At 39.6% G+C, this 144179-nt stretch overlaps 4 protein-coding genes across 6 annotated transcripts; 2 read left to right on the top strand and 2 right to left on the bottom strand.

Annotated features, from left to right (window-relative positions):
- The first annotated feature begins 37915 nt into the window (after positions 1 to 37915).
- SYBU (syntabulin) lies at positions 37916 to 80962 on the top strand. Its single transcript, XM_042869217.1, has 7 exons — positions 37916 to 37981; positions 38489 to 38690; positions 50535 to 50732; positions 73940 to 74042; positions 76441 to 76644; positions 77644 to 77793; positions 78897 to 80962. Exons 1-7 carry the CDS (start codon positions 37955 to 37957, stop codon positions 79987 to 79989), a joined length of 1977 nt encoding a protein of 658 aa, XP_042725151.1. The 5' UTR covers positions 37916 to 37954; the 3' UTR covers positions 79990 to 80962.
- A 1799-nt stretch (positions 80963 to 82761) lies between these two features.
- On the bottom strand, positions 82762 to 100252 carry EBAG9 (estrogen receptor binding site associated antigen 9). Of its 3 annotated transcripts, XM_042869218.1 has the most exons (8): positions 100154 to 100227; positions 95370 to 95544; positions 94335 to 94432; positions 90153 to 90231; positions 89860 to 90018; positions 88246 to 88353; positions 87227 to 87318; positions 82762 to 83288 (listed from the first exon to the last, which is right to left on the bottom strand). In XM_042869218.1, exons 2-8 carry the CDS (start codon positions 95400 to 95402, stop codon positions 83168 to 83170), a joined length of 690 nt encoding a protein of 229 aa, XP_042725152.1. In that variant the 5' UTR covers positions 95403 to 95544; positions 100154 to 100227; the 3' UTR covers positions 82762 to 83167. The 3 variants fall into 3 exon arrangements, with proteins under 3 accessions (XP_042725152.1, XP_042725153.1, XP_042725155.1); XM_042869219.1 differs by lacking the exon at positions 95370 to 95544 and having other exon boundaries at positions 100154 to 100252; XM_042869221.1 differs by lacking the exons at positions 95370 to 95544; positions 100154 to 100227 and having other exon boundaries at positions 90153 to 90277; positions 94335 to 94421.
- A 10698-nt stretch (positions 100253 to 110950) lies between these two features.
- ENY2 (ENY2 transcription and export complex 2 subunit) lies at positions 110951 to 116427 on the bottom strand. Its single transcript, XM_042869420.1, has 4 exons — positions 116203 to 116427; positions 114128 to 114198; positions 111996 to 112070; positions 110951 to 111247 (listed from the first exon to the last, which is right to left on the bottom strand). Exons 1-4 carry the CDS (start codon positions 116268 to 116270, stop codon positions 111171 to 111173), a joined length of 291 nt encoding a protein of 96 aa, XP_042725354.1. The 5' UTR covers positions 116271 to 116427; the 3' UTR covers positions 110951 to 111170.
- Positions 116428 to 116608: 181 nt separating this feature from the next.
- On the top strand, positions 116609 to 143929 carry NUDCD1 (NudC domain containing 1). Its single transcript, XM_042870011.1, has 10 exons — positions 116609 to 116754; positions 123698 to 123852; positions 127669 to 127854; positions 129245 to 129428; positions 131056 to 131241; positions 133823 to 134030; positions 134658 to 134802; positions 136344 to 136469; positions 138682 to 138841; positions 141117 to 143929. The coding sequence occupies exons 1-10, from the start codon at positions 116637 to 116639 to the stop codon at positions 141407 to 141409; spliced, it is 1761 nt and encodes a 586-aa protein (XP_042725945.1). The 5' UTR covers positions 116609 to 116636; the 3' UTR covers positions 141410 to 143929.
- The last annotated feature ends 250 nt before the right edge of the window (positions 143930 to 144179 follow it).

Genomic DNA, 144179 nt, shown 5'->3' with positions numbered 1-144179 from the left:
GGGTCCATATCACCTCATTTTAAAATATACCGTTTATATTCTTTTGTTTGTTTTTCTTTTATGCAACTAATTACCTGGATTACAAGCATAAATATATAACTAGTTTGCTCAGAATCCCTTCCTCAATATCTTCTTAGGGTTGCCATTTGTTGGAGTCGCTGTAAAGTATTGCCTGACTGCGCCTTTAGGTGTCAGCCTTTCCCATTATTTGGAGACAGAACGTTCTCAGCATCACTTGTTTCTAAGCAACCAGGAAGCTAGATGGATTTTAAAAGATTCTAGCTCTCTTTCTCAAGTAATCTCTACAGTTTGGACTGGAAAGAGAATGATGATCAGAAGAGAGATGGGAGCTGAAAGCAGTGATTAACAGAAAGCCTTTCTGTATCCCTAAAGGTTTGAACAGAGACTAAAACCAGGAGCCTCTGGAAATTAACAAAGAAAAGCCCTCTTTGAAAATATTTACTTTAACAACTTAGTGCACTGGGTGAGATTTTTTAGACATGAAGATTTGTGAATGCAGTCCTAGACTGTAATGATCATACCACATCAAGACCTGGCTCTACCCTCTTTGGGTATCTCAGGCACGTGAGATATTTCTGGAATCTTGCGTTTATTTTTGTTGGGTCTTTAGTACTCCATATTATAACAAAGAAATTGCATTTGGAGGATTCTTCAATGGGAATATACCCATTCAAAACTGCAGTTTTTGCTGAATCTTTTTCTTTATGAAAGAAAATAAGCTTAAACATATGAACACTACAAAGTCTGAAGGTGCCAGCAATCAGAAAACAGCTCCTGCTAGAGCTATAACAGTTTAATCTTCTAATCAAAGTACAATATTTTTCATGAATATTTGGATAATGAAATAGAGAAACAAATGTAACAATAGTTCTATTGTGCTTATTTCAAATAAAGGGATAATCATATTCAAATAGAATTATATACAATTTCAATTATTACTCTATTGGGAATAGTCTCCAATGTTAAAAAAAAAAAAAAACAAAAAAAAAAACACATTAAATCAGTGAAAGAAAATTATATAGCTAAGACTGTATTTCTTAAGAAAAGAAAAATAAGTGATAATTCAAGTATGAAAATCAAAGTGTCATGTCCCATGGATTTATAATCGTACCATTGTACATTAACAAGTTCAATCTGACAAACACAGCATGTTGTTAGAACTCTGACCCCTGAAGCATGACCTACAGTTTCATGATGAAATTAATGGAATTTTCTTTTATTTTTATTCACTGCACTGTGTTATGAGCTAAAAGAAATCTTAGAGTTAAGTAGCATTCAAGAGTCTGTCATCTGTCTTTAAAAACACTTGTTTTCTAATCAACTTTACTGATGGACAGTTGCCGAATAATTCAAAGTCAGATATAATTGTTCGTTTAATTACAGCTGTCTGAATAAAGGTTCAAATAACAAAAAAATACATTCTGAAACTCATGAAAGAAAACCTCTGCTATAAATGTAGTCTCAATTAACTTAAAGATGGTTGTGCAATATTGTCATAGCCCTTTTAACAACCCATTAAACTGGTTTTGATTTACAGATGCTTTTACAGTACCCATGTGTAATGGAAATGGTGTAAATGATCTCATAGTAATGTACAAATATGAAGATACTTTCCTGCAACACAGACAACTCTGACCTTTTGTATCAAATTAGGGGCCACTTAAAGAAAGTGGTAGTAAATAAGCCCATATGACAGGGTGGGATGTATTTGTAGGTACTGTGAGAGATGCTGTAATCCACTCTAAGGCCAATCTGAGTCATCACTGTGAGATCATGAACATTAGGTGAAATCCCCATGACAGCAAAAGGGAAATGTCTTACCCTTCTTCAAAGGGCAAGAAGGAAAACCTGGCTAGCCAGTTCACTTAACATCTGACCACAGGAAAATTAAGAGTCCAGTCTTCCCAGAGGCCATTTCCAGGTATATGAAATACAAGAAGCTGATTGGGAATGATCAGCACCAATTTACCAAGGTATGTCAGGTCCAATGAGCCTGACAGCTTTATATGATGAGATGACTGGCTCAGCTGCCATTGGAGACCGGTGGGTATGGATTTAGCAAGCCTTCAGCATAGAAGCCCATCATATCCTTACTGTCAAAATAAAGAGACAGACTGGATAGTCGAGGCTGCTTTAAGCAGCTTTCAGAATCTGCCTTTGTCCATGACTTTGTTCTCTTTTTATTTCAGCAGCAAAGGAGCCTAAGTACTTGTCTTTAACAAGCAAATCATTGTGAATTACAATTATTACCTGATCAGTTCTGACATCCCTTGGTGTGTGCAGGAACACAGTGCAGTGTACAGTGCAGGAAAAGAGTCTTTGCTGAAAAACAGCCCACATTACAAGCTCAAGGAAAGCTGGACAATCTAAAAAAGAAAAAGTGACTGTGATCTTTGTTTACTTCACTGCCTGTCACTTCTTCTGTCTTCCATTAAGACTGTACAGATTACAGAGCACTTACAGATGTATTTGTGGCCTGATAACTGCTACCTACTTGTATTTTATTAATTTTGAATGTAAGATCAGAAGTACTGAACACAAAGTTTAGACAAACCCTGTATCAAGGATGACTACATTATAATGTGAAAGGAATTCTCACAACTTTTTAAGCTAAAATTTTTAAGATAAAATTTAATTATTTAGTATAGAATGTAAAGGATCTAGGAGATTAAATTCTGCAATAAATTTACAGTTATACACAGAACTGACACAATGCTTAAGATTAGGAATTGAAGAACTGTTGAAAGAAATTGGCTGTCTACAAAACCAGCTCAGAAGAATCAGTAAGAGGATTATCTGGGTCAAGTTAGGATCTCTTCAGATCGACTCACATACCAGAGCCCACACCAGGAAACATCAACCCCGGAAGTGTCCTCAGAACATCGACAAAGAGGATTGATGTGGGAGATGTTATCCACCTGCCTAAGATTTTGTGAATCTTCAATAACAGTTAAAATGGAGCTTGTGTGAGGGTGGATCCAGAGTTTCTCAGCACAGAGAACAGACATGTTTTAGGATAATGGGGAAAAAAATAAGGAAAAAATTATTGAAGTTCTACTATTTTCACTGCAGGGTTGGAAATAGTTTCGATTAATGAAATGGGCTGCAGTTTCTGTTCATGAATAATACCTTTGTTCTAATAAAGCCAACCATATCTTGGGTTGTATTAAGAGAAGTGTGACCAGCAGGTCAAGGGAGGTGATTCTATCCCTCTTCTCTGCTCTCATGAGACTCCATCTGGAATACTGCATCCAATTCTGGAGCCCTCAGTACAAGGACATGGAGCTGTTGGAGTGGGTCCAGAGAAGGGCCACAAAGATGATCAGAGGTCTGGAGCACCTCCTCTATGGGGACAGGCTGAGAGAGTTTAGTCTCTTCAGCATGGAGAAGAGAAGACTCCAGGGGATTAAATAACATCCTTCCAGTACCTGAAAGGGGCCTAGCGGAAAGCTGGGGAGGGACTTTTTGTAGGAGTATGTAGGGACAGAACAAGGGGAAATGGTTTTTAACTAGAAGAAAGTAGATTTAGACTAGATATTAGTAATAAATACCGTGATGGTGATGAGACACTGGAACAGGTTGCCCAGAAAGGTTGTGATTGCAGCCTTTACAGAGGCATTCAAGGCCAGGCTGGACAGGGCTTTGACGAACCTGGTCTAGTGGGAGGTGTCCCTGCCTATAGCAGGGGGTTGGAGCTAAATGATCTTAAAGGTCCCTTCCAACCCAAACCAGTCTATGACTGTATGATTCTATGAAAATGCAATTTCTGTCAGGTAGAAATTCTGATTGGTGTTCAGCTTCCCTACTCCTTCTTCCTCTCTTTGTCCTATTTCTTTGAAGTTCAGTAAAATTTAAAATATTCATTGCATGGCATCACCATCACTTCTCTTAAAAAGCTCAGGAATCTGCAGTACTCCTGACAAATTCCATATAAATAACATTATGGTTGGGTGAATCCATACAGCTGACTGGAACATTTCTTCCACTTTGTGTTTTTTCCAGCTTTCATAGGAAATAGGAAGTAAAATTCCTTTCCAGACAGTACTGTATCCAATGGAATTTGCTCACAGAGTAGAAGAGAATATACTAAAGATCTTACTCCATGGTAAACAGCTGAGCTGACATCTGAGTCAAAGTAGAACATGCTTCTGCCTTCAGGAAGCATTGCAAAGCTAATACCATCAAGCAGGCATCAGATGCAGCTTAGTAGATATGAAACATTGTGGTTCATCAAACTGACAGCTCTGGGAACACAAATCCTTCATCTACAACTTAGATATCAGGTAAGCTATGACAAATCAGATCTTTCACAAGCACGGTTATATTATTATCACACACAACCAATCGTGGTTGTTTATATCACCTCCATTTTGACTATCACCAAGGGCATCTATGTTTTTTCCTCTCACCTTCTGCCATAATACAAGTTTTTCTGGTACTGTATCAAGCATAGGTGATTAACTGGTGCAATTTGCTTGTTCTTTTATCTTCAGTTATTGTGTTGAGCCTAGAAGGTTAAACGACTTTTCACACTCTTTGATCTCAAGACTTTTAATACTGTGAAAATAAGAGACAAAGATTTTGAATTTGATCTGACACTCCGTGGGAAGCCAGCAGTAAGTGGAGCCTCGCTTGATGTGTCTGTGGCAGCCACTGCTGCTAAAGCTGTGGTGGTGACTACCAGCCGGAGCTCCCTAAACTCTAGCAGCAGTCTTCATTAGGAGACCGAATTAAGCTATCTCAAGTGTATTGCCTATAAAATAAAAAAGACTGCACCAAAACAGTCTGTAATTGTTTAGTTTTCACCAGGTTTTCATCCTCTAGCATAACTTATGCTAACAGCTGTAATTTTTCTAACAGTCCTATTGCTATATGTGGCGAAGATCAGTAGCTCTGTATCACCTGTCACTTCATATCATCTTAATCTATTTGCAAGTATATGTTAAATTGGATTAGAGAGAAAGAGCTAATCTTTCTGTAAGTAAAACTAATCCTACAGATTGAATTTTCCTTCATTAGCTGTTTTATTGTTCCCTCCAGGAAGTACTCAAACCAGTTTACCAAATTAATCTGGATTTCTGATGGCTCTTTTAAACAGGACTGAGCTATTACAAGACAAACAAGGGTTGAGAACATAAGGAATGAATGTGTCTCCTCCATCTTTAGAAGTAAAACCCATTGTCTCTTTGCACCACTGGTACAGTTGGAATGCCATGCATAATCCAGAGCACTAGCTTCAAATGCATAGATTTGTATTTGCTAGGCTATTCTGTTCAGGAAGGAGGGACCTTGGGTAACAAGTCCAATGTATCCATGGTGATTTTCTTACATGCTAGTAAGATCTTGTAAGACTCAACTTAAAAATATGGACTATTTTTCCATAGGAAAAATTTGCCTATGTCTGTTATCTTTCTAAAGCTCAGGCAGCAAAAAGTAAAAAATAATAATAATGAAAAAAATATCGTAAAAAAGAAAAAGAACAGAAAAAAAAAAAAAAAAAGGATGAGAAAGTAACTTGCAAGTCTGAAGTACATTTGTTCAAACTGAAGCACAGTATGATGTCAGTAACGTCTGGCTTGAAGATTAATTCTGAAATTCTTACTGATTAAATTTTTAGTCCTAACTGCTGCATATCTGCCCCAGTTCGACTCCAGTGCAGTGCTTTCAGTAGTAGTTCTCCTCTTACAATCTAAAGGAAAAAAAGTCCTGCTATTATTTTTTGTTGCTCCTTTAAAGTCATCATAAGATGTGTTTGCTTCAGTGAGTACTGTGATCAGTGTACATTTCGCATTTTATAAAAATAGCCTGCCCTCTTTTTCCATTGCAGCACGGAGGATGCTTGAAAATGAGACTGGCATAATAAGGTCAGCGCTGCTGTGTAGTGCAACAAACTTGTCAGTAAATGTTACTATCAAAAACAGCATCTCAAAATCATCTGCTTTATTCTTATTTGTTTAAGTCATGCAGATTCATCTCTCACCACATGCTGCTTTCTGTAAAAATATATGCACAGATTAAAAATAAATGTAATTAAAATCTTTCTTCTATAGGTAGGAAAAAGATTCAGAATTTAGTCACGAGAAGAAATGAGCACAGGCAGCTATACATTCTTATTTTTTTCTGCATACTTGCAATAATGTTTCTGTGGTGAATTTCTTACATATTTAATGCTCTTGTAACTGGGAACCATGGTTCAAATCCTTGACCACGTATAAATCCTCTTTTGAATGCTTCAGTGGAAGATTCGCATTACAGAAAATACTATGCAAATCAGATTACATTTTACTGCCTTAGTGATTGCCATCCTTATGCCCATTGACCATATCAACACTTTCCATACCGACACAGTAGAAACTCCTTGAGAAAGAAGAAATAAAAATAACAAAATAGTGAAAACCTTGCCATATAGGGAGAGGGAAAACATATTAGTTTGCTAGGAAAAGAAATGAGAAGGGTCTCGATAAAAGGACAAAATCTGAAGGAAAAAAAATAATGAAGAGAAGAAATAGTCACACTTATCTATTTTCCTAATGTAGAAACAAAATACAAGGCAATTATGATTTCATTTGTAGATCTTAGTACGATGTATAATATTCTGCCTTTGGTGTAAGGATAGTTGAATCTTGAGCATTTGTATTGAGTATGTGTTGCATGAAATGTGTGTCTGGACTCAAATTTACTGCAGGAACCAAGGAACTAAATATGTGAAATTATGGCCATCAGGAGTAACATTTTGCTCATTTTGTCTGCACCTCAAAAGCTGTGGTGTGCACGACAGCCAGTCTGTGCCAATAAGCACTGACACAAGGTGCACAATAGTAAATATTTATACTAATATAATAATCTGGTTACCAGTTAACTTGAAGGAAAGTGGAGAAAGCTGTTACGTGGGTAGGAACTGGATGTAGCAGGCTCCAGTCTGCTGGTAATAATCCACAAGTAAACAGATTCCAAACTACCGAAGGTTTTTCAGATAGTGCCTAGAAAATACCTTTTTCCTTTAGAAACTGTCAGGTATTTTAGTTTTAAGACATTTTTGCTTGTCTCTTTCAAGAAGAAAAACAACAGACTTGTGATGCACAGAAATGGTGTGGGTAACTTCCAGACTTCTTCATCTCCTTTCCCTGAGCAAGCGATTTACAGCTCAGCTTCCAGAGTGGGGAGGGATCTGTAATACACAGAGGTATCTGAAAGTGCATTAATATCACTTAACTCTTTATTCAGTGAGTGTAGGATTTATTTCACAACCACTTCAGCAAATATGTTTATGGTTTGTATATTTGTGATGGCTTAGCATTCTGACATAAAATTACCCACTGTTTATTCAGGCTTGCCGAGCAGTACAAGATTGCTCTGTAATCTCTGCATTTTCAGATGTTTTAGAGTAAAACGAAGGTTCTATTTGGAGACTGTGCACTTAAAAAATCCCAAGGCAGGAGGTTGCATAGCAATGGGAAGAGTACGTGTTCAATACTGAACCATCATCCTTTCCTTTCTGTTACTATGGTGATGGCAAAGCTGCCGGGCAGCTTGCTCTGCCATCTCCGTAACTGCAACAGGAGCTCTGATGGGATGCATGCGATACTCTCTGCCAATACCTTCCGTGTCCTTCCCAAGCACAAATGAATAAACTGATCTTTTTTTTCAGCTGTGCATAGGTTTGTTGAAGTACTATGTCACCAGCGTTTAAGTGTCAGTGCACCCTGGAACTGTGTGACACTCAGACTGACTCTTTAAGTACATACACCTTTAAAATTTCTGCTGTGAATTATCTCTTTGCTATCTAAAAGGCTAAGTAGAGAACGCCTTAACAACCCATCTTTGAGAAGTCTATTATAAACATTCAACTTAATGTGAAAATGTGAAACCATTTTAATAAATGTACAAGAATAACATAGGTTTTTCAAATATTTTGTATTCTAGGGCTATAGAAAGGAATAAATGGAGAAGAGGTAAACTGCAGATGCTCCAGGTATGAGATACATATGGCAGGGAGCCATCTCTCTCTCATTGTTGTGCCAAAAATATTTTAGTTAACACACTGAACAAAGAAGTAGGTCATATGCTGATTTCTCTTTATGAACAACACTTGAAAGGCTACACTGCTGCAGAATTACATCTCATTTTTTCAAACACATTTCATCTTTCAAGATTGGAGAAGCAGCTATATTCATATGTATAAAAGTCAAGTTAAGGTGTGTGTGAACAATTCCAGTAATCTCAAGTGTGGATGACCATTCAGTCCTTTAGCAAATCTGTCACATTACCCCAATTACAACCGCTTTAATCCCACTGGGTAAAGGTCATTCTTTCATAACCACAACTACCACATATTTATTTTTTTTACAATGAAAAAGACACACACTTTTTTCCACTGAACAATCTTCATCTAATTCAGACAAAAAAAAAAAGCCTTCTTGTTTGAACTTTTGTCTGAAAAGTATTTCATTATAGATGAAAGAACTTAAACAAGCCTGCAAGTGCTATATTACAGCAATAAATCTGTGACTTCAGATATTTTATTGGGGGCCAAAATATAGTAAAAAAAGTGAAATAATGGGTATGTTCCATAATCAAAGATAAAATAAAAGCAAATCTTTTGAGAAAACATCAGTCTGTCTAAACACCCATTAAGCAACTGAGCAGCACCAGAATCATCCAAGAAGTTTCACAAAGACTATCTGCTTGCACGTCTCCCCGTTCCTGGAGATATTCAAGGTTAGGTTGGACCAGCTCTGAGCTACCTGATGAAGCTGTAGATGTCCCTGTTCACTGCAGAAGAGTTGGACCAGATGACTTTCAAATGTCTGTTTCAACTCAAATGATTCTATGATTCTATATTATTTTATTAACTTTATTGAATTTTGTTATATATAATCACACCTGTTATTATTTGTTACATATATTCCGTCCTTTGATAGATAAAATGTAAATAATTCTTTGCATGTACCTTTTCATTTTTGCGGTTCACACTGTCTACCTTTGAGGGTAGGCTTTATGGAGATTTACATACTTCTACTCATTGAAGTATGTAAATGAAGTATGCTCAGGCTGTGTAGTGGATCAGATATACATCACGTAATGCGAATGGTCAAATGCCTTGGCCTATTATGCTAGTTGTTTTAAAGCCATTTTGATGCTACGTTCAGAGAGGTGTGAAGCACTCTCAGCTCTCCTGCTTGGTACGTACAAAGGCAAGCCCATTTTTTATTATCATTAGTCATGCTCCTTCCATAAGTACAGCTCCCCTAAGCCTGGAGCCTAGGCTCTGTCCCATGAGGACTAATGGCATTCGCACGCGTACATCACGCGCACTTCAGAGGACGGCTCTAACGAGGCCGCATAGCGGAGCTCCCGCCCCCCGGGCCTCCTGCCGCGCTCGGGCGCTGTCCGCGGTGCTGCAGCGGGAATGCTGCTGCTGCTGCCCTTCCTGCACGGCGACAGGGAAAAAAGGGTTTGGGGCACAACAGAAGCTATTAATTGTACTAACCCGTGAATGCAAGCAGCCAGGAAAACTGCAAGACAATTCTACCTGCGCCGATCAAAAACTAATCCTTACTAGTGACTCTGCGAGAACACTCACTTTTGTACAAACATACATCTTAAGTGGATTAAAGCAACACTCATTCCGTTGCAAAACGGCCACATCTTGATACTGATGTCTGTAGAACAAACCAGCTTTCTCCAGTGAGAAGACAGTCACTCTTCTGCCATTATATCTTACACTAATAATTTCAGAATCTGACATATGTCTAAAGCAAATAATACTATTTAAGTTGTATATGAGTTCCGGAGATTGTTAGAAATTAGTTGGGTTTAACAATGCAATCTAAGAGATCCCACATTCTTTATTGAAAGAGAAGAACTCTTAGGCTGAACCTTAAAAAAAGAGAAAAACGAAACAACAACAACAACAAAAAACTGAATTTTGTTGATATTCTCATTCTAGAACTAGTTTAAAGATGTTAGAGGAAGACAAGGTCAAATATCTGAGTCAAGAAAGCACACATAATAACAGCTGCTTCCACAGGGGAATCGTGGGTCCTTCATATGGGGACACCAAGAGTCTTGAGAAGGAGGCTTATTAAGAAGAATGGGGCATTGAAAGCTGTTCTTTAATCAGGAAAATAAACGAGTGAGGAGCATATAAACAAAAAGAATAAAAGCAATTATAGTCAAAAATAGTGCAGAAAAACTCTCCTTGAGACAAAGTAAACAAGTTGAAAATCCAAAAGGGGGATACCAGAGAAGCATAACCAAGCCTGTAGGTCTGGGAAGTCTTTGGAGGATCTTTTAGGATTGTTATTTACTAGTGGTTAAGATAAAAATTGATTCCATTGCTGTCCTATGATTTCATCAGCTGTAGCTCTTTTTTCTTTTTTCTTTTTTTTTTTTTTTTTTTTCTATTTTTTTTCCTTCCTAAGTAAAAGCTTACAGATATTTACACAAGTTAGAAAAAAAGATCAAAATCCATGAATTTGAATGTCTGGGTAACCAACTTTTTCCCAACTTATGGTGCTGAAAGCACAAGTAGATCCATTAACGAGATGGATTTTCCACAGTCCCAGATGTGACACTAGCCGTGGGATAGATGGCATCATCCAAAACAGATTCTGCTCTTTTGTGCCACCTAGAATTAAACTGCTTAGGACTTATGATGGACTTCAGGATGGAAAGTGTTTACATCATATTCTGCTTGCCTTCATCTACTTACTTATCTTTTTTTTTCTTTTTTTTTCATTGCAAACACTGTATCTCCCTTGCAGAAGGTGCATACTATTCAGGAGCAATACTGACATGTCTGACTCAGACTGGCTCACTAAAAAAAGGAAGGAATTAATCAACATTAAAATTGTGTTTTCATTTCTTGTATATGCTTTGTAGAAGTATTTCTGGGAAGGGCAAGAAGCAATTCCATGTACCTAATTTACTCAAGCCTTTAACTGTTAGTTGTTGTTTTTTTGGTGGATTTGTTGTAGGGTTTGTTTTCTTTTGTTTGTTTCATTCACTCCAAAAAGATGCAATAAAGCGGGTCTTATTTTATGAATAAAATATCTGGTTGGAAGCTCTTTGTCAGATCAAATCATTGCTCAATAAAGTAAAAGAAGCAGTGCCAACTGGCTGTTTTTCTGTGAGTATTCTACCTAGAAAAAAAAGGTGCAGAATTTAGTACATCTTTCTTCTTTCTGTTTCCTAAATGACACAACGGCTGTATACTAAGTGCATTTAAACTACTTCATTCTTTGGTTCCATGTCAAAAAAGAAGATACATGTTACCAGAGTGTCCAAGTCATGGTGCTAAAGGAACACAGCTCTTGCTGTGCTACCTCATTTCTTCTTATCAAAAGACAAGTCTTTTCTTGGTTAAAGTAAGAAGGCTTACCATTTATTCTACTGACAGTGCTGAACCAAGCTTTGCTTGATTTTTTGAATCAAATCAACAGATTCGTTCTAAACATCAGCACTAAAAAGATTAAGAAAATAGCATTTGTGGGAGGAACTTAATTTTGAAAATCCTTCATGTTCAAATCTTCAGAATAATAGAGCAATCAAGAAATCTGCATGTTTCATCTCAGCAAGTGGCATAGAAATCTTAATCTTCAACTGTTACAATAATTCTAAAATTATTATTTTGGATGCCTTTTAGCCTGTTAGAGAGGATTTCACAGTAACTGATTTTAATAGTTTTTATCAATGTTAGCAGCCTTTGATGTGAGTCAATAAGTATCCCAAATTGGCTGTACAATCCAGCACAACTAGAAAAGTGCCTGACAGAAAAAGAGCGGTTATTAATCTGATTGCAGGTGCCTTATGTATCTTTCAAGATTATTACTTAACCTTTTATTAGCTAACTTTGTAAATCCAGAGTAAGTTTTGTCTTTATTGGAAAAGTGTGACATAAAAAGTTGTCTTTTTAAATGTTGCTAAGTTTTGAGGCAAATAAATAATTATTCGGTTTGATGTAAAACATTTTTGCCTCTTTCTTCAAGGAAATCTCAACATTAAATATGAAAGTGTTGAAGTCATAATTTCACAATAGGTCAAAACTTGTAAATGAGTACATGAAATGTGTTTAGTCCATAACGCTTCCAGACTGGTAAGACTGCATGTTTTGATTTGGAGATATGGGCTCACACACAGAGACAAATCATTTTGCTTTTGATTGCAAGGTGTTCCTGGTACTTAGTGTGCAGTTCAGAAGAACATCATGCAGATTAATTGTGGGCCTATATTAAAGTTCACTGCTGTAACTTTCTTCCTTGATGTTGAAAACACACTACAGGAAGAAAAGAATGCACAGTGAATTTTTATGGGAAGAGCCTATGAGCTTGAATAACGTATGGGCAACAGCACTGCAGACAAGTGCCCTAGTTTTTGCTGTCATAAGTTTGTACTGATAAATTTCTGCATTTCCTTTTCTGAGCTATCTTCATAGGAAAATGAAAGCTGAAATTCTCATTTATATTTTAAGTCCTCCATGCCAAGGATGCTCACAGACATGTGCTTCACAGAGCCACGTTCAAATTCTGCTTCACTGCACAGTTATTCCTGGTAGAGTCAGCATAGATAAAATAAAAATATGACCTTGAATGTCAGCTTTCAGTCTTACATAGATAAGCACGGTGTCATTTGAAATTTACTGGAATTACCTGACTCATGTCAAGAGTTTATATGGAGTTCTTGTATGAATGATTTTTCTGGATTTGTATACCATAAAGAATGGATACCTTGTTGAATCTAGGGTATCTCTAATCTGCCCCAAATATTCCCTCAATTTTTTCTTGTTTTCATTTTTGTTGCAAAACAGCTTGTAGTATCCTTGCTGTACAGAAGACCTAATAACAAGTTCTCTGTATATTCTTTTGTCTACACCAAGAATATATGAAATAAGTTTGCTACACTCTTTTGTACAACAAACACATTTGTTGAATGTCATGTGAGTCTTCCAGTCAGTTAGGAAAAACTAGTTTTATTAATAACTAAGGACTAAGAATCAAAAGGAAAGATCCCTGTGACCTGCCATGCTTATTTTCTTTAAGTGTCTCTGATAATTCCCAGTAGTTCCCTCTTTTTCAACTAGGAAAACACAGGAAAGGCTCTGACATTGCTCAGCATTCCCATCAATTTTGCAGTTGGAGTTCGAACGAACAGAATAAGTTGTCTTATGTCTTCTGTTTCACTATAATTGTCCTTGTGCCCTTCTACTATCTAACGAGCGTTAAGTAATGTAGGTAGCTTACAAGGCAATTGCTGATTCATTTGAGAGAAACAAGCATTTCCAAAGCCAGTTGCTGCAAGCTGGTTATGTATAGTAGCCTGCTGACATGTTAGTTCACTTTAGAACCACCTTCCACGGTCTAAACTGGGGTACAGTGAACTACCGCTCATGTTTTAGAAAAATTTGTAAAGCTCAAGACTTTCAATTTGCTAGCAATCGTATTCAACATCATGATTTGATTTTAAATCTCCATAAATATTATCTGAGTAATGTATCCATACATTAGTGTAAATTATCCTCCCTCTTCAGAATGAAAAGGTCAAATTTAATGCAGAATTTTTAAAGTATCTAGATTTATTCAAATCAAATACAAACAAAACACTCCATACAAAATAAAGCAACCATTGTCTCAAACAAATTATTAAGTTTATCAACTGAATTGCAAAAGTTGTAAGTCTGGCACAGGGTTGATGTCATTTAAGATATTCTAGGCTGCACTGACGAAAGGTTAAATTAACTCAAGTGACTTTGAATCTGTCATAATAATAAGCATGTAATTCTTTAGTATTACTCAATTACTGAAATATAACTTGCTACATTATAGAAACTTTGTGCCTGATTCCACTCTTTTGTTCAGAATCATCAAAGGAGCCATTTTAGTTGTACAGATGATTTCCTTCATCACTTGTGAAGAAGGAACATGATAACCAGTTCATACAGTTACTAGCAGTATACACAGACTTAACAGGAAGAAGGTGCTGTTCCCCATTTCTCAGTCTATTTTGACTATGAGAAAGAACAAGATGTCAGGCTATAAAATTATAACTCTTCTTTGCACTTGATGCAGCCTTAGAAAACGTGCCTAGAATGGAACCTTGAAGTTTGTGTTGTATTCTGAATTTTACAATTTTACAAGTAAATATAATACTGGAGTTAAAGATTAACTGAGTTTTTCAGAAATTCACTTGTTTCAGATCTGCCCACAAAGAAAGACATAAACCTGTAATAATAACAAATGATGAGTGACACAAAACAACTGGAAAGTCTTTCATAATGAGAGAAGTATTTGCAAGGACTTTATTAAAGTTTGTATTAGCAAAAACAAATGGATTGCATTTGGCACATAGACAGTGTAAGGAAGTAGAAAAAAATTGCTTTGAACTTGATCCAAGTTGCTATGCATGTTATCAAGGAAGATGACTGGCAATGTAATATATCCTCTTGGAACAAAAGTGCTTGAAGAGATAATTCACAAGATGATACACAAGACTTTGAGATTCTAAATGTTGTTTACTTGCTTCAGCTGTTTCATGTGGAATTATGATACTAAATTTATTACTTTTATGGAAAAATTAATGGTAGTTGATTTGCTCCAAGATCTTCTGTTAACATATAAATCTGAGCAATTAATAAATATCATGTTCTGTAACTTGTGTATGCCACAGATTCAAAAAATGGCAAAAGAGATGATTTTCCTTTCATTTGCATCTGCAAAGATTTTTAGTATTCTCAATGAATACAGCAAGATTGCATCAATAAAAAATTAGCATGAAAGAGGAAAATTGCCCCAGACTGCACTAACTATCCATCAGCAGACCTTAAGTGTCTCTGTTAAAAACATGCCTCTAGACATCGGGACAAATTTCTTCTGTGCTTGTTGAAAGAATTTGATGCTTAGTTGTTAAGTTTCAAGAAAAAAAATAATTTGGAAAATTATTTTGGAAATGAACCTCTATTTGTTTAAAAATATGTTTGTTTTTTTCTGTTTCTAATTAATATTTTGATACTGATTGAATGGTTATGGCATATGAGCTTGGATGAACTCCAGGTGAAAATTATCAGCGCTCTCAAGTGTTTTCCTTTCCTTGGCTGTGGAAAAACTCCTCAACTGAGGTAAAGGAGATCAATCTTCTCATCAATTGACTATTTATGAGGAGACAGAGAGGACAGTCTGTCCTCAGAGCCTTAGAGTGATCTAAACAAAACAGTACCAGACACAGATTAGCTGTACACATTAGCCTCAGGAGGCTGTGCATCTGCCAGTCAAGAGATGTGAAGGATCCATATATGTTTTCTTGCTGAAAATATCAGAACATCTGGGAAAGCAGGTAATAGAGGCTCTGAGGAATTAGATTTTTGACAGTCTCTCCCAGATTAATTCCCTAAGGCCATCTCCATGAACATGCAGGGAATACAGGTGTATGAGAGATTCCCAGCTGCATATGTCAGAGAAACAACAGACATCTTATTTTTATATAAATGTGTTATTTTCCATATCACTGCTGCCCTTTTATAAGCACAGCTATCACAGTCCAGTCAGTACCTTGTCAGTGTAATACACCAAAGAGTTTTTACAGTTGTGGAGAATATTAAGATTTTGAAGGTATCATTAAATCTCAATATGAATAAAATTGATAATATTTCTCACGAGATCCAAGGATAGGCTGGATGGAGTCCCAGACAACTTAGTCTAGAGCATGATTTAGTGATTGGCAATCCTGACTGTAGTAGGAAGTTGGAAGTAAATGATCTTTGAGGTCCATTCTAGCCCCAGCCATTCTATGATCCTATGATTCTCTGATCCTATAATTGATCCTAAGTAATAATAACAGTTAATTCAATTCATGTGAGCTACAGTGGTGCTGTGATGACTGGGTCACTCAAATAATGCTACTTCAGTTAATTTACTTCAAAACTGATAGGCTGAAAACTGCTATAACACTATTACATTCTTTAAGATAGAATAGTAAGGACCTATTTTTTTCTGACCTATATTTCTATAGTACTTCTGAAGGGCACTAATGTAATTGCTTTGAATGCAGACAGAGATTGGAAGCAAGGTGTAATAGGTTGAGTTATTAAAAAAATAATAATAATCCACAAGCAAACAAACAAAACCACTTAAAATAGAACCTGATATGTAATACTTTCTGTTAACTCAATGATATTACTACAATTTCCATTTAAGGTTGGATGGTATTAAATTAATTACCCTGTACGTTGCTGTGGTTTAACCCAGCAGGTAGCTCAACACTGCACAGTCGTTTGCTCATTCCCCTCCTTCCCAGTGAGATGGGGGAGAGAATTAGGAAAAGAAAAAGTAGAACTCATGGGTTGAGGTAGAACTATAAGAGAAAAGGATAATTGTTACGACTACATATATATATGTATGTATATGAACATATACAACAAGTGATGCATAGCACTCACCAGTAAATATCCAGCTAGCCACTTAAGCAGCAGCAGTAGGAGAGATATACTCCCACCCCTTCAACACTCCTTCCGCTTGATGTCATATGGTATGGAAAATCCCTTTTGTCAGTTAAAGTCAGCTGTTCTAATTCTGTTCCCTCCCAGCTCCTTGGGCCCTTCGCTGCAAATGGCATTGGCTCCGTACAACACTGTTTAGCAGCAACTACAAACGTCAAGGTGTTATCAACATTGTTTCTCCCCTAGAAACAAAACAGCATTCTACCAGACACTAAAGAAAACTCCATGGCAGCTGAAACGGAGACATACGTCAATATCAGCAGTGAAAGAATTTGCAAAGGATGATTGCATTTGTCTCCCCAAAGCCTAAATAAGTGAATCTTTAAGGACTTTCCCTTTTCCTGTACAATAACAAAAACATAATTTCTCCAAAGAACCTAAAACTAGCTGACAAACTGAAGACAAATTGATAAATGATTTACAAGGAATTTTTAATCTTCTTCATATAGGCACAGCTCTCTATGTGGAAATAGATGGAAATAGATGTTTATAATGAAAAATCTCTTTTTGTTGCTCATACAGCACAAGGGTTGTGATTTAATGTCAAATTATTGTGTCTGGAGACATTGGTGTGCGGCTATAATTACTCTGAATGGAGGATGGGTTTAAAAAAGTTCATTTTCTTACTCTAGTTTGAATTATCTTTGTATATTGATAGGTAGATAGGCAGACAGACAAGCAGGAGATGGATAGATAGATAGATAGACAGAGATATGTGTAATAAAAAGCATTTTTTAATGTAATAGTATATATTACATGACTTTTTATCAATAAGTGACAAGTTGCACAAATCATTGAAGAATATGGGAAAACAGACTGGTTTACTTCATTACATAAATACAGAAATGTTGACCAAATTTACTATACCTGTATCAAGACAAAATGTCTCCAGTACTACCAAACAGAAAAACAAAATTGTAATAATTTGTGCTCTGTTCATTTCAAAAACTGTTTCTCTGAAACATCATCTACAGGTCACTCGATCTGCCCTTCTTCTCCCATAGTGCTTAGCAGCCTGTTTTCCAAAGCAAATTCTGTACATCATGATACATGTAAGGGACTGAAAGATTTCTATTTACAGAAGTCAAAAACAGATATAATTTTCAGTGTTAGACAGCTAGGAGACTTCAGTAGAGCAGAGCTACACAGGAGAAGCTAGAGGTACAACCACAGGATTCCCCACCCACTGCAAAGATTTCTGATGCAGTTCGTTGTCTCCGATGTTGCCATCACACAATTCCCGAAGTTAAAATATCTGTGGGTATTTACCTTTTCTTTTTATCAAGATTGTTTTTCCACAGATATCTCCAAGTAGCTGGAGTGTGGTTCTTCCCATGGCAGCCATCCCTCTGCTCACAGCCTAATTATAGTCACCAAGCCATGGGGTACGTATGAGCATCATCATATGGAGTCAGCTGGGAAAGAGGTGACCTTCAAGCAGTCTTGGAGGAATGACTGAAACATTTTGTCCCAGCTGAATGGATGGGTGACATAACATCATACCAAGACATTTGCACTCTGTTTTACTCTCCATCTAGTTCACATCCCTTCATGGTAAATGGATCATCCATCTCAAACTGAATTATGTGTATGGAGAGGACAGTGTTGACACCTATAGCTGGTAAAACTGTGGGAGAGGGGGTTCATTTCAGACAAGCATCCAGGTTTGCGCTCTCTGAGGCACATCCACACAAGCTAAAGAAAAACCCCTACACCTGATCAGATGAGGGATTGGAGGCCATACGTAGGGCACAAGGTAAGATCAGGCTTCAGTGCTTGCTCTAAGTCAAGCATCTCTCCAACACCTCTGGTGAATAGGACCCTATGCATTATAGAGAGGTTCTATGCATTTAGTCTGTGAAAAAGGAACAGTACCTGTGAAAACAGAGCACTGTAATCAAGCGTCTTGCTAAACTAAGTGCCTACAGTATATTGTTTCTTCACGAAAATAAGCTTTTTAAATACACTGCTACGCCTTTCTTAAAAGGCTTTTAAAGCTATGTGTCTGCATACATAGGGTTACACCTTACAGTAACAGCTGACTTCCTCATTTACTGGCTAAAATCATGGAGTGACACTCAGATGTCATTTCAGTAAAAAACATACTTTCCTTTTTTATATGTTATTCTTCAGATCAATATTTTAAGGATATCAAATGCCCTTTAATCATAGATAACTTTCAATAAACAAATGCCTTTCATCTGGCTTATTCTTGTAGCTATGAAAAAAATGATTATCAAGGGATTTAAAACTTCTTTTTATAATCAGGCAATATTCAAAATGTCTACAAGTGAATTAATACTTCATATATATTTAATCTTATTTTTTGTGCGCATCCTTCAGCATAAACATCCCCATAAAACACCTTGAAGTCATGAAAAATATTTAAGTTTTATTTCTCTGATGCATTATTACAATGCATAATTTGTCAGTGACCTCTTAAAATAGCCTGATCTTGAGCCTTGCCTTTCCTGACATCCTAACATCTGCATGCACCAAATGAAGTGAAGCAGAGACATAATTATTGTGTTTTAGGAATATATGTGCAGCTCAAGTCAGTGGTTGCTTGATAAGAAAGAGTTCTTTCTCCCTCCATTGTGCATACTCTGCAGAAATTATTCATGCTAGGCATGAGCCTGATTTCAGCAGCACTTGTGTTTTCTCCTATCACTCCTTTCCTTCCAGATCTGCAGCTGAAAGCCCCATGCTGTGCTAGGGAGTCATTGTGCTCAGTTCTGGGGTATGCAGGGGACATGGGTTGGTTGACATCAGCTTCATAGCATTAGACAACAGTTTGGCTTTCCATGTCTGCTTCTATCAACAGGCCATGAATTCATGATAAATTTATCCCCTCTCTGATCCTATAAATAGGCTCAGGTTCTCTGTGAAATAAGGGGATTCTTTTGATTCTCTCCTTCCCTCTCTTTTCCATTTCGACCTTTCATTCATGATGTAGGAGTATCTGCCACCCTCCAAAGCAGCTGTCGTTTGCTAAGGCTGTGCTGCCTCTCTGGGGCCAGCCAGGAGAGGGTACTAGAGAACAAAGCTGCACCAGCTTCTTGGGGAGTTCTGTTCCTGGAAATGCAGCCCAAACTCCACTAAAGCCATTCAGCCCTTGTGCTGTCCCATTTCTTCACTTCATTCCCTTACGGTTTCAAGCTCGGTACTGCCCACTCTATTCCATTCAAATGACACCTCAGAAGCATGGGCTAATAATGCACACACATCTCTTCAAGTCTGGGATATCATCAAAAAGGATTCATCTGTTATTTGACATGGATTTAACATCCTCTAATTTTAAAAAAATCAAGTTATGCAGCTGTCTCATCAATATTCTTGTTTGAAGGTTGCATACAAAAGACTGCAAACAGCTTTGAGGATCAGAATAAAGACACCAATTCATTTTCCCACTGTTCTACTGCACTGTGCATAGGGCTTGCAAGAGGCCTCTGACAGACTACAGTGTGTTTGGGGGTCTCTAATTGGGGCATCTCACCTCTGGTGGGTCCTGACTCCAGCATGTGCTGAGAGCAAACTTAAAGAGACCATGAATTGTGCAGAGGTCTGAGCAGAGAATGGGGAAACTACAGCCCTCCCCCCCTTGTCTTCCTGTTACTGTTCACCAACCAAACTCCAAGGAAGAGTTTTAAGGAAATACAGTTGATGTTCTCTTTTCAGATTTCAGTAAAGATTTCAATACTCATAGTATGTTTCTCACAGTATACTTCTGGACATAACATCCAGCACACAGGTAAACAAAAACATAATGTGATGGGTGAGCAATTGGCTTACAAGTCATGCCCAAAAGGATTGTAGTAAATGAAATTACATCAGACTGACAGCCAGTCATTAGTTGGGTTCCTCAGGGCTCCATTCTAGGGCCAGTACTCTTTGATGCTTTCCAAGTGATTTGGATGTAGGACTAGGTGTTTTGAGCAAGTTCACTGATGATATTAAATTAAGAGGAGTTGCTGACTCCATCAAGGGTGAAGAGGCCTTGTGGAGACAAATTAGAGAGCTGGACAATCACCAACCTCATGAAGACAAGAGCAAATGCTGGGTTCTGCAGCTGGAAAGGGACAACCCCAACTACACATATAGGCTAGGGGGAATGAGACAATATAGAGCAGCTTCACTTAAAGAGATTTGGAAGTCTTGGTAAGTAGCAAGTTGATCGCGAGCCTTCAACGCACCCAGGCGCAGAGGAAGGCCAATTGTATCCTAGGGCACATCAAGTACTGAATTGCAAGAAGTCAAGGGAAAAGATTGTCCTGTTCTCTACTGCACTGGTGCAGCCTCACCTCGAGTACTGTGAGCAGTTTTGGGCACCACAGTAGGAAAAAAAGACAAAACTATTAGAGAGTGTCCAAAGGAGAGCTATGAAGATGGTGAAGAGTATAGAATGGAAGACTATGAGGAGTGGCTCAGGTCACTTGCTGTGTTCAGCCCAGGGAAGATGCTGAAGGGAAGCCTCATGGCAGTTTACAGTTCCTCACAGGAAATAGAGACTTCAAAAAATGACAAACAGAATTAAAACAATAGACATAGGAAAGATGGCATTGCATTCTTGCATATATAAAACATCCAAGTGGAAAACCACATATGACAACAAATGCAGAAGATTTTATGGAGTACACAAGCCAGGTTTATGAGATTCCTGCTCCCCTGGTTGTATATCACTGGCAACTTCCACATGTACAGTCACCTCCAGCCCCGCTCTTACTAAGAGAAGCACCCCATGTCACCCACCAAAGCTCACAAGGGAGTTCTTTGCCACATTGTAAAAATTTACTTTTTTTCCTGGCACAATTCATTTACTCAATCACATCTGGAGGAACACAGCTCACCCAGCCATCATGTTGTCAGGACAAACTCCTAACAGAAAGCATGGTGCATAATCCACCAGTCCAAGCAATTGAGGACAGTGCAAGAGTCAGCAAGGCCAGCCTTTTTAACCCAGTAGGTCTGTGCAATTGAAAAACACAGAGTGAAAAAGCAGAGTAGGTACAGTGCTGCTGCTGATAGAGCTGTTCAGTTTGAGAAGTGCATCACCTGAGAACTGCTGCAAAAGTGCACTGGAATGCTAACTCATTTGACCAGAAGAGCATGGAAAAGAATCAAGGAAAATACTGTCAAATCCCAAAACTAACTTGATTGTGCAGAAGGTGGGGAATTCTGAGAGTACAGAGATGGCTGCAGTACACAACTGGGCAAATCCATACAGCAAAAGAGATTGAGATTTTTCATGATATACCCATATGCTTTAAAGTAATACATAAAACGCAACATTAGTCCTGCTACAGAAAGTCCTTGACCTATGAATCACCAGAGGCTGAGAAAATAGTTTGCAAGCATGTCACTGCATACTTGACCCTGTCCTTATATTTTTTTGTACACCCACTGTTGGCAAGTAGCAGATGGATGCTGCATCACACAGGCTTTTAGCCCTGGCTCATACAGCCTTTTATTGGCTCAAGTGTCTACATGATAATGATAATAAATATAAGTTTGAAAATAAAAAAGAAATAAGATTATTAGACCCAACATTTCAAAAGGGTGTTTGACAGCACAGTATCATTTTTACACTTGTTTCATACTGGAGGCTTTCTGCGGCACGGCATCTTCATTTGCACCCTTTTCCTATATGTTTAAAAAAAAAAAAAAAAAAAAAAAAAAGTGAGTTGCTCTGAAGGTAATGCTTGCTATTTATTCTCATGGAAACTATAGAAGACACAAAAAGCAACAACGCCACTCAGTAGAGCAAACTCTTAGCTACAGAGTGCTATTGTTCAGCATAATCATTACAGCTACCCAATTCAAGCAGATGAGTTGATCAAGACGCCCTTCATTTGTACAGTCAATATACGCTCAGCACAGTTAGAATGGTACTTTACAGGTGTGTACTTTGCAGGTGTTACAGGCAGAAAAAATATCATGGTAGGAAAGAGATAATGAAGGAAGAAATGCTAATCTGTATCCAAGGATCTAGGCTTGCAGTAGAAAACTCCAAAAAAGAGGGATCTCCAGAAAGAGATCCTTCCCCAGTCCAAGTCAGCCCTTAAATGGGGTCTAAGAGAGGTGCAGCCAGGCTTCACCCCTTCTGGTCACACAGGTGAATTGCCTTCACCTGTGCTCCCACAGGTGACTCAGTCCATGCCTCAGGTGATCAATCAATGGTTCAGGCTGTGACTCAACAGCTACCACACACTATCTCATGGTGCAATGGCCATCTGGAACGTGGTTTGTCTTTCATGTCATGGCTGCCACTGCTGAAATACACCACTCAGAACCTCACTGTGCTCATATCCAGTGTTTGGTCTCCATAAATGATCAGCAAGCACCAATGAATGTCAATGGATGCCACTTTTCCCAAATGGAGAAATTCAACTCCAACTTTGCTTCATATGCGCTTTCACATCAGACTTTATTTTTCAGACTGCCCCTCTGCTGCCATCTGTCACATGGCAACATCACGTAATGGAGTCGTGGTGGGAATTCCTCTATTGCTGCACTACCTACATCCACCTGACATCATGGACCAATATAATAAAATGCGAGGCGTTAATTTAGGAGCAGCCTGTGTATATGTTGATTTTTTGGTATTTGTACTCATATCTGAGAGTAACACCTTTTTGAAATAAACATATCAGAGGTTGTTTCAAAATGGAGTGAAATGAACATACGTTATAAGTTGCTATGTGTTTTCATGAATATGAACACCTCTGCCAAGTTTAACAGAACTATCTGATGATAGGTCATAATTACAAGACAAACTTAACTGCTTCATAAAAAAAGTGGAAAAAATGAAATGCAAGTAACAGGGGACGTTGGAAGAGAAAAAGAAAACCAAGTGACCTTGTACCACTCAATGGCAGTGAACAGAAGATGCTGTTAAGTTTCATTCCACTAAAAAGACAGCTTGCCAGTGGAATGGTTGACACAGGGGACAAGTATGGAAGATCTCAGCTTTGAAGAAGGACACAGGAGATGAAGAGGACCAAAGCTGCACTGAAAGAGAAGGTGAGATGTGCCAGGAGGCCATCTTTGGAGCCAAGGCTGATGGGCACAGGAGGAAGAAGCACATCCCTCTCATCAGTATCCTGGGCAGCAACAATACCTGCACAGTCTGAGAGCAATGAGTGGGAAGAGCCTGAAGAGGGGTATGTTATTCTGCTAACATCCACTGGCATTCAGCTGGGAGCCAGGCACACTCTGGCAGAATCTCAGCTGCCCCACAGCCCTTACCTAAACAATCTTTTTTTTTTTTTTTTTTTTGTTCAAACTATCTGCAAGCATCTGAAGAAACAACAGATGAGTAACAGCCAAAGTGAATTAGTTAAGAATAAATTACGTCAAGACAATATAAAATCCTTTGTGACAGAGTGACAGGCCTGGTGGGCAACACAGAAACAGCTGAAGTCATATATTTTGATTTTAGTACTTCTTTTGACACTGTACTGACAGCTCATCCTCAAAGCAAACTAGGGACATGACTGAGACAGAAGTACCCTGACTGGCTGCAAAATCAGTTACAAAATCATATCAGGAGGACAGTTATCAATGGTTCATTACAAAGCATGGCAGCATACATTTTCCTCAGGGATCTGCCCCAGGTTTGGCAAGCAGATTCATGAGCAGCCTGAATGAAGAAATAAGGAATACCTTATTAACGTGCAGACAGCTGAGCTGAATGGAGCTGAGAGAATGGAGAATAGGAGGCTCAGGGGAGACCTCATTGCTCTCTATAACTTCCCGAAGGGAGGTTGTAGTGAGCTGGGGGTCAGCCTCTTCTCTCGTGTCATTAGTGATAGGACCAGAGGGAATGGCTTCAAGCTACGGCAGGGGAGATTCAGGCTGGACATTAGGAAGTATTACTTTTCAGAAAGGGTGGTCAGGCACTGGAATGGACTGCCCAGGGAGGTGGTGGAATCACCGACCCTGGGGGTGTTCAAGGAAAGACTGGATGTTGTGTTGAGGGACATGGTTTAGTGGGAGCTGTTGGGAATAGGTGAACGGTTGGACTGGATGATCTTTTAGGTCTTTTCCAACCTTGGTGATTCTATGATTCTATGATTCTATGATTAATACCTGAGATAATGCTTAGAATTCAAAAGAATTCTAATGAGTTTTATCATCTCAGTATAACAGGATGCTTTTCTGAAAAGAATAGATGAAAATTACTGAAGGAATAAGGATGCTTACAGTATGAGGAAGAAATCATTAAGAAGCAGTTCTGCAGTAAAAGATTTGGATTACTGTGAAACACAAGCTAACACCACTCTCATATGGAGAGGAAAAAATGCTCAGTGATTTCTGTAGACACTAAAGTGCAAAGTAATTGCTGAGCTCAGAGGGGCTGGGCTGGAGGAGCACGTCCAGGTTTGGATGTCACTTAAGGGCTGATTCAATTAAAGCAGTACAGAAAGCATGAAAGGGTGACTGCAAAACATGGCCTTCAAGAAGAAGTTTGCACAAAATACAAAATACAAGTGTTCAGCCTGAAGAAGATGATCAAGATGTAGGCTTCTCTGAAAGTAATGCCTCCTATTTATATCCATGGAAACTACAACAGATACAAAGAGCACAATAACAGTTTGATTGATCAAATTCTCAGCTACAAAAAACTATTTTTAACATAGTTATCACCACGAGCTATGCATTTTTGCCAGCGATGAACAAAAGCCTGCACACCAACTTGTAAAAATCTGCACCAGTGCAGGTGACCCACTGTCACCACTGCTGAAACACACTGCTGTCCATGATATGGCATTATTATATGATATATTTGGAAAAGGAGATAATCAAAACACATGTGCATGGTGTTAGGAAGGTAGCTGACATGTTCATTACATTGACAAAACCCCACACCTCCAGATGTGCTTTGCACAGCCCTGTGGGACATGGCGTACACTGCTGCCCATGGGGTCACTGCTTCCATTCTTATCTAACAGCCATACCAAAAGCAGCAGAATACGATGCCATCTGCACCACTAGTTCATGCCTTTACCATTATCACAAGCACAATGATTTTCACCAAGAACCACAACCTTAAGGTAGATGTAAAGAAAGATTTAATTGCCTCCTACGCAAACTTCCTTCATTTAGTTTCTTTGCTGTACAGAAGAAAATGAATTCAGGCTTAGTTAATGAATGTAGACATCAAATGATGTCAGACTCTTAAATCTAAAAGCATTTTGTGAATGGGAAAAATTCCAAGTATGACTTCATACTGAAAATATAGACAATTTTTTTTTTTTTAAGTCCTATTAAGAACTGAATAGTGGCTTCTGACAAAGAGCGGGGGAAAGCTTATAACAGCTTTAATAAAAGTAGAAATAAGTGATCATGAAAAAGAGTCTGAGAAATGTGAAACATACAGAGAGTGAGAGCAGCATCAGTGAAGCACTGCAGCATGAATACAGAGAGATAAAATCACTTTTTCTATGTCTACAGAACGTGAGTCTCTAATTATAGAAGTAAGGAATTGCCAGCATCCTTCCTGATGCTATTCATTGCCTGTCACTGAAAGTGGACCATGCCAATGGATGTCTCTACCCTACAAAGTGCTAATTGCTTCTCAACCCCCCATTGTTCTTATCTTAGGTTAAAACCAACTTCATTCCTGAACTAACGTTTCTTAGACTTGGAAGTAGACAGAAGATGAAATTCTACCAAAACTGCAGGATATTGTTCACATTAGAAAAAACGTGAATACGTCACAGGAATTTGGACCACCACATATATCCAGATGAAGAAATGAGGAGTTAAAAAATATTAAGAGTTAAGCTACAGAACTAGAAATGGTCATTTCCATACAAAAGTTTCCATAGTTCTGGTTCTTATAATTGGTGCACATTTTAACATTCTTCAATCTGAATGAAGTTGAGTCATGAAACACACCTGTCAGTGACTTCTTGTAATTTGTTGAACACTTTAATAAAATTTATTTATGGGAGATTGCATCAGTTTTAACCTTGAAAACAGCAAAGAAATCCCTGCCCACTTTAAGAACTATGTCATCACTGCACAGTGCCTCCTAAGTTACAGGAAGCTGGCAAATAGAAGCACTATTAAAACTGTACATTTCAGTGAAGTCACTAAAAAACTTACATCATTTTATGGATCATGCAAAAGCACCTGTAAAAAATACTGTGGTTTTCAAGGCCAGCTTAGGCCATGGGAGAAACTATGATTTAGGCTACCTTTAGAAAGCAAACGAACTAAAATAATAACAGTCAGAGCATGTAAAGTGCTTTCCAGTTTTTTCTTACAGCTTGATAGTCGGATCAATCGGAAAATAATAAAACACTACTGAAAAGGTAGGACCATAAGCGTGAAGTTTGAACTGGAATTTTTACTAGTAACGACAATACTTGATCCGCTTTCAGAACTGGAACTTCATCTTGTATCGTATTTCATAATTCATATTGATATATGTTCCTGATTTACTCTGTGCCACAACACTGAGAAATTCTGCAGTACGTGGGAGAAGATAAAGAAGGGAGAAAATGAATGGAACTATTTTGCTATGTGATGCAAAAGGTGACCCAAATCCTGTAACTTTTGGTGCGATTAGACTGTGTAGCTAGTGCTGTGTGGATAATTTTGACTGATGACAAACTATGAAACAATTTTAATGCGATACAATGAAAAGACGCATTCCAATATACAATATTTGGGGCTAAAAATAAACCAATATACAAACTTTTGGAGAATATCAATATAAAACTCTTGAGATTTTGTACTGTTGTTGAAGCACTGCTAAAATTGATTATTCACGGAGATTCCCAGTTGGCAAAAATGAAGGGTTGTTTAAAAAAAAAAAGTTTAACTCAGCTCCGAAACCAAAACTGTTGGTAGAGTGTTCTGACAGCGTGTAAAGATAAACCCCCCCATGTTATCAGGCTCCAGCTACAGCCAGTTTCATCTGCTGCAGTGGAGAAAGGAGTTTCTCGCAGGAGGTGGAGGTCAGGTTACGGGAAATGAATGTTTGAAAAAGCCCTGGAATATCTGATGAGAAATTGCACCAGGGGCCCTAAGCCAAGAATATGTGATCCCAGATCAGATGTCAGCCTTGTTTTTCTTAGACAAGCATCCAAAACTTAGTTCCTTTTGGCAAGAGAACATCAGAAGCTGCTGTATTTGACACATGTACCCCACCGCTGATGTTTCCAGTACATACAACCTCATCAGTTCAGAGGTGTCCACAGAAATCCATTTACAGAGTTATAAAAGTTATAAGGTACTAGGTGTGCAGTAAACACTAATCCCATGTTTGTTGCTTTGCTGCAAATAGCAGACACATTACACCATAGCTTTTCTAAATAAAATGTAAAAAAATGAGTCAGCATCTTATACCAGTTCAGAGGAGCCAAATGGAATTTAAATCACCATGAAAACTAAATTCTGAAATAAGAGCAGGGTTTCTAAACATTATAAAATAGGATTAGGAAGCAGATCTGATATTCAGATCCATTTTCCTTATAAAATAAGTTCCTAAAACTTCTCTAGTTGTCGAGTATTTGTACAAACTGAGTATTGGATAATGATTATTGTAGCTAGATGACTGTGAGCCTTCTTCATGGGTGTACCATTTAAAAACAATGATGATAGGAAGATGTAAGTCCTCTCTTATTGGTGTTACTTTTACAGTGAAACTAGTATAATGGTTTGGCACAGCTTGTGGTATTTGCTTACAGTAGGCTTGAGCAGGCTATATTTCATTCTGTCGCAAGTTCCCTTTTGAGTCAAGGCTCAAAGTCTGTTTCTTTTAACTCTACTGATACCGTAAAAAATAACACTGGGTGTTACTTGAGTATTGTTTATGCAGATTTTTTTTAAAGTCATCTACCAATAGTGATATAATTTCAGTACAGGACTGAGGCCAGATCCTTCAAACCACCAGTGCATAACTGTTGGTACAGTTGATGGCAATCCTTCTTGCAACAGGCTCATATATTTATAGGCTGTTGTGCTGACATGGATTAAAACTGTATTCCTCGAAGAGACAAGACTAATGCATTCAGTGAGCTGAGTAGGTGTTTTTTGCTGCTATAAGCTCTCAATTCAAGCATTAAGCAGTATGGACACTCTCTCATTTATTTATAAAATAGCTATATTAAATACATCCAAGAGAATAACAAAGATTGAGAGGCATGAGGAGTAAGAAAAAAAGAATCCATACATTACTATATTTGCAAAGGAAAAATGAACAGTTTTGAAACTAACAAGTTGATTCTGCACTGAGTCTGCCTCAAAGCAGTAAGAAGACTCAATGGTCACTCGAGGCCCAGAGGGACACTGCGAAGTACAAGAAAATCAGGAAACTAAATAGGCAATTTTTAATAATGTTTTTACTAAGGAGAATTTTGAATTTCTGATATTGATATCACCAGTGGGTGCATAAGGGTTGTACTTATGTGAGTTACTGTCATTATTTAGAAGAATTCCTCCTTAAATGATGTTCAAAGTTAAGCCTGGTAGGAAGTGAAGGGCAGAATCTAACTTTGCAGCTCTTCTGGTCTTTATGGGTACAGGAGGACCACAGGACTGAATCATATTTGACAATCACATAGCCTGCTCCGTTAGTCTTCCCCAAAATGAAGTTGGCCATGTGCCTGCCCTGCTGCTGGAGATGCTGGAAGCCAGCTGTGCCAGATGTGCCCAGGAGCACTGCAGCCTGGCAGGGACTCACCCCTGTTCCCCTGCTCCTACAGGGAACAGGACATTAAATCAGCTCAAACAGGCTTCCACTCCCATCCCTTCTACAGACCCTTTCTGTGCCAGCTTATTACAGCTTTACAGTTCAGCTCATTTTTCCAGATAGTGGAAGCAAAGAGGACCAGGACTTGGTTTCTTCTGGTTTAACTTGTCTGTTTTTAGAGAAAATGCAAATACAATCGCAAGTGTATATCATAAAGTGAGCAGATAAAATGCAAAATCTCTTGATGTTTTCAAGCTACAGTAAGAATCACAGCTCTACAAACACACATCTTTCCTTGGAAGTGGAGCACTGTATTTCTGCCCTTCAGATATTTACTCAGATTCTCAGAAACTTTCTAAGCCTTGTATCAAAGCAGTGTCATCGCTGTTTACTGACAGTTGTGGAAAGTATATTACCATTGTATGAAAGCAGATGCCTCAATTAAAAAGTGGCATTTGACTTTGAAGTGTCACAGATAGAACAATAATCTCACTGAAGGGAAATGTGAGAATGGTAACAATCCAATGCATTCACATTGGGGATATTGTTGAGCAGAAATGAATCCCTCAGGAGCCACGCACCTGAGCCACAAACACACTTCTCCAATATCTCTATTCCACTAATGTAAAAGCTGCCAAGGGCTACAGCAATCTGTTTGATTGTGTAAAGAATTTACACAGAAACTGGTATCACAACAATCTTTATGACGTAGTGGGCATTAAGCTTTATCATTTACTATTATTAATACCACGGTTGTTTATACTGGACAAGCATTTCATGTCCCTGGTTCAAGACCACATTGCAATAGAGGGGAAAAAAAGAAAGATCCAAAGGCCTTGTCCCTGCTCACAGGCAGCAGCTCAAACTCTAAATCTGCCTTGGGAATGCCTTTGAGGAGGCCACTGTTGGGTAAGAGCATCAGTAACAACAGAAAGGAAAAAGACAGATGAATTATAGAATGATCTTTGGATTTACACATCATATAATGGGCTTGACAGAACATCAAGATACAAAAAGATATAAAATATATATTCATTGGATAAATAAAAAAAAAAAGAGCTCATCACATTTCTGTTTCCTCTCTGGTGCTAGCGATGCTTTCATGAATTAATATATATGTGAATATCCATACATACGTTTTTACTTGTTTTAACAGGACCTCAGTACTGAACAAACTCTTGCATATCTCTAATTTTATTCTTAAAGCTATCCCCAGAAGGGCTAATCTACTACATAATGTGATAATTAAGATATAAGTTTTCATAAGGTTCTTACTTTTTAAATTTCATTTAGAGTATTGTGTATGTTTTTGCCATATAGAAGTACACTATTAAGACAGAAAGCCTCAGCTCTGACCACTCTTCAGCACTGTTACCTGTGAAATGTGGTTAAAATCCAATTCAGCTACTCCAAGCTCAAATTATAATGCTCTGCTAACACAGTTTCAGCTATTCCCTTAAGTTGAACAGACACCAACATTGATAACACAACACCATTTTTGTTGTATTTCCTTATTTAAGAGGCACTTCAGATGGATTTGTGCTTCACACAGAGGGCATGAGAAATGACATTATTTTGGCCAGCAGCGCCTTGGATCACATCTGTGCCCCCAACAGCCTTTTCCCCACTACCTTACTGGCTGCCCTGCAGGGACTAGCACTGATAATTCCTCCTACACCATGTCTCTTGGCTACAGCACATGCAGCGCTTTTAGGCTCACACACAGGAGCCTATGGGGAACTTCCAGACATCATCTCTTTCTCTGTCATGATACTCTCTCATTTTGCCTTTTGATACTATGTAAGCATTCTGATGAATTGATTAAATTTGTCCTAGCTCCAATCATTACATTTTGCCAGAAGCATGTACCAATTGGTTTGATTCAAAGCAGAGAGCTCATAATAACCACGTTAGATTCCAGGTCAGTGAGAGTTTATCCTCTTAAATGTATTGAATGCCATCAACCAATTTCATGCTCATTTACAGACTTTTCTCTGCAAAAGTGTACTTCACTTCCTGGGAACATTTCTGATACGCAAGTATTGCTGCATCCTTTGTCTTTCCCACACTGAAGAGCATTTGAAATCAGAATCCTCTCTATTCACAGGATAAGAACAGAATAAAGTAGCTCAGAAATAAATCTCCTCATAAGAATAGAGAGACACAAATAGGTGTGGAAGGTGAATGAGCACTTTTCAGACCCCTATTTTGGGGTAAAAAAACAAGTGCTGTATTCATCAAGAGATACTAGTCTAAAAATAAAACTAAATACGTCAACTGCTCCTCTCCAAGTGATGATTCAGTCCAAATTTCCAAACAAATGTTTTTTTTCTGTCCACTCCACTCTACAAATGCATTACAGTCTGTAAAGATGTATCAGGTGTTGAGGTTGCCCTGAGAGGTTGTGGAGTCTCTCTGGAGATATTCAAAACCTGTCTGGATGTGATCCTGGGCAATGTGCTCTAGGTGATTGTGCCTGAAGCTGGGGAGGTGGGAGGACTAGATGATCCCAAGTGGTCCCTTCCAACCTCAACCATTCCATAATTCTACTATTCTTGAAAATGGAATTTCTCCATTGATTTCTCTATTGATTTTCTCAATGACTCTAGAAGATGCAGCATTCAGAAATAGTTAATACTGCTTATTTTCTCACTTATTCTGAGTTCATATTAAAAATATCTCTGTCTGATCTACCATACTTGTATCCTTCAGTTAAAGTGATGGCTGGCTGATATCCACTGAGCCAAGACAGCGCAGTGCAGAACACTTGTTGCAAAGCAAAATAGCTTTTGAAATTAAACACAAAGGAATCACAATGTACATGGCCATCCCACAGCAATCAATCTTTCTTGAGAACTTGTATTTTAGCAGCATTGCACCAAGCTCACAAACAGTTGGGGCTGTTGCTTATACCAGGGCTCATCCAACTGAAATAGCCTCACCCCATCACTTTTTTCAGGACCTCACCACTGACTCATCACAAGCTCCACTGCAATTCTGTAGAGAGTTTAAATCATATGAAAAAGCCATATGATATAGGAAGTACAGAGACTCAGCTGTTACAACATGGCTGCTCCTAGACGATGACACTGGATCAAGCCACATCTTAGCAGAGGTTGTCAAAAGGCATGTTCTGCTACACAAATTAGATAATATCCTGAAACACTGGTTTCAAGGTTTTTTGTTTTGTTTTGTTTTTATGATGTTTATACTATATTTCAAGAGCAGATCCAAATTGCATCTTAGCCCATATTTCCCAAGCTGTTTGGATGCAGAGCTGAGTAGTGAATTTGGCAGAGCTCTGAGAGCCCCTGGGGAAAGCAGTTCAGCCCAGCCAGCCCCTGAGCTTGGCTCCTTCTCACACATGGCCCTCCTTTCACCTCGCTCCTCAGTGCAACACACAGACCTGCTGCTGGCCATGATTCTGCCCCTGAATAATGCACACAATTTCACACAGTAACTTCAGATGCCTGAAGTCATACAAGTCAACTCAAGTCACTGCCAGGTACATGGGCTGCTACACAAACATCTGAGGGTGTGCAGTTGCTTCCTGGCTTGTGTAACACAGAGTAATACTGACACTGATCTGCATGGTGCAAACAGATCATCCAGTTCTTATCAGAAGTCAGATTAAATAAATGTCTTGCAGAAAATCACATCTCCCTTGAACTTTTCGCTACTGGAAACAAACACCCTGCTCCAGCAGAGATCTTCACTGGCAACATGTGCACAGGCAAGATCACTCCCCTCCTTCAGCTCAGCATTCCATTCTCAGGCATTCCTGCCTTTAACCACAGACAGGGTTGAAGAATTCACATTGAGACATTTAAGTATTTGGCTCCAAAGTTGGTTGTTTTTTTTTTTGTAATTGCTTTCCAAAACATTTTCCTATCCTGCTGGCAGAGCTTTTAACTTCGTCACAGATGATGTTTTTAAATTGTTACTATTCACTCTATGTAATGATGCTTTTGACAAGATGTACTTCCCACAAAGATATTCTGATAGCTTCTAGTCATATTCCTAACCTCTGACCTGTGTTGCCACAGTCTCAAATGAATTATTCTCCTATTTTGCCTGACTGACGTGAACTTACAGCTCCCTTTTGCTCTTTTCTATATATTATAATGCTACTCCGTCCTCTCATCTTTCTCTCATCTCCAGTATTTCTTACAGATAATGAAAGAATTTTTCAGGTAATTCTCAGAAGACCCTGAAGTGTAAATTAAGACACTGTTTAGCTCCATTTGTTGTTCTTTTTAGCATCTGGGAAATGTTTGAGGTCCACATGAATGGAAAATCAGGATCAACGTACCTAATAAGCAAAGCCAGAGGCTGTTACTAAGATTGGGGAATTTGGTCTTATTCAAATAAGGTTAGTCAGAATATAGACATATTTATTTCTGAAACAGAAAAAGCATCCATTTTGCACCACCCAACAAAACTAAAAAATTGTAAAAAACAGATTCATAAATATTAAATACAAATAGATTAAATGAGCATTCATTTGCTTATATTTTGTTTTCTTCTCTTTTTATACTTACCTTGTTGTTTTACAATGATTTTCCATCTACAAGCTATGCAAAAGCATTTTGATTCTGATGTTTTAAATGTAATTTATTTGTAATCTTCTAATACTTCCACTTCTGATTTCCTCACTGTTTCTGTCTATCCTAACCCCTACTGACATACTGATACACATGACATCAAATGAACAATCTTATATGCTTAGCAACACTTTCATTGTGTTTCTCGCCGATAAACTAAAAACTTGGTTAGAAAGCAAACATTTAAATAAGATCACCAAGTCAATTACATTTACTATTCACAATGTGCTGGCTCTGTGTGCTTTCACAATCTTCCCCACATTTGCCCATTTCCAAACTTGGAAAATCTAATTTCAGCATCATTCTCATCTTTCAGGTGAGGAAAAAAGGTCAAAGCACCACAGGCCCCAGCTAGTAAACTAAAGATGCTCTGTATGTCACAGACAGAGCACTGTCAGCTCTCTGACTGCATTAATGGAATAGTTCAGGATCTGCCCTCTGCCCTGCTCACTGTTTCCCTTGACCTCAGAGGGAGATGTGATTCAAGAACAAAATCTGGACCTGGTCCTGAAGCAGTATGAGCTACTGCCTTCATACTTTTGACCAAAAGGCCAGAGCAAACTCAGAGGAAAAATGCAGCCCACTGGAATGTGTTTAAATAAATCTAGGTGTCACAGAGTTACCCCTAGATCTATCTGTGTCCGTGACAGGGGGACAGCAGGCCCACAGGCCACTAGGCATGAAAACTTTGAGATTCTGTGATGCAAAGTAACTTGGCAACAAAACAAGATGGACTAGAAGATTTCAGCGGTCTTTTTCAGCCTTAATGATTCTAGGATTCTACGAAAAACACCTAAGATTGCAACAAATTTGTTTCTGCATCCTGAATGTCAGTGCTGTCAGTTGTATAAAAACATGAAGCTGCCCTGGTCTGAGCAACAAGCAGGCCTGGTCTGGAACCAGCTTCCAATAGACAATAATTTGATGGCAGGAGCATAACATTTCCCATAAAGCCAAATTGTACAAGAACTCAGAACACTGCCAAATAACCACAGCCCATAACCAAAATGGCCCATTCCTTCAGCCACCTGAGGAGAAAGCAGCCTCTGTTTCCCTACAAAGCCTGCCTTCTCCCTCTCCAAAATTAAAATAAATGAAGAGTGGAAACCTTTCTGCTGAAGCTGAGCTTCTGCACAGGGAAGAAGGGAAATTCATGGGTTTGGAGCGGCGAAGTGTAAGGCTGTGCCACAGGGATGGTCTCTGATGAGTCCTGGTCTCTGCAGGCAGCACTGATAAACTCCTTATGTTGGTGGATGGGAAGTACACACTGCTGAGCTCCACACAATTCCCAGAATGTCTTGGGCTTGATCTTCTGCAGTGCCCAATTCTGAGCAGAGGAGACCTTTCGTGTACTGACTTTCTCTGCTGCTGTTATTCTGAAATGCCAAAAGCAAAAACATCACACTACAAGAAATCAGACTGGAAGCCAGCATCTGCAGATGTCCAGAGTCCAGGCATCACCAGGTGGGACAAATAATCTCACAAAAACAAATCATGGAATCATAGAATCGGGAATGTTGGAAAGACCACTAAGATCTTCTAGTCTAACCACCAATCCATCACACCATGCCAACTAAACACATCCCTCAGTGCCACAACTACTACTCTTTTATTGAACAGCTCCATGGATAGCGATCTTGGGCAGCCTGTTCCCATACCTAGCCAAATGTCACTGAAAGATTTGTAAAAACTTCAGGTGAAGTTTTTATCTTCATATGTGTGGAAGCATCAATGCCCCAAAGTTCCTTTATGTGTGCTATGGGAAAGAATAACTGCTGCCTGATAACAGCTGGAAGGACATTATTCTCCACCGGGACAACTCCTGGCACGCAGCTGGATCACAAAGAGGCCTCAGGGGGTGGCACACTGTATTTTCCCTTGAGATGTCTTCCTGCAGAGCACCCATGTGAGTGCAGATGTGAGCAGCAAGGCCTGGAAAAGGACTGCCCAGGTCTTGATCCCCTAGTAGGAAAGCAAAAGGCCTGACCAAGAGCTCTGGCTCAGTGCCCAGCCTTCCCTGGCAGCTCCTACAGCGCGGGTACTTTGCTGAGCTTGCAGCCAGACACAGCCTCCTCTGGGGATGGTGCTGCTCAGGAGGAGTACACTGACACTGTGTTCTGTGGGTTTTCTGAGGCCTGTAGGAATTTATAACATTTTCCCTTTCAACAGCAAACACAGTTTGAGTCAGAGTCGCAAATAAATCAGAAAAATCAGCTAATAACCTGAGCGAATCAGCTCAGGTAATATTGCAGGACTGGAAGTACATCAAAGAGGAGACTAAGAGTGATGCCCTACAGTCTCTTCTGGTATGTGTTCCTCCCAGTTCTAATAATTAACTACTGCACAGAAATAGTATTTTAATAAGCTGAACACTGAACGAATTCCTCAGTATTTATTATATGTACACAGACTGTTAAGGAAAAAAAAAAGTGCTTGAACGTTAATGATCGTTCTGTGATTTATGATAGGGCCAGAAATCTGTATGCAAAAAGGAGAGGAGATCAAAGGGAATCGCATCCCATTTTGCCTCCTGAGGCAGCTCGGGGACTTCACTTCTCACATCCCTCTCAGCGAGGAAAAAATTTGAGCTGCAAACAGAAGAAAATAAAGCAGGCTTAAGCAATCGAACCGTCAACTGTAGAGGAGTTACTATGGCAATGCTGCACAGCCTCTCAGCTCCTCCACCGCAGGCCCAGCAGCGCTCTTCCACGTGCCACGTGCAGTGGCAGGAGCCACGTGCCCAGGTGCCCTGCTTTCTGCTGAACAGAACAGCAAATGTGGGGGATTAAAAGATGTGATTTGCAATTTTCCATTCTCCATGGAAACAGTCTTGGAGTATTAGGGGAACGTCTGGAGTACAGCTCCTGTTCTGCGCCTCTGGAAAGTATACCCCACTGCTTAGAAGACATTTTATAGGCACACAACATTGCTGCTGCAGGGATTTAAGCACTTCTGAAAATAGAACCATCTCACTTTGAATTACAGATGCCCTGACACTGCCTAGAGAGGATGGTATCATTTTTTGGCAGAGCACAGCTTCAAACTCTCCGTAAGTAATGGATCTAATCCTAGCACCAGGTTAATCAATTAGCAATTATAACTCTGTACATCAAACAATTGGTGTGATAACCCTCGCTGGTGTCGACCTTCCTCTTTGAGGACTAGAGGAACACACATCACCTTTCCTATTGCCAACAGTATGCGTGCTTGGTGCTGCACAGAAAGCACACTTTTGCTCCTAAGTCTTTTTGAGGCAGCATTTAACATTTGTTCGAACAGCAACCACAAGATCACAAAAGATACTGGAGTCCTTTGCACACAGCAGACAGACATGTGAAGGACATCTCTGGCCCAAAATACCTCTGCTGACAGCAGATCTCCTGCAGTTCACCAGGCGCTGTAAGGAGACATCAGGGTGGAGCCCCACAAGAACTCCGTGTTGAGTTTACCTCTGTTCTTGTGGACAAGGCGTCCTCTACGCCAGCAATCCTGCTAACACGCCCATGACTTTTAGCCAGTGCTTCCGCCAGACGGGGTTAGCACACGTGTGTTGGCTGGTGTAGGGTCAGCCCCAGTTGTCCCGGTGAGACAATACAGTCGTTAAATATACTATGCAACGTACTGTCTGAGGACAAAGTGAGTTTTCACATCGCTACACGTTCCGTAAAAAAGCTGTCACTGAATAACAAGCGGCAGAAAACCTCTGCCACGCTGCGCTATTTATACAGCCGAGCATTCATCGCGCCCGCCCTTAAAACATCTGCCTCCGTTACGTCTCAGCTCCGGCGCCTCAGCGTGAAATCCATAAAACTGCAAATAAAGTCAGCGCTGGGGCTGCTCGCGTTCAACGCGCTACAATCCCCGCAGGCTTCAGTGGGCGGCGGCGGCTGCTCAAGGCGGCTGTGTCGCGCACCTGAAGCACGGGGCAGCGCCGGAGCCGGCCAGAGCCGCTGCCGATCCCCGCGCTCAGCGCCCCAGGGCGGGCGGGCGGCGGCACCACGTGTCGGGGCGGGGAGCGGCGGGGCCGGGCCGGGCTCTGCCACCCGCAGCGCAGCGGCCGCCGCAGCAGCAGCAGCCGGGCGCGTCCCTCTCGCCCATGCCAGGTGCCCGTGCCGGACTGCGCCGTGACTGAGCACCATGGGGCCCATGCGGGTAAGCGGCAAGGTGAGAGCCGGGCGGGAGAAGGCTGTGGCGGAGCACGGGCGGCGGGAGGCGGCGAGACCGGTGGGCTGCAGGGGAAAGGCGGGCTGCGGGACTGGGGGCTGCGAGGTCGGGGAAATTCGGGCTGAGGGAGGAGCGGGACTGCGGGACCGGGTTTGGAGCGAGGCTGCGGAACCGAGGTTAGAGCGGGGCTGCGAGGCAGTGGCCCCAAGGATGAGGCGGGATCCGGAGTGCCGCAGGGGGCGGGCGGGGGCTCGGGCTGGGCCCGCGGGATCCGCTGCCGCCGCCTTGGGGCGCCCCACGCCGCAGCCGCCGCTTCCTCTCCCTTCTCCCGCTGCGCGGCGGCCGCGGGCGGTAGAGCCGAGCCGGGCCGAGCCCGCGCCCCCCCGGGGGGCGGAGGCCGCCTCCTGCCCGCCTCCGCGGGCGGCGGAGGGCGCGTCCGAGGGGCGGCGGGCGGGAGCGGGTGCTGACGGCCGGGGGGCTACCTTCCTTCCTTCCTTCTTTCCCGAGGAGGAGCAGAAGGCGCACCCGGAGAAGGAGGTGTCCCGCAGCCGCATCCCCCGTCTCGTCCTCCGGCCGCAGCCGCCGCAGCAGCGCAAGGTGTCGCCCGCCTCTGAGTCGCCCTTTTCGGAGGAGGAGAGCCGGGAGTTCAACCCGCTCAGTTCCTCCGGGGGCTCCGCCAGGACCATCAGCAGCAACAGCTTCTGCTCAGGTACCTGCCGGCCCTACGGCAGCGCAGCCCCCGATTCCCCTTGCAGTTAGATCTGCTCTTCTTCGTGTCCGTAAGTGACACCAGATGTTTCCATTTCGAGTTCTAAGGGCTTAGCTCTCCGCTGCTAAGAAGCTGGCGGTTTGATTGCTGTGGAACGGTTTCTTAAATAGAAAGATTTTCCTTAAAACCCACAGCATCTGTGTGAGGAACTGTGGAAAGCCCATGAGCCAGAGCCTGCAAGGTGGGGCGGTGGCTGTCGAAGCTGTGGGTTAAATATCTCAACTCGTTTGTCTTTGTGACATTGACCTCCACGCTTGAGTCGGAGCACAGCGTGCAGGTGGTGTGTTCCTGTTCCGTGGAAGTTACCTTTGGGTGTTTGAAGGCTCACCCTGTCCCCAGACAGCATGCAGTCTGCCCTGAGCTGGGCCTTGGGTCGTGGAGTGGGGAGAATCACTGCAGACCACAGTGTCTACTTTCCAGACCCAGTGTGTCAGGGACTGCTCAGTGTTGAACTTCTGGCATTTGTGGAGTTCAGCACTAAGTCCCCATCCAGCAGTGAGTCACTCAAATGCTCAGTAGCTGTGAGTAATCCCCCAGCTCAGCAGAATGCTTCATCCCATAGGAAATTATGCACATGGGCTGTGAGGGTCAGATCACAGAGCCCTTGGCACTGTATGCATGTGGTGGTTTTAAAGATAATTTGGTGACTCAAAGTTTGTTTTTATTAGCTGGTATTTTGGAAACATTCTCTATCTCACTAAAACTCTGACTTGCAATGAGTGTTTTGTAATATTCCATTTCAGAGCAAGTTCCTCAACTTTCCTTTTCTTTCTTCATTAAGTATTTAAGTTACTGAGCCCAGTCAGAAATAGTCATGTTTATCATTTTCTTCACTAATTTGCTGTTTCTCTCAAGAATCAGTACTTTAGCAGTGTATACAAACAGTGAATTTCCCTAGATGAGGAACACAGCATCTGTGCCCGATTCCAGTCTTTCCCTCTCAGCCTGGATAGATTTTGCAATCCAAGCTCAGCAGTGATCTGTTGGTTATTGTTTGCGAAACAATGCAGGTCGTTAAACAAACAACTGCTTCGATCTGAGGAGCATGAAGCATTTTTCCCACACCATGTGCGTCCCTCCCTCTTACCTGTTGGGGTTTGCCTGCTTCCTCATAAGGATCCAAGAAGTAAAATCATTTGAAGCTTTTTACAGATGCATTAATTTTTTATGATCTCTCATAAATGGTTGGGTTTTTTCTTTTTTTCTTACCCCCCCCCCCCCCCCTTCACAATCATTTGGTTTTGCGTCCTGCTCTTCAGTCCTACTCAGCATGGTGCTGCCAAAGCTGTCCCACCATGCTGTATTGGCTATTTCTTGACTCCCCATAGCAGCTCTGTGCTTGCTGTGGAAGTCAGACAGTGTTCACGTAGGCATTGAGTGGTGTGATGCTGCTGCCTTAATCTTCCTCTCAAGCTCAACTGAAAATACTTTTATTTCTTGTATTCATCTTTCCTTCTTTAAATGCTGCCTTGATTTAGCTTGGCTTACCTGATTTCCTCATTCTCTGAAGCCCCTTTGCTACCTTTCACTGAGAGACCTTCTGTATTGCCACACACCCATTGTAGGCTGAACATCCCCAGCAGCAGTGGGCTCTCCAGCCAGCCCTCTCTATCTTCACTGGAGGGTGGCGTGCAGGAAGTGGATTTAAAATTAGTGGCAATCCACTTGGAGCAGAAAAGGAGAGCAGATGGAGGGTGTGATGAATGACAGTGTGATGGCAGTATGTAAAGCTCCTGAGCATTTGGATAAATGTATTTTCTGTAAGTTCTGTAGTGATCATTAAACTCAAAAGTTTCTTGGTAAGCAGTGGGGATTGTACAGTTTCTTTCCTTTTGAACCTCCCGAAAAGTTGGTATCTACCTTTCTTATTATTGATACCCAACCGATTATGATGGGTAGATTTCTTTTTCCCACCAGAAGATCCGATTTTTTTTTTTCCTCAGCCCAAGTAAATATGTGTTTCCTGTCTGATTCCTTAGAGAGAATCCCCTAGAGGATTTGATTCCTTTCTGGCATTGTCCATTTCCTTGTGTGCTTATATCGGTCTCAATGCGTAAGTGAAAGCTTGGATTTCTGTCTCTCACTCAGAGCAGCAGTATCTTCTGGATATCATTAAAGATGCTTTAGGAAGGCAAAGGACAGGAAGGTAAGTTTCTTTGGGTACTGTCATGGTGTGAGTATGGTGGCAACAGCAAAAAGTACTACTCAGCGATTAGCAAAAGATGCTTCATTTTCTTCCAGGTAGTTATTTATGAAGAAGTTGTTAGTTCTGGCTGAGGTAAGCTTTAAATCTGCATGATCAGCTCCTCCTTGTCCTGTAGGACTGCATCAGAGGCTCAGTTGTTTGTATTGGTCGAGTTTCTACAGTTGACTTTGTGTCCGTTTCGCTTTGTTAGACTGCATGAACCACAGTGGGGCTGTCAACCCGTTTTTCCTGCAGTATTCCTGATAAAATGTCTTTTTAGCATACCTTGTTTGTATGAAAACTGAAGTGGATGCTCTGAACGTGGTCTGGGAAGCTGAGTCTTTGTGTCAGTACTCACTGCATACAATCCCTCTGTAACATCTTAGCACATCTGGGGTCCTCTGTCATCTGATACGAGAGCACTGCTCTACCCTCAACCTCTGCTCTCCTTCGGCTTGGATGTCAGCCACAGAACTCATATGTCAAGTGATGAAAAAACACTCTCCCAGCAGCATCGTCTGGCTGGCCTGCTGCTGAGCGTTCACAATCTCATGAGTGTTTCCCTCATAAGTATCTCCTGGTATTGAACCTGCTACGCACCCTCATTTTGTCACAGAGGAGTGCATTTTAGCACCACAGACGTGATTCATTTGTCTTTGGCTAAGGAGCTGCACTGAGGAGGAAGGAGGCTCCCTCCAGCAATTGCAGATGCAATGTTTGCCTTATGAGAAATAGGATACGGGGGGTGGGGTGTTACGCTTTTATTGTGTGTACACATCTTTTTGATACCAGCTAATTGCGTGTTGGATTGAAGGCTGCCTGGAATTGCCCAGATCAATAGTGGTCTGCTTAGCTTTGAATTGTAAAAGAAAGTTCATTAGAACATTGCTTTTTTTTTTTTTTTTGGTTTCCCTATTTTCCGCCTATGAATAGCTTAGATTTTGAATTTCTCACTGCGAGGAGGAATGCTACCTTTTTATAGGCACTCAGCCTTCTCCTCAGCCTGTGTCCAGAAGCCAGCTGGCCGAGTTTCTGCAGGTAGGGGAGCTTTGCAAGAAGCACTTGTGCATTTAACCATCAGTTCAGCAGCAGACTTAATGAGACAGACGAGCTGTTTTATTCCAGTAGCAAAATGTTCCACTTTTTGTAGTCTTGTCTACAGATCTCCTTTTTAACTAGAGTATGCAGTACTACAGGCTGTTGAAAGACAGCAGTATCTCTGTACATGAGTGATTGTGATTCTCTCCCCCAGAGCGTTCAAAAAATACGGGTTTGTTTGTTTTTTCCTTTCAGGTTTCCAGACCTGAATTCAGTCTTTATTTCTTAACATTTTTTTTTCGTGGTATGTAGATCTTCTATTAAAAACATGTTCCTTAAGTCCGTAGCGCAGTAAATGTGGTGATATGGCTGCACTGTAGTTTCTGGGGTGTAACATGGCAGCAGCAGGAAGTTCAGTCCCACGGTTGCCTGCTCAGTGTCTGCCATGCATGGTCCACTGAAGCTTTGAGACTGTGTGCCAATTGGACAAGCTGCTGAGGGATGGAAGGGCTGAGTTCATAGTGCTTATACCAAAAAAAGGGTGCGAGCTCCCGACAGCCATATTAAAATAGTGTGGATGCACTACTCCTCACCACAGTTTGCAGGAGAGGGGAGTTTGTAAAGGTCCGTTAGTTTGTGTTACTGGACAAAATGCTGCACCTTCTGTTACCTTCTTAAATCATATCTTTGCTACACAGTGTTGGAGTGGGCTGTGCCACAATTCAGCCAGCCCTGGAGGCTCCAACACTGAAGTGTATGTACTTAAATTCCTATTTCTGAATAGGAAAAGATTAGATGAAAATGAGTTTGCAGTGTTTTAAAAAGTCAACAAGATTAAGCCTAGGGCAGTAGTATAAACTACTAAAATAATTACCCTACTGTTGATGTGTGTATATATATATATACAATTACTCTTTGTGTATGTAAGTTTATGTATACAGATATTATTGTGGAAACAGTGAGCTGTTCCGTTCTTCTGTGTTGTTTTAAGAAGAAATATTCTGTTTCAGTAGTTCCTTCTTGGCTCTTTTTATTTTTTTTCTCACATTTACTGAATTGTACACTTAAAAGTTCTCAGATGCCTGATTCTGAAAGCTCACCCCTCTTTCCAGCCCTCCTGCTGGAAGCTGCACTTTTGCGCGGTGCTTTTGCCATTTTTTTCAAATTTCTGAAGTAGAGCTGTTCCCCTGAGAATGTGATTGCAGCACTCAGTAAGGCAGTTTAGCAATCACTCTGATATTAATTTTCCAAAAACATTGAAACAAAGTCTACTTCTAAAAGCACACTCATGGCCTTTGCATAAAGGCGATGCTGGTGACATGCTTCCTTTTTTCCCTGCTGTTTCCCTGGAGAATTTCCTGCTGGGCCAACGTGCATGCAATAATTTATTATTGCTTCATGCTGTTATCCACCATTTCTGTTTCTGTGCAGCAGAAATGTGTTCCAAACATGGAAGTGAGAAAAGTGCCTAGGTACTAAGAAGCACAGCCTGCCTTTTCCTCTGTGCTTGGCCTTTCTGCATCCCTTTCAACTTCAGTCTCTACTGCTTCTTACTACGTAACTATTCTTTTGTGTCTATACCACACAACAACATCTGGAAGCCAAAATATTTGACCTTTTGAATGTTTGTTGTTACCTTTTTATGTATCTGTCAGCACTTTGCAAGCTGACCCAGATCCTACTGAAGTCAGCAGAAGCATTCCCATTGTCTCTGGGACTTTTTGGACTGTGTCCTGAGAACACTTAGTGCTGGTCCCTTTCTAGTAGCATTTGTTACAGTCTGCTGTGTCCTGTGATGACTGTAAAGGCTAAAATCTAGGCTGTACGGTATGTTTTTTTCACTACCAATATGAAGTCTAGTACTCTTGCTTTAAAGTATTTTTTCCTGCAATTTTGTGTTGAGTTGAAAAGTGTCGTGCCTATTGAAGAACATCACAGGTTGTATAGGAAATTAAACGTTTATCTAATGATAAGTTTTTGATTACAACAAATAATAATGATAATTGATAGTAATAAATAATGGAATCACGATGCTTTAAAGGAAATTCTCACATCATAATTGTACATTTAAAAGGTTGCTATCTGTCCTTAACATCTTGGATCAGTGTTTTAATGTATAGATCAGCAAATGCAATCAGTAGGTTCTATGGTGATGCTAAATGCCAGTCTGAGATAGAACAATTAAAAGAAAAGGAAAAAAAAAAAAGAAATACACATACTACAGCAACAGATAGACTCTGTGTTGTGTGACTCTTGTGGTTTCCAAGCAGCATTAGAAGGTAAACCTTAGGAGGTGATATTCAAGCTGCAAGGCTCACAGCTGTCAGCCATGGAGATAGAGCAGTATGGGAAACAACACTTACACCATTTGATGAACAGTTAGAATTTTATTTGTGGTCTGTTTTATATGTTTTCTATACAAAAGTGGTACTTTCAAAACTGGGTAGAATGTTTACCGCTTCTTCCCTTGCTGCACAATGGAATTAAACACACTCAGAAAATTATCTGTATGCATGTACATTTCACATGATGTGGATATGACATCCATAGCATTAGTTGCATTTGATGTAATCAAATAGCAGCAGTGGTTCCACTGCCAACAGTTGGCATCAGAACAGGTCAGAGAGTTCTGGAAAAGTTCCTTAAAAACTAATGAATTATTTTTTTTTCCTCTCTCTTTTAAGACTCTGTGCTTTCCCCTACTTCAGTTAAAACTTTTCTTTAAAAATTTCAGGTAGATTTTCAGTCCTTTAGTGCATTAAACACATTGCCCAAATGTTTTCTGTGGTATGATATCAAAACTCAGAGGCTGTGCTATTCCCGATCACAGCATTCTCCTAGTAACAGCAGTCTTTTTATTGATATTTTGCTAGCAGGCCTTTATGCTTTTGTTGTCTAATAGCAGTACCATTAGCTGTGCTATAAATTTAATTACAAAGCTAGTAAACTGCAATTATATAGCCCTTTTTCAGATGGTTTCCCAGAACTCACATCAGTCCTACTTATTAATGAAGTGTTCAAAAATAATGAAGACTAGCAAAGGCATCGTTCGCTGCCAAAGTCGATTAAAATTTGTTGCCTTAGAGTAACAGCTATTGTCAGTCAGATGTCATTAGCTGATATCTGTAGAGACATGTTTATGGGAAATACTGCCTGGTGAAAGATTCCTAGGCTTTAGGAAGGGATAAATCTGTCTTCTTTGACCGTCCTCTCCCCTCTTCTGCAGAGAGTAAGCCTGTCACACTTTCACCATGCTGTGAGTGAGCAGAGGCACCTCTTGCTGAATGCAGTGAGCAGTTTGCATGCTGAACTTTAAGCAGTGCCTGGTCAGACTCTTGGCATGACAAATGCAAGCTGGTAAAGAACGGGTTTGGGGGAGTTTGTACACTCATGGTAGGAACAGAGAAAAGGAATTGGAGATGTGTAATCTTTGATATCACCTATGGGTTAGTTTTTGCAGGTATAACATTAAAATAGCTTGGAAGATGGATTGGGGGGGGGGGGGGGAAGATGGTCCCCAGCTATGGAATCAAGAAGTAAACTCTTGAGTATGTAGTTTGTCCAACTTCTTTTTTGAGGAAGGACCATTTCCAGCACTGCATCACATTAGCCGTGGCTTTGTCTGCCCAAACCTTGAGACATTTCAAGGACAAGAGTCTGTGTAACCTTCCTGCGTGCCCTAAGGGAGTGGTGAGCTGCTAGCCTGCCTCACTGCAGCCAAAATGGAGCAGAGTTAATTCAAGTTCTGCCTGCAGAGACATGGGGATTAAATGTGGAATTAATTTGCTTAGCAGGATTTCATATAAGTAGGCCTTGTCAGATAAACCTCTTCTCTTTTTTGGACAGGGCTGTAGTTTTGGTTGCTCTTCTACTGTCCTTTAGAGCAGGGTAGAAATTAAACACCACCCCAGTAGGTTGTAAAAATCTAGAATGAATTTGGCGTTGATCAGATGGGCTAAAACTAGTAGCATGAATTTTAGCATTTAGCATTTAATTATTTTAGTAAAGTAATTGAATGTTTTTGTCTGCAGTCTGTAATTTTGTAAAATTGTTCTGGTTTGCAGGTGACAAATTGTTAGTAGCAAATGTCTAATCATCCGGAGTGTGTGAAGGAGCCTGTTAGAATGGCTGTGGTAAGAATGAAAAGCTATAGCACAGACAGGAACCTCGGAGAATACGTTTGCTTTAAGCTGTGCTCCTTGAATTATGCAGAAGTGGGGGCTGGTTTCCTTCCTTTTAAAGCCTCGTATTGTGGGTGTGAGTATACTCCACCTCTGTCTTTATAGGTACACTTTCATTTATACATATATACAATTCATCCCTTTCCTTTGGTTCTCAGTGTTATCCAGTTTTTCCAGAATGATATTGTCAGTTTCCTGTTAATAATGTTTCCTAGTGGAGGAGTGAGCCCTTACACCCACTGGTGTAGCTGCCCAAGTCAGCATGGTGGTTGATGTAGTCAATGGAGAAGGCAGGTCCTCTAGGCAGTGATATGGCTTGTGTTCTCTGGAGAAGTCTAAATACAACTGACTTAGCCTCTAGAGAAGCCTATTTCTCTCTGTTTACTATAGAAAGAGCATTAGCAAATGGATCTTAGGTGATGCATTCTTTGGTGTCTGCCAGCAACTTGTATTAATTCATAAAGACTCACACATTCCAAGATCAGAAGAACACCAAAGCAACTCTTAAGGATTTAAAACTGTGGGCAGACCAGCAGAACGAGAGACTATCCTGAAAAATTGTGAGATGGTCTTGATGGTTCACTGCTAATAACCAACTCATGGTGCATCATCCTTACAGGGATGTACGGAAAGGGAGAAGTCAGGATGCAGTCTCAGTATGCTAAGTGAGTTAAAGTTCATCAGAATCCTGTGTTTAATTCTGGAATCCACGTCTCTTTGGAGACGAACAGAGTGCAAAGTTTGAACACTGATCAGAGGAATCTTGAGAGAAGATGAAAATGTGACAGTAGAAAAGAGGTCAGATAGGGGACAGGCAGTGTAGACTTGTAAAAACGCAGAACTAAATCTGACAGCTAGGAATGAAAGTAGAAATAAGTGAGTGTTTCTACAGGAAGAGCATAATTAATTATCTAGATGGATTAAATAAGGGGGTTGGATATGTAGTATTTCTTGAAGACTTGAGGGAATGACAATATTTTTCTAAAGAAGGTTCTAAAACAAATTGCAGTGGAAACTGTAATGCTTCTGAGCTCAGAGGATCAGAGAATAATATCATGTGTGGTCTTAAAGTCTGTGAGAGCACTTTTTTTTGTCAGTTGCTAAGAGTATTATCACCTTAACACATTTGTCTTTAGTATTTGAAAGTTTGTCAGTGCATGCAAACATCAGAGTACACCAAGCAATTTCCGAGAATGTTTGAGAAGACGTCAACCCATGCTTGGCTTTGGAACTTGGCCAGTGTATCTGAGCTGGGAGAGGGGTTAGGCACAGCATTTTAGTGATGAAATCCAGCTGAAGCTTGAAGGGAAGAGCCGCTTCCAGAACGCTCTTGAGAGACCACTCTGAAAAAAAGACACCATGGGAAAGCAATGAAAGTCACGTGTTACTTAAGTGCTTTCCCTCTGTTTGCTTGTAAATAATACAGGCAAGATCGATAGACTTTCACAGCAGTTTTTGCCAGCTTTCTCTCTGCTATCCTGGTACTCTTGCCTGCAAAGATAAATCAAGTGTGTTCCTTAGAAGTTGTACCTGAAATCCTTTTTGGGTAAAACTTACGAAGTTATAAGGTGCTCCGTAGACCTTGCTGAAAACTGTGTTCTCACTGTGTCTTCAGCAGAAGGTAAATTCCATTCTGGTGCACTCACTCCTACTTCCCCATAGCCAGCTTTGAAAACAGATTCCTTACCTTGGCCAAATACTGGACAGTGGCATTTTTCACCTTCTCTGTCAGAGCTGCAGCAGAGTTTTGGACAGATATGGGGAAGATCTCAGTCCCACACTGCCTCCTTTGTATTGCTGAAGGCTTCTCTAGCAAGAAGAAATGAAGGTAAGTGCAGGGAATCTGCCTTGCACTGGGCAAGTGGATGGCACCTTGGGGTTCTCCAGGATTCTCCTTGTAGCAAAGCAGCGAGGTGCAGATTGGTGCACAGCACAACCTCACTTGCCCATGATGATGAGCTCCTGTGTCTCACTTGCAGCTGTTCTTTTTGTGATAGCAAACATTTTGATTCCTTAAAAGGCATCATAAAAAGCTGACACAGAAGTCTGTCACAGTATTGAAAATTTTGGAAAATTTATGATTTTGTGTTCATTCTTCTAGCTGGTATCTTATAGAAGGATAAAAGTTATTCATGCGGTAAAAACAAACTGCCGGAAGAATGGAAGTTCAATAAAATAATTCATTTACATCAGCTGGAGTTGGAGTGCTCACCTGGTTATCAGTGGGTCTAAAGGTCATGAATGGTGTGCACAGAGATCTATTGTTCCTTATGCCAGGCTCATTTGTTCATTTAATAAATGCCCTGTTGGAGCAAGCACTGTAGTCCTTAAGCATAAGTTAAGGTTATGTAGATTATGTGGGGTAATCTGATTGTACAATGTGATGTGTTACAAGAGGCAGTGGTAGGAGGGCTTGAAATTAAAATGCTTATTCTCGCATGCTTTCTTTAGCTGCTGTTTTCCTATCTCAGAAATGTGTTTATTTGTTTGTTTTTTAATGCCCTAATTCTTAATGCTGCAGCTTAGCTATTTCATCATTACAAGGTTCCATCGGTTCTTGAGGTTCTCCAGATGGAATCCCCATAGCTCAATGAAGTCTCCCATGTAAAACACTTCAGTAAGGTTTGCAAAATTACGTTGGATTTTGTTGATGGAGATATGGAGTAACTATTTTTCAGTTGTCTTCTTTAGTCTTTTTTTTTTTTTTTTTTTTTTTTTTTTAAACACAGAGTTCTGAAAATGATGCTACATAAAGAAACATAAAGAAAGTGCAAAGGTTGTGAAAAAAATTAAACTGCATGAATATACACTTCTTCATAAGGGTATTTGATTATAAATTGTTGGTGAGCTTCTAAAGAGAAGATTGCTTATATACAATTCCAGAGCTTTCTCAGCCATGCTGATTCACACTGCTGTCAGTAAGATTCGTTCAGCCTGAAGAAGAGACTCTGAACCCTTGAGAAAAGGAAATAGGCACTGATCTGGCAGAAAGCTGCCTCCTCTCTTCTTTGTGTCGTTATATTGTGATGTTGATATGATTGGAAAGGATAAAAGGAAAAGAATGGTAGAGTAACCATACACACGGAAAGCTTTTGCACATGGAAGGATGCAGGTATTACACTGTACTGAGGGAGTAATGGTTAACAATTGCAAGGCTTCTCTTTGCTAGGGAGGGATCCGTGGGAAGATTAGCCAGTTTAGGGTATCCTTCTCATAAACATACAGTTGTGTACTGACTGAACAGTCTGCCCATGCAGAAACGGGCTTGGCCTCTGTTAGGAACAGGATGGAAGTGGTGGGTACAATATGGTCATGCAGATTACTTGGTTCAGCTGCAGGTACTTGAGTTTCATATTAGGTAAAGGTAATGCACTGGGAACAGAGTGCAATTGTATAAGTAAGATGGTAGTTTTCATTCTGTCCGGGGAAAGAACAAACAATTACATTTCTCCTGGAGAGAATATTGAAGGGTTCCCAGAGTCAGGGTAGTGTGTTTGGTTTTGTTGCCTTTCTTATAAAACCACCGTGACTTTTACAAGAGAAATGATTATTCAAGAGGGGTTTAGATGAAGGAGGTGAGAGGAGTGGTATGTGGGTTTTGTCTCAACTCTGACTTTCTACTTTGCATGTAATTGTTAAGAGCTGGAGTGTTTATATTCCTGGAGATCAGAAATGCTGCTCTATTCCAAGCAGTGGTTACCGGTGTTTGCAGTACAAGTGTTCCCTCAGTAGAATTCTGCTTTAACAAAAGCAGTCCATATGTAATGTGTATGTAATGTGCCCTTTTTCAGAAAGAGGTAACACACATCCACTTGTTAAAAATGGAAAAGCTCTGCAATCAGTCACTTTAAAAGAAAAAATAATCCTGGGAAACCTTTAGAAATTGCAGATAAATGAAAATCTTGACTTTGTGTTTGTAGACTATGTTTAAATCTAGATAGTTCTATCAGTAGATAGTTCTTGTTCACATGGGCACATGAGACATGTATGCCTTGCTCATTTCTATCCACTACAGATAAAGTGACATGATCCAATCTCGTGCCTTGTGCACATTTGTTAATGCCATAGCATCCTCTAACATCGCTAATTCAAAAGAGCTTTTCTTCAGTACGAATTGTTATTGTGTAGCCCCCAATTTTACCTTTGTTAGACATACGAAACAAGCACTCATCATTTCAGTCCACCATAAGGTGTTGGAAACTTAATCACAAATGGGAGAAAATAGTAGGTACTTGCCAGGTTTCAGAGCCAAATTGAGACGTGTCCTGTAAGACTGTAAATAGTTGTAGCCTATATATATATATATATATATATATGTATATTCTGCAAACTTCTGTACTTACTAGTTAGAAAGTTTGATGTTTTCCCTTTTCTCTTCAGATGACACTGGCTGTCCTAGTAGCCAGTCAGTATCTCCAGTTAAGACTCCTTCTGATGCTGGACACAGCCCAATCAGTTTTTGCACCGGTAGTGATGGAGACTTCTCCAGGAAGAAATTCAGTGCAGGAACAATGAATGAAGGAAACTCACAGCTGGCTCGATATAAGAAGGATACAAAGACAAGCCTTGTAAAGCCCGGTGAGTATAACATAGTTCCTTTCGTTTAAGTAATTACACTCTCTAATTGACAATTACATCTACAGGTGTCCAGATGCTTTGTATTGTGCTGCCTGTGATACAGCTAATGTTGATAGTAAATAAAAAAGATAATTAGGGTCTTTCTATGGAACCACCTGCAAGGTTTGAAAACACTGCAAGTATTAGCTTGGAAATGTAATTAATTGATGTCTTCACTTTCTTTTATGAGGCTGGGTGGTGATGTCAAATAACAACTGAAATGTATTTTATCCTATTTCATGGTAATTGTGCACATAGTTCACTGGCCAAAGATAAATTAATCTTGCCATCAAAACAACAAATTGTAGTCCTCTAGTGTTAGATTGATGGTTAGACCCTGCCTAAAGTTTATGCCATCAGGCTGCAATAGCTCTTGGGATACAGCATGTCAAATCAAGACAGGATAATGGGTAGAGTGCATACACGAGTTATGCAGATGTAACTCCATGGTGCATTGCCTGAATGAAGAGCTTGTCTCCCATTGCCTCAAGCTAATGGGCCACCTTGGACCACCAATTAAATCAGCACCTGCTTGTCACGCATCCAAGACTAAATGTCCTGGTGTGTCATGGGCTGCTGTAATTTTAATGAGTAGATATAAAATGTATCTGTGAATCACATACAGACGGCTCTTGATTGCAGATTGTCAGGATATTTCTGCCTTTAGCTCTTGATTACAAATGGCCGGGATATTTTCACAGTTATTTAATTAATCTGGGAGACAGGGTGTTTTGGCTCTGTGCAGAGCCAGCTGCAGAACTGACATGGTTTATGAGCTCAGATACTTCATGGCTATATTGTTTCCAGAGTTACTTTGCCTCTAGAAGCATTTTAGACATTTTCATGAGGAGTCATCTCAGATTTTCCAGAACTATATTTCTGAGGTCAGAAATAGCAGAGAATCAGTTACAAAAACTCTTCACTGGCTTGAAAGGTCTGATCAAGTCTGACTTACCGCTATCCTTGCAAAGTTCTTCGAATTATTTCATAGCTCCTGTATTACTTGTGTGTTCTCAGTCTCTCATTAGTTTGCATAATGATGCTAGATTATATATATATATATTTTAAGATTTGTTTCTTATTTCGTTAAAATCAAGGAATTTGATGCAGGTAGAATGTGGAGAATATTGTAAACATCAGTCAAATCTGCAAACATGGCTCTCAAAACCATTTTGTATATGCTTGCAGACATAGCTTAAGAAAATGCATATAAAGAAGTTTTGAAGTTTATTCTATGAAGAGTCCTCTGCACGTGGATAAATTATGCATGAGTTTCAGTAAATGACTTCACTGTTTTTAATTGTTAAATGGCAATGGTAATTTATTACACTTCTCCATTAGTTGTCAGTAGTAGCCTTCATTTTCCTTGATGGACAGAGGAAAAGGATCTGGGGGAGTTAGTGGACAGTCAGCTGAACATGAGCCTGCAGTGTGCCCAGGTGCCTGAGAATGCTGGCTTATATCAGAAATAGTGTAGCCAACAGGAGCAGGGAAGTGATCATCCCTCTATACTTGGCATTTGTGGGGCTGCACCTCAAGTGCTGTGCTCAGTTTTAGGCTCCTTACTACAAGAAAGAGGTTGAGGCACTGGAGCATTTCCAGAGAAGGGCAACAATGCTGATGAGGGGACTGGAGCACAAGTCTTGTGAAGAGTGGCTGAAGGAACTGGGATTGTTTATTCTGAAGGTGAGGAAGCTCAGGGGAGAGTGTATTGCTCTTTTCAACTCCCAGAAGGGAAGTTGTAGTGAGGTGGGGATCAGCCTCTTCTCCTAGGTGACTAGCAATAGGACAAGAGATGATGGCCTTAAGTTGCATCAGTGGAGGCTCTGGTTGGATTTTAGGAAATGTCTCTTCTATGTAGTGAGTGGTGAGGCATTGGAACAGGCTGCCCTGGGTGGTGGTGGAGTCAGCGTTCTGGAGGTTTTCAAGAAAACAATAGGTGTTTGTGAATATGAGTGATATGAACTACAGTGATCACAGGCATGGGTTGGTGGTTGAACTAGATGATCTTAGAGGTCTTTCCAACATTAATGATTTTGTGGTTCTGTGATTTCAGATCTTTCAACTGATTTAGTCTAGGTATTTAACAATATTTACTTCTCAGACAGTTCCTTTCCAATATTAGGCTTATCATAGAAACACAGAATCATCTAGGTTGGAGAAGACCAAGATCGTAAAGTCCAACCATCGGTGTGACCTGCTAAGCACTATCACTAAACTGTATCCCTTAGTGCTGCTTTACACGTCACTTAGATACCTCCTGGGATGGGGAGTACATCACTTGCCTGGGCAGCGTGTTTCAATGCTTGACCACTCTCTCCACAAATAAATTCTGCCAAATGTCCAATCTAAACCCACCCTGGGCAGCTTGAGACCGTTTGCTTGCATCTTATTACTTGTCACCTGAGAAAAGAGACCAGCACTCTCCTTGCTAGTCTTCTTTCAGGCACTTGTAGAGATCAAGGAGATCTCTCCCCTCAGCCTTCTTTTTTACAGACCAACCACAATTCCCTCAGTCACTCCTTATAAGTCACATTTTCTTCTGCTTTCTCCTGCTTTATTGCTCTTCTCTGCACACACATTCATATTTGTCTGTACCTCTACTCTCACTACATTTTTTGAGTTACCTGAGCAGTTTCAGTTAAATTTTTGTAATAGTAGAAACATCAGTAAGGTTGTGCAAATGTCAGTTGAAAGGCTAAAAGGGCAAAAGCAAGCTGAGTAGAATTTTAATTCACTTAGGGTGAAAAAATAAAAAGGATTCAAAATCAACTTGTTTCATTAGTGTACTGCTTATTTGACTGCTTTTAATGTTATTTTGGGGTAAGACAGACATACAATGATCCTCATCCATTCATTTGTGGCTTTAACTTGCTGTCTTGTAGCTTTCTCTTAATGTGGTTTGTTCATACAGGTGGAGTAGGCATCAGTGCTTCTGTGCTCATTAACCTGTAAGTTTGGAAACTGGTCTGTAGAGCTCCAGATTGTTGCTCCTGGGATCCATCAAAACTCTTCAGGCAGGAAATGGTTCCCATTGCTGTCTCTTGGTTTCAGATGGATCCAGTCCATTCCCTGTGGCATTTTTGTGCATGAATTTCTGGTGACTTGGGAAGATATGGCCCTTGTACAAAGAGAAGGCATTGTCTTATAGCAAAACTTGCAGGGAGCAACAGGGGAATAGTAGAAAGGAAATGGATGTGGGAGGAGAGTAGCAGCAGTATATCCTTGTCGTACATACAGTTCTATATACAGCTGGATCCCTTGGATTTCAGTGCAAAAAGAGTTGTGCATAATATCTTTATCTCTACCATGAGTCCTTTCTGATTTATGAAAATAATCTCTATGCAGTTATTTATCTGGAATGCCTTGTGATAATGACTGCATAGCAGTAATGACTACACAGCAGGAGCCAGATGTAAGATTCAAAAATCCAGTCTACCTATAACTTTTATGGACTGTGTCCTGTGCTACATTTTTTGTGTGAGCACATCAGTGTACACCTTCAAAATGCATATTGTTTTGCAGAAAATTTATTGTTTTCCAGGGTTGTCTTCTTGGAACATGCTGAATTTCAGAAGTAACACTCACACAAATATTTAGATAATTCAGGAAATGTCAGAGTGGGATAGCACTGCGAGTGAACCCTTGGGACTTTTTTAGGCTGTTCCCAAACTCCAGTGCTTTTCTTTTATGCTAGCAGTATCACTTAATCTCTCTTTTCTACACTTCAAATTATGAAATATGACATCGGTTTCTTTTCTCTAACAGCCTAAGAATCTCAGTCATACTCTGTTCTTGAAGTATTATCAAACAAGATTTGGATGTCCTTCATAATTCATGTTGTTTGCATAATGAACCATACTTAATCCTGGAATACATTATCGCTACATCTTGCTAACCTTTGGAAGATTTATAAGCATACAAATGTTATGCATCTGTTGATAATAGTTGATAATGTTTTTACTGTGCATTAAATGTAAACCACAGCAGTACTACAGGTAAATTTAGCTTAAAATCTGTGGCTGTTTCCCAGGAAGGAATGGAGAAGACAGTTACATTAGGGAAGATACTTACAGTCCTTTCCAGGATTGTGTTAGAAGCCTTTTAATTTCAAAATTTCAGAACTTATTCCCTCTTTGGCGGTGTGATTCGTTTTTGCAGTAATAAAAGCAACAGAAAATGCACTACAGGAAACAGCTCTGCAATAAGACTCAGTAAGTCTAATTAACACTAGTCCTAATTCTGCGTCATGATATTGTGCTGTATCCTGCAGCTTCTGTAAGTAAATAAACAGGAGCATGGACATTTCTAAGTATTCACCCTCCTGTGCTGCTGCTTCTTTGGAGGTTCCATCCTGAATTCCTGCACCTCATGTCTAGATCAAGATGACAGTCTTTCTCAGCTCATTTTTTTGCCTTCTGTAAAAATACTTAGTGCAAGGATTCAAAATCTGGTCCTGTAAGTTGGAAAGTCATGATAAACTAACAGATATATATGGATAAGGAAAGGAATCTTGAGCAAGGATTGTCAATAACTTTTTCAAGTCTTGTATGTTTAAAATAACACAAAGCTGTACTTGAATTTCAATGTCCATGAGCATCATAACTTAAGAATGTGTTCAGCTTTTTTGACAAAAGTCTGATCATTGCCTTCTTACCTCTGATGCCATGGGCAGCCTTGGTCCAGCTTACTGAATGAGCTGTGGTTGGAGTTGTCTCTGAGAACCGATTGAGTTACTGAAGTTTAAATAATTAGGACTTATAAAACATGGAGATGTTCCCACCCTTGTCCCTTTTGCACCTTTATAGGTCCCTTCCAACCCAAGCCATTCTGTGATGTATTCATAACTGCATGAAACAGGTCCTAGGTGAGCAGCAGTTAGGGTCAGTGCTCAAGCCTTGTAAAGGCTGACTGTTCATCACTCACAGCTCGTTTCAGTAAAACCACACCAGGTAGCAAAAAGCTACAAAAAATTATTCTCTTTCACTCTTGGTAAAATATTTGTCCATCTATTGCTGGCTCTGGCTAAACTGGTAGCACTTTGGGTTAGAATTAGGTAAGTATTGAAATTGTGTTCTGTTTAAATTAATGGGAGAGATGCAGAGGCTGCTACCACTCAGAACACCTACCTTTGTAGAACAGTGGACATTGAGCACAAATTAAAAAATGTGGAATTCAATCTGAACACAAGGAAACACTGTTTTTTCCTGTGATGCTGCTCAAATGCAGTACAGGTTGCCCCAAGATACTGCGTAGTGACTATCCATGAAGATGTTCAAAACTCAGCAGGACACAGTTCTGGGCAGCCTGTTCCAGCTAAACATGAGTGGGGCTCACGAGGCAGATCTTGAGAGCTGGATCTCCAGAGGTCTCTTCAAATCCCAGTGATTCTGTGAGTCTGCGTTATCCAGGGACTTTTTTGTTTCTTTTTTTTTTTTTTTTTCCTCCTTTAAACAGTTCATCACACAGATCTGTTGCTAAGTAGTTGCAAGGCACAGCTTGTGCTTTTTCTGTCCTATATTTAATTTCTGTGTACTGCCATTTTGCTTACAGTGAGTTCATAGACATAAAAGATACGTAAAGTAATTCTAGCAATCATTGTTCAGTTCAAAATGTTATTTAACTTTTAGCCATTAGAAGTAGCATTTGAAGTAACATTGCATTCAGCATTTCCATTATGATCTTTTCTGCTTCTTTCTGGTAGATTTGTCAGGTCATAAAGAGAGGAGCCTTTGGGCAGGATGTCTCAAGCTGAATGGATTAATCTCAGAGGGTGCTAGAACTGTTAGGATTTTTAGAAGGGCAGGTGGAGAAGGCTCTATAGGCCCTAAGTTTGTCGTGAGTGAGTAGGTGCAGATGCTTCTTTATTTGACATTAGAGCTGATCACAGTTAACATAAAGGAGACTAGGGATAATAGGACTTGTAGCATTTGGAAGCATAACAGTTAGATCTAAATAACTTAAACAGATGAAACAGGAAGTGCAGGTCTAACTGCTAAAGCATCATGCTCTTCCTGCTGATCTTTTTGTGATCTTTGGTGTGTGAGCATTAGATTCTCAGCACACTAAATGTCCAGGAACTTACTCTTGAGTTCATTCTGTGCAAGCATAGGCTAGTGAGAGGTTGTATACTAAAATTAAGTTTATCCATATTGGTACTCTACTTCCTTATCTGTATGTATTCTAAAAGCAGAGTCACTTCTGTTGTATTAAAAACAGAACAGAAAAGGTCTGATTTAGATTATATTGCTGAGATCTGGCTGAACAATTTTACAGATCTTTTGTCAGCCCTCTTGCTCATTTCAGTGTAATAAGATAGGAATAATAGTAATAATCCAATACATTGTATGTGCTTCATCTTTAAAACAGATTAGTTGGTGCATGAGTTCACTGAGAGGTTTTTCTTAGAGGCAGTTCTGGAAATAAGCTTCATCCTGAAGAACTCCACCTTTCTGATTGCAGAAGGGTATAATGATGGGACTTTTCCTATGTTTCATCTTGGGAAGAATTAAAAAATACTAGAAAAGCATGTTTTACTGATGCATTTGTCCAATAACATCTTATTTTGTATATGCATGGGTTTTGTTCATTTTCAGTACTGAACTTCTGTAAGCAGTGGGAAAATAATATAACCATTGTCCCTGTTGTTCAGGAACAAAGGTACAGAATGCAAAAACAGATTGACAGTACTAACTGGAATAGATCCTGTGTCATGCAAAGAGATTCATTGTTCTGAGTTGTGCTTTCACTTCCATGTTGAGAGTGGCCTCACTATAATTTCTCTGTCTCTGATAATAAATTGATGGAGCATCTTGCCTATGGCCATAAGTTGTCCATATACTAGTTTCTTCTTCTTTCTTCATAAAGTGTTTGATTTAATAACAATCACTTGATGTGGCTGTGCTTATAAGTATAAAACATAAATTCTCTAGAGTGTGCAGAAGCGAGAAGAAGAGCAAAAGCTTGGTTTCCCTGGGTAAATTAAACCTGATGAGGATGACTTTAACTTGAGCATTAGATTTTTAAGTGGCTCAGTATTTAGCAAAGAAATGATACACAGTGGTCAATTACTTGTGCTTCTGGAGGGCTTTTTATCTACTTTGTAAAACATCACCTTGGCAATAAAGTGGAGGAAGCTTACGTCATCTTTCTCAGAACTGTGTGTGTGCTTTGATTGCATTGCTTTTGTTCGTGTCTGAGAGTAGACTGTGTAACCATCCTCACATTCAGATCTGATGGTGCACAACATTTATTTGCTATAGAACTTTAATTTCACCCTTCTCAGTTTTTTCTATATGTATTTCATAATGTTATTTGGGACAATAAAGTTTTTAAAATCTTTTGTAACATAGAATCTAACAGAAGCAGTTGTGGTAGACTCTGGCCATATTCCTTTTTCTCATTTACTTCTGCTTTCCTTTAGACTTCTAGCATCTCATGTTGAGCTTGCACAAGGTAGCTACTGCTGATTTTTAAAATAAAAGCATTTCCAGATAATCATTCTGTATGCACAGAGCCCTTCTGCATATTTTACTGATGGGATCCACTTTAATTTCTCGTCTGTTGCTATGGAGCTGTGTAGATTTGCTTACTTGACCTGCTAGCACAGGGAGTTATTAAAGACTCCGTCTCCATGGATACAACAGGACCTAAGCAGACTTCACAGGAAGATTAAAATACACATCTCTGCTTTCAAAAGCCAAATGCCATGTTCTGGTTCAAGCCTGCACTACCCTGATGTCTCATATCCTAGAGCTAAGCAAGGAGAGGTGACTGCCTGCCAAGATTTTGTGTGTGGTAGCTGTGAGTGCAGTAGGGTCTTCATCGCCTGTCCCTGCTTGTTTCAAAACTCTCACCACTACGTTTTTGGAATGGTCTTTCAGTTGAACCAGCAGGTCATCCCATGGGGGTGACAGATCCTGTTGGAGCTCCTCTGTCTTGCATAAATCTCTGAACATCTATGATTCAGAAAAGGGGAGATTTCAGTTCATGCATCTCCTTTGGTTACTTTTAGAAGCTCTGGACTGCAGATGAGGACTGAATCTCTGATCCAGTGCCTGGGCCACTTGAATATAGGAAATGGAACAGCTTTAAGAGCTGAATCTGTCATTTGCTCTTTTTCTGGTGGTTATAGAAGTGGTTTGGTGAGGTGAGGGAGATGAATTCATGATCTTGAGTCACAATGGTTAGAATGATGGACTGTAATTTGTCTGACCTCAGTTCTATATCTGTAACATACTTGTCATCATCTTTGCATGCCCAGGTTGACTAAGGTCCTCTTCAGTGATAAAAAAGAAATAATCAAAAAGAAAGATCAGTGGATCTAGTGTGCCGTCTTTGTGACCAAACACAAGTACTTACTTTAGGGTAAGATAAATAGTGCTTTAAAATCAATGATTGTACTAACTCTTCACTGACTAAAAATGGGACCTAGGTTGGCTCAGACAAAGGTGAATACGTTAGAGGTATTTTCGTCAGATTAATCCCACCCACGTCTCCTCTGTTCTAATTGAGATCTCTGACAACTCTGCCATTAGCACTTATTGGAACCAAGTACAATCTTTCCTCTCTCTCTCTCTTTTTTTTTTTTTTTCTTTTTTCATTCTTTTTTTTTTTTCTTTTTCTAACAGTAGGGGAAGACAGTCATAGGCATTTGGCTGCAGAAGAATTTAGTGACCGAGATCACACTTGGAAGCTCATGGCTATTCAGTGTAGGTCGCTAAGACCAATTAGATGCATCCGCTCTTCTGATCATCTCTGCAGAGCTTAGGCACTCCCTGTCCTATTTCTGACGACCACTGCCTCAGGTCTCTAGCATTATTCAGGAAGATTCTGTATCTCATTTTGCACTGTGAATTTCATTTGTCAGCAGAAATGAAGCATTTTTAGGATGTGGGCTAACTAAATTACACTGAAGTGAAAAAAGTGCCCTATAACATCTGATAGATAATACTGGAATATAATCAAAGTATACTCTTTTGAGCAAAAAGGATAACTGTTATCATATCACTGTCATTTTTAGTTTGCAACTGTATGTAGATTAGATTTATGGTTTTGATTTAAACAAATGTACTTGTGTTGGCATGATAAACATGTTCAAATAGTATTTCTTTCAAATGAGAATAAGCAAAGTAGTGGATAGATAAAGTGTTTTGACTTCAAAATATTTCATATTTTTCAATCTAAATCTACACCTTCCAATTTAAGTGACTTAGAGAAACAATTTTTTAGTTCTGCATTACAAATTTTACGATCTTCCTCTTCTAAAAACATCATTTAGATGTTACTTAGGAGAGATGAGTAGTTATGTCATGAACTCTCAAGATGTGTATTTCTCGTTGTTCAGAAGATACTCAGGTTCTACCAAGAGCCCCGATGCAATGGTGAAAATGGAGTATCTAAAAAAGAAGAAATATCCCATCAGGAGAAGAAATAGCAAGTAAAGACTAACTGTGGGCTGATGTCACAGACCAGCAGCAACTAAGGGTACTGGGCACAAATCTCTTACAGTTAGATAGTTTACAGAATTGCTCAGTTTGGAAGGGACCTCTGGAAATTCATGTAGTCCAGCCCTCCTGCTAAAGCAAGTTCCCTGCAACAAGTCACACAGGAAAGCATGCAGGCAGGTTTTGAGTATCTCCAGAGAAAGAGACTCCACAACCTGGGCAGCCAGTTCCAGTGCCCTGCCAACTTCAAAGTAAAGAAGTTTTTCTTCATGTACATAAGGAACTTCTTGTGTTCCTTTTGTGCCCATTGCCCCTTATCCTGGCTCTGGGCACAACTTAAAAGATCCCCATCCTCTTGACATCCCCCTTTAAATATTGCTGAGATCCCCTCTAGTTCTTCTCCAGGCTAAACAGACTCGACTTTATCTAAAAGTTCCCTTGTCTTTTTTGAACTGAGGAGTTCAGAAGTGGGCACAACTCCAAAAGTAGCCAAAGGGACAGAAGAGAGGAGGAGGATCACCTCCCTTTGACTTGTTGGCTGTGCTATTTTTATGGACCCCAGGACACCATTGGCCTTCTTGGCCCCACAGGCACACTGATAGCCAACCTGTTGTCCACCAGGAAACCCGGATCCTTCTCTGCAGAACTCCTCTTCAGCAAGTCTGCTCCTAATCTGTACTGGTGTGTCAGCTCTCCCAGATCTGTAAACTTGCTGAGGGTGCACTCTATCCCTTCATCCAGGACGTTGATGAAGATGTTAAACAAGACTGGACCTCATACCAGTCCCTAGGGAATGCCACTAGCTACAGGCCTCCAACCGGACTGACCTGCTAAGTTCTTTCTACCAAAAGGAAAAAAAAGACTGGAGAACTTGGTTGAGTGAAGGGAGAAGAAACTTTAGACCTGTTTGTGCGTCTTTGGAAGAATGGACTTGAGTACATAAAAGAAGAGGGCTGTAACACCAGACTGCAAGGAAAGGTGAAGAGATGTACAGGCTTTTCCCAGGAAAGCTGTTCTACTTTGGATAATTTAGTAACTATTTTATTGGGAATTTGAAGCTGAGTTCCCAGCAGGCAAGCCATAACTCCTTTCTCTTTTTCTGGCCCATTAATTATCCCAGTATCACTCTAGATTTAGGTAAAGTGGGGCATCCTCCTTCAAAGGGAGATTCTCACTGTAGCATACCCTACAGGCTGGCTCTTGAATTTTCTGTCTGTCTGTGGAAGGTCTGAGCTGCTGGGTATATGAAGACCTGTGCCAGCCAACCCATCTTTTAGCTCCAGATGCCTTTTGATAGAGTTACAGGTCTTGGGACACACTTCTGTGTCTGGAAACAGTTCTTAGAATAAGAAATTTGTGGAAGATGGCTATAGCCTTTAATCAGGCAGGTTTTTTCACTCTTTTGCTAATCCAGAACTGAAGAAGACCGATATACTGATGCTACATACACTACACACTCTAAAGTATTTCTTTTAAAATATGTTTGAGGTCAAGCTTGAAGACAATTTGCAATTAGCATATTTACTGCAGCAAATTTTCTACTCCTTCTGGCTGTTTATTGTGGCTTTCAGCCTGCTTCACCTCCACAGAATGTAATGCCATGCATAAGAAAGAAGTCATTATAAATTCTTCCCTTAGGAGATTTTTTTTTCATGCTCTGCTTTTAAATTTCAATCAATAGTATTGATGTCAATGTTTAGAATAGCTTTCTAGTTCCCCTGTTATACTAAGTATTCTGACTATATTCCAGCTAAACTTTGATACACACAGCTCCCACAATATTTATTTCAAGTCACTATTTGTGAAGTAACATGCATCACAGACTGAATCCTGTGTTGCTGCTACCTTGTTTTCTTTACAGTTTTCCAGCTGTATTTGTCCTTCCTTCATAAACACTGTTGCCAGTATTTCATTTTATCTTTGAATATACAAATTGCATTTCCTTAATCTGCCTTCATAAACAGTGCCCTATAATCCTATTATCACTATTGTTGACCTTCTTTGGAATTCCTCCAGGTTATTAATGCCTTTATAATGAGAATCCTGGGATTTAAACTGTTTTCTGAGCAATGTTTATTCAAAAATTGATGGATTATTTCCCTTTTTATTTTCCTGTACCTCCACTATTTCTTTTCAGTCTGACATCTTATTATGTTCAAAGTGGAGCTATGCAAATAAATTTCATCACTGAAACCTTGTGGGATGATTCCCACAACCAGAATGTGGCTATTGATGGCTGCAAGCTGTTCAGAGGGGACAGGCGAGGGGGAAAGGGAGGAGGCATTGCCCTTTACATCAAGGGAGGAATGGATTGTGAAGAGCCGTCCCTGAAGAATGGCCATGAGCAGATCAAAAGCCTATGGGTGAGAGTTAGAGACTGAGGCAACAAAGGGAGCCTTGTGATTTGTCTCTACTACAGGCCATCTGATCAAGCAGAGCCTGTGGATAAAGCTTTCTTCCTTCAACTATAGGAAATGTCATGTCTGCTGGCTCTCATCCTTTTGGGGAACTTCCACCACCTTGACATCTGCTGGAGAAGTACCATGGCAAGCTGTAGGCAATCCAGGAGAGTCCTGGAACGTATAGATAAATAAATAAATAAATTCCAGAGCCATGTAATAGACAGTCCCACCAGGAGAGATGCAGTGCTGGACCTATTGCTCACAATTCAGAGGAAATTGGTTGGTGACATCAGGACTAGAGGCTGCCTGGGCTGTAGTGACAGTGGAGTTCATGCTCTTGAGGAGTATCAGACAGGCAGAGAGTAAAATCAGTCAGCTTAATTTTAGGAAAGAGAACTTCTAACTCTTCAGGGAGTTAATCAACGAAACTCCTTGGGAGTCTGTCTCCAAGAACAAGGGAGCGGAGCAGAGATGGCCAGTAATTAAGGAATCTTTCTTTAGGGCAGAAGAGCTCTCCATCCGCAGGTGTAGGAAGTCAGGAAATGAAAGCAAGAGATTGGCACGGCTGAACCAGGACCTGCTGGTCAAACCAGAGAACAAGAAGAAAATGAACAGGCAGTAGAAGCAGGGACGGGTAGCCTGGGAGGAGTGCCGAGATGCTGTGCAGTTGTGTAGGGATGGGGTCAGTAAGGCCAAGGCCCAGTTGGAACTGGACTTGACAAGAGGTGCAAAGGAGGATAAGAAGGGCTTCTACAGGTACATAAGTCAGAAGAGCAAAATCCAGGAGGGTGTACCCCTGTAGGCTAGTAACAAGGACAAGGCTAAAGTACTCAGTAACTTTTTTGCCTCAGTCTTCACTAGCAACTGCTCTACGCACAGCCCTCAAGCAGACGGTTCAGAAGGTGGGAATGGAGGGAGTGATGCTCCTCCTACTGTAAGCGAAGATCAGGTTTACAACCACCTGAGGAACCTGAACATATATAAGACTATGGATCCCAAAGAGATGCATCCCAGAGACCTGAGGGAATTGGCTGACGTAGTTGCCAAGCCACTCTTGATATTTGAAAAGTCATGGCAGTCAGGTGAAGTTCCTAATTACTGGAAAAAGGCAATATAGCTCCAATTTTTAAGAAGGGTAGAAAGGAAGGAACTACTGACCTGTCTGCCTCACCTCTGTGCCAGGGAGATCATGGAGCAGATCATCATGGAAACTATGCTAAGATCTGTGGAAGAGAGGGATGCTATATGGAATAATCAGCATGGTTTCAGCAAGGATACTGCCCGACCAACCTTGTTGCTTTTTATGATAATGTAGCTGTATCAGTGGACAAAGGATGAGCTGCTGATGTAATCTGTCCTGACTTCAGTAAGGGTTTTGACATTATACCTCATAATATCCTTCTCTCCGAATGTTCATTGCAGGGAGTTCAACTAGGTGATCTTTAAGAATCCCTTCCAACTCTAAGGTTTCTGTCTTTCTGGGGTTTGCTGCCCTGTCAGAACATTAAACAAAACCTTTGCTTCTGAGTGAGCAAAGATGATATTCAATCCGAATGTCTAGAATGTTTGGGAAATATTTTAATGATTTTAACTTGCTTTGAAAGAAGGAAGAAATGTGACCATTTTCAAAATTAAAGCATCATTTCAAACAAAAAATGGGAAATTCTGATTTGCCTCATTTGGCCATGTTTGAAATCAAATCGTAAGTAGTTTCAGTGTTCTCTGAACTTTGTGTTTCGGTAATTGCATTACTCCCTTAAACATTTCTGTTTGCATCCTGGTGACTGCTTTTAATACTTTCTGAGTGGTGTTGAGTGAACATGTCTATATATTCCTTATGTTTGTATATCTGTATTTATATGTAGGCATGGAGGGTTAAGGGAACGTCTTTGTTTTAGTCCTGCAAATCTCACTTGCATGGTTTCACTTTGGTATAAAGACATCGGATTAGCTGGTGGTTACAGGGCTCAGAGGTGGAAACTCATCCAGAAGCAGGTAAACAAGTCTTTGCAGATAGCAGTGGTGTTTGCTTAAAGTTGGCCTGTTTAAGCAAATCCTGGTGAAGTCGTGTTTCAGATGTCTTCATTGTGTTTTTGTTCTCGTTCAAGTTATTATACTGAGCTGAAGAAGAGCCTAGGAGAAAGAAGAAATGTATATCCGGTCCCTATTCAAAAAGAATTTACCAGAACAAAAAGAAAAATAAAAACTAGCATAGCTGGGAGAGTGAATAGAGGTTACCCATCCTTCCCCAAAACTTTAGGTTGTAGAATTTAATTTTCTCACATCTGTTCCAGGTGTGTAATATATCTGTGATATCCTGCAGAAGGCTTTGATGGAAATGGTGCACATTCATGCATGAATTGAGTTGGTTCTCCTTCTGGAGATTGAACCGGGGAGGTGAAGACCCATTTGAATTTGCTGGTGTAGCAAGGGGTATTGAAGACAGGTGTCATAAATAGGGCTGAATGTTCCATCTCCATCCAGGTCTTGCTGCTGGATGCTGTGTATGCCTCTAGTGATGGAGTGGGGAAAGGTACAACCAAGTTCAAAGCTGAGTCTGGCCCTGCAGATCCCAGTTGAGTCCTTTGCCCACTGAAGTGAACAGCAGAAGTGAACTTTCCTAGGATCACTTTCACAGGGACCCTGGTGTGTTTGGTGTACTCTGAAACACTCTCCCCAGACACAGGGAACCGTGGTATTCCTGAGCCAGGTATTGAGCTGTCGAGTGCTTTTGCAGCTGACCCACTTCTAGGCATACCTGGAAAGCAGATCTGAGAGGCTTTGATGGCTGGAACAGATTCACTGGCAGGAGATATTTCCAGGGTAGGTGGCAGATAGAAACAAGGCCATTCTGAAAAATCCCCTGCTGGAGCTGAGAATCTGGTGCCCTTTCATCAGTCTGGTCTCCACTTGCTGCAAGATTGCTTTCCTGAGGACTTTGAAATGTGTCAACCTTAATGGAACCTAAAAAAAAAACTTACTTTATGGTTCCATTGTGTAACAAGTATTTAATGGAAATGAAAATTCTGCAGATATTGCTTCTTTTTTTTTTTTTTTTTTTTTTTTACTTTTATGAACCTTATCTTTCTTACACATCGAAGCATTTCATTTTAAGTTTCCTGTTCCTCACTTCTGATATTCTTCAAGTAATTCTAAGCTGTTAGCTTTCTGAATCTGGGAACTCATCAGGCTGTAACTCTTTGGTGGAACTAGAAGAACACAGTGTGGCCACAAACACTGAAGGATTAATAAGCTCAAAAGCACCTGCTTCATGTCTGTAATTAGTACTACTCAGTGGTGAGTGCTACTGGGGAAAAAAATGCCACAACAGCAGTCATGATTGGAGATGTATTGCCTGCAGAACTAACTCAGCTTTATTAGTATAAAGATGATTGTTTAGGCAACCAATCAATACATGGGGTAGGGTTTTACTGCTCTTTGAAATGAATGACATTTGAACTCAATTTATTTTTGCAATCATTTCAATGTGCATGTTTTGGTAAACATTTGATTATTGTTTGATGAATTTTGCTTTGTATCTTTGGGACTGCAGAGTTGTTTAGGTTTGTTACCTCCCAAGATATGTTTCTCATTCCAGTGTTTGTCTCTTCCCTGCTGAAAACATGTCAAACTGGTTTAAAATGTTTTGTTTACATTAGAACGAAAACCATATGCCTGACACTGAGGGTGACTGTGCAAAAGCTTTCAGCTGAATCGGGTGTAGCACATGAGCCCATGTATTTGCATGTTTCCTGTGGACACGTGCCTGTACAGTTAATTGCTGTAGACCCTGCAGCTTCTCTCTTCCTTGCCTGTTGGAACCAGATTTAGAAGATGTGTGGAAAGGCCCTCTGAAAGCCCTTTGTTATACTTCTGCCACAGCGTGACAGGAGGGCTGGGATGTTTTCCCAGTCTGTGATGGAGTTCACTCCCTTTCTGTGTACTGCTAAGTCATCGCTGCCAAAGATGACATTTTCCAGCTCCTAAAAATACATCTGACCAGTCTGTCTACTTCCTTTGAAACAGAGCAAATAGCACTGCCAGGTATAAAACAAAAGATTTCCTGAGATGACAGTACAGGCTTGTAAAAGATACTTGTATATAGGTGCCTTCACACACACATCTATAAAACTGTCAAATGCAAGCTGAGTACCACATTACATTGCTATCAGTATATTTTTCAAACACCCAGTCTCAGTGTAGCTAGTGAAAGCAGTGTAGCAAAGTGGCATCCCTGAGGCTCTAATCTCAAGGGCCTGTTTGTGTGAGAGGAAGGTAGGCTCCACAAACCATTCCCTTCTGCTCCGTGAACACGTTCCCCTGACAGGGGACATTTCAGGCTGAGAAAAAATGTATGGGAGCCATTTTTAAGGTACTGTCAGAACAGCTCAAAGTGCATATAGCAGCACAGAAAGTAATTAGGTCAGGCAGATTTCTGTACGGAAGATCTGCTTAAGTTATGTAAAGCAGAAAAAAAACTACTTGAAGTGCTTTTTATCAGTTCCAGCATTCTGTTGTAGCTGCTCTACAAATCTGTGAGTTAAAACCAACCATTAAGGAATACACAAGCTTTGATTGCAGTGATACACAAAATACACATGATGGCTCTCTGCCAGTATCAGTAATTAGTTTGTAGTGACTGTGTTCTTGGAGAAGAGCTTGATTGATTATGGTTTCACAGCATCTGCAAGTCACATTCTGTATTCATTTTGAGATCTGCAGTGCTTATAATTTGCATTAATATAGTTCAGATTATTATCAAAACTACTGTATTTAGATGAGATCAGAAAATTACATAATGAGATAAATTTTGATTATATTATTTGATAACAAATCTTCCTCTGAAGTCAAAAGATTAAGCCAGCAGGATGAGCAAAAATCAAGATGAATAATTAGTTTAGATCACGCAAGCAGCAGTCTGAGTGGAAGGGGTCATTTATAAAATCAAGTTTAGATCCAAACAGAGGGAAGCAGGATCTGTGTTGCAGATTTTCCCTGAAGTCTTCTAGCTGGAGCTGAGCTGGAATCTCCTCACCCAGGAGGTCTGAATGATTTACAGCTCACAGTGAGCATTCTGCTGCACATCTCTTCGGGCTGCAGGAGGACAGGGGAGAGGAGACCTGCTTTTTCCTTAGGATTGATGATGCCACGCATTGCTGTGCCCGTCTGGTTCTGAGCATGCAGCTCACAGCTCTGAGCTTGATGACTGGAGTGCACACAGAGGGGTTAGTGAGGCACTAAAATCCAGGGCTCACAGCAGTGAGCGGGCAAGGAACACCTCCTGCAGGCCATAGGAAATGCCAGAGGAGGGCCTGTCCTCCGTATAGAGCCCTCTGGTCCTGATTTCACTCGTGCTGCTTGCTGGACTACCTCATATCTGTTCAGACATTTCATTCCTTTAAAACGTGACCAGCCCTGGTGTTACAGCCATATTTAGTACCATAACTCAGAGGTTACCCAAAAGCATTTTCCTTGAGCAGCTGGAGCTCAAGGGAAAGGTTGGAATACAGCACCTTCCATAGGTTAAAGTAGTTCAGAGTCTCACTTCTCCTCAGAGATTCTGACACTGCAGACTTCTGGCAGTCTTCATTTACTTCAGCCTAAGTGCTAGGGAAGGGTGTAAGACATGGGCAGAAGGAGAGGAAGCTGGACAGCTTGTGTCTGCCCAGAAGCAGTCAGCATGGACGGAGTCCCTTGTTTCTGTTCCTAGCTCACAGCATTATATCTGCTCTTACCTCATCGCACTGTGGTGTAAAATAGAATCGTATGCCTGAGATAAACGTTTCTTCTGAAGTAATTGTCAGATAGGCAGTGAGACAAAGATCAAGGGCTGGAAACAAAACCCACAGTCAGTTATTGGCCTAATGCTGCAGATCAAGCCTGATGCCCACTGCATTGTCCCTGAGACAAGTCTTGTTTAAGGGTGCTACTGAAGAAAAGCCTGAAACACTAAAGTGAGACTTCTGACTTCTTTCAAGCTTTTTTTGCTTCCTCTTCTCAGTGAATACTGGACAGTTCTTCCCCAGATTACCTGTGGTGTGTGAGGACAGCCTTACAGGAACTCCCCCATGTTAAACAGAAAGGACACAGCATCACCATTTCCTGGGGAGATACTGTTTATGTTGTTAGAGGTTAGAAATAGAGATGTAGCTTTGCTAAAGATTTCAAGATAAAGGAAACCAAATGTCCTAGAACTTTTAAAAGAAGCATTATGACAGAAGGCCATCTGCTTTTCCAGCTGCTACCAATGGCTCTGCAGGAGTTCTTGCACTCAGGCTCTATCTCTCCCCTGGAGTCTGCAAACCAAGTTGTTTGCAGAGACAGCATTCCATCTATTTCTTTATTTGCTGCTGGTGAATTTGTACACATATTTTGGTCCTATTGCCATTTAACAGGATATTCTTAAGGACAAGGAGGCTCACCAAATTTAAGTTCTTTATGTTTGGGGACACACTGTCTTTCAGGACTGTTTACAGTTCCACTTCACTGTGTGATGATGTGCAAGCACAGGGACTGGTCCATATGAAGAGACCATGTTAATGGAGTCACAAATAGATAAATTCTGTGTTTTCTGTATATTGGCAGTGAAACAATAGTGAATTTCTAAATCAAAGACACACACACAAAAAACATAGTTATCCTGAGTTTTGAGAAGCTATTTCTACTCATCAGCTATTAATGTTCCTGTCACAAATATTATTTCAGCATTTTCCTTTCTTCTGCTTTTTAATCTCGCTGAACTTTAAAATGCACACAGTAAAGTTTCAGCTGTACTTCTAAGGGAAGATAAAGATTAATCCTGAATCACAAGTAAAATGTTAATACAGAGGCCAGAGGACTGTACAGCAAGGTCTTTGGCCATCTGCAGTGATGTGAAGTAGCAGGCTAGAATGCCATAGTCCAGGCATGCATGTGGGCCTGCTGTGCTTCTGTGTAAGAAATGTACATCTGTACATCAGGTGAACCTGATGAAGTGAACATGCACATGCTTGTATTTAAGTGGAATTGCCTATCCAATGATTCCTTTAATATTCAAGTTTTGCATTTCAATTTGGGTTTTCTTATCACAGCCAGACAGTCCTGCTCAACATGTCCATGTTTCTTTGTCAAAATTCAGATCCTCTGTTAATGAAAGAAAGTGGTACCTCTCAATCTTGATAGTGACAGGACAAGGGGGAATGATTTTAAACTGAGACAGGGGAGATTTAAGTTAGATGTTAGGAGGAAGTTTTGCACACAGAGGGTGGTGAGGCACTGGAACAGGTTGCCCAAGGAGGTTGTGGATGCCCCATCCCTGGAGGCATTCAAGGCCAGGCTGGATGTGACTCTGGGCAGCCTGGTCTGGTGGTTGGTGGCCCTACACATGGAAGGGGGTTGAAACCAGATGATCACTGTGGTCCTTTTCAACCCAGGCCATTCTATGATTCTGTGGTTCTATGATACATATGTACACATGCATGATGTGATATTTCAGTACAGTGTACTGTCCTGCTGGAGCCTATATACAATATAACCTGCCCAATATAATGTGTCTGTACAGTATAATATATAATCCGTTATGTATATAATATATATAATCAGAGCCTGTAAGTACTCTGAATGATCACTTTGCTGTATGGTTGTCCTGGCTGAGGCAGTAAATAGAGCAGGGTTAATGGTGTGAATTTCTACATGCCAAAATGTAGATGTGATGGCTGCAGTGCACATATAGGAAAAACTGGAGGCAGCACACAGTTGGGTCAGTGCCACTGCCCGTGGAGCAGTGCTGTGCTGGGTGCTGCACCATTTCACTCCTGCTCCTCACATACCTATCCTAGGTAGCCAGTTAGGACAAAAGACTGGTTTTGAGAAATGTCAGCTGCTTTCATGGTTAATGCTGTTTCTGGGAGTTGGTTGTTCTCTTCTTACATTCGTGAGCTTTTGCAGTGACATCGTCACAGTCACAGAGCAGCCAGCAGGCTTCCCGAGGTCCTGTTGCTGTGGTAGATGGTAGATGGCTGTAGGAGGGACGAGAGGCTGTGCTCTGGCCCTGCCCGCATTGCTGGTAGAGGGGGAGCTTCTCTTTGTTATGAACATTTGTAAAATGGAAGTAATGCTTTACTTAACCCAGAATAATATATTGCAATTTATGGGCAAATGCTTGTTATTTTACGTAGCGGTGTCTACCAAGTAGAAGAAAATATTTTTAGGTCTCCTAGTAACATTACTGTCAATCTCTGTTACATGCAAAGCTGGCTTGAACATAACTAACACACTTGGAAACATTACTGACAGTGACCACTTTAGTTTATAAAAATGTCCTGGAAAATCTCATGAATATACATATGCCCAATTTTGAGCATATTTTGAGTCTCAGCGCTAAGAGCTGTTATCAGAACCAGGGCCACAGAGGTTAATTCTTGCTTTGCAGAACAGTTCCTGGTTTCAAATTCATTTCAATCTTTCAGAAACCTCAGCAGCTGCATTTCCAGGCTCTGCTAAATCCTATCTGCAGTACCTGGCTTGGCAGCCCTCCCCAGCACTGCGCTGCCAGCCAAGCGGGTCAGGGAGAGGCTATTATTAAACCTTGCTTCCTTGAGATGCTTTCAATAGCAAGATCTGATTATGTGTGCGTTGCTTAATCATAGATGAGCCCTGCAGGGCTCACACTGTCTGTGCTGGGCTTTGGGAGCTGCTGGAGTCGGCGGGGGCACCAATGTCTGGGAGGCCAGACAGCAGAGGTATGGAATCCATGCAAGGGGTTTACCTGTTTGGGTCCGGTTGGCAAAAGCAGATTTGTGTGGTAGCAAGACAGTGCTGTATGTGCTGTAATCTCTTAGATGGGAGTGCTTTGTCTATCAGGAAAGCTGCTGCAGCTTTGGCCATTATGTCCAGTACTCATTTTACATCCCTAAGGAGAGGGTTACTGCCACCTGTGTTTGTAGACACGATATAAATACTCTGCGGAACAAAGCAGGGTTGTGCTCTGCCTCCCCACCCTTCCCTGTCTTTGCATGTGGTTTCAATTTGCTCCTGGCCATAGCAACTTGGGGCAGCCCAGGTCTGCATATCAGGGATGCTGAGCTGGGCATGGGTTTGTTAGAGGCTATAAAGCTGGGTCCCTGTGATGGCATTCTGGGCTGTGCTTTTCTGTGCTTTGAAGTTTCTCTGGAATGGGCTGGGCTGATCAAGCAGCACAGAGAAACAAAGGGAAGTTTGCAGCCATCTGTAAGATTTACAGGTCCACCAGTTTTAGGAGTACAGAGGGACAGTCACCTCCTCTGTCCAGGCCCCCTGAGCCTCCCTGCCTGCTGCTTCCAGCCTGCCTGCTCCCAGGCATGGTGCTTGCTGGGCCACAGTGCAGCTGCCCCAGTGCAGGCTGCTCTCTGCTGAGTGCTGTCCCTGCACGTGACCTTTAGGGTGGGATGCTACAGAGCATTAAACTGCAAAAACAGTACATGTGGATTGAATACCTCTGTAATTAGAGGTCTTCCATATGAAAGCAGCCAGGACACTGAAATGTTTGTCCCTCTGGTGATTGCTCTGAAGTGGTCTTCTTTCCTGTCATGGAATCACAGAATCATCACGATTGAAAAAGACCTCTAAGATGAACAAGTCCAGTCATCAGCCCGTCACACCATGCCCACGAAAGCACATCCCTGCATACCACATCTACACATTTCTTGAACGTCTCCAGGGATGGTGACTCCACCACCTGTGCCAATATTCTTTCAGAGAAATTATTCCACGTATCCAACCTGAACCTCCCTGGTACAACTTAAGGCCATTACCTCTCATCCCATTGGAGAAAAGGCTGAGTCCTACCTCACCACAACCTCCTTTCAGGCAGTTGTAGAGAGCAGTGAGGTCCCTCCTGATGTCCTCTTCTCCCAGCTGAACAATCCTGGTTTCCTCCTTCTCTCCCCGTAAGACTTGTGCTCCAGACCCCTCACAGCTTCATTGCCCCTCTCAGCACACACTCCAGAGCCCCAGTATCTTTCTTGTAGCGAAGGGCCTAAAACTGAACACAGCACTCAGGGTCCTCACATGAGTCCCCAGTAAATACTGAAGACTGGACAGAGGGTTGTACCCAAGTTTCTGACACTCCTTTGCTTCTGTGCGGGTACCAGGTACATAAACTTGATCTATAGCTTGGATGAAGAACATAAAACCAGCTCAATCCTGCTGCATCCAAGTGTGTGGCAAAGACACGTCACAGGAAGGGCAGCGCTTTCCTTGCTGGCCAGCTGATGTTTGAGGTTGGGTGTGCGGGTTGGAGCCACAAGTCATATGAATCCTGCCAGTCAGACTGTGTAACTGGGAAATTAAATCAATTTAAATTAAATTGAAAACGGGGTCCTAAGGCCATTAGGAACGATTGTAGAATGTTTCATCCTGTTTCTGTGAGAAGATGCTCTGCCAGTGCCCTTCTAAGTGTACTCGGGAGCATAAGGTGTGCCTATCAGCTTTGTTAAGGATCTGAGGACTTTATTTACCAACATGGGGATTGTAGCAACTGTAGCTGCATCTCCCCCTCGTGGAAACATACTTCAATGGCCATCTGAGTAACAAACTGAAATAAATCCTAACTTTAGGGCTTTCTTCCCGATAAGAATACTTTGTTGATACTTTTAAGTACTGCTGACCTTAGAAAAATGAGGGCACTTTTCTCGTATATAAAAGGGCTTGGGAAATACAAGCTGTAATCCATAGAAAGTCAGTAATCAGATAGATTAACACCCAAGAAGCAGCTGAGAGCCATGCAATATTATTGGATTATTTTAAAGCCATTAGAACTGCCCTACTGTGCTTCTGTACCACATGGAAACCTGCATATGTTTATACATATACATACATACATACTCTGTAAGGCTATATGTATTCATACCTATATATATATACATGTATATCAATCAGCTCAGAATCTAAAATAGAAGCTGCTTTCCTCACAGCAAATGGTATTTTCATATGGTTTAAAGTAATAGAAATCCGGTTACAGTTGTATGCTTTTAATCACTGTGTTCTTGAAGAAGCCATGTAAGCAGCCTCATCATATCCTGATAGCTGTGAGGAAACAAGTTGCCATAACAGCCTAATTCTACAATGGCTTCTGTAGAGTGAAACAGTGTCCAAAGTTTTTTGTTGACGTGCCAGTTCTGAAGAAATACTGAAAGTCTGGAGCGTATCCAGTGCTTGTCCTTGGGGATATTTGAAAATTTATGCAACTTCTAAAATTCACAGAAATAGACAAAGGAAGGATGCTTGTGATTCATTGTTAGTTGAAAACAGTCTTTGAGTTACAATTTCCACCGTGTCTTTACTCTTCCCTTTTCCTTTCCAGGGAGTGAAGCTGATTTTAGCTCTTCAAGCAGCACAGGCAGTATTTCAGCTCCTGAAGTCCATATGTCTGCTGCTGGAAGTAAAAGATCTTCTTTTTCTCGCAAGTAAGCAAATTTTCCTGTATGTTTCAAATGTAGCTAGTACAGAGATGGACTACTATGTAGGGTCTCACAGTTCATGCGTCCAGTATCGCTACGGTGAGTTTTAAAACAGTCTGGGTAGTACTGTGCTCTTGGGCAGCACTAACACTGATAAGAGCTGAAGAAAGTTCAGATAGAAGAAAGACAAATTATTGTATTGGTTAGAACAAAAATTGTCAAAATGTCAGATCAGCTGACTGATACTAATTTTTATCCATAACAAGCACTGGAGATACATGTAGGAAAGTCAGAAGAAACAGTGGCTGGAGTAGAGGAGGAAGTAACTGGGTGCACATCAGTTAACCGTAGTATTTTTAGCTCTTAACCTCAACCTTTCTGGTCAAGCTCTTTGGTTTTTTTGCTATGGTTTGCTATGAATTGTCAACCCAGCGTGTAACTTTCTAGGTCTTGACCTTGTTTTGGAGGAAGAAATCAACAATATTGTCTTTAATGCTCTTTTCCAAAGCACTCTCATCCAGCCTTTATGAAAACAAAGCAATATGCAGATTGAAAAAATATATGTAGTCATCCATCTAAATGAACCTTTTGTTGAAAGATTGCTGTAAGTTTTCTCTGTATCCTCTGTGAACGGCAAATGAGACAGCTTGTGAGTACTGGGGTGCTGGATGGAGCAGTCAGTGCACATTGTGCTCTGCCCACGCCGTCCCTGCTGCTGCACTTTTTTGAGTAGGTGGAAAGAGTTCAAATTGACAGGACTTGTTTCCTGCCCTTTGTGGAGTCGCAGGAGTGGAGCTGGCAGGCAGGCCGGGGCCAGCAGCAGGATACCCATATGCTGAAGTCATGCGGACTTCTTTGAGGTTGCAGTGTGCCCCAGCATACAGGGATCAACAGAGTGATGCTTAAAGAATAGTTTCATATCTGTACCATGAGGTGGTTAGAAAAAGAAGCAGTAGTTAAGTTCTCTGTAGGTTAAGTCTAACAAGTTACTGGCTGAGGAAAAGAACCCTGCTGAGTGTAATACGAAGCTCTGAAGTGACCTTAGTTTCAGTAAGAACATGCAGAATTTCATGTATCATTGTGTATTTAAATATAACTTTAAATTAGACCATTCTGGCATATTTAAACAGATAGAAGTCCTCTGTAATAGTGCTCCTTCAAACGCACTGCTGTGTTATTACACAGAAGTTGATGCTATGCTGTACAAAGTGGAAAGAGATGTTTGCTCTCTAACATGTTCTTTTTTAACTGTTTGAATAAACTCACTGTGAAACATTTCAGTGTTGTCACAAACCTCAGTCCTTCACGTTATTGTAAAATAATTATAAATTCACCCAAACCGCAGCGCTGTGATGAAGGCCTGCAGCACAGCCAGTCAGCCATCTGTTCCTTATAAACTGTTCCATTTTCAGAGAAAGGAGGAAACCAATTCAGACAATTTTAAGAGATTTTGCTTCATAATTCTGTGGTATTTTAATTTTTATGCTCAAACTTTCTTTTTTGCTGGCTTGGTTTGCCTTTTTCCATATTTTTGAAACCTGCCTTTCACTGCAGTTTAGAAGAACAACTTCCAGTAGAGGGTGAAGGTGAAGGTAGCAGTGTAGGAAACTAAATCAACTAAACAAATGAGAAATGCACCTCTAAAAGCTGGCTCCAGTACCTCAGTTCTTTGGCAGTTGCTGGAAAGTGCAGATATAAATTTTATTAAAGCACACATGAGTAGCAGTTTTTTTAGTAAAGATGGGGAAAAGAAAGGTAAATACATATGACAGAAACTGAAAGAAAGAAGAAACTGTGCTTTCTTTGTCTAGTTTTAATACTATTTCAGCCTGCTCTCAGTAGGGTCCAAACTATATCTAAGCAAATGAATAGCTGATAGTGGCAGCTGAAACATCCAGTTTGCCAAAGGCACAGAAGAACAGTGGCTCAAAAAAAATCTGCCTTCACACTGTGATCCCTTAAGCTGCTTGCTGAGAATCATGAGAGAAGTCTTACAACTCTCCACCAGCCTCCAAGACTGGGCATCTCCTCAGGCCTGGTAGAAAAGTAGAAAAGCTGAAAAGTGGTCCTTTTTGAACTAGTCGAGTTTGCAGTCTTCTGATTACTTAATGGAGTCAAAGGTTCAGGGAACACTGATGTGATGGAGTCACTGGAAACTGCTGCAAACTGAGAAATGTGAAAATGCCAGAGATTTCCCTACATCACATAGTTCAAGCAAGATTCTCACAGTCATCAAAAGAACCTACAGTGGCTGATGAGATGAGCTCTTCCTTTTTTCCAAGCCACTCATAGTCATTTGTATGTTTTAGTGGTATTTCATAGACAGCTTTGTAAAGTAAGACATGCAATGCGTTGTGTGACAAGGACAATCCAATATGATGTAACCATTTTGGTTCCTTTCCAGTCGCGGCCCTTATGGTCGGAATAGTGGATCCTCATCCTACAAGTCTGGAGCCAGCCCACCTGCTTCCCGTGAAAAGGACCATTTGTCAGCACTCTGCAGAAGTCAGCAGAATCCTGGTAACATCCATCAGAATTATGGGGTTTCTTCTCCCAGTAGCAGTAACTCAGGCTCATACAAAGGAAGTGACACCAGCCCAATAATGAGGCAAGTGTTTATCTAATCGCCCCAGCGTTCAGTGCTCTGACTTACCTTCTCTGCACTGGAACACGCTGTCCAGATTGCTGAGCAAGTCACCTTGCTTCTCAGTGTAGGTGTGACTCTTCATCTGGGTGGTTTGACAGTCAGCAGGATGCTCCAGCCTGTATTCTCCTACCGCTGTAAAAGCTTTATTATTTCAGCACAGTGGAACTAGAGGTTACTCTCAGTCAGAGGCCTCTTGTGGTTGGTTTTCACTCCAAGACAATCTCTTTAATGTGGTTTCATGCCACCAGTTCTAACGTGGATTTACTGGTTCTTTCACTGAAGGGTCCTTTTAATTTGGTGAGAGTTGGGTGTGGTAGAATAGAAAATGTTATGCACTCAGGCAGAAATTCATCCTGTTTAACTTTAGGCACCTGCCCAAGGAGTGCAGTTTCCTGTGCAGGAAAGAAAACAGATACCTGCCAGAAGATGCAGCAGTAGTGCAGAGACTGAATTGCTGCCATTCTACTGCTCTCTCTTTCTCTGTCAGACTACTGAACAGTTCTAGCATAGTAAATACACACTTAAACCTGGATACGGTGAATCGAGGTTTCAGTTTGTTCAATTTCGTAGCTCACATTTGGATCTAAACTCAGTTTTTCCACTAGCTTACTTGGCCATTACTTAGCTGAGTGCCATTGCCAGTGGTGTGGCTGTCTGCTCTTCAATGCTCCACCCATTTTAGATGAGGTGATGCCTGGACATTTCAAAGTTAAATAGCTCTTGATATCACTGCGCTGCAACCAATCACAATACATAGTAAATGCTTTGTGATGCCCACATATCAGCAGTTTCTTCAAGTACTTGACTTGGCAGAATGAGTCACTTGTGCTGACACTGAGAAGCCCCAGATGAATCAAGTGTAAACTCAGCTTTGTGTCGGTCAGTGTTGTGGGTTTTTTTTTTTTGCTAAGAGTGAAGAACCATAGGGGTGATGTTATGCTTTTCTTTTTTTCTTTCCAGGCGATCGGGGAGATATTTGACTTGTGTTGATCACCACAGTGTTAAGTCACAAAATCCAGAGCAGTATTTGACTCCTCTGCAGCAGAAGGAAGTCACAGTACGGCATTTGAAAACAAAGCTGAAGGAATCTCAGGGCAAGCTCAAGGAAAGGTACGTTTCATTTCAGAAAGAGGAGTTACAAAGATTTATTCAGGAGCTTTTGGGGATGAGAATCCTGAATATTTTACTGATTTCTTGACCTTGTAAAGTTTCAACTAATAAATTTAGAATGTGATCGGTTTGGTTGTTTTAAGGTATTTCATGTTTTGTAGTTTGCTCAGTAAACATGCACCATGCAGCGTATATATAAGCATGGCTCTTCTCCCTTCTTTGAAATTGCCTAATGAAATGTTTTCAAGGGATTTTTTTATCAGCCTGATTTAGAATCAAGACCTTTTATATATAAAAGTTTTGTCCCTGCAAATTCATATTACTTTAGTCTTCTGTACTACCTCTGTTAGTGAAGTACGACTTCAAAATGTGCTCCTTCTTCTGTAATGAAAGAAAAGTTCTTGTACAAACCAGGGTGCCCACTTGTGTTTTTCTTGCTTATATTGAATTTTTCTGAAGAGCTCTTTGTATTGATGCTGAGAAGTGACAATGCATTATACAGTAACAGATGGCATTTGATTAAAGCTGGGCTTTGGGAGCTAGATATCCAGCACACGCAACCCGAGTGGGCACAAAGGGGCATTTGAATGGCCTCGCAGGCTGAGTCCTGTGGAACCCACAGTCCTGAGGGGTACAGCCCAGCCTCTGCATCTTTGAGGAGTGCAGCTTTCCTGCCGCGTCACATCAGCATCAGCTCTGGCTGTACACACAGAGCTGCTCGCAGGAGCAGGCACTGCATGGCACGTGCTTCCCAGGAGGCCATTTCTCAGTTCCTGTGGGGCAAGGCAGTAGGAGAGGTGCAGGTTCTGTGCTGATGGAATCTAACCTACAGACCATCGTGCCTCAAGATGTCAGGGGTTGTAGCACGACCCCCAAGCTTGCCACAGGTCTGCTGACTGTGTGCGGAGGTCAATGTCCTCAGTCAGCAACCAGTGAGTCTTGGCAGGCCACCTACAGCTCTCGGGAGTGGCAGCAGGTGGTGTCTGGAGGAATGTGCCTCCTCCCTGGAGCATCTCTGCAGCCATCCCAGTGCTGTGGAGCCTCTCCACTGGCTGGCACTAACTGACCAGTCAGAGAAGTGTTACATTTTTCTCTTTCTCCAGGGAGACTGAAATAGAAGAGCTCAAAACTCAGCTAGGACGCATGAGGGAAGACTGGATTGAAGAAGAGTGTCATCGTGTGGAGGCACAGCTGGCCCTCAAGGAAGCGAAAAAGGAAATTAAACAACTCAAGCAGGTTATAGAAACCATGAAAAACAACTTGGCGGAGAAAGACAAAGGCATTCAGAAATATTTCGTAGACATAAACATTCAAAACAAGAAACTGGAATCTCTGCTGCACAGCATGGAGATGGCTCAGAACGGCTCTCTGCGTGATGAGGATGTGTCTGACGCACCGGGGAAGCCACTGGCACTGTATGCCAAGCTGCCAGACACCCTCATCGCGGAGGAGCAAGCTTTGGAGGTTGATAGTGGGGTGCTTCTAAATGAGGACGTAGCTAATGGGAATGATTTGTTTCAAGAGACTTTCACCACTGCAGGTGCTGAGTGGGCTGATCCAGCTTTCTTCATCTCTGCTGTGGATCAAGAGATGCTTGAAAGCGTTCCTGCTGAAGAGCTGAGGTCTTCTAGGAAGGAGGAGAGGAGCGACATCGTGATGGTGGAACAGTCCGTCCAGACCGACGTGGTGCCATACAGCCTAAATGTGGAGCGGCTCATTCAGAACATCTTTGGATCTCAAGACGTCTCTCCTCTGAGCCCGCCTTCCTCACTGAAGGAATTGGGTGATTTTTCTTCTGGAAGCTTTAGTGATTCTGCTATAGTAGTGGACTTAACTCCAAGTGATCCAAACTCTGCTATCCTTTTGTCTCCTATGGAGTCTCCATGCAGAAAGGTGGATTATGGAGTTGATGAAAATCATGGCATGAAAGAACTTGATTTTACGGAAATGCGTGATGAAGTGTTTGGGTATGTAAATACTGCCTCTGAGACAGGAATAATGCAGAGGCACTGGAGTGGCAGTCTCCTTGTAGATCTCCTGGCTGTAGCAGCCCCCATTGTACCCACTGTCATGTGGGTATTTAGTACTCAGAGAGGAGGAGTAGATCCCATTTACAATATTGGAGCGTTGCTCCGTGGGTGCTGCCTGGTGGCCCTGCACTCATTGCGTCGTACACCCTTCAATATTAGAACCTAAATTCCGCTGTCACTGGGCAGCAATGGGCTGAGGTAGAGAGTGGGGGATGAGAGATACAAGAAGATATTGTATATTCTGGCAGAGTCCATTGTTTTGCTCTTGAATACTTGATTTGCACTATAAATTGGTTCAAAAACACCTTCTTGTTTCCAAATGAAGAAAATTGAATCCTGTAGTTCCACAGAATGTTTTTAACTGACACAGCCCAGTACTGCTGCCTATAGTAGTCCTCCTGCTCCCAGTCACCAGGTCCCTCCCTCTGCTGGTGCTTTTCTCAGACCAGCACATCCACACAGTAACGAGGATCGGGGACAGCAGAGAGCTGGCACAGCTTTGTGGCTGTTTGCTGAGTTGCCTTCATCTCCCTTTCCCTGTCCAGTTCACTGAGCAAATGCACAAACTCGGTGCTCTGCCTCACAGGCAGCACGAGGTGCATATGGGAACAAAAGGCCAGGGAAAGGCGGGATACTTCTGTAGGCAACAGTAACAAAACATTTGTGAAACTACAGTGTTAAGTAACATGGAGACTCGTTTCCACTAAGTGTATCACACATGTACTCTAAAAAGCATGCTAGCGCTTGCCATTTGTTGTCTGAAGCATCAATCCAATTTAAAGAAAAAAACTCTATTTCCCGACAGCTTCCAGCACATCCTTCATGCCTGTCTTGTGTAGTGCTCTTCTAAATCCTGCAATTGCTTGAGCATTCCACCAGTCTCGTGTGTATAAGGACTGTAACCACAATGTTCAGTTGTTGGGAGTCTTGAAACTGTTAGGACGATAAATATAGGCGTGGATACACTTTGAATTTTAATGTCGTTTTAGAGTCTTAATGTATTGGAACCTGATAGTCATTTGAACCCTGTGAAATACCATCTATAAATGTATTGTGTTTTAACTTATTGTTTATTTAATTGCTTTATTGTAAATTACCTTTATAATCACAAATTCAGTAAAGCATGTTAGAAATGTTAAGAATCTATGAGTGCTTTATTGTAGCGAAGCTGCTAAAAAATACTCCATTTCAGCTGAGACATGGCACATTCAGAGCAGGAGAGGCACCGCATCAGGGCGTAAGGAAGACATAGCATCCTGAAGAGAGCTTGATTGAAAAAAACCTGCTTCCAGCTCCAAGAGGAAGCACTGCACAGAGGGCTGTGCTAGGTCAGCAATACAGCTGCTGCCCCCTCAGCCGCACCCACACCATAGACAGAAGCAAGGGACCTAATTATTAACTCAGTGCAATCCCAACTTGTAACATCTCAGCGCTTCAAGAAGTGTATCAGGCTTCCTGGCATTTCACAGAAATCTAGAAGGCTTTGTGCAACATGGCCGAGAGCTGCAAAGTCCCAAGTACACACTGAGATGCACTGTGGCTCTCAAGCCATAAACTCTCCGTGCCCAAAACTTGAGATCTGTTCCTAAGAAGAGGCGACATCAGGTGGACAGGGTGGAATTGGCTCCATGCAAACTTCCAGCAATATCTCTAGCCACTGAAACCTCGCTGCCCCCTCGCTCTCACCTACAGCCAAGCGAGTTTCCTCTGCAGTCCGGACCAGAAGAGGTCTCATGAGGCCTGATGGTACCGTGCATTGCTTTGCAGCTTTTGAGAGCCGGGCTGTTACCAGTAAGCCACAAAGAGAAGGAATGATGGGGCAGCACCTAGCCAAGTACTCAATGGCAACGATCGTTTTTCTCTTTAATTAGGTGACAAAAGGGCCAAAATTAATATTAATAGGCTTCCTTTTTCCATGAATTTCATACAAACATGGCTTTCCATTATTCCTAAATGTCTCCTGTTTTGACTGAAAAAACCAATATGGAAAATGCTTTGGACCTATTTCAAAATGTGAGGAAATGGAGTATCATATATTAGAGAAAGTGATCTTCATGTCCAGGAGAAACATTCACTGTGACTGCCCAGGTTCCTTTTGTAGCAAGAAGGTAACAGAGCAGCACAAACCTCTCTAATGTTTAATATTCCAACAGCTTGAACTGATTTTCAACCACACTACGGCAGGCTCCATTTAGCAGCAGTGTTTTTTAAACGTGCTGTTTAAAAAACAGAGCTAACACTATAATAACATCAAAGTTGCTTCCAGCTTTTAAAAACACCTTGTGCAGTTCTGAGAAAGCATTCAGTTGCATTCAGGGAGAGGCTGCACAGCTCCCAACACACAGCAGGTAAAAACCTTGCTCTGATCTTTACCCAACATTCAGTTCTCTGCCATGGCAGAAGGAATCTGAGAAACACTGTTAACAGAACTACGAACTTCCACACTAGCTTTATTAATATGAAGACTTTTTTCCCCAATTACACTACCTATGCCATGAGTATGAAGTCTATATCTTTACTAGCTGTAGGAAGTAAAGCAGTGTGCTAGAAATGCAAAATTACCAACACAAATGAAATGAATTACTCCCCTATGCTCGCATCAGCCTTTGTAACAGATGAACAGAATGCACCACTGTCATACAGCAATGCCACTGCCTGCAGCCACTGCAGTGTTGTGAGTAGGCATGGCAGCACAGGAAGCTGCAAGAGACAAAAAGATGGGAAATCCAATTAAGTGCTCATCTATAACCCTTCCTCCACCAAAGCACACACTGCCAGGAGTACACTTAAGGTCATCCACAACAAGGTCTTCCCATCTGTCCAGGTCAGTATGATCTCTAATGGATAATTCTAAATGTATAAATACTTTTATTTAAAAAAAAAAAAAAAAAAAAAAAAAAGAAAAAGCAGATACTCATATCAGGTAGGAAGCAAAAGATTCTTTAAAACTGTTTAATTACATGTTTCAGGTAAGCACAGACAATACAGTAGATTCCCCACCACAGAATATTTACATTCTTTTCCCTCGGCTCGAGCTGTTCATTAAGAGTGTCTCTCAATCACTTTTGCTCAATCATGTTTGCTGCAAAGAAGGGTACTGGAATAGAATTATTGTAGGAAATTTTATTCCATCAAGGCATGATTTTGTATGGTTTTGGGTTTGTTTTTTTCCCTTGAAGAACTACTTATTAGTAGTTCAAGATATTTGGGGAGAATTCTGGCTTCCAAGATGACTTGAAGAATGCACTGAAACGAAGCAGCGAGTTGAAGTCCTGGAAATACTTAAATTAATACCAGTATGCATGTTGTAGAAGTGGAATCCTTCCACCGATGCCTGGTTACTGTTAGGAGAGTTTTACACCAATTTTGTTCTGTTCCTTTTTCATTAACCTCTGGGCCTCTTTCTCCATTTTCTTTCGTTGTTGTTCTGCTGCTCTTTTTTCCCTTTCTGCTAACTTCTGTTGTCTGTAATTAGAGAAAAAATGAACTGCTGAAGGAGTCCTATTTTGAGCATAGTTAACAAATACATTATTATAACTAATAAAGAACAGAGCCTTAGTCAACTGTAGTTAGTCTCAGAAGAGTTAGTATTTCATTACACTGAAGTCCTTCTCTCAGGATAATCTACTCTTAGACAGTAATATTTCTTCAAAATATTTTACAATCTAAAAGCAACTAAATTCTCAACGATTAAGCAAATTAGTGCAAGTATCAGACTAGAACTAATTAGGAAGATCTGTCTAATAATGAAATTACCCATTTTTTTTTCAAATTCAGATCAACATGATTCAACTCAGAACATGAAGTTTGTGCCCCGCCTTTTCGCCAGCAGAAGCACCTGCAGCCATCCTTTTTATACACAACTGCTATAGACGTCTTCCTTGTGATCAGATGAGGTTACTTAATATTCCCTTTCACATGCTCAGGATTTGTGTTGTGCTCTATTGTTCAATACAAATACAGCCTTTAAGGAAGTAGAAAATAATAAGAAAGTCTTCAGTTGTGTGTCTTTTTCAAGCAGTGATAAGAAACAATGCTAAACAGCAAATGTTACTAGCTGCCAGATCAGAGAATCCGTCCAAAGAAACAAGTTTCCAGTTTCTACTTCCCTTTCAAGAGGGAACGCATTACTGAGTGGCATGAGTCAACATTCTCCTTATTAGAGAAAAAAAAAATGGCCAAGCTGCTTGCAGAGTGACTTTACAATTAAAAAAAACAATGATGAATGAAAGCATCATTCATTGGGAAAGGGTAAACTTCATAAAGATTTGATAAGGATAAAGAACAATTCATTAAAAGAGAATGAAGAAATCTAATAGAATCATACAGTATAATTGCTCAGGTTGGAAAACACCTTAAAGATCATTGAGTCCAACCATACTACCCTAATTCTAACAACCCTCTGCTAAATCATGTCCCTGAGCACCACATCCAAGCAGTCTTTAAACACATTCAGGGATGGTGACTCAACCACCTAATCCAACTTTTCAGTAAAGAAGTTTTTCTTGATATCCAACCTAAACTTATCCTGGCACAACTTGAGGCCATTTCCCCTTATCCTGTCACCTGTCACCAGTGAGAAGAGACCAACCCCACATCACAGTAAGCACCTTTCAGGTACTGGAAGAAAGCAATAAGGTTTCCCTCAGCCCCCTCTTCCCCAGACTGAACAGCCCCCGTTCCTTAGATAGATACAGCAGCAAGGAGTTTACTTTCAAATCTGCTAGCTGCACACATGCATTCAACCGTGTAAAACAGAAAAGTTAAAGCTGGCTGCACTGACATAACCTGCTTCAGTAGATTTTCAATTACAGACAAACTGAGCACACAACTGCAAACAAAGACTACATATTATTTTTGTGTTTGACAGTGGTAGGAGGAGAGGGACTGCTATTAAATTAACTGCCAGAAGTTCTCCTATTCTCTAATAAACTGCTCTACTGCCATGGAAGAAGCTTGTAATTTACAGCAAGATCTACACCTCCCAGTCAGAAGGGAAGAGTCACATAGATATAGTGAAGTTCCATAGAGCCACATGAAATGCTAAGCAATTCTTCTATGCAATTGCTGTTGCAAAGTAAAGAGAGTCAAGCAGGCCGTGTCTTTTTCCCCACCACCATGAACTGCACAAGGCAGAACACTACACAGATTCCTGTATGAGGTTTCCATGCCTTCTACTGGCTGAGTAATTTTACTAGAGTTTATTGAAGTCCAGATGAGTAGAGACCTTCTGCTGGAGGTGATACAAAGTCACCAAGAATAAATACACGCAGCATACCACACAGTGATCACCTTTCCTCTGCTCTGCCACTTGGCCATTACTCTCTGAACTCTATTCCAAACTTCCTACTTGTTTTCAACATGAAGTTACCACCTCTCAGGATCATCTCAGTAGAAAGCCTATGACAAACTACAGCCATAACTGAGTCACTTGGATCCAAAGGAGGTTAACTGTTGCCACTGGAAAAAAGAAAATTTGGTATTATAAAGTCTAAAGGTACGTATGGGTATCTACAATTTGCAGAAGTTACCAAGTTCTAACTAACTTCAATAAATTGTAAATAAAAGTGAAAATTCAGCTTTGCATTCACCATGCTGACTAACCACTGACTGGAAAGTTTTGGTGCAACAGCCCAAAACCTGCTGGGCAGTGGGGAACAAACAACAGGAGCTTCTCAGGTTACATGGCTTACTCCTCAGCATGCTGATTTCTGGAAGCACGTGGCTTACTGCATATACTTGCTCCAACCGTTACACGTGTGTATTAAATCACCACAGCAGATGACAGAGGAACAGTCTTCCCTGCTATTAACACACCACAGCTCATTTTTGCATGGTTGTGCAGCACTCCACTGCTACACAAAAATGATTCCACTCTAAAATACTTCTGCACCCTGAGCACCAACAGGTACCCAGACAGAGCTAGCTAATGGCCACCCTCATGTCCTCCCTCCACACACACAGACCCACACTCGTTCCATTCTCAGGAAGCACTGCTGGAGTCAGCATTACCACTGTGGTGGATCAGGAACACCATTCACCAACCAGCAAAATGATCTGAAATCTTCAGATCATTTTGTAGATCAAAACTCAGTCTCTTAGCATTAAGAATAGACTCCAGATCACTTCTTTACTACAGTCTGTTGAAAAACAGAGCCAGGGCTGTCATGTTCTAAAGTTGTGTGTTAAACTCCGGATGTTAATTACACCACAGATGTCTACTGCAAGACAGACTGTAAATCCAGAAGGTATTTCCTACCAATCTTGCTAAAAATCAGTCAGCATTTTCCTCAATTAAAGAAAAACACTAACTCAGCATGTTGTGAATAGAACAACGGTTTTCTTCACACAGCTGGGATGAACTCACACAGTCATCAGCTGTATTGAGGCAGCCATTCATCGCAGGCCAAGAGATATGCAAAACACACAGTTCTAAGCATACTCTATTTACCTGAAATATTTGACACCTATACTTCCCTGCTAAAGCAAGTAAAGCTCAATACTGTTCAGTGGGGCAGAGTAGGAAGTCTGAAAGTTCACAACTTGAGCCAAAGCCTTTCAGTTGTAAAAATACGTCAGGCTCAAATCTTTACAACAGTTTCTATCAAGTAAGATGAGAAATTTGAAAAACAGAGTCGGGGGAAAATGCCACTGCTATTCCCACATAAGTGGTCCCTCTCACTCTGTATTCTAGAGCATGAACATGACCACTAGCAAACAATACGCCTTTGGCCGTTCCATGAAAATCGACTACGCAGACCATTGTCACTCCAGAAATACACTGACACATGCACATACTAGATTATTAGCAGCAGGTAAATTCTCTAAGACAAGTCTGTGCCTGGGAAAGCTTAATCACTTGTTTTTAATAGTCTTAAAAACAGATCTTAATGGAACACGGCAAGACTTCACTAAAATACAATGCAGCCTCTGCAGACAGCAGAAGTTATTTCATTTCCCAGTCCCACTGCCTTTCATTGACTATGTCTGGTGCACCACAGCCTCAGTGAACTGCACTTTTGATATTGAAGATCTTACTGAGCCTGCCGCTTTTCCTGACAAGAAAGGCAGTCCTTGGAAGACAAACAACCCAACAAAATCCATCATCACATAACTTTCACTATTATATCACTATATATTAAAGCTTGAAATAAAACAAAGTAACAGAAGTCACTGCCAATTCAAATCATTGCGTGCAATTAGCTTAAATTCAGTCTGTATCTTGTTACCATTCGTACTCTTTCAACTTCTTAAAAGGGAAAAGCAAACAGAAGAAAACAGATAAGGAATTCACACTAGTTTTGTGAGACACAGAGAACTAGAAAAGTACTATCACAAACAAACCTGCACTTGATTCTTCAACATTAAAAAAGTTTATGTGGTGCTACACAATTTTCAGTTACCTAAGAACTTCTTCTGCCTGCCAGGCAGCATCTTCCTCTTCTTCCCAGGCATTAGTATTTTCTTGCCAAGTATCCAAGTCTCCCAATTCAGGCTGAAACAAAACAAGAAAAGCTCTAACAACATGGACAAAAAGGTAGAAAAAGCACTTATTTTTAACCTTGATGCTTCAGACTTCCAGAAATATATGAGATACCTTAGATTATCCCCAATTTGTTATTCCCTGTTCTAAAACTGATTTTTTTTTTGCCTTTATATTGTTAGCATAAATCTTTAGATTCTATTGCTGGTGAACAAAGGAAAGAAGGAAGCACTACAGTGCATTTTTAGGAAGGAGAAGACAAGTTAAGCAGATGGCATTAAGGACTTCTGGGAGTTGCATAGACAAACCAACACATATATCCACATTTGTCCATTATCCTTGGAATGATGTTTTTCTTCAACAAAGTCCTGTCCTGAATTATTTTCATTATGACAATCACAGAAAGCAGTATGACCATTCTGTACTGCTTTCTGCCTGGATCTTTCATCCAGTGTGTTAAACAAAACACTGTTAAAGAAGGCAGAAGAAAGCAAGCATTTCCCTCTAGATGTTGTTTGTTAAGGAGTAAAATTAGAAGACTTTCTAAAGACAAACTCTACAGAAGGAGAAGGTTAAAAATGGGTACAAGATTATAAAGCTAAGATAACCCAGAGGCTTTCTAGAAAAAAAAAACTCCTACACTTTCACTAGGAACTTACTGTGTGAAGTCCAGAAAATGCATAGTCCATTGGTTTAGAGGATTTGTTAGTAAACAGGCACTTTAAAACTTCCTACCTTTTAACCATTGGTCTGTTAAGCTTCACAATAGAGAAAGTTAATTAAAATTAGATCGACCACTTCATTAGTTTGAACCAAATATTCAATGTAAAAAGCATTTATTTTATTCCACAACTATTCCTTTTGCTCCCCACAACACAGAATATTCTTAGACAGTCATTTACCTGTCAAATAACAGATAAATATTTTGAGTGCACTTACAGACTGGTGAATAAAAGGAATATCTTGTGTAGCTGCTAATCTGCTAGAGAATCCTGCGTTTCCTTCTGGAACTCCAAAAGTTAAAGGCTCTCGTTTTTTAATAACTATCTGGAGAACAACAAAAAAAAAAGAAAAGAAAAGAAAAGAAAAGAGATAGGTCAAAGATTGCCTGGAGACCATACAGGTCTGTGCCTATGAAGGCAGTGCCATACAACACTGCACTGCCTCAAATCTGCTCAGGTTCTGGAAGCTGTACAGCTGAATCAACTTGCAAGCAGGAGAAGCAAAATGCACAAGACACAAGAATTCCCTCCTCCACCACACTAGCTGTTATTGAGTCACATGAAAACAGATTGTATTAAAACACAGAAGGGGCACAAAACAAGATCCAATTAGCACATCTCATCAGTATTCATGAGCTAGTAATTACATTAGACACTCCTTGGAAAAATCCCATTTTCATGATTGGTCAAAGTAAGACAGTACGCTTGGGGGTAGCACTGAACAACTAAACTGTTTTAGAACACAAGCTATCTCAGGTTCATCAATAGCACTGCTGTGCAGACAACCTAAGCTTCAACAGTCAAAATGCAACTTGCTATCCTATCAACTGGTAAAGAGCTGTACTAATTTGGCAGAAAAATGAGCACTAATGCTCCTCTTGAAAGGTATGCTAACAAGTTTAACATGGCTGCTAAGTTCACGTTTCCCTTATCTGTTTTGACCTCAAGACATGCACTTACCCACAGGTATGAGTGTGTGTACAGTAAAAGAAATTGAGATCTATGTCTTCTGGAAGCAGTGGAGAGGTAAAGTAGGCCAAATGAAACAAGTGGGTAAGTGTCATCTCCAGTTCATAGAAGCTCAGGAGAATCAAAGTCAGAAGGGACCTAGGAGGTCTCTAGTCCAACATCCTGCTCAAAGCGTCATTAGCTCTGGTTTATGCAGTTGACTTATGAAAACCTCCACAGAAAGAGGCTGTACATCCTCTCTGGGCAGCTTGTTCTGGTGCAAAAGTTTTCCAGTCAACTCAAAGACCTGTATGTACCTAACTAGATTTCAGTACAGAAACAAAACAGAAAAGTTCATAGTGTGGATGCTATTGTGGAGACACTCTTCAGTCTTGCTTCCCTAACAAAATCTGATCTTTGAAGAGCAAACTATTTTGAAATATCAGCTCCCTAATACCATTTGCTTCAATAACTGACAAAACAACCACTGGTTTCTGAAACAGCAGTTACCATGCCAAACATCAGTATGAGCTGGACACAGAATGTCTCTTTTGAAATAACTGAAAGGTATGGAAGGTAGCTTAGTGCAGCGGCTCTGGCTTCAGAACTAGAAGTGATTTGAGGGTTTTCACCTTTATACTTCCTGTAACACTCACATTATGAAGTTCATAATAAATTTCCAAGAACATTATAACAGAAGATGTAAACTCAAACTAGAATCTCATTTGAGTCAGAATCAGCATTTTAAGTGGATGGGTTAGATTACTATCCTCATTTCAACAAGGCAATACAATTTTGCCTGAAGCACTGTATGTAGGCTGCCAATTTATTGATAGCCTATCTTAAAGCCCTCAATACGTACAGTTGAAAGCTCTATACCTACTTTTTGAGTTTTTCTTATAGTTGGTGTCATATCTTTAAAATAATCGGGTTCCATTTGTTCCACAGCATTTTGCTGAGCTGCCACGTTACCATTGCCACCTTCAATCTTCACACTGGTAGGTGCATCTTCATCCCATGAAGACCAGTCTTCTACTTCTGGCTGGAGAAGCGAACAGTAAAAGTTAATGTTATTCGCAAGTAAAAACTTGTCTTGTTGTATCTTGCTAAGACAGTAGAACTGGCATAACAGACAATCACTTAAAGTGATAAGTCACCTACCACTGAAGCAATTACCTGTTTGGGAACAGATGAATAATCCACTGTTGTTGGCAAAGTTATTTGGTCTCCACTTAACTTTCGCCCTCTTCCAGACCTGAAAGAAAAATGTAGGATTCCTCCAAGCTCTGAAAACATGAGCACTAAGTTTAAAAAAAAAAAAAAAAAAAAAAAAAAAGGGAGTCTGAGAACAGCACTACTGCAGTCATGGCTAAAACATTAAGTGCTTAAACTATCCTAGTATTAACTGCTAGTCAGAGACTGCTAAACAAAGGAATTTCATTCCTAAAGTTGTGTTCACATGAATATCAAAGTGCAATATACTGTTCATATTTCTTTAAGAATTGCTTCTCCTTTGTTTCCATGACTGTTTGAAAAGGGACATATTTAATCAGTTATTTGCATACAGTTGGTTATAATTTTTAGATTGTCAGTGCTTAAGAAGCAAATACTACAGCTCTAGATTACCATTTCCACTGGAAGCTGAGAAATATTTCTACTGATCTGTGTTTAACAAACTGCTTGCCGAGTTGCTTTATTTAAAGCCCCTCTCAAGCACTTTTTCCTTCAGAATCCAAAGAGATAGGAAAATATTATACAAGTCAACAGCTTCTGTTCAATACATTTATTTCAAGAACATTCTTTCAGAAATAGTTTTTTAGCAATTGTATTAGGTAATTTTATTTGAAAATTAACACTAACGCATTGCTAATAAATGTAGATATTTACTTAATGGCAACACTCAAAGATCACAGTAACACCTAAAATATTCTTCGCTGACATTTGCTACATTTTAAAACCTTATAACACAAGAGAATGAAATTCAGACCCTGAAAGTGCAAACTCCTATAACAAGATGGTCATGGAAGAGTGAAGATGTGATTACTGCTACTCCTGCAGCGAAGCTAACATTTGGAGATCAAAACCATAGTTTTTACTATTATAGAACATTCCACCATCACGTCAGAAGAGCTGAATTGCATGTAATTGCTCTACTGTATACCGGTGAGTTATAAGATTATCATTTTTCCTACTTTAGGCCCAACAGAATCTTCCATAGGAAAGATCAGATGCTATTATCAAATCTTCACTTGATATAATTAACTCTAGCCCATTTAGAAACTGTTATTCTAAGCTGACATAGGTTAGGAGTAAAGACAGGCTGAAACATAAAGGTTTCCTCAAGAGGAAACCAGCATAATTTCATCTACCAAAGTTCCTGAAAATCTTTACAGTAATACAACAGAAACAAAGAGCACAATAACACTATCCAATAGAGCAAGTTCTCAGCTACAAAATACTAATTTTCAGCACAGTCACCATCATTAGCTGTGCTTTTTCATCAACAATGAACAACACCCTGCATGCCACACTTATAAAAACCTGTGCCAGTGGAGGTGACCCACTCTCACTGCTGAAATGCATCATCCACCACCTCACTGTGCTCACAACCTCTCTTTGCTTCCCATAAGTGTTCAGGATGTGCTAAAGAATGTCAATGGGCGCCTCTTCTATGCTTGGGAGAATTCAATGTCACACCTTTGCTCTAAATGCACTTCCACGTCAGACACCACTTTGTCAGTGCCCCTCTGCTGCCATCTGTCACAGAGCAACAACATGTAGTGGCATATTGGTGGGAAGGTTCAGACTCTACTGCTGTACTACCAACATCCACCCCTGACATCGTGGGTCAGGATAATAAAGTAAGAGGCTTTACTTTCAGAGCAGCCCCCATAACCACTTTAAGTCTTCAGTCTTTGAGACAGAAGCTTACAGACATCTAGCAGACTTAAAGTCTCCCCTATGTTAAGAAATCAAAACAAATACAGAACAGAAAAGCAGTGACCAACTGTACAACAACCAAGACAGAGTACAATCTAAATTTGTGCTATGTAGTTTGCACACAGATTCAATCCCTGAGCAGGTTCCTAACAAAAATATTACTTTGGCAACTAAATTTCAACACATCATTCCCAGATGATGCCCTTGGAAAAAATGATGTCTTCATACAAATGGTAATATACTACTGCAGTGTAAACAGCAATGCATTTTTCTGTTTATTTTTTCCTTTGGCCTCTTTCCCATTATGTATGCAAATACATAAGATCTGTTTTAATCTTCTCCAATAGATACATGACCAAAGGAAAAACAAAACCCCCTCAAACACACCAGGAACATCTGATTCTTAGGCTGAGTTGATTCTGTTGTGTCTATAGGAAACACAAGTCTGGAAACATCCTCCTTTAAACTTGTACAACATGCTTTTCTTTAATAGTCTTCTAAGCCAGCACTTCAGCTGATGCAACTCCTTACCAAAATGATCCAGAAGTCAAGCTAATGACTCCAACTAGTGGTTCATAACACCAATCTAGCAAAAGTTATAACACTGACAAGGATGAAGAGGGAAGAAGCAACTTCTGTTGTACAACATAGGAAACAGTATGCTACACACAGCAGCACCGAAGGAGGCTACATATCCCCAGTCCTTCTCAGAAGGGCACACCATGCTTATAGGAACATAATTTTTCATTCCCAATCACTTCCTCACCTGCTCATTTCTATTATTACAATCATTCAGAAGTTGGAAAAAAGTAACTGTCATTGCCTCCCAAGCAACATTAGACAGATATTGATTAATGCTCTGATGGTCAAATATCTCAACATTTCTTGGTTTTGTTTACCCTTACTACCCAGCAGCATCGATGTTTGTCCACAGCATGAAATAACTTGAGATCTCAAACAGAATAAAATTTCATCCTATATTTTATTTATACCTATTATTTGCTAGGAACAAAGGTTTAAAGCATTTCATTAAAAAGAAAAATCTAAAAAGTTGCCAAGCACAATGCGTAGGTTTGATGACTACAAAGACGAAGAATCTCTGAAAGCACTTGCTAAAATTAAGAACTAATTTAAAACTATGCAATCCAAATAGGTACAAGCTCATATCCATCTAATTAAAATGCACATTTCATTCAATCACATTTACTGGTTATCAGGTACACCCATAAGCAGGGATGCATTATAAGAAAACAGGATTTATCAAACTACGCTCCAGAGCTGACATTAAAATGGAAAATTATCTGTGGTTAATGGACTGAAACAACTTGATCCACTTACATGCATATGTGAACAGTTCTAATTTTTCATTCTTTCAACTAATTGTTACTAAGTGTTCTGCTGTTTTTCATTCCCAATCACTTCCTCACCTGCTCATTTCAATTATTACAATCATCCAGAAGTTGGAAAAGAAAAAAGTACTGTCACTACATCTGCTAAACAATTATTTGCTGCTACTGCGTTCAGTAAAGGTCCATATACTGTAGCAGCTCAGTTGGCTGCTATTTTTGAGTGTTTGAAAACTTGAAGGGCCAGCGTTCTTGATTCACTTTAGAGTTCAAATCACAAAGCTAAAGCTAACTTCTCTGAAGTCATATGCAGCATTAAAATCTATGTTCCTAAAACTTCAACAGGGTTGGAAAGAATGAAAGCTTCCTATTGAACCCTATATAACTATAAATCTTGATTATTTTTTTAATGCTTCTAGACACTACACTTCTGCATTCATGAGTTTACAACTCAGAAGAATACTACGTGGTTTTGCTTACTGTTGTAAGGCATAAAGCATTTTCACAAAGAAAACGGAGGGAATAAAAAAATTCTTCTGAACTTTAAACACTGCCCTCTGAACATCTGAATGAATCTTTAACAGGCAGAAGAACCCAGAAATCTCAATAAACTGTTTCTTGTCAAAGCAGGAAAAGAATCAGCTACATTTCATTATAATGAAAGCCCACTGACTGATGACCAGGTGGATGCTGCCATTAACTGAACTATTATAAAACAAAATACCACTCACTGAATACTTTTTAAAAGTTGGAGGACAATTTTCATTCATTTGACACAGGACAGCATTAATAGGCAATTTTTAAACCCTGTCACACCTATTCAGAAAACGTTAATCATTAGAGCTAACATAACACAAAACACACTGACTCATAACTGCACTACACAGACTCTTGAGTTCCAAAGGAATATGCAGATTAAAGAATGAATTTGACTTATTTTCTATGTCTGAATTAGTAGCAAAATCAGAATTAGGAAAAGAGGTGTGTGTGCTCTAGGGAGAAGGAAAGAAGAGGAAGAATCTGTAATTAAAACAGAAAAGGTAACCAAATTAAGCCACCAAATTAAGTTTACCTGCATATTAACTTTTTAATAAAAGAAAGCAGAGCTGCCAGGCAAGTACAGATTTTAAAGAGCCGAAACTGTGTTATGGCCATGGTGAGAAACCCTTCCTGCAAAAGAAAAAAAAAAATAGTTAGATGTAGCACATCATACACCCTTACACAGTCCTTAAAGCCATTTCCTTAGTTGCTCATAAACAGGGAGCATTCTGTGAAGTTACATTACTGCCAAATAAGGGAAAAGGTTTCTGGAACAGATTCTGTCTCCTGTCTGGACCTGTTAATTATATAGATAACACAAGCACATAATGAACACAGTCTTTAAACAAATTGCAGGCAATGATAGGTAAAGATACAAAGATATTTTTGAAGGAGAAGCACTTGCTATTGATGGCAGTGATTGTACAGCTGATGTACTTTAGACACTAACAATGCAAGGAGAAAAGAATTACGACCAGTAAAAAGCTCACACTTCCTTGACCAAGTCTCGCCTACATAAATAAAAGATGAATAGGAAATCAACATTGAGTGAGAACCCAGAGCTGATGGCTTAAATTTTACAGTTATTTTAATTGGAGATGTGTGACGAGACCAAACACTCTATTTTAGCTACCAGTGTCATTGAAAAACTCATCAGAAGTGACAGATTCTGTTCATCCCACGTGCACTACAGCACAAGTTAATCTCCCAGATACATCAGTGACCCTATGCCGAACCAGATCATGCTAGGAAACTCAGACAAGCAAAAAACTGACCTTTGGCTGGAACCACTTATTCTGGCTGCTATTTTTAAGTGTCAAATTGACAATCTAGATAATATAAACTCATCATACTGCATTTATTTCAACAGATCCCCTCAAGCACAAGCACAGTGCAAACAAGTTAGAATAATATGCAAGGATCCCTTAAATAATATTCAAGGATTCTCTTTCTCTCTTTTAAAAGTGAACATTTCAGAGTAAGAAAGAAGAGATTAGGCTTCACAAATAGTTTTTAATTATATACAGCTACAGTTGTAACAACATTTTCTCTTGCAAATTTAACATACCTCCTGGTGAGTAGAGAAGGCAGCCTGTGACATTTTCCTCAGGCCATGAGTATTCCATGGAAGAACAGCTTGATTTCAAATATGCTATGGCATTTAAATCACTTTTATTATTCCAGGCTTTATGTTAGGAAGAGTCAGGAAGGTGGATCATTAGGTAGGCTGCTCCAATATTGTCCTGAGGATTTTATTAAAAAGTACATAATGGTTTTGTGAGCTACACAGAGCTTAGATTTACTTTATTGGTGCTCATTTGCTAGGTGTCTTAACTAGTACTAAACACTGTAGTAATATGGTACGTACAGCACAGAGAAGGAATTATTGCTACTGAAAAATTATACAGGGTTGCTACCAAATAAATTGGCCGTCTTACTGTAGAACAGAAGGCTGAAGTATCTGAGTAACCACTAAATTACAGGCCATACTACCAAGCTGTAGCTCAGAAAAAAGTTGACTGCTGACAAGAATTAGTCATCATAAATCAATGCATTTTTCCCAGAGCATTTCTACTCGTGAATGAACAGGCTTCCAGTATCACCCACATGTCTGTTCAGCAGGATACCACAGCAATCATCAGCTGTGCTGAATGAGCAGGAGGGAGACACAACCATGTGCTGCCTTCATGTCTGAGCTGCATTTCACTTCAACTATGGCAGCACCAAGCCCTTCAAGACAGAAAGTACCATTTGCCTTCCTCTTCTCTAAACTTTAATTGTAGCTGTCCCAGTTAAATCCTGCAACACTGGAAGTTGTCAGACTCCCAGTTTTGGCAACAAGAAGGAATAATTAGACACAGTGATTTCATTCAACTTTAAAAAGTACTTTTATCAATGTGTGTAGACTTTATATGGCTAATTAAGATATGAAGTGGTATGTATGAATTAATTACAGCTATATGTTAAAAGCTATGTAAAATGAATCTTAAACCAACCATTTGGTTACAGATTAGGACAAGTAGAGCATTACACCCAGGCATCTAAAATAGCACTTAAGGCATCTGCATTATTGTTCTAAGCACTGCCTAAAATTAAAAGAGCAATCATTTCATACTCAGACAGAACCGAACAAACACAAAGGTACAAAGAATCTTTGTATTTTCTGAGCTTGGTGGAAACTGAATACATCTGATACAATGACATTAGACTCGTTAAGTAAAACAAAAGCGTTCATTCTTTCTGTTGTCAGTCTTATTCCAGTACTGGAAAGATAGAAAGCCACGTACAGCACAAAGAAAGAACACAGACTGGCAGCACTCCAGCAAGAATCCTGGAACATTTCTTAATAGATGGAGGCAGAGGTAAAACACTGAACTAAAATTCAGAAAATCTGGTTGAGTGGTCAGCCTGACACAGCTTCGTGCATTTCACACCTCACGCCTCAGCTTCCCATTGGTAAAATGGGATAGAGCTTTCCTCCTCCCATTATCAAGATTGCTTCTGATGTATAACATTTAGAAGGCTTACGGGTAACTGAACTTCTGAGCTCCAATAAAAAAAGATATTAATTAAACCATGAATCCTAATTAATATTAGCAGTCAGTGCAACAGTTTTGTGAAGTTCCCCAATTTAGCAGTTTGACTCATATAGCTCATGCTGCCTTCTACTGGTAAAAAGTTACAGCAACTGTTCACATGGAAGGTGTGCGCTGAAAAGATTTAACCATGGTAGCAAGATGTTAAACACATTAGAGGCAAGTCAGAAGCACAGGGCAACTAATCCCTGAAAACAGTTTATGGATCCATAAAACTAATACAGTGAAGGGAGAGAAAGCCCAGAAATTTACTCAACTGAAACATTTCTACATCACTTATTGCTTTCAGCACAGGCAGCACTAGAGGGCTGCAACCTAGCCCTCACTGACAGCAGCCAGGAGGCTGCCTGCAGCATGGCACACGCAGCCCAGCCATTAGGCAACCAAAGCACAATAAACAAGTATCTCATCGGCCATCACTATAAAACAAGCACCTTGTTGCTTGCAGTAGCATTTCCTCTTTTATACCTACTTACACACACAAATACTACTTAAACCAGGCACGTCCAAGCTGTGGGCTGCATGCAGCCCAGCACCACTCACACTGCAGCAGCCCCCTGCTCACATTATCATGGCGGCAGCTCTTCCCACCAGAGCCAGGCCCTCAGCACCAATGGAAAACTGGTGAGCCAGGAACACACCTGGGCTGGAACTGGGAAACAGGGCACAGCACTAACTCAAGTGATGGCAAATAAATTTATGGCTTTTGACACACTGGCTAAGCACAGTATTGTGAACAGCAAAAAACAGCTGTGCCTTCTGTTTTGGTAGAGGAGTTTGAGAACAGGTTTCAAGATGGCCAGAATGGGAGTTACCATTGCTTTGTGAGTAGATTGCACTTTCTTTCATACCAGCTCATCTGTGACTCTGGAATGAAGACAGCTTGGAAACAGCAGCATTTACTTGCACTAAATACAGATAATTAGCCAAGGGAAAGAGTCTAAACTAAATTAAAAATAACTTCACTGAAACTGAACGTTTCCTCCACCAACTGCATAACCTCATGAATAACCACAAAAAAAGCTTCACCCTCCTTAAGCAAAACACGACCATTTCCTCATACAAAAGACTAACATGCCCTGAGTGCTCACAGGTGTCAGTACCAAAACAAGGGCATCACAGAACCAGAATGCTTTCACTAAAACAACCAACCAGTAGAAATCAAATAAGCACCACATGATTTGTGCAGCTTCAGTGGCAAGGACAGTACCTCTCAAAGCCCATGCTGTATAAAATCTTAAACAGTATCACCACACCAGTCCAAAGATGACCAAGTAGGTTTACAGGAAGAAGGAATCTCAAGATTTGTAGACAGAGCTTAAAAAAAAAAAACAAATTTTATTTTCAATCACAAAGGCCTCCTCCAAACTGTGTAAAGTACAAGATGCACAGTGTATTTTTAAAAAGGCATTCAGTCAGGTACTGAAAGTCACTACCAGGATCTGCATTTCAGAGAGTAACCATGACCCTGTAACCTATTGAAGAGGTTCCACTCCTCTCTTCCAGGCCAATTTTTTTTTTTAATTGCTTTATACAGAAACATAATATTAGGAACACCAATGCAGAAGGGAAAACAATGACTTTACCTTTTCAGATAAATTGATTGATTACATGGCAACATGACTCAATCTTGTAGCCATGCTACTATGGCAATAGAGAGAGAAGCAGAAACCAAAGGAAAAAAAACAAACAGGAAGTACCTCCTCTATCTGCCTACATACAGTTAGAGGGCTGTCCTTAAGAAACTGCAGTTTTAACACTGATATTCTATCTTCCAGTGCAAGCACACCAAACATGAAATTACAGGGAAGCTAGGAGAGATTAATATGCCTATGATTAATAGAAGTGAGACAATCATCCAAGGTATTCAAACTCAAGAAGATATTTCAAGACTACCAGGAGCTGCAGAGGATACTAAAGCTAAATTTTATCTCTCTAATTTAAGACAGAAAACCAGAACGTGTTAGCCATTCCTAAACTATTCCTAGACAATGTTAAAAGAGCAGAGCTTATACTTTCCTCTTTTTAGACCTACAACTCCTAGAGCAATAAAGCCTCTATAGTAATACCACCTCATTTCAACCCTTCCTCTCCAAGAAACCGAGTATAGTTTCTATCATGTTAATATCAACTCCTGAAGATTTCAGCTCCTCTTTTTAAGGCAAGATTAACTAAACTAGAAATATGCATCTGCTGACTAGTCAGTCAAATTCATTATCTGTATATGCTACTGTCCTCTGAAAAAACAGCACACAGAACACAAAGATGGAAGCTGTACAATCCCATGATACTACACCATAACTGCTCAGACTTGAAGTCTTAGACACAATGCACTACTTCATGTAAACCCCTTCACAGCACTACAGTTCTCAGACCACAGTTCAAGAGACCCCAATTCTACTCCAGTTTTCATCGGTCACCCTGGACGTCAGTTACCTACATCTACACTGAACGCCAAAAATCATTAATTAACACACTCTTCTTGTTAGTGCCACAACGCCATCTTGTAACATCTGTTGCCTCAGCAAGCACCAAATATTTACAATCAAGATACACTACAGGACAAGATCAGGCTTGAAGAAACCTTCACACAGCTCACTGCCATTTCCAGCATATCCACAAGTATAAAGCACCAGCCATGCTGTTTCTCATCAGACACCCAACTGAGGCATCACAAACTCATGTCCAGAAGTGACCACGTATCCCACAGATCAAACCAGGGCCGAGCTTTTCCCGGAGTCAGCAGAAAAACCAGATGGGAGCAATTAACTTCTGTGTGTCTTTCAAAGATGTGCTGCCTTTTGAAGCTATACTACACTACAACTTTCACATTCATTTTTACATGAGTTGTCAGCCAGCAGAAATAAAAGAAAACTTCAGCCTAGGCATCTCCACGCACTGGAGTTGCAATGAAAAAAGATATGAACAGCACAGATGTGCCAGGACGCTTCCCTTCCTGCCAACGTCTGCCAATTCCCACAGCCCTCACGTCGCTCCCGGCCCACGGCACACCCCGCGCAGCGCCGTCCCGGCTCCAGCAGGCAGGCGCACGGGCGGCCGCGGGGCCCGCGTTCCCCAGGCCCAGCCGGGCAGACCGTCGCCAGACAAGGCCCGGAGCCAGGACGTCGGGGCACTGAAAGGCGTTATTTAGGAAGGACCGAGAGGGCCGGCCCCGCGGCGGGAAGGCCCCCAGGCCGGGCCCTCCGGCACCGAGGCGGAAGCGGGCACCCGGCGGTGAAGGAAGGTCCCCGCTCACCTGCCCCGGCGGGGAGGGCTCTCCGGGAGGCGCGGAGCGCCAGGGGCCGAGGCGGCCGCTCCCGCAGCCTCCGGCCGCCCTTCATTCAAAGCTCGGCACGCTGCGCTGCGCCGCCGCCTCCCGCGCCGCCATGTCGGCCTCCTGTCACCCGGGCGACGAGGCCGCCCCTTCCGGCCGCGCCGCTTCCCCTCGCCCCACCAACCAGCGCCGTCGAGCTCGCTCTGCTAAGGGGGGCCGGGTTGACGTGGCCGCTCGGCGGCGGCCCGGGGGAAAAGTGTTGAGCTGCCCCGTGCCGCAGTCTCGCCGGCGGCCTGTCTGCCTTGATCCTAGTGCCGCGGCAGCTGCGCGGCCCCTGGGGAGTTTGAGCTTTTATCGCTTCGGGGAACTGCGATAAATAAATGCGGCGTTTCCTTTATTTAGTTCATTTAGAGGTGGAATCAGAGGAGAACACATCAAAACTGTCCCCCCTCCATTCTTGCGATTTTTTAATTCGGCGAACTGCAAAAGCGTTCTTTGGGATGGGAAAGATTCAAAGTTAAGAAGTAATGTTATGAATCACTGAAGCAAGGTTTGCATGGCAGCGCAGAAACACCATTCAATCAAAAAGAAAAAAATAGGGGCTTTGATGTCGAATGTGGTGATATTTAGTTGCCATCTAATCAGATCACAGCTACTGTACCACTCTAGTGAAAACTCAGATAATAAATAACAGCATCTTTAAAAGCCAGCAGAGCAAGGGGATCTACCAGGAAACGATGAAGCAAAGCATGCTTGTTAGAGGAAGCACTGCACCTCTTCCAGTCTTCGGGTCATTTGTTAAAACATCTCAGTTCCTCATTCTGCTGAATGTCTTTCCTTTCCTGCTTGCTAATACCTGTAAGGTTTCAAAACAGAATCATAGAAACATTAAAGTTGAAAAAGACCTCTAAGGTCATCTTGTCTAAGCATCAACCCATCACTACCATGCCCACTAACCCATGTCCCTCAGTGTCTCCTTGTTTCTTAAACATCCCCAGAGACAGTGTCTCCACCACCTCCCCAGGCACCGCTCTTTCTGAGACAAAATGTTTCCAAACACTCAATCTGAACCTCCCCTGGTACAACTTAAAGCCATTCCCTCTCATCCTATCGCTGTTACCCGGGAAGAGAAGCTGACCTCCACCTTACTGCAGTCTCCATTCTGGTCATTAGAGAGATTGATAAGGTCTTCCCTGAGCCTCCTCTTCTCCAAAGCAAACAATCCCAGTTCCTTCAGACACTCTTAAGACTTGTACTCCAGACCCTTCACCAGCTTTGTTCAGACTCCTCTGCAGGTTTTACTTTGCATGGAGTAAATCAAGACTAGGCCAAAGAAGAAATATCACAGGGGACTGGGAAGGTGGGTGCTGCAATCTATTTTAAACCACTCGGTAAAATGATGAAGTTATTTTCAAACACATCCTTCACCAATAAATGTTAAGTTTTCATACTCAGCGAGGAACAGCTTCAAAAGAAGAACTTGACAATAGGTAGGAGGCTGGTGGAGGCCCTAGTGAGGATGGGCAGGCCCATTAGTGCCCTCCAGGGCCTGTCACCCTTATGCCTGCAGTACCTGCATTCAGTAAAAGATAATCAATACATGCAATACTGTCTTTATACTAAGCACTTTTTCCAAACAATCTATTCAGCAAAGACTTGCGTCTTTCAGAATAGCTTTCAGTATGAAGAAGTAGAAATTGGAAAGCAATCATGACTTGCATTTACACATAAAAGCAAAATCACAAGCATGGCATGCTGTGAGAGGTCAGATTAGGAGGACAGCCAGCCTTTGTTTAGAGAACATATTCAGTTTTTGAGCATTACAGTCTACATACTCAGTAGGGAATAAGCTACACTTGAGAATGAAGCCTTTTAAAATATGCAGATTAACACCCACACTTAATATCAGACTGCCAGAATGTCTCACCCACACAATCTTCCTGAATGCACAACGAACCCATTGCTCTAATGGGAAAAATTCCATAAATTGCCATTAATTTTTGTTGACTGGTCCATTAATGAAGAATAATTGTCTTTGTAAAAATATAATTATGCAACTTCAAATTCAAGAAAAATATAAACATAACTTCATTTCTAGAATAAATATTTTCAGAAATTAATACTTCTCTTCTAAAGATGTCATTAACCTTAGCTCTGTGTTTTTAACTAAAAGAATTCCTTTGGTTCCTTTAGTTTTCCCAAAGAGATCTTGACTGTCATGTACTTCATTGCCACAGCAAATGTAGTACTTCTGCAGTAAACATAAAGTTTGAAAATAAATTTATTGAAATTAATGTTTTTCTTTAATTTTATAGATATTAGAGATAAGCCTTCCTGACACTCACATACTTATTTACATTTGGTAGTTTCATTCTGTCTATAAAAGGGGTAGTTTCTTTTTCAATATTAATTCTCTTTCATATGATATATATGCTTAATTTACTTTTGTGCCCTCTCTCACTCTTCTTTCATTTATTAAAGTAATGAATCACTAGTTTTTTTTATCTGTGTGTACCTTTCCTCAGTTACACACCTGCTGAATTGTGCAGTAGCTCAAGTTTTACACTCTTGGAAGAGATTTTACCCTCAACAAGTCTTCATTCTAGTGAAGTACAGTTTTTACAATTTCAAACAGAAAATTGAAGATTTTTTACTACCAAATTTGGGAGCAAATTTCTATATTGCTGTTATAAATTCTCATGTTACTCTTTGAAAATTCATTAACTGTCTTGAAACTCTAAATGACAGGAGACAGTTCCATCATTACATATATTTTCCATTCTTTTGTGCTATTCTTGAGCACATATTTTTCATAAAATCTATGGAGTTCAAAGAGTTTGCCTAGGTTAATGCAAACGTGTATTCTAGTGTGTATAAAAATGTGTCCCTTTTCCAAAGTACGTAGGCAAGTAATTGAAAGCCTCTTTTCTTTCAGAGGTCTTTCAGGCCATGCTCTTCACTGCTTGTGCCAGCATACCTTAAATTCTTTCCCTCATGTCTATTAATGCTGGATAGAAGAAATCACTATTTTGGCAAGAGTCTGTGTTGGGAAAATTCAACAAACTTTTAACAAGCATGTGTTATATATAAAATCATAGTCGAAACTATGAAAAGGCAAAATTTTGTTTGGAAGCAGTGTCCAAGAGAGGACAAGGAGTTGCAATGGCTGCCCAAATCTTCCTGAGCTCAGAGTGCTCAGAGCAGGCAGAAGTTTGGTTTTCTGCTGAACTGGACACTTTTAGTTGCTCCCCTGAGAATGATCTCAGGTTTTGATTCCTTTTGGTATCTCTCTTCTAGGCACCAATCTTCAAACTGGAGCCTGGCCAGCCAACAGGACCTTTCTGCAGGCAGAAGCCCAGTCTCTAAGGAATATGTTCCTCAGGCTGAAAAAGGTTGGTTGATTTATTCAGCACTGTAAAGAGTGCAAAGAATAAAGAATGTGCACCTTTATCTTGATGCTTAAAAATTTTCCTCCCCTCCCTCCCTCCCTCCCTCCCTTCCTCCCTTCCTCCCTTCCTCCCTTCCTCCCTTCCTCCCTTCCTCCCTTCCTTCCTTCCTTCCTTCCTTCCTTTACTGATGATGGTTCAGCATACAAAATCAGTGCTGGAGGTATACCAGAACTCAGTTTTCTCTGTCCCTGCCAGGTAAGTGAGCTAATCACTGGGCTGCACAGACAGGCAGACTTCCTCTTGCTCTCTCAATTATTTTATTTTATTTTTTTTTTAGTAGCACAAATGTATGTAAGTATTGCAATTTTACTTTTCCCATGAGACTCAACATAAAAGACTATGGCCTGTCAGTAAGATCGTTCTCCCATGAGGCAGATTAAAAGTGAGAGAATACTTGTGTTTTGTAGGATTGGGAGGAGGTAAATAACCCATCTCTTTCACAAATAAAGAATCTATATGATATTTAGATCTTGACTGTGTGATATAACTATTAGGCTCTAAGTTATCCCAGAGAAAAGTTTAGCCTTGATTCAGCCACATCCTAAAGGAAGCAGTAGCTGCTGCTGCTCTTTTGGCAGGAAGCAAATCCCATCCAAAAATGCTAGGTGTAACTGGGATTCAGATCTCATGGGGATTTAAGCATTCTGTTCTGTTGTCTAAATACTGGCTTCCTCTAGCTACCATTTGAGTGCCTCAGCATGCTTTTAGCTGCAGTGGGGTAACTCCAGCATGTACAGAGAACTGTGAATAGATATAACTGCAGCATCCATAATTGTATCTGCAGTTATAACACTTAAGAGCTTCTGTAGCTGCCACTTCATTGAAGTTGAGTAGTTCTTAATAGCAGATGTGAATATTGGCTTTTAAATTCAATTTAAAATGTATTGTAGATGATGATGTTCCATGTTGGCTCTAGTCTTTAATACTGATTTTAATAGAGAAAATGTATGCATAAAATAAACTACAACAGTTCCACAACTGCAAAATAGAGATAGGTTAATAGGACCTTTATACAACCAATTTATCACTTCACTACTAAAATGAAAAGCTCTCTTTCCATCCTGTATGATTTAGTTATTAAGTAACCTTACCTGACTTACATTCACAGCCTTTTTTATGCTTCTCGTTAAGGTAAAAATTCTATACACTATATTCAAGTTCTTTGAAGGTGGATCCTAGGAATGGTGTTGACTTCAAATCCTCTAAATACTTAAATACATAGCACGTTGCTTTATAAAAATATGTGTGTGGATACACACGTGCAAGCCTGCAAATAGATGTATGTTTCACAGATTTGAATTTAGGGAAATGAAAAAGATAGTTCACAGCATGGAAAAATTAGGTACAAAGCCTTGTTAGGGAGACAAGATTTTAAAGACAGAAGATTTTAGTTCTAATGTTTTGTGGATTTTTTTGGTGGGCGTGGATCATGATGCTGTTCATACATCAATATTTGGTATTAGAATTCTCACCTATTGGTAAGATCATTGAATTATAGGATCACAGAAAGGCCTGGGTTGGAAGAGACCTTAAAGATCATCTAGTTCTAATTGCCTCCCCCACCGTGGGCTTGCTTCTCATTAGATCAGGATGCCCAAGGTTCCATTTATCTGGTCTGGGATGCCTCCAGGGACGCAGCACGCTCAGCTCCTCTGGAAAGCCTGCTGCAGGTTGCTCTCTTCTGCTTACAAAAAATGAAACAAAATGTACTTTACTTTGATAGTATGGAAGAGAGAAATTTAAACTTTGTATACACTGGAATAGATCCACTGTAATGCAGGATAACTACAGCCTGTGATGATGGGGATTTTTCTTAATGACAATGCTGTTTGTATCTTCTGCCAGATTAAATTGACTCTTTTCAAGAATAATTATTCTAGACCTGAGGAAAGAGTTTAGCAGGAAAAAGAGCAAACAAACAAACTAACTAACTAACTAAAAAGGCTTAATCACGAATCTTCCCTTTTCTCATTCAAAAATAAATCAGTGCAGCATAAAATACCTATGCTCATAGATCAGAAACTTCAAAACTCAGGTTCTTAACTGAGCAACTGTGTGTTAAGACTGTATGGATGTTGACAGCGTTGAGCTCCCAAAATCTGACTAAATTAAATATTAGCTTAAGAAAAACTTTACTGTCTTGATTAAATTTGTGTAGGGACATCTAAATCTAAGTTTTGATGGTGGTAGTGAAACAGCAGCTGGTTAACTAACAGGTATAGGCTAGAGGAGGCAGCAATTAAAAAAGGAAATTAGGAAATGAAGTAAATACAATTTTCATCAAGTTTTCTTTATTTCATGGCAGTGAGGAAGCATTTAAGCCACATCATGTCAACACGTAAAAACTAGACAAAGATAATATTCTTTCTGATCTTTTTCTCAGAGGGAGAACAGGCCGCTTTCCACCCACTGGCTATTTGCTGAAATACCCTCTTGCGAAAAAATGTCAACAGGTATTTTGAAATCTAATCTGAAATACTCAAATATTAGAAGTCTGATCCAGGATTTGGGCAGAAACTTATCTCAGAATAAAATGCATGTGAAGAAATTACGAAACCAGTTAACTAGATGTGAGGATATTTTGAACTAAATTATCAAAGAGATACTACAGTTGGTAACTGCTACTGACATTCCTACTGTAGATTCCTAGGGTTTGATATTCTACCAAATCATACCTGTAATGGGACTAATAAATTCTGCTTGTATTTAACCAAAGCAGCATTTCTCTTTGTGGAAACTGCATCATTAGGATTCATTAAAAGGCTGATCCTCAAAAGTGGTAGAAAATCACATTTAAAGTGCTGCTCAGCTTTTCCAGACCAAAGGAGTAAAAAGTGGAATACGTGTACACAGGTCGGTGAACTGCTCTGAACTTAAAATTTTTGGGGATACCTCAGTATATTTTGCAATGGTGAATAAGTGCAAAGACAGAGTGTACATATAATCTGGTTTTTGTTCTTCAGCTGGAAGAAACTGAGCTGCTGTTGGCTGCTCCAGGGATCACTCCTGAACTTCCAGTACTGAACTTCCAGAAAGTTTGAGTAACTCTGAACAAAGCCAGCTCTTCCAGAAAGGGAGAGCTGAATTTGTACGCAGAGGCTTGAACAGAGCCAGCTGACAGAACACAGAACAGGACAGGGTGCTCTGCCCTCGTCAGTGCTCACTGGCTGGCGTACCAACAGCAGATTTTATCAGCAGCAGCTTGATACTTGACTGATCAATGATTGAAAGAATGGATAACCTCTCTGCTAGAACTCTAACAAACAGAAATCATCAGGAATTTCTTAGAGGGTTTTGTTTGCTTGTTTGTTTGTTTGTTGGGTTTGGTTGTTTTTGTTTTTTGTTTTTTGTTTTTTTTTTTTATGACCTGTTAGTAAACCATTTGTTTAGTTTTCAGGTAAATGTAAAGAACATTTTGAGAATAATACTGTTCAAATGGAAAGCATCACAGGAAACGAGAAATACCCTCAAGTGAGACCAGATCCTCTCTCATTCCAAGCAGACTGCTGAATAACCTATTCGTTACACTAAAGTAGTGAAGCATAAATTATTTATGAGGAAACGAATGAGGTTTTCCTCATTCTGAGCTCATCATTACAAATTTGGCTCTGCAGCCACGGCTGTTTTTTCAGAAACCGAACAGCTGAGAAAAAGAGGCCAAGTAGAACACAATTCTGATTTCAATTGCAAAGAAAGCCAGCAGGTAAGAGCATTGGATATTCTTCATCGCTCTAGTGAAAACTCAGTCACTAAGTAAGGCAGAGCCCAAGCTGCAAGATATCGCAATCACTACAATTGAACATATTTTATCACCAAAATTAAACATACTCAATTATGTGAAAGAAAAGATGAGGACACAGGCTTAGTAGTGCAGAGCTATCAGTCCAAAGGGCCATCTAGGCAAAGCAAAAATAATAGCACTTAAGCATTTTCACATGCTTGTTTTCGAAGCAATAAAATTTTGTATGTTAATTTTATGGCAATAAACAAGAAGGAAGAAGAGGAAAAAATTTAATAGATACTGGGAAAAAAATTGAAAAAACTCATGGTGACAAAATGATAAGGCTTTAAGGCATGTGAGTGTAAGTTTGATATCTCAGCATAATTCTCAGGTGATATTGCTGATTAATAGCTTCTTTAAACAGACCTTGTCAACACAGAGAAGTTTTCTTGGAAAACTAATTACCAAACAAATTAAAATGAAAGAACGTTTCAGTTCACCGTGTGCTTCACTTTTTTTCAGACTGTGTTTCAGTCCCCTCAGGGACTGACCAAAGGAGAGGATGAACTAACTTTTCTCTATTGGTCTTCCATTGACATCGGGAGGACTGTTCAAATAGTCACATAGAATATGGTGTTCAGTGAGCAGCCAGAGATATACTCATTTACTCTGGTTGTTATCTGACCCATTATTTCAATGCCAATATACAAACTGATTTTATTTCTGTCTGATTTTATTTATGTCTGCAAGAAGACTGAGCTGATTCTGCTGCTAGTTATCTATATGGCTGTCAGCTAAAAGTAGTGTAAACCCACAGCTGAGATAATTTCCATCAATCTTAAACTGACACATTCTTAGCTGTCTATTTCTGGGTGCTGTCTACACAAACATTCCTAAGGAACAGATACACTTCATGACATTAGGCATACTGAAATTTTGGGGGAAAAAAGTTTCTAGAATCATAGAATATCCTGAGTTGGAAGGGACCTGTAAGGATCATTGAGTCCAGATCCTGGCCTCACACAGGGCCACCCAAAAATCAGACCAAAAGTTAACACATCTGTCTGTAAATGTTGTAGGTATGGGACTTTTAGCAGCACAGGTCATCTTATTTTTCGGTGTGCAAAAAAAACTACCCCCAAAACAGCAAGAAAAATAAAAGGACAATGTTTTTCTGGCCACATCTTGAATATTACCAACTGTTTTCAATCCTCAACCAAATGAGTAGAAACAGATTCTGTAGACAACAGTTTGCAAAACAAAGCCATCCCTGTGCATCTGCTAATGAAACCAACAGTTAAAAATATTACATCCCTAAAGGGAGCATTTTATTTCTCAAGAAACCTCTGGCCAATAGCAATGCAAACCTAACCTCATTCTTAGATACTTATCAAGATATCTGAGCAGTATTCTTTGGATCTGTATAGGTAGTTAATTATGCTTTTTACTCAGAGTACAGAGGCTGCACTGATCTGATGAACAGACCTCACTGTAGAATGTGCTGCTCTGTTTTGATGTCAGAAACAGCCTATGCCATGCAGACAAGCTGCTGACGTGTGACTGGTCAGCTGGAATTCTCTCTTTCTCTGAATGCTCTTACATTCCAGGTCAGCTTGGGCAAAACATTACAACTTATTTTTGGAAGTATGTGAAATAATCATTTGTTCAACCTTCAAGTTCAGATTGGTTTTGTGAATTTGTGAAAATTCATGTGTTCAGTCTTTATTGTGTACCAAGAATGAACGCCTATAAAAGAGAACGACAAAGCACTTACAAGAAGTTAATGATGTATTTAGAGAACTGTCATGTTCTAGATGAAATCTCCAATGTTTATTAATTGGACAACAAGCCTTACACAATATGATGTATCAACACATGAAGTCTGGCTCTCTCATACTGCTGGAGATGTAAAATAAAGGAAATTAGTGGCTGCTTTGGATCAAGTTCTAGGTACACTGCGGCCATTCATCAAGAAGAGACTTCTAAAGGCCTGTGGAAAATATTGAAGCATGTCAGGAAAAACCTCTAAGAACAACAGAGGAAGGATGTGGAAAATATTTTACAGCCTTGTCCTGCATTTAAATAGATACTTAAACAGCACATATTATGCTGGATTACGTGAAGAAATATTCTGTCTTCTATCAGTTACCGCTGAGTAAATTAAACCTACAATGAAGAGCTTAGAATAAACACTCAGATTTTGAAATCAAACAGAACATACTCATTGCAAATAATCATTTTACAAAGTAAGTGTATGGGCCTTTAAGTGGAAGAAAGAATTTTCTTCTTTCTAGTGTCCACCATTATTCAGCAGCTTAGAGACAAAAACTTAAGCATGCTCTAACTGGCATGGTTCATAGCAGTACCAGCCAGAGCCTAAAAAGCTGCAGCTGTGTTACATGGCAGACCCCAGCCTTGGCTTGTGCCGAGTTCCAGCCTCAGCAAGAACTCGGCCTTGTATGGTGTACTATTACAAGCAGATCCATCACACCCTGCTACTCACTAATTCCAGCCAGAGCAGGTAATTTCATACACTTGCACTCCAGCATCGATCATCACACCTCTGCCATTCCATCACAGCTATTTACCACCAACTGGACTGGTTCAGCTGCTGCCCCAGCTGTCTGGCTTCAAACACTCAGCATGTGAAACAAAAACCCAGCTCTGTCACAGAGCATATTATTTTCTCTGAAGAAGTGGCCGAACAAGGATGCAGCAGAGCCCACGGCAATCCCCAGGCTGCGGCTGCCACCTCCTGGACTCCTTGGGTAACCACTGCAGCCAGCCATCCTGCCGAGTAAGCAAAATTGCCTGAACAACTCTGTGATACCTTTTGGAGTTCTTTCAGTTTGGAGTAATTAGATTTACATTCAGTCATTAATTTTTCCTCGTAGCCAGGTTAGTAGCTTGTTGAGATTCTCCTTATGCTCATTTACACTTCCTTATCAATTGAAATTTATCTGAAATGGAAGTTCCCTAAAACTGAACATTCTTCCTACAAAGCCACTTCCCCGACTTCCTTTTCATCAACTCTTATTATTTTTTCCATCATTCATAGTCTTGGCTGATGTTGCAGTTCCAAATATAATAATTAAAAAATTATAATCTTGAGGCTTATGTTGCATTATTACTGTATCATATAGATTTCAAAACACACACATAATTAAAAGTTACCAATAATACTGGCTAAGCTAGAAAACAATATCAGGATAATGACTTTTTTTGATTGAAAAGAAAAAGGAGTAGAGAATTACTTACAAGAGACACAGTTGCCTTTGTTTGAATCATTAAACCTCTTATGAGTTACTGAGTGTTTACAACACAAGTCAGAGACTTTGAACCACCCTCCAACAATGAAGTACTACAGAAGACAGTCTTGAATTTCTTCATGCTATCCCAATACTTAGGAAAAATAAGCAAGAAAATGCTCAACAGCATGTCAGAGCTGATTTTTCGGATTTCTTTTCTCTTCTGCATTACCTAATAACATACTTGTTAAAAAAATATCTAACTTTACACAACTGTACAAAACTGGACTACTAAAAGCTGAAAACTGAAACAGGTGTCACCCTATTACAGTGCACTGATGAAGAGCCATAGAAACACAAGTCCACAGAATTTTTTATTAAAATAACACCAAGAAATTGATGCAGTGCAACAAAATTTCAACTCATCTTAAAAAAAAAAACAAAAAACAAAAAAACAAAAACAAAACAAAACAAAAAAAAAAACCCCACCAACTTTAATCCTTAAGCATGGAAACTGCATTCCAATCCTGACACGACTGACATAATGCAGAAACAGAAATGCTGTATCCAAGACAACGAAGTTAAAGATTGGCATGTTGGGCGAGGAACGTTCTTATTCTTTGTAAGAGTTCTTTCTTCACACTGTCTGGTACTAAGGCTGAAAAAAACAAGAAAGCAAGAAGTAAAAAACAAACAAACAAACAAACAAAGGAAAAACACACTAATGTTAACCAGGTTTCTTCTGGCCACAGTCAAGAAAATTGAAAAAGTCTTAGGGGAACAATTATTCAACAGTAAACAGGATATAGTGACCAGAAACTGGTTTGCTAATCCTGGGTACTTCTTCCTTTCACAAAATTAAAAGCAACAATCTCAGCCATGACGTAAGAGTAAGGATCTTCAGTAAGTCATTTTGAAGGCCTATTTTTTAAGAATGAACAAAGTTTCTCCCACTAACACCAAAGCTTATTAGAGAGTTCATGAACTACGTAAAGAAGACCACAGTATCTTAAGATTCCATATGTCCTGCATTTATATGCACTGTCCTTTGTTCTTTCATTCCAGTACCATTAATCCAGAAATTCCATTTAAAAGAGAACCAGAATTTTGAAACAACTCTGCCTCATACCCAATGTTTTCTTGGGAGCATTAAATCAATCATAAAGACAGATACAGACTCGTGACTAAATAACAATCTGTAGTAGTTTACACACACGCAGTTCATTACAAATGCTGAATAGCTGTTACTTAACTTACATGTTTTATTCAGAGCTAACATTCAGATATTAACATTTTTCCTTGTATCCAACATAGGCAGTTTCATAGTACTGCTTTCAAAATATTCTTGCAATACAGGTAGTTATGTTTATTAATGTATTATTATGTCTGTTTTTGTGCTTTCTTACCTCTACCTTTGGGAGTGATTTCTGCCACCAAATCATCAACAGTAACATGCTCTAATCCTTTTTCTTTAATGACATCTGGGGAAGACAAAATACATATTTGAAACCTTAACTCATTAATTAGAAGACAAACCTTGTGTGATTAAGACAAAAAGCAAGCACTCACAGATCATTAGAGAAGCCTTTAGCTCTTGACCTAGATTAGGTTATTAATTCACTTTTTCTACTGCATCGAACCGTGGATTAGATCTCCAATTCATAACATAGGTATAAGGATGGAAACCTACCACTACTGATATATCTGTCACCTCATAGCTTAAAATAAATTTTAGAAAGCTTAAGCTTAATCTGAACATTATTAATTGTGCATATTACTAGAAAGTTTAGTAGTTTACAATCTGGTCTGTTCATCTCATTGCTATGTAAACAATGTTTCTAAAGAGAAAGAAATGGAATTTGAAAAAGATTTTTCCTTCACAGAGGCAGTAATTATTTACAATTACTTTAAGCATTTTAATCAATATATTTCTATATATTCCAGCAAAGTTAAAAAGCAATTCTGGAAGAACAATATAAATAAAATAAATAAAAGCTATGCTTATGATATCCTGTATCTTTAACACATACTGGTATTTAAATAAACTGTTTATTTATACCGTATAGAATGCCACTGAAAAAAATGCAAAAGTTCATGCTGAAAATATGTCTCAGTTCAAAAGCATAAACCTAAAATAAATATTGTTTAAAGCAAGTTTTAACTGCATATCAGTATGCAGAACTGGAGTTTGATGTGGAGTTTGGACTGCTCCAGCACTTGAATGTCCTTTCTGTACTGTGATGCCCAAAACTGAACATAGTACTTGATGTGAGGCCTTGAGTGCTGAGTACAGGGGCAGGATGACTTCCCTAGTCCTGCTCACCACTCCATTCCTGATACAAGCCAGGATGCCATTGCCTTCTCGGTCACCTGGGCACTCTGCTGGCTCATATTCAGCCGACTGTCCATCAGTAAACCAAGGTTGCTTTCCATCAGGCAGCTTTCCAGCCACTCCTCCCCACTCCTGTATGTTGCCTGGGGCTGCTGTGACCAACATGCAGGACTTTCTAGACTGATCAGCAGTAAAAACAACGAAAGGAAAAAAAACCAAAACAAAAAACCAACCAACACTCTGACCTTTCTACTGGAGGTTATTATGCACTTTGTAGGGATAACTGAATTTTATTTGCTGTCTCAGCAGATGCTGTTACAGTTCTAAGTACTAACGTAAGCCCAACTACTTCAACTAACTTTACAACAGCAGATTATAAAGTGTACAGTTGAGAAGGTAGACAAACATTCCTTTCATTATCTGTACTATATAAATGGCTAATCTCTGGCAGTGGTCATCAGGCAGAAAACTGCAAGCGTTCATCATTTCAGCCTTCTTTGCAAATCCGTCTATGAAAGCAATCTAGCAAACACAGTCCTATAAATGTTTGGTTGATAGATCAAATCAGAATTAAAGTAAAAGCTAAATGGACACATTATTTGCATAAGTTATTTTAGTAATACTCTTGGAGGTTTAAATACTATTCTTAAAACAACAGTTTACAAGTCAGTAAATTGCAGTAATGAAAAACGGCTTTCTGAAAACTGAAGATTTAGGTGCCTAATGGTTCATCAGCTTGTTTTTCCTCATTTAGGTAGATTATTTTATTTTCATAATTGTTAAAAACTATTACAAATATACTCTTTTCTTTCCTGTATACAGATGACACAGTTCTCATACTTTTCTAAGCTGTGTACTACTCTCTGTTCTCCCTTTTCCTTTCTCCTTTTTTTATTCACCCGTAGCACAGAACTCATCTCCCTCTAAATAAAAAGCTGTATGGTCATGAATATTTAGTGTACCAATTCCAATACTTTTATAAGGAGCTTAATAAGTTTCAAACTAGAAGAAAGGTTCAAGATTTTTTTTTTCCCCTAAATATGGCAAGATGCTTTCTTGCACGTGAAACCAACTAACAGGGATCGTTTCCTCTTCCCTGAACATCATTTAAATTTACTGTTAGGCAGTAAAGCCTAAATGTAGAACCTTTACTTGGTCACAGCCACAGCTGCCCACAAAGGATGCTAGTTATTTGAGCATCATTACCTTTGCAATGTGCCTTCAACTGATCCTTCCAGCCGCATTCAATTAACTTGGCTCTCAGCAAATCTTTAAGGCTGTTAAGGCAATAAACAAACTCGTTAGGAACAGCAAACATCCCTAACAAGCTCAAATATGTTTCCACTGCTACTCATAGCAGAACTTCCAAGACAGCAGCAGAAATGGCTGAACTGCATTCAAAGTTCATCCTGAATTACTATGAATTTCAGTTTACCATGTATGGTAAACTGTGAAAAGGAGTTGATTTAGAAGCTAAGCCTGTGAATCACTGGAGGTTTTCAAGGAACACATGGCAATTGGTGACACTATTCAGTGGGCAGGACGGTGAGTTGGTGGTTAGGCTAGATGATCTTAGTGGCCTTTTCCAACCTTAATGATTGTATGAACTAAGTCAATTTAGTTGCAAACACCAACTTTCGAAGTCAAAATATTTTATTTCAAACCAGAGCTTCAAAATAAATAAATCTTCCCTCCTCTCTTCTCTGAAAGAAGAATTTGGTGCCATTTATGTTGTCCACTGTCTCTCCAATAGCGTTTTAATTTGTGTTGGGTAAGAAGGGATAGGGATCTTGCATCTTGGGGCAGCAAAGAAAAACAGTAGCACTTCTTCTTTTTACTTGAAAAAGTGTTTTGATATTTCAATCTCAAATTGGAAATGAGAAATCTGACTGATTTCACAACAGAAATCTAGATGTTAAAACAACAAGAAGAATCTTTTCTACTAAATTGTATCAATTGAACTAAAAAAAAAAAAAGCTGTAGTGCTTCCTAAAATTTATAAGCATAAGAAATAAGAATTTAAACTATAAATGGACAAGATGTACAACCACCTACTGCAGTGATACATGCTCACCATACATTGAAAGGGAGTACTGAAAGCAAACTAGAAAAGAAGCAGTACTGAAGAACAGAAGAAACAAGATGAAAGTAACATATCCACCCTTTTTCCTATGAGCTAGTATGCCAGCTTATCTTGTACCATCCTGAATTACCGTAGCAAAATTCTGCTTTTCAGAAGAGATGAAGTGTAGGAAGATGCTGCACCAGGTACTTATATACATATAAATACACAGTCTATGAAATGCATAGAAGACAAACTGCTGCGAGAAAGCAGAGTAATTACACAGGTAAATTTCACTGCTTTCAGGTATTTCTCAACTCAAGAAATCAGAGTGCTTAGTTTCTGATCAAGCTGGTTTGTAGTACAGCTTTTAACATCCTGTCAAAACTCTACAGTTAAACAGGCCCCAGCACCATCTCAAACAATGGCGTGCTTTGTTGAAGCTCTGTGAAGTCACCAAGGCAGCGGTTGCAGTGAGCAGGTAGCACAGAAACAAGTCAGTCTCCAAAAGGTTCCAGTAGGTACAGGGCTGCGTCGGGGCCTAGGAAAAAGTCTCCTACTTACACAGGTATAGAACAGTGAAGAAAATGCAGCTTTTGGGACACAGTGTTACAACTACACTTAAAGAAAAGAACTGGAAAGTCAAAAGCAGGCTAATGGTATCTGAATGCAGTGCAGGTAGACTGAGGAGACAACAAAAGGCTGAAAACTAGCTGCTGTACCACACCGTGCCATTCGCTCCTTTGTCTTTGCTGGGGACACACAGTGATTTGCACAACTGCCTTTTTATGCAATTCCCTGCGTATTTCATTCCTTAACAAAAGAAGGCACACAAAAAAACTTTAAAAGAAATGAATGGGTTGTCTCACTCTTTATCAGAACACAGCACAATGTAACTGAAGAAAAAAAAAAAAAGGGAGGAAAAGGAGGAAAGGGAGGGAGAGCAATTTGTGTACAAGGCAACAGTTCTCCAACACAACATACTGCATGGAAAAAGCCTTAGAGTTTCAGGCCAACCTCTCCCTGTCCATCATTTTAATCAGACCTTCTCCCTTAAATGGTAACAGTAGACTAAAACTCTTCAAAAGGTAACGCTGTCATAAAGTTTTATATAACACAGAGTATCTTGGCATTCAGACATTTGAGGACTTTGGAGCTGAACTGACCCACGCACCCTACACGTTTCCGACGCTGAGGGCCTGTTTCGGCACGGACTTACCGCTCTCGCTCTCCTGTTTCTATCAGCTTCTGGTTAATGGTGGCTCTCATCTGGGCATCTTTGTTCATTTTGCAAATCTCAGTTTTCCACCACCCTGCACGGAAGTCAGGCTGACCGAGACGAGCGGCGCCAAGAGCACTAAAATAAAGCGCAAGGCGCAGACCTACGCACGCGGGCAGCGCCGTCGGAAAGGAGCGCCGCGCTCAGCCCGCACAGCGCCGCCAGTCCCGGCAGCAGGAGGCGGCGCCGGCCCACGGCGCACAGCCCGCTCCGTCCTCTCGAACGCGGGCGCCGCCGGGAAATGCAGTCTCCGCCCGGCTCGGCCCGCGGCTCCCGGCTCGCGGCGGCGCTCAGCTCCGAACTACCGCTCCCGGCGTGCGCGCGGCTCTTCCCGCGGTGCTGCGCGGCGGTGTCGCGCGCTGCCCGCGTCCGGCATGGAGGGCGCCGCGCACTGCTCGCTGGAGACCAAGCGCCTGCTCCTGGACCCCAAGTTCGAGGGCTACAAGCTGTCCCTGGAGCCGCTGGCCTGCTACCAGCTGGAGCTGGACGCGGGTGAGGAGCGGGGCCGGTGATTTGGGGCGCTTCCGTGGCTCGACCCGATTTCTCGTTGCGGTTGAGCAGCGGCGCCTTCCTGCCGCACGAAGAGCCGAGCGGCGGCACGGCGCCACGCTGCAGCGGGCTGCCCGCCGAGCCGGGATCAGTGCGTGTGTGCAGCCGGCCTTCGGGTCGGGCATGCGCGGTTGGACCGCGGCGGCGGCCGGGGCGGTTCGGTGCGTGCTGTCTGGAATCAGACGTGTGTTAGAATTAGAGGCATACGCATGAAATTAATGCCTCACGCGATCCCCTGCATAAAAGCCCTTTGTCTTCCTTTGCTCGTAGTTCAGACGTGGATGCTCAGACTGTTCATGGCCTTGCTTTCTTTGCTGTGCGGTATCAGCGTGTGAGTTGCTGAGCTGTTAGTGCGATGATTCACTCAGTTCTCATTTCACCCAGAAGAACACTGACAGAATCACATGGGGTGCACGCCTAACTCCGTGCCCCGTAAGCTCTCTCAGCGTTGTGGCTTTGTTGGTGTGCGATGCGCAGGTCAGATGTAAGGTGCATGAAGTAGCCTTTTTTATAAGAGCACAGTGTAGTATGCAGCTCGGGCAGGCTGGTCTCTATATTCACTGGACGATACACCCGACTTCTGGGCTACCTGCTATGTGTTGCTGCAGATCTGTGTTCAGTACATTATTTTAATAGCAGGGCAGAAAGGTACACTGTGTGTGAGTTGTGTCTTAAAGGATGAGTGAGTGAAGATGAGGTGATACCATTGTATACTGGGAAGTGTAATGAGAGTAACATTTTGTTATGTAGTGTAACATTGCCCTTTGTCACGATGTTGTTCTTACTGTGATGTTTTGTGTGTAAGGTGATCAAGGATGCTTTGTGGTTCTCAGATATGTGTACTGCATACCTGTTTTAAATTGAGGACTCAATATTTTCGTTGAAGAGTTTGAATTATGGAGCTTCTAATGCCTCTAGTCCATTCAGGTATTTGGCATAACAGTTACAGTAACCCTTGTGGTATAAATTTGATGTATATCTGTTCTCTTTTCTTGGTCTTCTTACTATAACACGGAGATCCAGACTCCAGTCCTTACTTGCCAGTCCGACTAAATATAATACCAAATTGCTTATTCTGTTCTCTGCTTTTGTGTATATGCACTTATTTTTCTTTTTTGTTTTTCTTTTGATTACTAATGTGAAATATAAACCAAACTAAGCCCTCAGTCAGTCTTCTAGATGACTTTTTTTTGCTGTGTTTCAACCTGTCTTTGGGCCATACTGATGGCTCACTCTCTCTGCTGTTTTTCTGCTTACTTCAGGGCACTTTCCTTTTAGTGCAGAGATAGTCTGTACCTGAACTTTGTGTTTTCTGCTATCAATGGTCTGCATTTATGTTAGATTGATGGCTTGCTTCCATACTTTGACTTGCATCTTGGGCAGAAGTTATGGGTTGAGCTACCTGTAAAACCAAATGAGATAAGAATTGACGCATGAAATTGATGCAGATCTACATTATTGGAAAAGGAGAATGTGCAGCTGCTGGACACCTTATGCTGGCTATCACACTCATGTGGACTACAGCAGCCTTCATTTTCTGACTGCTATATAAAGCTTAGTATTCAGTGCTAATTTGTCTGCAACTGTCAAACTGTGGTTGCCGTGAATTTGCTAGTCAAATGTGCAAGTGAAGCAGAAAGAAATTTCTAATAGCTTTCTATTTATTTATTGGATCTGATAGTGGAGAACAAGTTCATAGTGAATATCTTAAATTATAATGGTGGAAAAGAATGGTGAAATTCTGTTATTATACACTCCTTTTTAGATGCTGTAATTAGCTTGTTCTTTGCCCATTTGTTGCTTGGTTGCTCCCCATTCTGTCCCAATTCTCCTGAACTTCCACAAACATTTTTCTGATCTCTCATCCTGGTACTTCAACTAGTGATGAGTCCCACGGTATTACTGCTTTAATACCCAGCTCTTCACCCTAAACGTTGTATGTATTTCTCTTTCTTTTCTTTAGTTTTTCTCCTTATTTTCCTTAGTTGCTGATATTTAGGTTTAGGTCTTAGGCCTTATATAACTGTTCTTGTGTTGTACTTTAATTTCTCGAGAAGGAAAAAAATGATGTATAGGTATATAACTACATTAATGAAGATGGTTCCTACAGCAGGCACAAGTCAGCTTACAAGCTGTTTTGACAGTGATGTTCTCACAAATGCCTCACCAGTTTTTGGGTATTGTTTGATTTTTAGGTTCACTTGAGTGTGCAATAGATGCCATGTATGTTCATATCTGTGTTAGTAATTTGATCCAGCGAAAATACTTCATGAAATGGTATCTGAAAGGAAAGCATGCTTGTTTTCAGCAAGCTGTGTGCTTATTAGAAGTAAACTTCTGTGTTCAGTCTATTAACACCTGCTACAGTATGCTAAGAAAGTCTTGTACTTTTGGTTAGCAACAAAATGATGCTGCCATTAACAGTGAAAACATGCTTCCTCGGAGAAAACTGATTCTGAGATAGAACGATCTGTGTGTGCTGACCACTGGTACTAGAAAATAAATTCAGGGACTGTCTTTCGCTAGTAAAGAGTGTACATGAAATACTAAATTCCTTCCACTGGGTGGCATTGCAAAACAAAATATGATATAAAGGTCCCAAAATAATGTGTTGATAAAATTAGTTTACATATTTTACAGTATTTTGAAGTCACTGTGATGTGTTCAGTAGAACATATGAAAATGCAGAGTTATTATTTCACGCATTTTCCACTTTTTTTTCAAGTTCTACTGATTATAGAATCATAGAACTGCTCAGGTTAGAAAAGACCTTAAAGATCAACAAGTCCAACCACAGCCTAACCATGCTACCCAAACTCTAACAACCCTCTGCTAAATCATGTCCCTGAGCGCCACATCCAAGTGTTTTTAAACACATCCAGGGATGGTGACTCAACCACCTCCTTGGGGAGCCTATTCCAGTGCTTAGCAACCCTTTCAGTAAAGAAGTTTTTCCTGCTATCCAACCTAAACTTACCCTGGTGCAACTTGAGGCCATTTCCCCTTGTCCTGTCACCTGTCAGCAGTGAGAAGAGACCAACCCCGCTCTCGCTGTAAGCACGCTTCAGATATTAGAAGAGAGCAACACGGTCTCTTCTCAGCCTTCTTTTCCCCAGGCTAAACAGCCCAGTTCCTTCAGTCTCTCCTCATAGGGCATATTCTCCAAGCCCTTCACAAGCCCTGTTGCCCTTCTTTGGATTGCTCCAGCACCTCAATGTCCTTTCTGTACTGAGATGCCCAAAACTGAACATAAAACTCAAGGTGAGGCCTTGAGTGCTGGGCAGGATAATAATAAGATCAGATTACGCTAGGGATATTTTGTTCCTTTCATTGATTCTTATGAATTGCTTAGTACATTTTCCTTTTGTTTTTAAGTAGATTTGGTATTAGTGAAAATCTTGGCTTAATTAGCTGGGAAATATTTTGAGTCAAATTAATTATTTTTTCAGTCATGGAGCTGGTGACCTACAATTCTAGACAAGTGACATAATTTTGCTAGTCTGAAATACCACACCTCACTGCAGTTGTTGGGTAATAATACTGAAAGCTGAGATTTAATTTATATATACATTCCTTCTCTTTGCTGGTATGGCAGAGTATGAATTAATGTTCTTTGGTTTCTGTAGTGCATATTTGTTTATGAGAAACTGGAATAAGACTGTGTATTATTCTGTAGGAGAAGCTGTCATAAATTGCTGCTTGTTAGTTGAACTCAAAAAGTTGGAGCTATTGAATTAGTCTGTCCTAGATTCAGTTCCTTTTTTAAAAACAAGCGAAAAAACTTTTGTGTGAATAAGGTGATTTTCTCATTAAGTATTTCTCTTTTTTTCTTCTCATTTTATTAGCTTCTATTTTGCCAAATAGAACCCTTAATTAATTTTTCACATTTTTTCCAAGGACCATCAAGAAGACTTGAACTGGGAAGGCTGCAGAAAGGAAGGAATGTAACTCTATCATAGTGTAAAATCTTCTATAACTGTCTGAGCGCAAGATATGTGAAGCAGATGGCATTTGTGCACAGATTTTACTTGATCACAGAATGAGCCTCAATTAATCTAATGATTTCTTGGCAGAAATATGTATATACAGGATACATTCTGTAAGCTGTTGATAACCATATTTGAAGTGTTATGTGGAAATCCAGTACACATTTGTTTGCTTTCCAGGTTTAAAATCACATGTGGTATAGTTTCTGACTTATGAACATATACTGACATATACTTATGAAGAGTTAATTGCATAATTCATCTTAAGAGATTTGGATCTCTTTGTACCAACTCCTATTATGCAGGGCTTGTCAGAATAACCGGCTGGAAAACTCAAGGACAGGGACTTTGTTCATGCTTTTTCATTCCTTATAGAGTTTATAATCCTACAGCTAAGCCATGGTGTATTGTTCCAAAAAAATTTCTTGGAAAGTTCTGAATTGCTTTAGGAAGCAGCCAGTTTTAACTGTTTTCAATATTTATATATATTTTAGTTAAAATTCTACTAGCAGCAATGTGCCTGGGGGGAGGGAAGGGTAGAAAACAAAATAAGACAACCTTAGCTTTTCTGTGTTGAAAACACTTGCATGTTTCAGCATGTGAATTGTAGTCCCTGACTATAAGTATACCTGCCTATGCAGAAAGGAAATTAGATGTACTTGATTTCACTGGAAATCTTGGATTATATTTGTTTTTGTCTTTAATTGTTTGCAGAACATTCACATTGCCTTTCATCTTGTTAGGAAAATATCTGTGGTAAAGACTGTTTGTCCAAACAGTTTTAAAACACATAACACAACTTTTTAATTTCTTTTATAATGTAATTTACTGTAAAATATTCTAATTAGTTAAAGTAGAAACTGGAATGGGTAGCATCTTTCACATTATGGCAGGTATATTTTCTTAACTCTTTTTTTTTTTTTTTTAACATTGTAGCTTTTTTCTTCTAGCCATGTCTTAGGAAAGAGTAATTATTAATTGCAGAGATGCTGAAATCTCTCCACTGTGGTGAATATGAATAATGAGTTGAGTTGAGTGGAATTAATGCTCTTGGTTTGCAAACATCAACAATGATTAGGAGACTAATTGCTAATTATGCCATCATTTTGCAAACATTTTATACAGTATGACTGGAATATTTATTCTTAATTAATCAGACAGTTGTCTTGCATAGTTTTCTACGACCCCTGTTAATAGCCAGTGTCTCTAATGGGATCAGTTTTGAGCCCATAGTGATTATCTGATTGGTGATATGTGTTGTGATAGCTATTCAGTGGCACTCATTGTTTTGGAAAATGAACTACAGTTTGAAGTAATCATTGCAATAAGTAGAATGAAATACTGCTTCTTGAGTAGGTTTTAAATATATGCTAAAGAAAGGTGTAAGGAGTCCAAGGTGAGGACTTCTGGATAGAGTTGTGAATGGTTCCAGCGAACATGATGTGAAGATTACTTTGCTGTGTTTCTGAGCAGAAAAAGAAAAATTTGGAAGTTGTAAAAGTGGTAATTAAAATAACTAATATGGCCTTAAAATCACAGAATTGTTTCAGTTGGAAGGGAGGCTTAAAGTCATCTAGTTCAACTCCCGTGCAATGAACAGGGGCACCTATAGCTCAGAGCCACATCCAGCCAATGTCTCCTAGGTCAGGGCATCCACTGTCTCTCTGGGCAACCTCTTTCAGTGATCACCAGCCTTACTGTAGAAGATTTCTCTCTTATATCCAAAAACCTTCTTCCTTATATCCTTCTCATTGCTTTGTTAATCTCCCTTTACTGTGGGTCTGAAGCTTACTCATCATGGGCAGACAGTTTACTTGTAAGTTTCTGAAGGATTTTTCTTGTTATGTCAAGTTTGAAATAAACTTCTTAGAGAGAAACTACGGGTCCTGGGATGTCTGTAGTGGAGACTGAGTAGTGCCAGTCTGTTGGAGACCGTTTTAGAAGGATACACTAGATCTTTGCCACTGTCTTCACTTGAGCTTGGAGATTTTCTGTATTTTGAGATGTTGAAACTACTCAGTCTCTGAATAGATGTGGAGAAGGAAGAAGGAATTGCAGCTAATTTAAATAACTTGCTTAGTTTTATGCAGATAATTCCAGCTAAGATTACTGCTAGCTGTGGAGATGTTTTCAGTTTGCTCAAGTGGGTGGCTGTAAGTAGCACGCTGCCTATCCTGAAGAAGGTACTATTATTAGTGAACAGCCGTTCTTTGCACACTCCTTCAGATAGAGAAAACTTGCATTGAAATTTTGATGGTATCTTGGAGATTGCTGTAGATTTCTTCAGCATCATTGTAGGTGCTAGGAACATACTTTTTCAGTAATGACCATGCACTAATTATGTTTAATAGTGTCTTAATTGTTTGCTTTGCAGTTGCTGATAGCATGATTCAGAGTTCAAGATTATGAAATTCACGTAGTTAGAAGGTATTTCTTTTGTCCATTGTTTGCTTAGACTTATGGTTGAGCAGAATTATTTTGTTTTCTTTAGTACAGTATATGTATCAGGAACGTTTTGTAGTCTTTACAAGTAGGCTTAAAAGTAGATTTTACAAGGTTCTTGCTTTGTGCTTTCATTTTTGTGAGGGCATTTAATAAAGTAGAGAGACCTCAACAGATGTTGGGAAGAGTCAGTGTAGGTGACTGTAAATGGTAATGGTTATTACGTTACTGCAGTGAGTGATTGTGGTGCCTTTCAGTGTGCAGGACCTGCTTTCCAAGTTCATAGTGATACTGTTTGTTGTTTGACTACATATGCATAATATGTTTTCCCTCAAATAAACTAGGCCTACGGGCTATAGACGGATGAATTATTTTAAAATTATTAATTTAAGTGTTAACTTATTAAATTATATTCAGAAATATTGTTTAAGTAATTTCTCTCTCTTTTCATCTTCCAGCTGTAGCAGAAGTGAAGCTTCGTGATGATCAATATACCCTTGACCACATGCGTGCTTTTGGCATGTATAATTATCTTCACCTTGACTCCTGGTACCAGGATAATGTTTACTACATTGACCAATTTGGAAGGGTTATGAACTTGTCAGTGACTCTGGTAAGCAGAAACTTATTTTTAGAATAACTGAATTTGAATAGGTGTGGATTGATAAAGTAGAAAACAGATCAAGGAGATTCCAGATGCAAAACTGGAAGGGAAGCTACTGCCAGGAGGAGAGGTAGATTGACAAAAATGGGGTTTGCTAGGGGGATGAAAAGATTTTAAATGAAAATTTCTGAAATTTTTCATTAATAGAAGTTTACTAGTATTGCACTGTATTAATACTACATGTTATTCCTTCATGGGGAGGATAAACATATGGTCTCAAGCTGAAGAAAAGAGCAGGTACTTCTTATGCAATTGCCAGAGTTTTCTCAGCTATTTTGTTTGATGTTTGCTAATTTGAAAATCCAATAATTGTAGATAGAGAAAAGCTATGTGATTTAGAATTATAAATGAAAGCACATGTAGACCAATAGTGTAATCTGTGTATGGCTGGATGGAGGCCAAAAGCACTTGTGTCCCTGGGCAAATTTGAAATAGAGAATAAGCTAGACCAAGTCAGAAAAACATGGCAGTTCTCTGCTTTTATACTGATAACATTGACTGTCTTACACAGTCAGTTTTCTTGAGGCACTTGAATGCCTAAGCGCCCTGATTCCACTGCAGAGCCGTTCTTTCTTTTCGAGCTGAGAAAACATGGCTGCATGGATACTGTCTTTCTGATATATGCAGTTGTAGTCCTTGCTTGTTAAGGAACAGAAGACTTATCCGTGGCAATTTTACAGCTATCACAATGTCTTCTTAGCTGAATTTGTAATTTAGAATAAGATTAATTCACTGATGATTTTGACTTGTACCCTATTGAGTAATAAAGGTGTACTCACAGTTTTTTACCAATAAGTATGTTTTTGTTGTTGTTGTTTTCGTGATGATTTGACTCAATCCTTCTGAATCAAATACATCTTCATCTATCAAGAATGGAAAGTAATCCAGAATTGTATATTAGCTAATTTGAATAACAGTACTTCATTTATAACCAGTTACTAGTCTCCCTGAAGACTTTCAAGGCAAGGCTGGATCAAGCCCTGGGCAACCTGATGTAGCTGTGTTGTCCCTGATCATTGCAGGGGAATCAATTTAGATGGCCCTCAAAGGTCCCTTCTAGCTCTAAGTATTCCATGATTCTATGATTCTATTAGAATTCTATGTTGAGAAAGGTAATAACATGTAGATGCTTCCCAAGATAGTTCTATCACTAACTGATTCAAGGCAGCTGTTAGATTTTTATTTTCAAGAGAAAATTTTTTCTGGAATGGACTGCCCAGGGAGGTGGTGGAATCACCGACCCTGGGGGTGTTCAAGGAAAGACTGGATGTTGTGTTGAGGGACATGGTTTAGTAGGAGCTATTGGGAATAGGTGAACGGTTGGACTGGGTGATCTTTTAGGTCTTTTCCAACCTTGGTGATTCTATGATTCTATGATTCTATGAAAAATTTTCAAGAAAGTTAAATTTTGTTGATGCACTATTGTGCTACCAGAATGTCAAGTAAATGGCTGCCATGTTGTGTCCTAATCTGCAGTACGGTGCTGTTTTGCAGAATAAATGTCTTTGCACACATATAAAAAGGAATTTCTGTTCAGAAACATTAACAAAGCTTCTCTTCTCAAAAGTGCCTGTGCGTATATTAGTGAAATCTATGTTATAAATAATGTTGTTTTAAGTAAGTACAGTTTACAAGTTAACAGAAGGCACTATTGTACTGAACTCTCTTTAGCTGATGATGAAGCAGGTTAATATGCTTATCCCAAATCCAAACTGAAAGGTGTTTGTTTTTTTTTTTTTAACAAGTAACTTCAAATAGTTCTGATACCTATTTTTCCTGCAAGTTTGATTTTTGTTTGGAGATATGTTGCAGTTATACTTAAATGACAAATTCACCTTGCAACTTTGGTGTTTAAGAAGATATCATCTGTTAATGTTATGTTGTGATGCCCAAAACTGCACTCAGTGGTTGAGGTGAGGTCGCACCATCACAGAGCAGAATGGAACAATCCCTTCTCTTGCCTGGCTGGCAGTGCTGGGCACGATGCACCCCAGGGCATGGTTGGTCCTTTTGGCTGCCAGGGCACACTGCTGATTTGTATTCAACTTCAGTCAACCAGAACTCCCAAATCCCTTGCCATTGGGCTGCTCTCCTGCTTCTCATTCCCCATCCTTTACAAAGTCAGGTTTGCTCTCTTCCAGGCACAGAATCTGGCACTTGCCCTTGTTCAGCTTCATTCAGTTGATGATTGCCCAGCTTTCTAATTTGTCAGCAGCTCTCTGCAAGGCCTGTTTACTCTCAAGTGTCAACAGTTCCTCCCATTTTATCTGCAGACTCAATACTAGTGAGCATCAAAAGGAAGGTTATTGTAAGGGCATTTTCTTTCTTTCCTTTTAGGTGGGAGGCTTTGTGATATGAAGACTTTTTTTAATTAACGTTTCCAGGATTGTTGACTCCTGTCACTCCTCTTTAGTGTTGATAAATCTAATGTGGGCTTTAGAAGATTAAGTGATTGACAGTTGATAGTTTTTTAAAACAAAATTACATCCATAACTAATTGAAGCTTACTGTTATGATTCACTTGAAGGCTGTCAGAAGTGTGGTCTTCTGCAATGTTGCATAGCATATCCCTGTAATTCATAGTTCCGGGCCTGAAGCTTTTTCTTTCCGCAATTTGCATTCTTCATTCCTGTTCACAGTAATTATACAACTTGTTACAGTGGAATGCTTTTATTTCAGAAGGTACTGCCTTTCAGTAAAACCTTAAGAAATTCTAGTAGAAGATGAGGATGTCGAAAGTGCTTGGGTGTGGAGTGTGTTTTTTCTTTCTTTCTTTATAATTCTTTCATTCTCCCTTCCTGAATGGGTTCTAAATTAGGTGAATAATTGAAGGGTTGCAGCGATGCAACTGAATCTACAGAGTGATCCTGAATGCTACTAGTAATTATAAATCTAATTTTCATCTTTTCTGTTGCAGATTTTCTGAATTGCCCTTGTGCCTTTTCGTAGGGAACAGTAATCTCTAATACAAATTCAAGTAGGCCCAAAAGACAATCAGGCTGTTTGTCATCTGATCTTTTTTACTGATGCTTATTAACATGGTACTTACCCAAATCCAATTTATCTTGCCTAACTTTGAACATGTTCTAGCTGCATATCTGATTTTAATAACATTTGGAAAATATGATAGATTTGAAATTGTCTCTAATATGATAGTCTCAAAAAAAAAAAAAGGATATGTCATGCTTGCATGCACAAACGTGCTCTTTCTGTGTTACATATATGTGAACAAGTTGAATAAGAAAGAGGGCTGAAGTTTGTTTTAGTTTAGAAGCCCTTGTAAATGCACTTTTTGAGTACAATTCTATGGCTTTTATTTCACTTCAGGTCTCCAGGTTCTTATTGGGAGTAAAATTGTGTGAGGTGAATGATAAATTATACAGGAATGTTAGCAGAAAAGAAGTAAAAGTTTTTTAAATGCAAAATGTAAATTAGTACTGTGAATTTAAAGGAAAAAAAAAAAAAAAAAGGTGTTGAAGTACCAATTATAAAATACTTATGTTTTCAGTAAACAGATTGAATACTAAAATTCTACCACCTTTTCCTCATATGTGGAAGTGATGCTTGCCTACCTATGTTTTTCCCAATAGGCTCAATTATGTGAACTGGTGAATTGCTGTTGAGGTTTGTTGTTCATTTTTCTGCAATGGTGAATTTGATTAGAACTTCATGGTAATGGTAGTGGGAGCACGGTTGGACTAGATGATCTTGTAGGTCCCTTCCAACCTTGTGATTCTATGATTCATAAAGTGACTCTGCTTATAGGACACTGCTCTGCAAAAGCCAAGAGAAGTTTTCAGGCTACCTACAGATTTGACAGCTTACGATGATCGCCTTTGTGCCTCAATATACTTCTCGTCTTCCACATGGGTTACCATTTCTGATGGAACAGGAAGACTATATTTAATTAAGTCAGGCAAACGTGGAAACAGTGCATCGGAAAAGTGGGAGGTAAGTCTTAAAATAACACGCTAAAGAATTGTACATTTACCAAATAATTATTTCTCCTGCATTTAATATGAGAATCGCCCATATAATGTTATTAAAAAAAATTAAGCTTTCAATCTTAACTCTGTGGCATTGATAAAGTATTGTGTCCAAGCATAAAGATCATGTGAATTATTTCTTTATGTGAAAAAAAATCTGTAAAATTCAAATGGTTGAATGGAAACAGCCTTTTGACTGAAAAAGAATCTGTCTAAACAGATTCGCTAAGCAGAGCGAGTGTTTCTAAATAGGTGACTCCACACCTGTCAAACTGAACTTCTTATGAGAACCATTTTCTCCTTCCCTTCTCTATTTTTATGGGTCAGCCTAGGTTTTCCTTCCACTATCACTTATTCTTAATTATTTCCTCTGACCTGTGGAGTAATAAATATTTTTTAAAATGCCTGAAATTACTGTCAATCAAGCTAAAGCTAATTTTCGTTTTAAGTTAGGGAGCTTCTAGATTGCTTGTGCTGATGTAATTGCACTTGAAATGTTCAACATTTAATTTATCCTGTCTTAAAAGTGTGTCCACAGTGACTAGAATAAAATTTAAAGAAAACTGATGATTAAAAAGCTTTTATAGTTAACCCCGAAGGCTTTATGCAGAGTAGGTATAATCTAAATTGTAATATTTCCACATCTCTGGGAGAGAAAATTTTGATGCTGTACACTTAGCTCTGGAAAATTATTGGTGTTTGGTATTTTTTATTTAACTTGGTGGTTGTAATATTTCTCATTATTAAATAGTTTACAAAATCATTTATTTTAAACCATCTTGAGCTTCAGCTACTATAAGTTTTGGTCTATTATTTCTCTTCATTTCTGAAAGATGAATTTGATATTAAATTACCACATTTTTCATGCAACTTTTTAATTAGAGGACAGTTTTCTACACAGTCAAGGAGTTTTTAATATTGGCAGGAAGTCATGTGTATACCTGAAGTGGAGGATTTCAGCATGGTGGAGCAGCTCCTTCCCCTGTACAGTTTGAGAGTTCAGTCAAAAGGAAGCTGATTACCCTATGCTTCATTGCAGACATTTTTGTAGAGTTTTGTGCTTTAACTAATGGAGCATTTAAATCATTCTATAATATAGACAATAATAAAAATACTTCAGAACACTTTCTTGATAGCCAGGGGAGGAAGTACCAGAAATACATAGAATAGTTCTGTTAGAAGAGAGCTTCAGGGAACATCTAGTCTAACTCCACTAGCACTTCAGAGCTAACCAAAAGTTGATGTGATTTGTGGCAAGCAAATTTTGATTGTTTAATGTTCATTGAAGCCTTTCACTAATTTTTGGGTCTTTTAACTTTAACTGACTAACCTTTTACCACCATTTTGTCTTCCAGATTGTGTTTAATGAAGAACTAGGCAGTCCATTTATTATAGTACACAGTGTTTCATATGTAAAATCTGATAAACATTCAGTAGCCGTGCTGCTGCTTAGGGTAGAAAAAGATGAGTTGGACACAAAAGGAAGTGGATTTCATATTACTTTGGAATGGGTTACACTTGTGGAGATGAGCAAAGCGGGTAAGTGTTCTAAATTTGTGTTATTGGTGGGTAAAGGAAAAAAAAACTTAAACCTAAACAAAACCAAAAAAACACTGCAAAAGAAAAACAACGATTATGTTTTCATTCATTGCTTTAAATGTTGATTGTTCCTCAATTTCTGATGTTTGTGTCCCAACAAAACTGTTATCAGATTTTAAATTCATTTTGAGTTCAAGTTCTCACTTGTAGACCTACAGTGTGACAAACATTTGGAAGACAGGAAGGGATAAACTTCTGCATGTGTGTAGTTAAGGTAATTAGAAAACAAGCTAAGAATGATACTTTGTGACATTATGAGATGAAATTCCCATTTAGCTTTGTCTAGTAAAATCTAAGTTCAAAACTATTTCTAATTAATACCTTCTGTACTTTTCAAAATGTTGTATGAGTGGTTAATTGTACAATGTAGACTTACTTGATTTGGTCATCTGTCTAATCTGAGGTCATCTGTTGATGCAGGTTCCCCAGCTGCCTGTAGTCCAGTAACCATATAGATGAAATCTTGCTCTGCCTTGGATTAGAATGGCTATATCTATTCTACTAATAGCTCCTTGCTTACACTTTTTAGAACAGAGGAGGAGACTTTAACTGAACCAGAACTGAACAAGGACCAGAATTACACTGTAGACTGGTTCTTGTTCCTTACTCTTTTTCTAAACTACCTTTTAGCATGTAAGATAACTTTTTAAGGGCACCCAAATTATACCTGGTTTATCCATTATTGTCTATTGTACTGTGACATTGATATTTCTGTAAACTTATCACTGAGGTGAACCCAGACACTTTGGAATACTAGAGTGGTACAGAAGAATTTTTACCATTGTGATCTGGTCTTGTCTAATGTCTGTACTAATAAATTCCCAGTACTGTTTTTTTTTCTTTCTCTTTTTAAAGTAAAGCTGTAGTCACAAGAACAGCAAATTCTTTCAAGGAAGAGGTGAAGGATATATGTGAAAAATCAAACCTTTAATATTAGAGATAATATTATTACGTGTCAGAATTTGGTCGTATTGTTAGTTAATTGCTAAAAATCCATTTGTACAATCTGTTGTTACAGACAGTTGATCAAATACTGAGGGCTCTGAGTCCAGTTAGGTTTTAATTGAAGAACAACAAGCTCTAGAACCTATGACTTTACCTATGTTTTAAATCATCGGTATTCATATGTTTGGGAGCACACTCCTTGATGCCAGTAGCTGATAACTAGAATCTCCTCAGCTTTTATAAAACACAGGCCTTCAAAAGTGAAGGCAGGCATTTTCTGTTAAGGGTGAAGTGTTATCCAGAAGCTGTGTTGTTGGTTCTCAAGCTCATATATCAGCTCTAAAAATATTTGGAAGGCCTGTTTCTACAGAGGCTGAGAGTACTTTTGTTAATTGCTGAGCTAGCTGTAATTAAAGAAGACATCATAAGAAAAAAGGACAATGTTAAATTAATTTTAGGAACTACATATATCCTAAAGTCACTGAAAAAGAGATTTCCTTTTAAAGTACTGTTATCTAACTTGTAGGATTGCTTAGCGTTTTTAAGTGTAATGAGGTTCTTGTACAAGAGTTTCATCCCCTAGAAAAATATACTGCTCAATTTTTTTTTCTTCATGTTATAGATGAACATAGGTATGAAATCTACAAAAGGAGAATTTTACAGGGAAAATCGGTCCCCCATTATGCATCAATAGAGCCAGGTGGAGATGGTCTAATGATTATATCCTACAAACCATTCAAATTTGTACAAGAAAAGGAAGAAATTTTAGAAGAAAATGACGATAAGAAAACAACAAATGAAAAGAAAGGTAAACCTTATTTGACAGTTTATGATAGATTGCTCTCTGTTCTGGCTAAGAAAAGAGCTTGTTTGGAAATCCTAGTAGATGTTAGTCTTAATATCTGCCTGAAATGTTTTTTTTTTTTTCTTGATCCATTTATTTATTTCTTTATTTTATGAACAGATGGACTTTAATGCGTTTGTCTTCTTCCTGGAAAGTTATATTGTGCATAAGCCTAGGTGGGAAACAGTTGACAAAGGAGGCACATAAAGAATTTCTTTGACCCAAGGATAAAGGCATTTTGCCAAGAGACTGTACTGATTATTTGCTAATAGTTGAGATGTTTAGACAAAAGTTAGGCTGCCTAAATTCAAGGATCTAGCTGAAGTACTCAAATGAAGAAATCAGTTTTCGTAGATAAAACAAGGGGATGACACCCAAACAGTTGAGAGTGAAGCTCCCGCAAGGAGTTGTTCAGCAGTTTAGAAAAAAATAACTGACATCAACAAAAGACTACTTTTCTTCTGTTAAACCAGAGCAAAATGAACAAACTTAAATTTTAATCCTAAATGTCACTCAGCTCTGTAATATGGATATCTGTGTTGCTGCACTATTTCCAATTTGATTTTTGTTTCTGATTATGAGAGGTTGGTTACTGAACCTATTTTAACTGAATAATACTAGCACAATACCAGCTCCAAACAGAGTTCACTTAATGCGTATGGGTGCACATCTGTTGTTTCCCAACTCAGGAAGGCCATCTGTGATGCGTGGAGCTGCGATATCTTAAGAGATCTTATGATGGCACAGAAATGTAATGTCAGAGAAAGTAGTGAAACCTGAACTTCGATTTCAGGAGGAAGTCTAATTCCTCTTTAAGAAAGAGTTTGTCTTTTCAGAAACCTAGTGTAGGCTGTCGTTTCAGTTGCACGGTTCTATAGAACTGCAAGCAAAATAGATACCAAATAATGAAACGAAATGCACTGGCAGTAGAACTCTGATTTTTAGAAGAGCTTACAACAGTATATGAACTGTTAAGGTGGTTATGTTACTCACTGTCATTTTGGCTTTTCCCTTTGTTCTTTTGTGTTCTGCCCTGTACGTGCTTTATTGCTAATCAGGTTATCTAGAAGGTAGTGCAAAGGGAAAAAAAAAAGTCGAGGACATTTGGTTTGGTCTCATTCTTTTTTCTTATTAATTAAGACCAGATACAGTCTGTATCAAATGTAAGAATTTTAAGGACTGTCACATCTCATCTTAACAGTTTCTGTGAATCGTATTTGTATCATTTGTGACTATTCTACTTCAGACAGGAAACTCATGGTGACAGGTGTAAGAGCACTTCCAGAGCTTCAGCTGCTGACATGGTCAACCAAATATTGAACTGTGACAATGTGGAGAACTTCTAAAGCATTTCAGAAAATGAGTCCATCCAAACTTTATTTCTCCTCTAAATCTCAGGGAAATTTTAAAAGAAAATAAATACACTTGTAGTTATGTTTTCCGTGGGTATATTTTCACTACTCAATCATGCTGTCACAGCCTTCTTTATGGAACAGAATAATTTCAGTTGGAAAGCACCTACAAAAATCTCCAAGTCCAACTGTCAGGAGTACTTTGGGGCCAGTCCAAAGTTAAAAAGTATTAGGAGCATTACTGAAATGCTTCCTAAATATGGGCAGCCACAGGGCAGCAGCCACCTCTCTAGGAAGCCTGTTCCCATGTCTTACTACCCTCTCAGTAAAAAGTTTTTCCTAATTCTTAGTGCAGCTTTGAGGCACTCCCATCTGTCCTGACACGAGATGAGCACCTCTCCACTTGCCATTCTCAGGAAGTTGTAGAGAGCAGTGAGGTGACCCCTCAACCTTCTTTTTTCTCCAGGCTTAACAAACTCAGCGTCCTCAACCACTCCTGATTGAACACATCCTCTAGACTTTAACCACCTTTTTTGCTTTCCTGTTTAAGTATTTTTCATAGAAAGGCAGTTTTTCTAGAAGTTTAATAATTAAGATAGGCATCGGGCAGATTGTAGACCCTGAAGCAAAATTCAGTTATTACCTCTTGGCAGGCAATTCTATTTCATCTTTGTCAAGTGAGGCAAATGAAGACTGTTTGGTCTTTTAAAACCATTTCTGTTTAATAGTCAGTGTGACTTCTGGCAAAATAGATGAGGGAAAAATGTTCATGTTTCTGAATAGCTTATATCCCTGAGTATGGAGTAGCTTGTCATAACTATCATAGTACTGGTGTCTCTTTGAGTTATTGATCACTAATGCTTCAGTGTACTGAAATACACTTCAGATATCAATTTCATAAGGCCGCAATAACTGTAGAGTAATATCTAATGTCCATTTGATAACTCCATCAACATATTTGAGTACAGACGTTAACAGAAGTTGTTTTCTAGATAAGTGACACAAATTAACTTGATTGTTTAAAAAGAAGTTTCTGTCTAATAAGCAGGATGTATTTTAAGAAAATTGTTTGCAATAGAAGTTAATCTCCATTCTTTCCCAAGTCTCAGTTCTGTCTCATCCAGCGTTACATGCTGTAGAATCTAGGACAGTTTTAATGTAGATGGTATTTTGCTGTGTGTTTTCAATTGTAGATCCTCTCTATTACTGGCAACAGACTGAAGATGATCTGACAATAACAGTTCACATTCCTCAGGACGTCACTAAGGATGACATAAAAGTACACTTTTCCCCTGACAACATATGTGTTACATTGAAAGACCAGCCTGCTTTGATGGAAGGAAAATTATATTCATCTGTGGACCATGAAAGCTGCACTTGGATAATTAAAGAGAACAAAAGGTGTTGTATATGATTTTAAGGTTTACTATTGCTAGGAATTGATTTCAAAGTGTATATCATATCTGGCTTCTGGGCCTCCTGGGAATTGAGTTATTTATTGCTAGACACTGAGCTTGTCCTTTCCGGCATTTACCTCCTCTGCTGAAAATTGCTCGCTGGCTTCTGCAGTTCTGTCTCAGTTCTGTTCCTTTAGCTCGTTATGAAAGTAATTCCTTCTTATAGTTACTTATTTACAAAGTTACATGACAAGCTGTTTTATACAGTGGCATAGAACAGCATTTTCAAACTGAAAAAATCTATTAAAAAAAAGTTGTATGTATAACTGTCTTCCATATTGTCCTGGTTTCAAAGCAGGAAATTCAAGGCTTTCCACAAGCATGAGTGTGTTTTATTTGTTTTATTTGGCTTTGAGAAATCACTTGTACTTCTTCTGGGTTTGTCTGTATTTTTGTTTTTAATAAATATTTTCAGTTAATATAGTTTATTTTTTATAAGGTGAATTCTAATTGTTTCTGTTGTATGGTTTTCTGTAACAATTCAGTTCTCAAATCTACATTCAGAGCTTTTTTTTGACTGCCATCTGAAAAAGATTCATGTATTACTTGTTGGCTTCTGTTTGCATTTTAGCTTGGAAATTTTTCTAATTAAGAAAAATGAGGGACCACGATGGCCAGAGCTAATAGTTGGTGACACAAAAGGGGAATTTGTTATGGATTCTTCCCAGTGCGCTGAAATAAGTGAGTCTCTGATGCATCTGACTTCTGAAGTAATGGTAAGAAGTTGAAAATAAAACATTTAACATATTTGCATATTTGTGTATTATTTTTTTCTCGATATCCAAGTGACGTAGCTCTTCAGTTCATTTACTGTTCAGAATCCTAGACTACATTCAATTTTGTCTGAGATTGTTAACAAACTAATGGCACTGGAGTTACGACTGTGTTCTGAACTGTAATATGGTCACAGGGGACTGAATTTAGCATACATAATAGTGTCTCTGCACCAAAATATAGAAGTCTGATTAAATTGAAAAACAGATTTTGTTCCCACCACTTGTTATGGGCCAATTTAAAAGCAGTTAATTGAAGTAATTTTTAAGGATGTCTGTTTATTGTTTGTCAGTAGATTAGCAGCAATTTTATGCTGTCTTTCTAGAGATGCTGTGCTTGCCTTACGTTGACTGAGTATAAATAACATGCTTTGCTAAGTTTTTGCTTTTTGTAAAGGCATGACTCATGAACTTTCTGGCATGTGGTTATAGAGAAAGTCTTTACTTAAAATATATTTCTTAACTGCTGTTTGTTTAATACTTAACATTTTGGTTTAATTAAGAATTGGCATTTCATCTAAAACTTGTGAACTGTGACTCTCAGGATCTTGATTTAATACTTTTGGATTACTACTTTTTTGAAGAAGGCTGGAAAATTAAAGTAAATGCTGTTTAGTGTTTAAATTGATTTCACTCCTTTCTCACATGCTATTTGTGGGCAAAATACTGTAGTGTATCTTCTGAACTTCAAATTTTTGCTTTTGCAACCTGTTTTAAGATGATTTTTGTTGCAACTTTTCAGCTCGTGTGCAGTAATTATCACATTAGAAAACAAAAATAATAAAAGCCCTGGGAAGTTTTTGTGTAAAGTAAATGTTCAGTATTTAGTTTCAGTGAAATTTGTGTTTTATATATATATATACTAAAAGCATGGATTCTTTTCAGTCATCTGAAGTGTTTATGACAATGCTGTTTACCTGAAAGCTTCTTTTCTAAAGCTTCCTGATAAGAACAATAAATCATAAAGTTTGGCAGAGGAGAGTTGAACCCCAACATTTATCCTGCTCTGTTTTAAGTCTTGCACATATATGATGCCTTTCATGTTTTCTGTCATTTAAGGAATTTTCTTTGTCATTTCTTCCTGTCAGTTTTCTTTAAACTTAGGTTGTCAAAGTATTCAAATGCAAGGAAACAAACACACAAAAATAACCCCTGTGCTGAGCTCCTTTTACTTTGTGTACTGATTCAAAATGAAAGTTCTCACTAATCAACTGAATGGATGCAGAAATGACCACATGAATTCAAGAGCTCCATGTCAGATGAACTGAGCATTAGTGCCCTGTCTAATCTTTCTTTGTACATTGTTTGGCCTCAACTTCCAGACTATACTAGCTGCCAAAATGCTGTCATTTTTCTTGTTTGAGAAGCAACATTAATTCATAATTAATAAGAAAGTGTATATTTGTGTCCTCTGTTAAATATATATATATACAGAGAGAGAGAGACTCAGATACTAAGTATACTTACATGAACTTTTCTTTCAGAATCCAGATCCTGAAAAGGAAAATCCACCTTGTAATGCACAAGAATTAGAAGAATGTGATGCTTTTCTTGAAGATGGCGCAAGTTTGTGCAGATTTGATGGCAATACCTTGAAGGTTACTCATGTAGTAAGTGCTGCAAATTATTACTGAAATACTTTAAAATATTCATTTTCTGATATGAAAGGTGAATTCTTTTATCAGAACAAATCCTTGAAATCACATATATGATGGCTGAAACACACCACCCACTGTCTCACTGTGCTCACATCCACTGTTTGGTCTCCATAAATCATAGAATCATAGAAATCACCAAGGTTGGAAAAGACCTAAAAGACCATCCAGTCCAACCGTTTACCTATTCCCAGTAGCTCCCACTAAACCATGTCCCTCAACACAACATCCAGTCTTTCCTTGAACACGCCCAGGCTCGGTGACTCCACCACCTCCCTGGGCAGTCCATTCCAGTGCCTGACCACCCTTTCTGAAAAGTAATACTTCCTAATGTCCAGGATGCTCAGCTAGCTTTGATTAATGCCACTGGGTTCCATTTTTCCTACGTGGAGGAATTCAGAGATACACCTTTGCTTAATACCCATTTCCATGTCAGACACCATTTTGTCAGACTGCCCCTCTGCTTCCATCTGTCACGCAGCAACAACATGTAAGGGGATATTGGGGGGAAGGTTCAGCCTCTACTGCTGTACCACCAGCATTTGCTTATAACATTGTGCGCTGACGCTGTAAAGTAGGAAGCATTACTTTCAATTTTGATATAATAAGGAGGCTGCTATTACTGTAATTTTAGATATGTATATATACTTTCACAAACAAGCTGATTGAAAAAGCAAAGTTATGCCAAAATAATGATAAAACGGAGTCCTTTCAGGAGCGTAGAATTCTTGCTTGTTCCGTACCTGGTATTTTTCTCAGTAACTTTTCATATAGCCTAATAGAAAGTTGCATTTTTTTGCTAAGTTACTACCTTACTGTAGTTCAGTTAGAACTTGATCTGGTCTGTTGCTGAAAGGAAGAAACAAAATAGTCATCTGAGAACACTGCAAGTTAAGTTGAGATTTTTTCCATTCATTTGTTTTTTCAAGATGCCTCTACTAAACTTTTTTCCAAGATGTCTCTAAGCACTGGTGTTGCAACTCATTGCTACCTTGTGTCATTTAAAGTATGTTTAGAACAACATCCTCTGTTGTACAGAAAATGTCGTGGGTACAGAATAAGATTCTGAATCTAATTTCACTTTTCTTCATAAAACTCTAGAAAAATTGTTGAGGATACATCTTACAGACTGTGGTTTTAAGTAACCTTCCTCAATTTCTACATCTGAAAAGATGTGTGCTCGCTACTTTATGAGATAGTAGAAAGTTTGACACACCAGTACTACGCAGACTTTTTATTTTCACATGCAAAATTAGTTATTGCAGCAAGCTCAGTATCCTTAAAAACTATTATTACTCTTTCATACTCTTCTATATGTTTCATTTGTTAATTAATAAAATTAGTAATGTTGAATGCAAAGTATGTCTTTATTGATAATCTGTTTCTGTACATGTAAGAGAATATTTTGGAATTTAGGCTGGGAAATCAGAGTATTGTAGTATTCAGCCTGTACATCAGTTTTCCAAATCTGCTTTTTGATAAGCAGGTGTCCTTAAGGGTTATTTGTGTCACAGAGAAGGAATTTTTGCTTCCTCATTTGTCCACTAATTGTAGTATTTAGTTTGAAGGTAATTGGGATAGGTAGCTATGCTTGTCTTGCCTTTCTTACAATCATTCCTTGTGAATATAAGTGCTTATTGAATGTTATTGTCAATCTAGATATGTTTGATGAATGAGGTGCTGATCTGAAATTTAGTAACTGATTGTGAGCAAATAGAAAACTGTTGACATTTCTTAATTTTAGTATTCTAATTATTTTTCCAGTGCTATCAACTTCTTTTTTCTTTTTTTTTCTTTTTTCTTTCTGTTTTTTGCATAGAGACACTATTTCCTTCTCTCTTGGCGATGCAGAAAAACAGTGATTAAAGAGAGAATTAAAAGTTGTAGGTTAGGGTCCTCCTTCCTAGAAAGCATTTCTACACAAAACACTCCTGTTTGCTTGCATAATGGACATAATGTTTCCTTAATTGTTATCCCAAGCAACAACTACATGTGTTAGAAGTGTGTTTGCCACCTGTAGTGTATTGGACTGTTGATCAGCATAATGTGTTCAAACATTTTATCAGCTAGCAAACATTAAGCTGCTGAATAAGTAACTCTGGCAATGCATGTGACAGAATCTGCTATTCATGCTTTGAATCAATATTTTGCTTTTCTTTGTTTTCAGATTAATCTTGGAAGCAATCAGTATCTTTTCTCAGTTGTTGCGGATCCCAAAGAAATGCCTTGTTTCTGCCTGAGACATGATGTTGATGCTCTTCTCTGGCAGCCCCACTCTGATCAGCCACAAAACATGTGGGAACACATTGCAACTTTTAATGCTTTAGGTAGGAAGTTGTCATATGGGTCATACTCTTCTGAGACATTCTGTTTGAATATTTAGTATGGCTTGTGTTGATATTTCACTTAATTAAATTTGAAGTAAAAGTTACTGCAATTCTGTCATGTAATAGAATGCTAGCTTAATTTTAGAAAGAGCAGAACATCAGAGGTGTTTGGGGAAAACAAGAGTATTCAGACTGTGCAAGCACTGTACTGCACAGTAATAAAGGAGAGCTCCTTGGATAAATGATGTAGATTTAAGGATTTGTGAAAGCACGGTCAGCACCTTAGACACAGAAATAATCTGGGAAACATCTTCAGTTCATTGATGACACGTCTAGTTTTGTATGTGCTTATGGTAAGTGGTCATTAGAATTTTCCCATGTTGTTGTCTTGGGTGATAAGCCTGAACAATTTGAAATGATTGTTTAGTGTTTATTCATATAGTTATGAACATCCAATTATGTTGGTGCTCAGCAGGTTCAAAAGAAACTAAAAGAACTATTTCGCATAGGCATCTTTATGCTAGGAAACCTTCTGCCATAAAACTTTGTGGATGGGGAAATCATAAATTAAAAAAAAAATAAAATCAATCATGATAGGAAGGATCAATTGAGAGCATAACAGTGCCAGCTCTGGTTCAAGAAGCGCCTGAACTTTGAGGTTACAGTGTGTCAGAAACACAGAAAAATGTGACTATGAAGAACCCTCAGTTACTGCTGTATCCTTGCACTCACACTTAGGAATTTTGTTTTAGCCATTGTTGGAAGCAGAAATAATAAGCTTAAAAGCAGAACATATTGAATATGTATAGATAGAAAAGTAATAATTGCTGTATCAGAGAAAGCAAAATAATCTGCCTGGCCGTGTGCTGTACCTATTAAATAATGGAGATAATCAAATTTCGTTTAAATTAATCCAGTGCAGAATTTGTCTGCTGTGACAATTACAGTCTTCATCTTCTCTAGGTGTGGTCTTGAGCTGTTCTTTTAATAATGTTGTGAGTGTGCCAATTAGTTCCCTCCATCCCCTAGATGTATTTTTTTTTTACCTCATCACTGTTAGATTGCATCTAAAACTAAAGGGAAGATAAGCTGTTTAATTAGGTAATTGGATTGGTTCTGGGTTTTTGCAATGTATTTTTGCAATGTATATATGAGCAATTTTTTAAAGTAGCATGTTATTTTCACTTAAGGCCATATTAAGCTCTAAATATTTTACTTTTATTACAGAAGAGTTTAATTTCACAGTTTATTCTTTGTTTACTTGTTTTGAATTGCATTATACTGGAAAAATTAGATGATAAGGACTAAGGCTTTTTCATAGTATTGCTTGTTTCAAGTTTCTATCTAATTTTAAGTAATGTTCTCACGATGTTTTTCTATTGTTTTGAATATAATTATATATTTGAGCTTTTTGTACCCATGGTGGTTTTTTTTTTATCTTTATCCCTATTTACAGTCATTCTTCTGTATTATATTGAAGTTTACTAACTAGATTACTTTGTACTAAACTAGTTTGCCTCTTATATGCCAAAGATGATGTAAACTATCAGCTTGTTTATCTGCAACCAAGTTTTGAAGTGCTTCGCAAGAGCTAATACTAAAAATGAATATTTTCTATGTTAAAATTCCAAAACTTACATTATTAATTGTAGTAGCCAAAACGGTAGTAACGCTCTTTTCTGTTTTAGTTTTTTGATTTTCAGAATTCATTTTTTAATTAGCAATGCAAAGAAGATGAATGATTTATTTTATTTATTTATTTATTTATTTTCTCAGTCCAAGTTTTAGACAGAAACTTAAGAAGGAACCAAAGGGAAACCTAAAGGATCAAGTATTTTTTTGCTCCAGATATCTGTTCTGTCAACTTTCTCTTGAAAAGGGAGTAAGGTTTGAATAGGCATTTGGCTGATTACAAGTAAATTCTAATCATCTAGTACAGTTTGAAGGAGCAGTGATTGATCTTGCCCCTTGTTACTGCATTTTGTTGAAGGAGCCTCTATGGATCATTTTGAGACAGCTGACCCATCTCAAGTTCTTGTGCGCCCTAAACCGACTAGATATGTGGGGCAAAGAGTTGAAAAAAGATTACAGTGCAGGCACTGCTTGGCTGTAGACAAACCAGTTGTGTATTACTAAACCTATTTTAGTCAGAAATTCAAAATTTTCTTCGTAATTGCCTGTTATTTTTGAAGCTAAGCTTGATTTTGACAGATATTTAAAGTGTTAATGAGGCCACTGTATCACATTTCTCGTTCTGTCTTTCCGATCTGAGCAGGTTATGTTCAAGCATCAAAACAAGACAAGAAGTTCATGGCTTGTGCCCCAGACTACTCTTATGCTGCCCTTTGCGAGTGCTTGCGGCGAATTTTCATCTATCGCCAGCCAACTCCTCTGTCCACAGTTCTCTACAACAGGAAGGAAGGAAGACAAGTAGGACAGGTTGCTAAGCAGCTAGTAACAACTCTGGAAGCCAACAATCCAATCTTAGGCTTTCAGGCTACAAATGAAAGGTTATTTGTTCTCACAACAAAAACCTTGTTTTTGATAAAAGTGAATGCTGGAAATTAATTAGTATATTTTGCTGTAGTTCATGTTTATTTGTTAAAGAAATGGCCAGGTAAATAATCTGAGGAGTTCAGTACATTTTGCTGAAGTTTAAAATAGAGATACTTTGCAGGGGAAACAGAATTTTTTCATTAGAACTTACAGGTAAGTCAGTGAGAGTTTTTCAGCTTCACTGTTGCTAAACTAAGCTTTTTTGGAGATGAATAAAAATGCCTTGCCTGCTAGCAGCTTTCTAGAGACTGCTGCTTGCATAAGAGAATAGATTTATGCATTTCTTTTTCCAGTGACCACTTGCTGGACTTCTGAAATTTGAGAACTCACTTCTGATTTTAACTAATAGTTTTACCTCTGAAAAAAGTCATCAGATAAAGAAAATACAGACTTGTGTTACAAGCATATAGTGTGCAATGTAAGGAATTGTATGTGGTTAAAAGAAAAAGTCCAAATTCACATACTGGCCAAAAAATAGTTTAACTCAAGTGGAATAATTTTATTGTATATCCAAATCAATAGTGTAAAATTCTGTGACTTACACATGTTCGTAATGGAATCTATTCACATTTTAAGAGATGCTGAAATAATTACCAGTAAAATTTTCTTGAAACTGAATAGGAGTGAATGCATTCAGTTGCTGGTGTTGATATGATTAAGAATACAGTAAGACTTTGATTCATACCATTCAATGTGTTATTTTCATTTCAAGATGTACTTAAATGACTAATTTACAATTAGGAAACAGCTAACAGAAAATGCACCTGAATTGTAACCTGAGATGGGAAAGTCAAAGGTTCAGCTGCTGCCTTAAATACCACCACAAATAATGTCACTTTTTAACTGTTCTGTACCCAGTGCATAAGTCCAGATGTGGTATGTGTCCAGTGCTATTGTGCACAGACCATGAGGATGCTTTAAAGTTGCTTTTTACCAAACAGGAGTGGATAATTTTGTTGAAAAACTGTTCTTGAATATTTTTTTCTTATTTTAAAGTGATTGTGTCAATAGAATTAAACCAAAATGGGTCAGTTTTGACAATTCCACCTCCTCTCCATTTTTATTCTCATAGTTTACTTACAGCTCTATAGCAAAGGATGTCTAATGAGTAGATTTTGTGCTGTTAAAAAAGCTGCTTTGTTCTGTGGTACCAGAGTACTGAGAAACACAGTGAGTGTCCTGGGAGTTTGCATCTGTTAATATTATTTCCGACCTCTGCAAGAATATATTGAGAAGAAAATGTCTTCTTTTTTATTACAGACTACAAAGTTCTTGATTTTAATTGTTTTCACTTGCCCATAAACTCTGCAGATTTGTATCAGTGAAATTGATTAAATGGTATGGTGGGAAGTTGAGAGGGAGATAAGCAGTTGTCGTGCAGAAGAAAAATAAAAGAAAAACCCTCCAAATTCAGCTTTCCGGGGAGCCTGATTTTTCTCCATTTTATGTCATTGTTATTTTGTATATTCATTTGTGAAAAGTTTTTTGTTATCTGGGTGTGTTAAAATGGATTCCAACTGCAGACCTTCACTTCTCATGCATTTTTGTTTAAACTGTCTTGGAAATACTTGTTAAAAAGCCTCAGTGAATGTATGACTTTTATAACTTTTGCGACTCAATTTCATGTTGAGTAATAATGCCAAACAGACATGGTAGAAATCATGTTGCAGTCCATGCAGCTGATTATTTTCCAGTATAAAATAAGTGCATTGAGATTTATATGAACATTACTTAGTAACCCTAGTATAGATGAGAATTTCAGGTCTTTATGAAATTCCTTCTTGATGTGGCATACGTTTCTGGAAACATACTTCTGTTGTCTTCTGGAACACCTGAAGCAAAGTCAAGTAAAATAATCAGCTCTTCACAGACTGTTATAATCTGTAATGACTAAAAATATGCTTCCCCAGTGTGTCCATTTCAGGGGATTTCTCATGGAACAACTGAACGTGGGGAAAGGTTCATCCCATGTTCCATGTTGCTCGTGTGTTCATGATTATGATGTTCTCAGAAAGGATTTATCAGTCTCTTTCATTTTGCTTTCTCTGTGAGTTAAGGACATAGTAAAAGATTTTCTGCCTTGAGGAACTGTGCATGCTATTGCAGAGCAAGCTGCTATAATTAAATGGCTGCAAGCCACAGGGAGACGCTTACTATCAGCATTTCCATTTCTGTGTTCAGTTAATTTTAAGGCTTATTTGTTTAGCGTATTATTGTGGGCACATACAAAGTAGAGAATTGGGATATTTAAGACACAGTTTTCTGAGAACCATTCTTTTTTTTTTTTTTTTATGAAACTTCAAGAAGTAAAATCCTACATTTTAAGATGGTGCTTTCTGAGATGTCCCAATCACAATTTGTTTACAAAATTTCTGAGAAACTATTGGACTATTAAAAACTTGTGTTATTTATTTCAGTGTACTTTTGCAGTGTTTCACTTGGCTGTGTATTTGGAATGTATCGTGTATACTTCTACAAGTTTAAACAAAAAAATACCAAATTTAATAATAAAAGTTTTTTAATTGTTTTGAAGAATTTCTGTTTCTTTCAAATGCTCATCCTTCCTATGTTATTGAAACAAAATAGAGAAATAGAAATAAGCAGTCCCTTAAAATAATACTGATTATGTTAAGGAGTTTTCTATTGAGACAAAGTTCCATGGATTGTCAGTGCTGCAGGGTCATGCTTGTTGCCAATACATGCACTGCTTCAATCTTCGTTCTTTTCTTTGAAAACTCCTGTACTGTTTTTTAATTTTTTTTTTTAATTATTATGTTGTTGT

The sequence above is a fragment of the Lagopus leucura genome, unplaced genomic scaffold, assembly GCF_019238085.1.
Source record: "Lagopus leucura isolate 7727_CA_CO unplaced genomic scaffold, USGS_WTPT01 Super-Scaffold_100002, whole genome shotgun sequence".
NCBI lineage: Eukaryota > Metazoa > Chordata > Aves > Galliformes > Phasianidae > Lagopus > Lagopus leucura.
This window is presented reverse-complemented; position numbering and strand designations above follow the sequence as displayed.

What these genes read in the sequence shown, in the direction of transcription:
- SYBU (XM_042869217.1), top strand. Translation starts at nt 37,955, where the DNA reads ATGGGGCCCATGCGGGTAAGCGGCAAG. An exon ending in CCATGCGGGTAAGCGGCAAG is followed by an intron (nt 37,982 to 38,488) that starts GTGAGAGCCGGG and finishes TTCTTTCCCGAG; the next exon opens with GAGGAGCAGAAGGCGCACCC. An exon ending in AGATCTTCTTTTTCTCGCAA is followed by an intron (nt 74,043 to 76,440) that starts GTAAGCAAATTT and finishes GTTCCTTTCCAG; the next exon opens with TCGCGGCCCTTATGGTCGGA.
- EBAG9 (XM_042869218.1), bottom strand. Translation starts at nt 95,402, where the DNA reads ATGTCACAGGCTGCCTTCTCTACTCACCAGGAG. An exon ending in CTATAAGAAAAACTCAAAAA is followed by an intron (nt 88,354 to 89,859) that starts GTAGGTATAGAG and finishes GTTGTTCTCCAG; the next exon opens with ATAGTTATTAAAAAACGAGA. An exon ending in TTCCTTTTATTCACCAGTCT is followed by an intron (nt 87,319 to 88,245) that starts GTAAGTGCACTC and finishes GTTTTGTTTCAG; the next exon opens with CCTGAATTGGGAGACTTGGA.
- ENY2 (XM_042869420.1), bottom strand. Translation starts at nt 116,270, where the DNA reads ATGAACAAAGATGCCCAGATGAGAGCCACCATTAACCAGAAGCTGATA. An exon ending in GTTGAAGGCACATTGCAAAG is followed by an intron (nt 112,071 to 114,127) that starts GTAATGATGCTC and finishes TGTCTTCCCCAG; the next exon opens with ATGTCATTAAAGAAAAAGGA. An exon ending in AATCACTCCCAAAGGTAGAG is followed by an intron (nt 111,248 to 111,995) that starts GTAAGAAAGCAC and finishes TGTTTTTTTCAG; the next exon opens with CCTTAGTACCAGACAGTGTG.
- NUDCD1 (XM_042870011.1), top strand. Translation starts at nt 116,637, where the DNA reads ATGGAGGGCGCCGCGCACTGCTCGCTGGAGACCAAGCGCCTGCTCCTG. An exon ending in AACAACAAATGAAAAGAAAG is followed by an intron (nt 131,242 to 133,822) that starts GTAAACCTTATT and finishes TTTCAATTGTAG; the next exon opens with ATCCTCTCTATTACTGGCAA. An exon ending in CCTTGAAGGTTACTCATGTA is followed by an intron (nt 136,470 to 138,681) that starts GTAAGTGCTGCA and finishes CTTTGTTTTCAG; the next exon opens with ATTAATCTTGGAAGCAATCA.